General features: G+C 41.3%; 2 protein-coding genes across 2 annotated transcripts; one reads left to right on the top strand and one right to left on the bottom strand.

The window, feature by feature from the left end:
* Nucleotides 1–7,628: 7,628 nt before the first annotated feature.
* On the bottom strand, nucleotides 7,629–50,444 carry SMIM14 (small integral membrane protein 14). Its single transcript, XM_065633954.1, has 5 exons — nucleotides 50,260–50,444; nucleotides 33,816–33,926; nucleotides 19,079–19,127; nucleotides 11,466–11,614; nucleotides 7,629–10,881 (listed from the first exon to the last, which is right to left on the bottom strand). The coding sequence occupies exons 2-5, from the start codon at nucleotides 33,888–33,890 to the stop codon at nucleotides 10,849–10,851; spliced, it is 306 nt and encodes a 101-aa protein (XP_065490026.1). The 5' UTR covers nucleotides 33,891–33,926; nucleotides 50,260–50,444; the 3' UTR covers nucleotides 7,629–10,848.
* A 14,757-nt stretch (nucleotides 50,445–65,201) lies between these two features.
* UBE2K (ubiquitin conjugating enzyme E2 K) lies at nucleotides 65,202–107,172 on the top strand. The gene is made up of 7 exons (XM_065634567.1): nucleotides 65,202–65,531; nucleotides 87,602–87,695; nucleotides 92,953–93,011; nucleotides 95,624–95,706; nucleotides 101,679–101,778; nucleotides 105,333–105,461; nucleotides 105,813–107,172. Exons 1-7 carry the CDS (start codon nucleotides 65,469–65,471, stop codon nucleotides 105,885–105,887), a joined length of 603 nt encoding a protein of 200 aa, XP_065490639.1. The 5' UTR covers nucleotides 65,202–65,468; the 3' UTR covers nucleotides 105,888–107,172.
* Nucleotides 107,173–119,796: the final 12,624 nt, after the last annotated feature.

The raw sequence follows: 119,796 nt of genomic DNA, 5'->3' as shown, positions 1-119,796 counted from the left end.
GCGGGCCCCGCCGCGGCGGCCTCCCCTCAGCCTTGGCGGGGCGAGAGCGGCGCCTCTCGGGGCGCTGGCCAGCCCGGGCGGGACCGCGGCCCCGACGGCCGCTTCCCCCGCCGGTCAGTCCGGGCGTGTTTTACACGTCGTTCCGCTTGCTCCATTTGGGGTTTTTTGGCGTCACGGCGGCTGGTCTCGCTACCTCTGTCCGGGAGGGGGGTCCGGGCCGCAGCGTGGCCCCCTCAGAGGGGCACTGGAGGGGTCCCCAGGCAGTGGGGAGCGGGGGCTCCCCGGGGTCAGCGAGGGGATCAGCAGGGTGCCCCGCCAAACTGCCCCCCTCCAACCTCAACGTGTTTCTATAGGAAAAACAAATTTTGGTGGTCACATGTGTGCATCACTTTCGGTGCTTGAGCCGTGCTTACTGGAGAACAAAACTCGTCATATGTTCTCTCTCCTGTAGTACAGTGCTGTCTCAATAAAGATATGTGGATAGGCAACAGTAAAATACAGTGTTCAAAGTCCAGATTGCAAACGTTGCCAGAGTAAGAAATGCAATGACCTCGCACTTACTCGCCCTTCTGATCCGGGCACTGCCCAAGGGTCTCCTGCGTAGTTGTGTTAAAAATCTTAGGCACTACTTTTTGCCTTTTGTATAATATGTTATTAGTATACTTCATCTGGCTTTGGGAGCAGAAAGACACGGAGAAATCTGCCATCTTCTCCATTGCATCCAAGTTCACTTATGCTGCATCTCCTACAAGCTGTTTGCTTGTTTTTCCCTCATCTGCAACACTGCGATCGTTTATGCTTTTAATAGATTTCAATTTCTACCTTAAACGTTGCCAAATTAGGTGGATACTATATGTATGTCTCTGTTAACAATGCAAAGACAGTATTGCCTTGTTCTTATATGGCATTTTTGTCCTTAAGTGTTGAAGTATATAAAAAGAAATTGGAATCATTGTTTCTGTTGTATGTTCTAGTGTGTTACTATTTTACCCTGGAGGATCTGATCTTTCCCTAGAGCAGGGGTGTCAAACTCGTTTTGACCAGGGGCCACATCAGCCTTGCGGTTGCCTTCAAAGGGCTGAATGTGACTTTAGGACTGTATAATGATGTGGCCCCCGCTGAAAATGGGTTTGACACCCCTGCCCTAGGAGAATCTGTGCCTGCTTAAGTGAGTACCTACTGTAGCTCACTGGTCCTTTAGAAATGGCGCTGTAAAATGCGTGTGTCTTTGCTGAAAGAGCCCACTGAGGTTTGCGATCTCAGGGTGGGATCTTAGCGCAGTCAGTGTGGTTGGGCAAAGAACCTCTTGGCAGAGGTGCAGGGTTCACCCTGTTTATCCTGAAGTAAAAACAAGTAATGCCTTGTCTCATTGCTAATTTGCACAGATGTCTCAATTTTGGGCACATCCTTTTTCCAGGGAAGACTAGGCAAAGCAAATAGAAGCTCCGTGAGCTCTCACTACCGAGTCAGTCTCATCTATACCATCATCGTCAAAACCTCTGTCTCCTTAGGTCTTGGAAGAGCCATAAATGCTACTACTAAGAACTTCGTCTGGTCCCTCTGTACACGCCTGTTGCTCTCTTGCAAAGGCCAAATCCACTTCAGATCCTTTACGTGGTCCCCCAAAGGTTTTTGTATGATAAATGTGCTTAGCGTGTGCCTGACAAACGAGTGGATTTTCTAAGCACAGTGGTGGTCACTGTGTGCGAGGCCATGTTTGTAAGAAGGAGCTGCCTTCGCACACTGCTGTATGTATGGGTAGTTGGCAGTCGTTAGAGTCAGCTCATACCTCCTGGTTACTGCGATTGCTAAAATGAGGGCAGGAGCCTGAGAGCCTTCTTCAGCCGGGGGTTTCAGGCATAACTGTCTCAGGGGAGCGCTGCGTTTGGTGGGTTATAAAGAAACATGGGGATCTAATTCTGCACATGCATCTATACTGATTTGCCAAGGAGCTAGAAAGAGAATATTTTTCAGGTCTGGTAATCACGGCCCTTTCCTAGGAGGAGAAAGGTCTGGGTTGCGATCTATGATTTGAGAGCTGCTTCAAACACCTGAGCAGGCCTCGGAGCAGGCAATGGACCCCAGTCTCTTTTCTCTTAGCAAAGGGCCTTTGTTGATAGACTACACTGTCACACCCCCTGCCTGGGATGTGGATCTCGAATTCGCTCTTGCAGAATGGCACAACTTCCCCGGAAAGGGTGATGAGGGCTGCTTTTGTTTCCCTGTAGCCTGCACTCTGGTGGGGAGGGCACTGCCGGCAGGGGAAAAATGCAGGGCTCAAAGTCACTGGAATGAGAAGGGCACGGAGCTTGGGTCTCCCCTCTCGTTACTGAATAAATTCTGAATTAGTGGGTGGGGTTTTCTTTGTTTTTCTGTTCAGACAGACCCATAGTTTTCTGTCACGCGGAATTGTTTACAATTGCATAGAGGCAATAAAGCTTACGTAAGGCTTCAGGGCATAGCATTAAGCCTCCTGAAGCACACTGCTTGGGGAGCACAGCCCTGGGCTGCTGCAGAGCAGATGAGGCTTGAGAGAGCTACTGATAGGACTGATGAATCACTGTTCCATTCATCCAGGATTTTACATTTTAAAGATTGTCATTTGCATGATAATTTAACTCTAAGTAATCTATACTTCTGAGAGCACTGCTCACTTACACATCCTGTTAGGAGATCATCTTTGCAGATCCTGATATGAACAGCCTGAACTGTAATTCATGGAAGCATCCATGTCCAAGAAAGGTGGTTATCATAATTCATACGTACCTACTTAATAAGAATAGGCTTTTTTAAAGATACTTGTAATTTTTAGGCTACAGACACACATAGGATAGAGTTAATACCCTAGTCAATAACAGAGTCTTGGGGGATGGACTCCAAAAGGTATACAAAATCAAGATGCTCAAGTTTTGACAACACATTTCCTTAGGTACCTGGAGGTACATCGTCTGCCTCAGCCTGATCTGGCCTCAGCAGTTCAGTTGCCTGCCTCATATCTAAACTTGATCTGAACCTGAAAATGAGTGATCCCTTTGCTATATGCTCTCATGGACCTGGTCTTTAATGTGTGCTCCAGCAAAGGCTAGCACCAGCAGGATCAAGTGGCACGCAATCCGAAGAATTAAGACTGTTTCTTTCAAAAAATCTGGCCAAGGAAAGTGGTAATGTCTTTTTAATATAAAAGTTCAATGGCTAGAGGACATACTAGTGTGAGATTGGATCCTACATTCTCTTTGTGAGAAAAATAGAGGAGCAGGGTCAAGGCCTTATCTCCACCTTTCCAGAAACCACGGAGGGCAGGGCCATCTGAATGCCACAGCTGGGTGGAGGGGACACTCTCCAGCCCTCATGTACAAGCTGATCCATTGTGCAAGAGAGAAATAATGATTTATGAAGGATTTGGGGGACTAGGAGAAAGGGAGGGGAGAAAAGAAAGAGCAAGTCAGTGCATGATTGTGTAATCTCCTGGCCAGCACCCCGGTGTTGGAGGCGAGAGGAAAAGCCGGTAAGGAACCTTGGATATGAAAGACGTTTTGTATCATATCTAGGGAGTGTTTAATGTCAGGCTAATTCCCCACAAGATTTAGCTGATCATTAACTAAAGGTAGCTGTGTTTGTGTAATCAGTCCGGGACACTGACATCTGACACAGATTTAACAACCACCATTGCCTATCAAGCCTTTCTTTAACTTCTGACACAGCACAACCAGGAGGCAACCCCACGTGTGACGGGGAAATCTGAGCTACTCGGCAGCAGTCCCAGGCTGAGGCACAAAAGTGCCCAGAAGACTTGTCCGCAGACCGGTTGGATCAGGATTTGAACCTGTGCTTTGTATTTTACAGCAATAAGAGGAAGGAAGGGGACGGAGCTAAGGAGATTACACAGGGACATGTGGGACTGGGCATGCGTATTCCTCTGGAAAGGGCTCCAGCAGCTGCACAAAACAAGCCAGACGCCAGTTTTGGACACAGGCAGCCGAGTGCCAGAGCTCCTACGTGTGCTCAGAGCCAACCATAACAGTTAACTGCACAGAGCCACCGTTTCGAGCTGTTGCAAGAGATATTTTCTGCCTGGCACGTCCCTACTTCGGCCCTCTCCTCACCTCCACCTCTTTGGCTCACCAGAACTTAGACTTTGCTGTTTGGTCTGACGGTTTTCCCAAACAGTTTATTATTAATCTCATACAATATTTTTGTTAGTGACAACCAGCATGCCAAACTGCAATTATTGGTAACATTTGTCCCAAAATGCGCTGAGTTTCTGATCAGGGCCCAGAACATCTGGACAATAATTTCAGCTGGGCTCATGGACAATATTGCAATATAAATTAAAACCAAAAGCCATGCAGGATTAAAACATGTTTAAAAATCAGGGGAAGTCTACCCTGAAAACTCTGATGAGAGTGTCTCTCAAACTTCTTTTAGTTCTTGCATGACGTTTTGTTTTCCAGTATATGACCTTCCTCTAATTCGATTATTTAAATCTCTCAGTATACACAGAAATTATTCACACTTCCTCCCAGGCATGATTACATTTGGTGGCCTTGTCCATTGTTTAGTAAATACCTTTTTTTTTTTTCCCCTGATCTGAAAACCACACAAATTACAGCAGACATCAAAGCCTTTCCTTCAGCAGCAGTGCTGTAGGCAGCAGCATTGCTTTTCTGAACATGGAGCATACTAAATCTCCCAACAGGAGAGCCATTTCAGGCATAACAGCCATTTCAATAAAACAATAAGGAAGCCTTCAATGCTAAAACTAATGCAATGGAAGAACAGCCAGATGAGGCACTGGTTTTTATCACAGCCCCATTGGAGAGAAACAATTTTGTAGCATGACTTCTTTGAAGGGTTTTACTCATCTGAGTTGTCCCATTGCCTTTACACTTGTTCACATAAAATAAGGTGAAGATTTGCTCCACTGTTACAGAACACCTAAAAAAAAAAAATGAGGCTTAATCTCTTTCTCCTTCTTACAGAAGCCCAACAGAAGCATACAGCCAGAGGCAGTGTCAGAGCCAAGATGCACTTGCGATTCAAATTGCAAGCTAGTATTTGAGGAGGTGGGAAAAATGATTATTTGGATTTTCTCTTTCATTTATATGAAACTGAGGATGGAAAACAAAGCTATGTGAAATCACTAGGAGAGCTGATGAAACCAGATTTTTACTCACTATCACCACAACAACGGAGATTTTGATGTGCTACATGCAGCCCTTGGTGTAGAGTCCAGTCCTGTTGAGGGCTTCTGTGGATAATTTTCTTGCTAATAATATTCAGTTTATCATTTATCATTTTATCTACAAGTTCTGCTCTAAACTGAGCTCCTCCACCTTTTCTAAAATAGGCTTTTTATATCGAAGCAATAGCTGTGACCTTCAGAATGTTGTACAATGGTGGGGGTTTTTGTTGGTCTGCTTTAGAAACATATTTTCTTAGCCCTAGTATCTTCTCTTACATTTTAAGGGTATTTTTGCATCAGGAGAAATAAAAAATCTTCAACATTTAAAAAATAGGTATAAGTCTGAAAACTACATAGTCACAGAAATTATTCCTCTGTTTCATTGTTTATAGCTTGGAGGATGTAATAACAAAACCCATAAATGCAAAGAATTTTTTTTTAAAAGCTTGCTGCTTGTTATCTTTGATTAGAAATTACTGCTGTATTTTCAATTAACATTGTATAAAATATTTTATAATATCACTTTCCATGCAAGCAAGAATAGTGAAACCTTTTAAAAGCTGCATATATATGGTGAATTAATATTTATTGTCGTATATTGAAATACGTTTGTATTTCTCAGACACCCTCTTTGACCAATACTTGTATCTGCAGATGTTAAAAAGGTGATGTGGAAGCCAGATTCTTGTAGTTATTGTATTTAATTACAAAGTGCCTGCTGTGGGAGTTGGTGATAATTTTGATACAAGATCAGGTAACATAGGTTCAGTTATTCTTGTACGGAGACAAATCTTCAGCTGACATTGTGGAGCGTAACCCCCTGGAAGCCAAGGGAGTTGCGCTGTTTTACCAGTGAGGGGGTGGTTCACTGCGGCAGAGTCAGCTGCTTCTCCCACCCAAGGTCCACGTCTTTGCAGTGAATTGCACTGGAGGCTGTCGGCTGGTACTGAACAAGTAAGGGTAGAAAGAGAAATGACTATATGAGTTGTCCATTTTCACATGGAACCAACTTCATGTTCATGGCATACTTTGCTACGAGGATTTGATGTATTTCTCCCAAACATCCTAGACAGGATACAATTTATTTTTCAGTCTTTGGGGCAATCTTCTCCACCTGCCTGGTGGTCCTGAACAGCCAGGCCTGATGCAGATACCTTCAACATAGTTGGAGGTGAGGAGACTGAGGGGAGGCCTCATCCTGGTGTGCAGCTTCTTCACAAGCCAGCGAGGAGGAGGGGCAGGCTCTGATCCCTTCTCTCTGGTGACCAGTGACACAACCCGAGGGAATGGCAGGAAGATGTGCCAGGGGAGGTTTAGGTTGGACATTAGGAAAAGGTTCTTCCCCAGAGGGTGGTGGAGCACTGGAACAGGCTCCCCAGGGAGGTGTCACAGCCCCAGGCCTGACAGTGTTCAAGAAGAGACTGGACAATGTCCTCAGACACATGGTGTGAGCTGTGGGGTTGTCACATGCAGGAACAGGAGCTGGACTTGATGGTCCTTGTGGGTCCCTTCCAACTCAGGATATTCTATGATTCTAAAGTTAAATTTGTGGTAATTTCCTTTCTGCATCACTTTTCATGATAAGCATGTGCACCCTTGGCAAACATCTTAACGACTGTACTTAATAAGTTTAGCTTTGGTTTTAGGGGTTATTTATAACCTCGTGTTTGAGTAAAAGGCTAAATCTTGATGAGCAGACATTAATGATCTCTGATTAAGACCATACAGTTTCTAAATTGACTCAGATGCCTAAAGAATTTGTATTACTTTTTATTATTAGTAGTAGTAGTATTAAAAATAAAATTCAGATTTTGTTTCTGATACTCTGGTATTTACTGCCACTATCTCTGGATAGCTATATTATTTTAAACCCTAATGCTCTCCTGGCATTTTCCTTTTTTTTCCTTGGATTAACACAGGAATCCCTGATGTGGGATCAGGCATTTCACAGTCTGCTGGCGGAGGAAGAGGAGCGCTGCACGCCATGGGAGCAGTGAGGGAGCAGCAGGTCTCTGCTTCTACACGCTGCCCCAGATCCACTGGAGCATCTTCCTCAGAGCGGCTCTGTGTCCAACCGAGATGTACAAACTTCGGCGTCTCAATGTGTCACTGCCAAGAACAGGGACTAGAAAATAGACTGCAAATCTCAAAGTAGTAGGATTTGATCTAAAATGAAGTAACATAATTGGCGTATTTGGCCTCTGTCATTACTTGTCTTACTGTAGTACTTCTAACTTACTAGGTTGCGTAACTACTTTGAAGAGCAAAAGGCAGAGATACCTGTGTTGGTCATCGAAGTATATTAAACATTGGAAACCACTTATAATTCATTCTGACTTGCTTGAGATGCATACAGAAGGCATGTGTCCATTAGAAAAGTTGGAATTGACGTTTTAAAAATTACACAGATGACACGCCATTTTTACTGATACTTATTTTCAGATGATTTCAAATTACTTTAGAAATTGATAGGTTTGTGCAGTCCTACATCTTACACGAAGACTAACAGACAAAGATAAAAGGTTACTAATGATTGCTATTTATTTTGTTAAGTCAATAAAAAGTGCATAGTACAAGCCCTTTATCCCAATCCAAGTACTCAGTAAAAGATTACTAGGAAACTGCAAATGGCACAGATGATTTTTTGTTTGGCAAAATTCAGACATTTTAAACCACTGATTTACATTAGGTACACCACACCATCACTCTTCCTTTTTCAATCATGAACATTACAAGGCTAAGTGATCTGCAGACAATACATGAATACATATGATTTCTCATTTCAGAGTACAATAATTGTGTTAAGCAGACGCTAAAAATTCTATTGTTTTAACAAAGTTCTAAGCTAAGGTATAATTGTGAACTTCCCTCCATATTTCCCAAGTTGCTACAACTTGCGTCTCTTCATAACCAAGCTTAAAACCCTCATTACAGATTTAATAATATCCTGCAGCTTCACATACCACTAATCTCTTACAGACTTCTTCTCAAAATTTACCATAAACACCTGTAACCATGACACAATTATTTCATTGCAAACTACATCACTAAAGGCCAGATTTCTGCCACCCTTACTAAAGCTGCTACTAGTACATTATCTCAGAGTAGTCCCACAAACTTCAGTGCAACTACTTGATGAGTAAGGCACTATCTAACATGAATAAGAGTGGCAAAATACAGTCCTACAATTAGTTACTTTTAATTAAGAGTGGTGATCTGAAGGTTATATCTTGGAGAGAGTATCTGAATTCAAAAGGCATACATTTTGACACGGGATAGTGGCCTGGCTCTTTAGTAAAACATTTTACAATAAAGTATTTCCAATGTTTTTTCTTTTACATAGAAAATTTAAAATAGCAATTTACATAAGGAAAGCATACATGTATAAAATCACTGGGACAATTACTTAGAGGAATTTCAAGCAAAGATAGTTCATTTATATGTAAACCACAACATTACTCTGAACAAAAAGTTCATTTGCCAAGACTGTTGGAGCTGGGTACACATGGTGAGTTTTATAAATACATACACAGACATTGAAGTAAAGCGAGACTGATCCTCACACGTGAGGAGCATCTGCTGTAAATCTCACTGACTTCCAACAGGATGAGGAGTGGTGCTCTGTCTGAAATGAAGCCTGTTTCAGGTGGCTTTTTAATCAATTGGTTTTATGTATCTGATAGTGAACGATTCTGGCCAAAAATCCTTGGAGAAAAGGTCAGTGTAGGAGATTATATATATTTTCTTGTCGGTTCAACAAAATGATGCTGTATTACTCATTCTGTTCAAAATAGTATCCCAAACATAAATGCACATGGAAGGCAGAAAGCAAGCACAGTCAGATTGCTTGTCCCAGTGACATCTTTACACAGTGTTTGTGGCCTGGACACCATTAGACATAACAGGACAAATTCTCTCAGCTTCTCTGCTGCAGCTCCATTGCTTTCCATGGCACTGCACTGATGTCACTGAGAGCACCTGGCCCAACCTTTGTATTTTTTTTCTTTTTTCTTTTTAAACATTTTTTACACATGCTCCTATGCTTGGGAGCACACTATTCCACAGAAATTCAAAGGGCAAATACATCGAATTACAGAAGCCTTTCTTCAGGTCTGTGCTGTGCCTTCACAAGGAGGCTTAGCTGGCCCACCATTTACCCTGAGGAGGAAAACCCTGCGTCTGTCAACCACGGGATCTGATGCGAGATTTTTGTTAGAGCCCATTAACACAAACCTTTATGCATCTTAACAAGTAGTTCCTTCAGCTCCGTAACTAAAGTCCTCATGAAATAAAGGTTTGTAGAGTAAGGCTTTGAATTCCCATGTCTGTTCTACTGACCTTTATGGAAAGAAGCTTCATGGTGGTAACATAAAAATGTTTTTTACATTAATCTCATCAATTTTTTGAATTGATCAAGAAAAATATACAGTGTTGCTTTTCTGTACATCTTTAAAATGTTCTTAAATTAATGTATATAAAAAAGTAATTCCCATTTGCTACAATGGGAGATGTGCACAGGTATGTGCACAGCCACACGCACGCATAAACACACCACACATACGCACAAATACTAGAGGGAAAAGACATGCCATATGGAGTCACCTGCAAGTTTGTTATTCTACAATTACAACCAGTAGATAAGGATGAAATGTTAAGAATTGCTGATAACGTACAGGTGAAAAACCCTGAATATCCAGTATATGTTGTATACCAAAAGTTGGTAACTTCAGTGACCCCTTGGTATGATTTCATCCTATCCAACATACATTACATTGTGGCTAAAAACTTGTTAAGATATGGATTATTAAGAGACTATACAAGAACAGAAAATTCTACCAAGTTCTTCTGACTAAATTTCTCTTTTCATAAAGCCTGTAAATAAACAAATCCATTTTTGGAATACATTTTTGACAACATCTTGAATAGGATATATAATTTATTAATGGACAAGATAAAATTAATTTCTTTTTTGGTGGTATAATCTTTTGCGTAAAGTCCCCACTATATATGTCAGAGCTTTGACTGTGGCAATTATCACATTCACTTCTTTGCACACACACACACAGAGTATAATTCTAGTGGACAACTCGTGCTTTTGACTACAACCCTGAAAACTATGTTAGTCGTCCAAAGACCAGACTAAAAGCTGCTCTGAACCCAGGGCAAATATGAAATAATTTCAATTTTTCACCACATAACTAAGCTAATAGTTGCAACCACAATAAAACTCTCAAAAGCATACTGGAGAAAAAAATACGGATTAATCTGAAGAAAGGTCAGTAACCTTCCATTATTATAGAATGTGCAGGGATTTTCTTTTCCTTTCAATGCATATCAGAAATCACTGTAAAGAAATTAAGATAGTTGTAACAGAAAGAGACCGAGTGGAATGTCCACAGTAATGGTAACAACCAAAAAACCCCTGCAATGCCTTATAATTATTCAAATTACAATCTACTAAGAATTGTAATAACATACAAAGCAAAAATTAACTTAAAATTGAAGTAGCTAAAAGCAGTTCATGAAGACAACTGCTGAATGATAACTCTGCTCTATATAAATGAGAAAAGAAAACAGTATTTAATGGGGTTTAGAAGTAATCTGGTCACTTCGTTCATTTGGTCGTGCAAGGTTTCAGCTGCTGGACTTTTCCAATACTGAATGCTCTAGTCCACCGGTGGGGCTGGTGGTTCTTGCCCCTAGCGGGGAGGAAGGAGAAAAAGAAAGAAAAAAACACGTACAGGATTAGAAACAGTGCTTCACATAAAAGGATTTAGAAATAAAAGAACACCGAAGAATTACATTGTGCTTCCTTTTAAGATCACTCAATCTCTCTTTCAATATTCAGAGTAAATGAGCATCAAAGAACAATACTGTTTCCTGCATTGATAGTTTTTTTTTCCATTATCCTATATCTAGGACAAAGACGACCTTCCTATTTTCATACCGTAATTTTGTTTACTGACTTCTCTTAAAGCTGTGATTTCCCTCTTGTACTTAAAAAGGCAGGAGGCGACTCCAACCAGGGACGGCCAGTGTCCAGAGGACAGTGTGACCCACAGCCAGTCACCCGTGCCTGCTCCATCCCATGGCAGGGCTCACAGCTGGCTTCTGTGATTCCGCTTTCACTTTGGTTTTACCCATTTTCATTGCTAATGGAGTTCCAAGAAAATACAGGGGGAGAAAAAAAAGGAAAAAAAGACTGCAAGATAGTCTGTATTAAAACAAAATAGGTTTAAGCTATTGTAGAGTCTCTCTGCAGGACACTTGATGATGCACTTACATTGTGTGGGCTAGTTGGCTTTCCAGCTGAGTTGGATCCTCTCAGATTACGAGGTCTCAGTAAGAACAGGACAAGTGCAATCACCACCCAGGCCATCATTATCATGGCAAAGCTGATACCATTGTCACTGGAGGAATTTGGTCCTGGCACTACAGACAAGGAAAACTCAAGTTACAACACAGCGTGACAGCAGAGTTCTTTCCCGAAACTGAAAATAAAAATGCAACATAAGTCTCAGAAAAAAACCTGAAATATTTTTCAATTGAGTTCTCTGATTAGTCCTTCCTTTTGGCTTTGAGACAAGTAATTCTTGGTTAGCGTTACACTGTTTTTTTAATCACATTTCTTATCCCTTTGAAGAGAGAATCTACTTCATAAGATTTCACTGGAATTCTCAGGATTATCATGAATATTTCTTAGTTCACATTAATTCCTAGTGAACTGGAGTGATAAACACACACTTCGTGTTTAAGAAATCAAACTTGACTTTTAAGAAATCAAACTTGATGCAAAATATATTTATCTGGGAAAAACCTCCATCTGCATGTCGGTGTTTTTTGCCTTAAACAAATAAAAGACTAAAGAGATGAAAGCTTAACTCTGTTGTTAGACCCCATACAGAGAATGCGCTAATTCTAGCAAGAAGGGGCAAAATAATGGTTATAATTTTGTTGGCTACTCTAAGTTATTTATTGAGAGTTTGTTCGGATAAGTGCCAGTGCCAACATGCCAGATCTCCATGACTGATAGCATCAAGGAAAACGTATCTGTCAGGAGGGGGAAAAATGATGAGGAGATACGTGAAAAAGTGAGGCCCAGGAATACAATATAAAAAATTTACACCTAATTTCCATGCAGAATGGCCGAGACATCAAAGCATGGAAATAAAACTGAGAAAATCGCGTCAGATTGGAGATGGCTGGTTAAGTCTTTCCGGATCAAGAAACTCTGGCAAATACCTGCACATTTGAAAACAACAACTTTTCCCCTCCGAAACATCATTTGAAATAATCTAACTGTAACTAATGTCGTCAGCTGAAGCGTAAACCAATGTATAGTTAATTACCTACGGTACTTACATGGCTTACAGGACATTTGAAAAAGATGAACCCAATTTCAAAGAAGTGTATTTCACTATAGCAACATGTTAGACTTGCACAAAATTTACAAACGTGCTGGCAGAGGCGTCTAGCAGTAATCATTTGAAACTCTATACCCCACCCTTTCAAATGGTAGGAGTTTCATCCATGGGTTGTTCATGGTTGCAGAGATATAGTGATTCCAAATTGGATCCATCTTTTTGAAACACCCTGTAGTATGTAAAGACTTCACTAATGATCTAGTATTTTAAGTCTTAGATGAGCTTTATATATGCAATGCATTAAACCAGCACATAATTTGGCACGAAAAGAACAACTGCTTTATTTTTGGGCTTCCAGACAACATTAATAGCTACCCTGAGACCACCTTCAGCAGCACGAAAGACAGCCTTTGGCACCTACTTCGGCACGTGTGTTCCGTAGAACACTGAAAATTCAGATCACCTGTTACGCTGGACTCCCCATGCAATGCAGAGAAACAGGGACTAGTCAGGCTGCCTTCTGGAATATTTGCTGAACCACAGAGCGCTTAAGGCTCATGGTTAAACAAGAGCTGGGGTAAGTAAATGCTGCTAGGTGAGTTCATGCTACAGGTCAAGGAAGGGAGCAGAAGGAACCACACAAGGAAACCACAGGTGTTCGTGCAAGACACAACTTCTTCCAGCCTGCATTGTAATATGGTTTAGATGGAAGTAAATGTACTGAAGCATATTCTGAACTAAGTTAAGCAAGACAACCACTGAACTAACACAGCTTGACCCTGTACTACCACTAAAAGCATGCCAGATACTGAAACAGCCACAAAACTGCTTACACTATTCAAGAACCGTTATACCCATACCTCTCACAAATGACCACGTGTTTTAATAAGGATGTGAGATATTTCAGAATCTGTTACTTTAATCTAACATAAGGAGATCAGGATAAGCAAAATCTCACACAGCTGGGGTGAATCACACTTTTCCAAGCTTTTTATCACAAAACATGAGGAGAGGAAGCTGTTTCAGCTACTGGGAGCAATAATATGTAGAAGAAAACAATATTTTGCTACAAAGACCTCCATCACTGAGATCACCAAATCATCAGATAAGACCAGCTTATGGATAAAGAACAGTTGAGTGAAGCTGAAACCAAGCAGGGTGGAATTTATGCTGATGAGCACAAGAAGAGACCTCATTTTTAAGAGTTCATGACCACAATGCTTTTACCTATAATTGATATTTTTGCAGGTAATTTAGAAGTGGTTTTTTGATTCCTTGAAGAATAAAGGCTACCCTAAAGAGGACCTGTGATTATATTTTCTAATATTTCCAGATGGATAGAAGATCATCCTGTTCTGACCTCACAGATGGATGTCCCTGCCACCACCCATTTTGATGGATGCATCTGGTTATTAATCACCAGTGCTTGGGAGGCAACAACTAGTGTATATAGTGCATAAGAATGTAGCAGTGCAGACTGCTGTGTCCCTGAGTGAAATGAAACTTACAGTTTCTAACCTGCCTTTCCACACAACACCAAATGCAGCCCAAGGTCATCATTTTCATAATATCTGGTCCCCTGGGCTCAGCATACCTATATATCCATGCATTTCTGAATGAAGCCAGTGAGCGGTTCTGCCTCTCTGGTTACCTGGATTTTTTTTTTTTTTTTAAGCCGTGGTTGAATTATCTCCATGTAGGAGAAAGCTTTATGAGAGGCTGGTCTGAGACTGTGGGATGAACTCACGTGGGAGCTAATGACTATGGTGAATCCCATCTGTCACTCCACATATGAGGCACAGATCTTTGGCTTGCTTTCTCCTACAGAAACAGAGACTAGGGCGAATAAATTAGTCTCCTCTTGGAAAGACATGGGAAGGGGAAAAAAAAACCTCTGTGACAGATGTTTGCCACCTCATTTAATGTTCTACTAGAAGGCAGTCAAAGCTATTAAAATGATGCGTTTGGTAAAAATAATTTCTAAAGATTAAAAGTCAACCACCTTCTGGCTGTGCAACTGAAATCTCAAGAATACAACATTAAACTTAATAAATGTCCTTGTTAAATATTCCTTACATGAACATCATTCTTCTCTTAAAGTGCTGTTTTTCATTCAGAGTGAGGTTGTACTCTAAAGAAAAAGAGGAAAGATTGCATTTCTTTTACTGTAAAAGTATATTCCATGTGGTGTTTTTTGCCTGCCCTGTTATGGTAGAAATACCTTCTTGTGGATCTTCAGCTCTTTATTGTTTTAACATCTGCATGTGGGAAGGCAAAATCATGCTCTCTGACCTGTGCTGCCTTCTTTTCACAGTGTTTTTAGCCTTGCCTGTTCTGTGAAAGAAAGGTAGGAAACGGTATGAAGAGAGGTATCTTACAGATGAATCATCAGAGAAGACAAAGACCCTGTGGGACCTTCAGCAGATAATCCCTGCAAGCTGACACTCTCAAAGGCAAGGGATAGGGAAAATGAAGAAAGCCACAAAGGACTTGAGCAGAGGAAAGGAGAAGGGAATTACCAGAAAAGGGAGGGAAGAGTTGGCAGACACTTCATGCCATTGGGTTAGGCTGCTCTGACTCCCCTAGATGAGTACAACTCGAGATGAATCACAGATACGCATTCATTTTAAAATACACAACATTTGGAAGTAGAGTAGACAACATTTGAGACAGTCATCTCTGATCATATTACAAGCTAGGAGACCACTGAGAATAGTGTTGAAAATATGAATGCGGTAAATCCAGGTCACAACATCTGGGAATCATTAGAACACAGAAAAAACTCAGGCAGTGGGCCCTCATTTCCTCTGACTGTGAAGGGCCATGAGCCATCAGAGCAGCTCAGTACCAGCTGGGGATCCTCCCTGGGCTGGATGAACCGCTGATATTGCAACTGGAACACACTTCGGAGAAATCTTCCCTGCTCCACTTACATTAAACATAATTCAGAAAATAATTATCACTCTTATTCCTCATTTCAAGGGAAACTGTAAGATATTCTGATTTGCTGAGCATAAACAATCCCATCATATTTGCATATTCAAAACTTGCAGCCTTTTTTCTCCAAGGTGCCCACTGAAATGGAGAAAAGAATCATCACACTCTGATACATGCTTTAGTGCCATATCAGATATTCTGATGGACAATCAGCCGAACAGCCAAATGCTCTCTGAAGTGGTGCTCATATCCTCCAGTATGCAGGAGTATAAATCTGAAAGCTCTGGTCCCAGCCCTGGTAGAAAACTCTCTGCAGGGTAGTCACTACAATATAGTGGTGCCAACAACCAGAAATAAAAATTTAGAGCTTATAACACAAAAATGCGAATGAGGGAGCCACGGTGCTACTGCTTTGATCTGGCTCCAAAAATCTAAAAAGGATCTGAAATCAAGGTTTGAAAAAACAAAGTGTGCTCAGGAAGAATCAACGCGGGGCGTTTCTGAGAACTTCCAGCTGGTAGCAACAGCGTAACATGATGCTGCTGTGACACTGGCTGAACCACAGCCATGACGTTTCCCAAAACAAAACCACATACAGCTCATCAGTTATTCCACAACCTTGCAACTTCAGAATCTGTGTATGACAACATTCCCAGCTGTGCTTCCAGAAGGAAGACCAAATCCTGGGAATGAGCAAATGGGTGAGAGTGGAACAAGCTTCTTCATATCAAGGTCCTGAAATGAGGAGCCAAAGTCAGCAAGTGACAGGAAATAGATCTGTGGGACGTAGGGAAGAGGAGACCCACCTCAAAAATCAGCTCATCATGGTATAGCTCATCAGAACGGGATGAAGCAATGGGCAGAAGACTGGCCCAGAATTGTTTTAATCTGTCTCTGAAAACATGTCTAGAAACTTCTACAGGCTCCATCTGTTTGTTTTTGTGTTTGACTCCCGGGAATCTTACAGAGCTCGTGTTGGCCCAAGCACAGACTCACAGAAGCATCACGAAATAATCTGACAAATAGGCAGTGTCATTGCATCAGCAGAAAAATACCTTTGCTGAAGCTAAATTTAAGGCAATATAATAACGTAGGAGAGGATTTACTCTATAATTTTTGCTTTGGTTTCTGAAACAAACCACTGGTTTGGAACAATTGCTGCCAAATTGCTTGCATCTGCACAGACAGTTATTGCAAGGATCTCTTTCAGGATGGAAAGCTATTTGCCACAAACCATTCACATCCCCACTGTACTATTGCTTGGTTGCACGAAAGCTATCCCACAAGCATTGTGCCCACACATAACAGAACTTACTCATTTATGCAGTCTTTAGCCTAAGAGCTGCATAAACACTGATGAGCCAAGACTCCCAAGGCTTGAGTGAGAATGACCTACCATCGTTTGGTTTTGACTGTGGACTAAAGATCAGAAAGCTGCACAGCCTGTCTGTGCCTACTTCTAACACAGAAAATATTCTGATTCATGTCACCTGCCTCTTTCCCTCTTCTCCACGCCTGTGATTATAAAAAAACCAAACAAATGACCACACATAGAAGTCTAAGGTGTGGGAGACTAAAAAGTCTGCTCTAGGACAGGTGCATTTGGGAAAGGAAGGGTGCTGGAAGTCACAGTGTGCTGGTTTGACTAAAATGAGTTAATTTTCTCCACGCAGTTAGAAACCTTTCTTTTTCATAGCTAGCACAGTCATTGTTCAGATTTAGTTTGAGAACAAGAGGATAACACTCCAGGACAGAGTTAATGTCTTTAATTGCTCTGGTCTGAGAGGCAAGGCCTCTGAGCTCTGCCCACAGGTGTGAGGCATCAATGAAGGGGTGCACAGATGGGGCAGAGCTTGACTGACATCCAGACTGATTGGTGAGAATATTCCATCCTATTAGCATCATGCTTCATATTTAAGGAGATTTGGGACTTTCCCGCTGGGCTTGGGGTTGAGTTGTAGCATGGACGGAGACCCATTCAGGGGAGTTCTGTTGAGAAGATTTCTTTAGTTCAGTCTTTTGCCATCCTGCCATTTTGCAGAGGCCTCTCGGCCTTTCTGCCTTTTCCTCTTTTCCCCCTCGGGGATCGGGTGTTTGGAGACCAGGTGCTGCTTCCTGCGACTGGCTGCTTGGTGTGGATGGGGTTCATGAGGAATTGCATTGAGTATCTTTTATTTTATATTCTATTTCCATTTTATATATAGTAGTAGTAGTATATTAGCGTTATTTTATTAAACTGTGTTTATCTCAACCCAGCAGTTTCTTCTTCCCTTTTGTTTCTCTCTCTTTGGAGGGGGCAGTGAGTGAGTGGCTATCGTGGTTATATTGCTAGCTTGAGTTAAACCACGACACACGGCATGACTTGGAAAGCCCAAAAAGAAAGAGTAAAGCCAGCAGCACTGTTATGGCACGTGTGCACTCCACTCAGGGGTTACCTGGGAAAGCTCACAGCTTTTCCCCTTCAGCCCAACATGGCAATGAATCTGGGAATGTTTCACACTGGGAGGACATAGTGCAAGTGCAAGTCCAAGCTAGATGTCCATCTCTAAACAGGTTTTACTGGGGAGTGAAGAGGGAGGAACATGAGAGTAAATGAAGGTATGCCCTCTCCCCAAGGGCCCAGAAACCTTGACTGCACTGCTCCTGGACCTGTAGGAGACACAGGCACCAGCAGCTCTTGCTTCTAGGAACACTGCTCAGGTGTTCCCTGCTGCCTCTGAGCATTACAGTAATCCTGATGCAGGGTAATTGAGTGAGTTCATATCCTCAATTGCTAAAGCAATATAGGAAAAACAGATCCACTTCATTTTTAAGCATTTGGCACTGTTCTCTCTAGACCATGGATACTGTAAACAGAGTGCCTCAGGGCAAACTTACATTACTGCATTACCTCTGCACAGCTATGCTTCCCTGCAGATGCTGGTAATGTTTGACTGTCCTAGTAATGCTCACCGTTTGGGAGAGGGTTTTTTTTTTATGTATTTCACAGCAAATTGTAAGGAAACATACACATTGGTACTCTGCTTCATCAACTAACAGCCGTCAAGTCAACAGATATGCAGCCACGATGTGTGTCAACTTCTCAGTCAGAGCTGGTGGGGAATCTCCTCTCCCTCACAGTGGAGTGAAGGGTTCAGAGCACTGCCAGTAAGTTTCTCAGCCCCAGCCAGGAACACATGTACATGTTTGGGTCTGTGCTGAATATCCAGTCTTCACTGGTTACGCTGCTATGACTGTAAGGAGGACAAATAAAGTCCCCTCTTAATTTTCTCCTTGGGGAAAAATTGAAATCATCCTATTTGGAAGCTAATGGTAAGATTCAGTATGGTTGGGGCCTGATCAATGGTCATGCTGGTATGTCGATACCTCCAGCCTGCTCACCATTGCTGCTTCCAATGTACAAATGTTCATATGCATCACAGATCCTCAGATATTACCTCCCTAACATAACAATTTTAGTATTGTAGTATTTGATTTAATGTAATATGTTCCTACAACATTGAGTCAACTGTTGCATTTTAAAGACCAGTCAGAATCTACTTTAATTACTACTGCTTATTTTACTTCCATGCACCTGATCTCGAGAGTTACTCACATTCCTGAAGGCATTCTGTGTCTGTGCAGTAGGACTGGGATTGTCTCAGCTGAAACAAAGAAAAAGAAAGGCACTTAGCAATGAGACTCGGTCAGCTTTCACTGAAATAATGATTTAGCATAACGTCAGACCACAAATTCAAGATAAGGAAGATTATAACTGATCCTTTACTGCATCACTCTTGGCTTATGCTGTGCGAAGAATCCCAGATATAGAGGTAGTTTCTGAACACTACCTGACTAAAGTGTTATTCCTTCCAAACAGGTTGCAGCCACTGAATGCCTTTTAAAATTCAAGTTAAAAATCTATAGTGATTTACAAATTGTTATACACAGATATACATTCTGGGATTTATAATGCACAGGTGTTCCTACTATAAACTAGATCAAGTATCATTAAAATACTCTGTGATTACATAATAACAAATTATCAGACTGTAACAACAGTTAAGCACAGAGAAGCCGAATTAAAATTTCATATTTCAACTTAGTAATTACTATTTTTCCACCTAAGATATTTTGAAGTGGATTTTAATATGTACTTTACTGTTTTTTCTCTTTACTGATGACGAAAAGTTAAAACACTTTCAGCAACTGTAATGACTATTTAAATTTACAGACTAGGTAAGCTTGCTAACTGCAAGAAAAGCCAACATTGGCTAACCTGCAAATCAGTATAACTATTTTACAGATGACAGAGTCAAAAAGGAAAGACAAATATCAGATTCTTTATCAGTCACAGAGAGTTTACATGGATGAGATTTAATCTGCTGTATTATAGAAATAGGTTCTATCCTTTGCTTAGGTAAACCACATGGATTAACAATAAAAGTTTTTAAAAGTATGTAATTGTTACAATGCCTTGGTTAGAACTGAATTTTTTTTTTTGACAGGTTTTATTGTCACAGTAGTGTCACAAATCCCAACACTTCTTGCCACAACAGGCTAATCTGTTTATTATCAGTGTAAATATACAAATGTAAAAGAGAAGATGATGTTCCTTATGAAAGAAATATGTAATTACTACAAACCAAATTTCCCCTTGTATTGGCATAACTGACTTGCTGTATGTAGTCATAGTATTAGGCAAAGCACATCAAGGAAACAGATGAGCAACCAGAGGAAGATTTTTGGAAAAGTTTAAGTTCCTTCCTTTAGCATAATGATCTTCAATGACTGACACATTTGAGAAAGAAAAAGAAATACGTAATTGGAGATCGATCATATTCATTCATTCATTCATTAATATATTGAGATCTGCTAGAAAATTTACTGAGACTACAAGGAAGTTCCTTAGGAAATACTGGGAAGGCTGGATTTAACCTTTCAGCTATTTCCATAGTTAAAAACAACAGCAGGGGACAAACAAATGACTTCTACTTACCTTATTAAAAAAAACCCCAAACAAACTATGCATATTTCATGCCCCTCTTATATAAAAGTTAAAGCTCATTTTATTTTCAAACTTTGGAACTCATTCTCAAAGGGGAGGTTTTACATTAGCAATAGTACCAATTTGGAATATTTGACACTCAGAGATTCGTGAACTGGGAAAACTGGATATCGCTATACCCACATTTTAAAGAGATCAGCAACATAATTATCTTCTCTTTGTACACAGACTTATTCTGGAGGGGGCTTAATTTATAATCCCTACTCTGTAGAACAGAGTTTACAGGTATTCTTCAACACAGAATGATGTCCAGAATTAAAACAGGTAATAGATATATGATCAGAAACTTCATACAGATCAACAAGCATGTAGCATCTAGTTATCCCTCTGTTAATATTCTGTTCCTTCACCTGTCAAACAGATGGGCTTCCGCCATTACCACACACACCAAAAAAATGATGGAGCTCCAGCTTTGACTAACATGAACTTGTTAACCACCAGAGGAGCTTGTTTAACAACAACAGAAAGATCTGCTGGCTAGAGCTGTGCCTTTCTTGAAGAACGGTCTCAGCAGTGACCATGATCACACCATGCTTTGTCATTCACCACCACCTTTCTTCATGAAAAGCCTACACACTGTCTGGAAACACCTGTTATACAGGAGGCCACCTGATTAAGACACAATAAGTATTAAATCTCAGACATTTTATGTGCCCAGAGGGTACACCCAGATACTGAGTTTTATCCTATGGGCATCTTTAGCGACTTCTCAAAAGACAGGGCAGACTCCAAGACCTTAGAATGAAAAGTACTGCTGGAAACACCAATGATACAAATATTACCGTAAGCAAGCGGTCTTAAGAATAATACCATTAGGAACTGCTCTACAGATCTCTGCTGAAAAAAGAGTTCTTAGATTACATTACATCTTGTCAATATGGAAAAAAGTCTGCTTATATATGGAGGAACAACGTACAGAGGAACTTTTACAAAGTAGAGAGCCATCAGTACCTTGTCTGATAATGGGGCTGTGCTTTCCAGAGGGCTTGGACAACAAATATTCCATTTTTTCATGGGGATTTAGAAACTAACTGTACAAGGCAGGTTTAGAAACCTCAAATTATGTTGTGAAACAGTTACAGGAGAAAAGTATGAAAAAACCTGCATTTTTATAGTTTATATGAAATTCCTCCAAAATTAAAACAATACATAATCATGTAATCATGCAGATTTAAAGATCCCACCTAAACAAAGTTATACTGCTATGTTCATATCCATCCATCCAAATATTTCTTAGAAATCTTTTTCAACTATTCCAGGTAATACAAAAATTTCTTATAAAAACTACTTGTGCTGGAGAAGATTTGGTCGCAACAGGACTATCCATAGACTCAAATAGGTTTTAAGAAGACATAGATCCCATGATAAAAAACCCACTCAAATATCTTCCCTCCTGACTACAAACACATGCAAAAGCTCAGTAATCCACCAGCAGAAGCTCTAGGAGGGCTCCGTAAGCCAGCGAGCCAGGTAACAAATCTGTTTTCAGCAGCTCCATGACAGGCCGCGTATTGTTCTCTTGGGATGAAACACGACATGATGGAAAACGAGGAGCAGTAAAAACAGGTTTTTCTCAATTCACTCGGGGGAACTAGTTCTGAACTCCGTAACCAAATACAAATCTGATCCCTCATGGTCACTCCATTAGTCAAAAGACAAGGAACTATTCTGGCACGTGTACGAAACGCTCACGTGAGCTGAGCAGCTGGGAAAGGCAATGCCTTTTGCTGAAACAAGAACGCTCCTTCTCCCAGTTAGCTCTCTCTTGGTAAAGACACCCATAATGGACATAGCAACTGTTGGAAAAAAACTGAATGTGAGACATTTCAGTTGCAGGTAATTGAAAAAAGAGCAATTATCAGGGATTGGAAAGAAACACGACCTTTGTATTCAGATTTTCTCTTTGTATGTGGAGGGGGAGTTTGGATGAAAGTTTGGGAAATAATAATAAAAAGCTGAACGAGACCCTCCCTCTTCTCAACAAAACCCTCAAAAGGAGTTCTCAAATACACTCAATGTTTTTCAGACTGGGAACACTACACAGTTGATGAGAAAAATTTGGAGAGAGAGAGAATTCTTAGAATACATTAACTCCTACATATTTAAAGACAATATTATTAATGGTGGTTTTGGTCTTATTCATATTTCGGAGATCCTTGTGTTGTCAAAAGTATGAATTTAGTGGAAGATTAATAGTTGGCTGCCTGATCTGACACCTGCTAAAGTCCAACAGCCTTTTTATGTTTTTCAGTATATTCTGTAACAGGTCCTTAAAAAGAACACAGAAATCAGATGAATGAAACATCAGGGCTTATTCAACAAAAGAAGAGAGTGAAAAATGTTACAAAACTAAATATTTATAGAAATTATTATTTTCTTCCATTTAAATGAAGAGGATTTTATCAGAGTTCTAACATTCTCTGTGCAGTTTGTCATCCAAATACAATAAATGGCTTAGTGCATGCGAGCCAAAAAATGAACTTATTTATCTTTTGCTGTCCAATACGAAGTAAACACAAATTGTAAACAGCATAAAAGCTAAAAGGGAGCTACAAAGGTTCCAAAATTTTCAGTTTTAATACAGTGCAAACTTGCAGGCAATACAAGTAAAAATACTAATTACAAAGGCACATTATTTAAAATACCACCGTGAACTTTAATTCACTTCAAGTACATTTAAAATCTTGAATAGCTAAGTTAAAATAATTTAAATTAATAAACCCCAAATCACAAGAACTCTTGGTTGATATGAGTATTTGGTTTCTATGAAGCCCCTCATGAGTTCTTGGAATTGGGAGGCACCAGTGGCTGAATTACAGCAAACCGGTGTCCACTTACCGACAGATTTTGAATGTAAACCCAACACAATGCCGAGAGAAAAAGAAACCAAATGGTAAGAGAGAAAAGGGCTTCTCCTCAGCCTTTCCCCATGATGCTCAAATTTTGCATTGCAAATATAAAAACCCCCACATTTCAAATAGCTCCTAGTTCCAATGTGAAATAGCTCTTCCTTTGTTTTTATTTCTTTTTCCAAAAGACACAGCTTTCCGCCCCAGTTCACACAAACGACAGTGTTTAGATTTTGCTCCTTTGACAGTATAGATAAATTACAGTTTTAATATGCCATCTTGTGGATCAACCCATCAAGCATACCTGAAACCTGTGTCCTGCTGCTACTTTTACAACAGATGCCAAGTTCTGGTGGGAGTCTGCACAGTTTTTAGCAATGAGAGCCACCACTTTTCACAACCCCCAGCTGTGAGCAAAACGTGAACAGTCACAGCAAAGGGACACTGCTATCAGCCTCTGGAAACTTTTTGTGAAATCACTGTACTAAGTAATGTCTCTATTATTTAATGTGCAAACCTACTATGGGCACACAAACATGTCACTGTGTGGTAAAAACAGGGTGTGAGCTTGTACTGCATGTTAGCTGCTCCACAAAATCACTGAAGTCCAAGTGAAACAGTGAGCCCAGTGAAACAGCTTCATCGAGCTAAACAGAGACCTTGTTTTTCCAATACAGTGACCTCAGCCACTGGGATCATTTCAGTTTTCCCATGAAAGAAGTTTAAGCTACTTTGCATTTACCACTCATGACAGACAGCTACTGTGGAGAAGGAAATTCAGACTTCTGCCTACCTGCACAGTGACTCGTCCTCGTGTCAATACTTTGCTTCCTCTTCGGAGGAGTTTTCCGAAACTCTTCAGATGAGTTTTCAGAATTTGCCACCCCAGAGTTCAACGGTCTCACAAACCCTGGGACTGGTCTTGCAATCTCTGCTCAAATTTAATTGTTTGGGTTTTTCTTACTAAAGCTAATAGTGTCTTGTGTGGAAAAAGATTAAGGGTTCCCACCCAGTATGAACACTTTCCTTTTAAGAGTTAAATGTCTTATTTAGGAGTTTAAAAAAAACTAAAAGACAGCTCATACAAATATCAGGAAGATACTAATAATCAGACAGGTCACCGGTTTGTCATTTTTCAGAAGAAATAATGGCATAATCCCTGTCCGACTCCAGAAATGGTGTAATAAAGAGGTAACAAAACAAGGAGAACAGGACCACAGTGCAATAATCAATGAAGTCTTGTGTGAACGGCAGATGAGATGAAAGAAAATTATTTATGTAGGGATAATTAAAATAATTGCCTTTTAGAATAACTTTTGAGACAGCTCAAAGCAGAAGTAAGTCCACAGAAAAGACATGAATGAAAAATTAGCAAGTTCATGAACCAAGTCAGGAAAAGACCTCCATACAAAAAACCTGTGATGTGTGAAAGAAACAGATAAATTAGGTACAAAGATAAGAGAGCAGAAATGGATAATGGTGGCAATGAAAAGGATTGATATGTAGGAAAGCAAGGACAAATAACTAACTTGATACAGTCATTTATCCTATGAAAAAAGTAAATTTAAAATGGAATCATAAAGACTGTTGATAGAAAATTTTATAAAATAGTAAGGGCAAAACATTGTCCATTGTGAAAATACTTTTTTGTAATTTAGACCAGTTGTAAGCTCTGCTTTCTCACTCCAACAATGCCAGAAGATGACAAAACCGCACTCCTGATTGTGTTCTCATGCTTCTGGGTAATGAAATCACTCTTTAAGCTTTGTTGGCAGCCACATCTGTTCTGTCCAAAGTATATAAATGATTTAGTAAACAACATGATAAATAAACTGCTGTGGTAGGATAGCCCTGTCCTGAATACAAGCCAGGTTGCAGATTGAATTGTAGAGTTCAGATTTAAAGATGCAAAAAGTGACACCTACACGCATTATTCTGCTACAAGTGGGCCAAGAGAAATAAGAGAAAAATCAGGGGAAAAGAAGGGCATGCTGATGGAATTAAATAGTCTCTTAAACTACATTAGCTTCTCCTAGAGGAACAAACAAGGAAAAAGTAAATACTGCCTTCCCCACTCTTACACCTTCTATGAGCATATGCAGAATTGAAATAAAATAAATGATTGTTCATACAAGGAACATTTTACCTCTGTGATAAAAATATGGAGTTTGGTCCCACAAGGTGACAAGTAATTTTCTCCCATGGCAAATGAGAGAGAAGGATGGTTGATACCTTTCAGAATAATATTCCTAGGTTAAAAACCAGCTCTTAAGACCCAGAACCATCAGCCAGCTATGACAGAGGGAGAACATTAACTTCCGCACTATAAGACTTGATATTTTATGGAGGAAGATGCAGCAGATAAACAAGTCAGAGGGTCCACTATGCAAACAGGAGCCCTGATTCAGGCAAGAACTCATTCTTCCCTTTATTTTCTCATTTCTCCTGGGCCTGCTGTTTCATGTCAGCATGATATAGATCCCCCTGTTCCACACTTCCCTTATTTTCCTACAATTGCATTACTTTTATTGCTACTTCATTTTATAATTTTGCTGGCCTTGAGGATCTGGGATATCACCGGCATCCTACTTTCAGTGAATGTGAAGCAGAATGAATTAGCAGAATAGGGAGAGTCAGGGCAGTGTGATGGTCAGGACCATTACGAGCAGCTCACGGCATGTTTGGCTACACGGAATACTACACAACAAATGGACAAGACAGAATATTACACAGTATTACTACAGAGGCACCTGAAAACATTCATGAACAACATACACAGATCTCCCAAGAAGGCATTAGCAAACTCACATCTAAAATACAAAACCAGAGTACGTGTGGGTTTTCTGACCAAGCAGTTGAGTATCTTCTGCAAAATAATGCATATTAGCAAATGAAAAGGGTACTCCCACATAGACAGCCTTCAGGAAAAGGCTTAGAACTAGGAGTTCCAACAGATAAGTACAGTTTGCTCTAAGTGTCGATTACATCCACACGTGGCCTGAGAAAAAGCACAATTTTCTCCTTTTTCCTCAAATGAAATGGCAACAACACAGCTCTGATCATCAAACACAGTTCAGTTATTATAATACAAGTTATAGCTATTCATTACTTCTGGAATATCAAGCCGACAGAATTTTCAATGCATAATTTTCTACGCTGCTTGCAATGCTGTCACACTATGCGTACTCCGAGATGATCATTAGGCATGACTGAGATTTATTTTTATATATATATATATTTTTTTTTTAATCTATACTGGTGAAGAAGCAGTAGCTCCCAGCATACTACAAAGCTCAGGAAAGGGAAATGCAAAGAACGAGAAGCACCCTCAGCTTTCAGTTAAGTCCTGACACGTAACCCCTTACAGGAAAAAATGGTCTCCGTGGGATACAGACCCGAGTAGACACCATTTTTAATGGCTTTTTTTTTTTTAAAAAACATCCACTTACCTGTCTAGAAAATAGTCTCCATTTATAGTCCTTGATCTAGAACTAGTTTCTGGGTTAAAGATCATTAGCAGTGCATGAGTTCTGTGATACAGTTTTGGGGCCTTAACCTGTGCAACACCAGCACCTTGAGCACCCAGTGAAGGTGGGGAAATGGCAGTCAGTGGAGCAGGAGCGCTCAGGAACAGGCTCACACCCTTTCCCTCCAACCTTTGGTTTTATTCTTTTGGCCCAGCGCCCTAGGAGGTGCATCAAGTCTTTCGCCCTGCATTTCAGAAGGGTGATGGTTTCCTCATCCTAATGAGCAACCTGAGGTTCAACTGTTGGGAAAGGTCCTTTTTGAAACAGCCTGAACTCAAAGAAATTGAGAATTGAAGGCATAGGTCTGGGAAAAAAGGGGTAAGTGAGAGCAAAATGCAATTTCCAGCTCTTGGGGTGTTTGGCTAAGAAGGGCTATAGACTAGAAGCAGTAGCAACTGCTATTAAAAATATACATATATATATATATGTTAGAAGGCAAATGCTGTAAAACATACATAAGGAGTCTTCAGGGCAATCTCCATACTGAGAAGACGACTTTAAATTATCACAAATGTATTTGGTATAGTTCTGCTGTGATTTCAGTAGAAGGCTATGTCAGTAGGATAGCTCACTTTTGCTGGTTGCTTGAGGGACTTTAAGTCAGGCCTAGCTGTGCTGACATCTTGAGAGCTTTTCAACCATTTGCAGCACGGAACGCAGATCTATTTTAGTCATCCATGTTTATTCTGTGCTGTTTGCACAAAGTTTTCCTCAGCCAAGATTCAGGGCTATGCTGGATACTATTTCAGACCATGCCAGTTTATAATAGTAAGACTCTAAAATGACCTAGCCAAGAGAATTACGTGGAAACTTGGTTAACAAAAGTGTGTTTGAACCAATTGTGTTGAAATAGTTAAGAGAATTTGCAATTTTTGCTATAAAAATCTAGTGACACCTCAAAATACAAGATAGATTAAAATAAGGAATGATTTGCTTTGTATCCCCTCGAGTTTTTGAGACAATCAAGACTTCTGATATAGCAACATAACTAATTGGCCATTGCTTTGCAACCAGCTACAGAAGAACAAAACACAAGTTAGAACTGCTGGCTGGTTATCAGAATAGGTCCTTTTGTATTACAGAATTAGAAGTGTTTTGGGTTAAAGAACATATGCCCATTTTCACTGGAACTAGTATGAGAGAATCCTGAAGTCACAATTTCTGTAAAGCAAATACTACTGTATCAGAAGGGGGGGATAAAAAAGGACATTGACATAATACATAGCTATGTGTGTTACTGGCTTGCTTTGACATTTCTGGCCACTCCAAGGAGCCACATGCAGGTCTCAGGCTTCACGAAAGACACTCTATGTATGATTATTGCCCTCACCACATACACAGTGTTTTCAGTCTCATTTTCAGACCTGAGCTGAACCTTGGGCTAAGATACTCCATGGATCAACCATGCCTACTCAGAGAGCATCAAAGTCCAGAGGAGTAATGTAGTGCAATCAGTTTTTTATTTTACAAAAGAAGTGAAGAAAAGGGAAACAAAAGGGTTTAAATATAACATCATTCTGATCTAGAGATTTGCTCTCCTCTGCCACAACCGAGACAGGAACCATTCCCTCTGGACACCACAGAATGTCCTTCACCATGACTCTTTCAAACAAATGGCCCCTTGTCTGACAGAGTCCCTCCTATTAAAGTACTTGATGCTGTTTGTTCTTCAATCTTGAACTTTGGGTCTGCTTGTCAAAATAAATTTTGCAGATGGAGGAGACTGAACAGGAGATAAAGTCATACAAGCTAAAAGATCTGTCATTGTCTTTTGACAACTCTTGTGCATCTGCAGAGGATGGAAAGTCTTGTGATGTTTTTCTTCTGTGCTCGCTTCCCCTTATGGAAGTTCCCAATTATCTGCTATATTCATAGGGTAAAAAGTGAGCCCAACAAACAACGGTCAAATTGTTACACAACATCAAAATCATAACAGATGTTGCCATGGGTATTACATACTAAAGATGATATTTATGAAGTCACAGCCAAAGATTTTAGATTTCTATTGTTTCCTAGGAATATTTGGAAATCATAATATTTGCTCATTATTTACAGTGGCCACACTACAGAAGTTTATCATGTGCAAAATTTTGACACCAAGGAGAACCTTGAAAAATCCACTTCAGTAAAATGATAGAACATTCAGCATAAGAGAATTCAATGCCACTTAAGTACATATATGTAAGTTCTCAGAACTGTGGGTATGAACAATATCTCCCAGTTAACCTAATAAGCTGAAAAAAATTTTAAAAAAATATCATGCACTTTAGAGATACACAGCAAACTGCCTACAAAATCTTCATGGTATTATGAATTAAGAAGAAAACAAAACAAACCCTTGCTTAGTCAAGCAAAACAAAGAACAGAAAAATAATCAAGCCAGCTTAGTAAGATTTAGGCTTTTTAAAAACAAACAGTGCTCTTGTTTGTAATTTTCAGTGGTGTTGCTAATAGCAGAGAAGAAGAGTTTAAATTACAATAGCTTTTCTTTCTTCATTGTATAAGCATTAATTGTAATGACAAGATGAACTGAAGTCTGCATTTCAAGTAGAGATTTAAACTATATGGTATATATAAAAAATGTAATGTATTCATCCACAAATTGTACTTGGAATGCCAAATACATTTTCTAAGATTTCAAAATAAATACACCAATTAAATTAGAAATCAAAAGTAACATGTTGGGAATTAAAACAAGAACTTCAGGTTGTAAAGTCAGACTTTTTGACCTCCTTCTGATCTTAGGCATAGCAGCATCGTTCAAATTTTCTGTACCGTTAACTCTAACAGAAATCCTGTGTATTTGAATACATATTTTTAACTCTACACATAACAGCTGTAACTGAATACCTCAGGCCTTCTTCATTAGCAGAAGCCTTAATTCTTATTAGCGTTGTTCTATACAGGTATAAACGAATTCGTCTGTAAAAATTAGTTTACTTTAACATAAATGCAAGTTATTAAAGTCTACATCAATCACTGGGTTTTTGCACAATGTCATTACTAGACTGAAGAATCCTAAAAGTACACTTCCACACCTGGGCAACCCTTACAATTACATTGCTGTTGCACTAAATTTGATCTTAACTCTGAACTTCTGGATTTACAACGCTCAGTCTGGACATAATTACAACCACCTTGTTACAATATTTGCTCCAAAATCTTGACAAGTAGTCCCAGCTGTAACACTATTCAAATGTGGTCTGGTATGTTTTATACTATCTAAGTCAAAAAGAATCAACAATTACGTAGGTATAGGGAACCATTTGGGGTATACAGCACGCTTGGATATTTTTTCCCCCTCACAGGCTGAGCAACTACAGATTGCCTAGTTTTCCTGTATTGCAATGGTCTTGGAGTAAAGGTTCGGAGGATCCAGCTTTTAGAGGTAGCAGGCACCCAGTCTCCATTGAGACTTGTGGGGGTCAGCAACTTTGAGAATCGATGTCCAAGGGTTCCTTTTAAAATAAATAGTAAAATTCCTGTTGCTTATGTTGTGTAAGATTGAGTGACAAACCAGAAACTTAGAAAGCAAACTCTCACTGAAGCATGAAAGTTACAGACCCAATAATGAAGGCTTAGCAAGTCTACTGCTAAAATAATGCGACAGGTCACTTGAGGATAGTCTGGCTGCTGACTGAGACTTTTCCTTTCTAGATTTTGCTGAATTATCCCAGCTAGTAATTCGCTCTTATAAATATTTAGGAGCATCTGGTTTGCTTTTTAGGATAGATGAAATCTGTCATTTCCCCTTAATCCTCACCATCTCAAGTGCTACTTGGTATGATCTTTTTGGAAGCTGGACACTAAGCAATAAACTCCATTCCTGCAACTACACAGGAACAGTCTTAGACTGGTCTTGGTGACTGCCCAAGAGCGTGCACCTAAGATGTGCTCTGTTTACAACCGCAACACAGGAACTGGTGTCCCTCCAGATGATCCATTTGCACCAACCTTACACTGCATGGTGCAGCCCAGGAAAAAAATCTCACAGACCTTTGTGGAACTTTGGACACAACTCACCTACATCATTCATACCTAGAATCCTCCAGCCACAACATAAAGAGAACTGGCTGACTGGTACTACTGCCTGTCAGTATCTTCTAGCAAAAAAATGAAAGGATAAAAAAAATGCTGAATGGAGGTCAAAAGTCTGAACCATAGTGGTTCAGATTTGCATCTGACAAGCCTCAGAAGAAAGAGCAGCCAACATGCATTCTTCCATTCTCCCTCCCAGCTTCCTGAAGCTTGGTACTGGGGGTTTCTTTGTCATCTTGTCTTCACTTCAACATGTGTCCAGATGCCTCAAGGTCCAGAATCAACATGGCCGTGGGATATGGCACAAATGGCATGTAGAGGACAAGAGAAAAATCGTTTTTGGGAAAAGAACGTATGTATGAATGTCCATACGAGGGTATCAGGGAGAGCCTGAAGTATTTTGAAATTGTGCCTCTAACTGGGAAGCATGAGCTAGGATGGCTGAGCCCTGACATAAAGGTTCCACAGAAGAGACAACTGTTCTCCACAGAAGCCTCAATTTTCTGTGCCCTCGTGCCAATAACATTGACCTTTAAACGGCGCATAAGTAGACTGAAGGATGCGATTACACCCCTGTGCTCAGCACTTTAAACCCGTATCTGGAATGCTGCATCCAGTTTCAAGCTCCCCAACACAAGACATATATATTTACAGACTGAAGTGAATTCAGCAGGGGGTCACCATGGGCTGGAGCACTTGCCCTGTAAGTAGAGGCTGAGGGAGCTGGGCTTGTTCAGCCCAGAGATGGGTTTAAGTGGATCTAAGAGCAACCCCCCCTAGTATTTACAAGGAGGTTATTGAGAGGACAGAGACATGCTATCCATATTGCTGTATGGCAGAGAGCACAATAGATTCAACTAAAACAGTGGATGGAGAAAAATCTCTGCCCGAAGGACTAACAAACATTAGAGCAGGTTGCCCCAACAGGCTGTGGAATTGCTACTCTTGGAGGTTTTCAAGACTCAGCTGGAATAAAAACCCTGAATGACCTGGTCTGAATTCACTGTTGACCCTGCTTTGAGCAGGTCAGCCTGGATGACCTCCTGCAGTCTCTTCCACCCTGAACAATTCTGGTAACACCATCCCTTTTACTTCTTGCACCTCCATCCCCCAAACAAGCTTGTTTGCCTGTTCAGCAATAAGAAAGTGAATCAACCTCTAATGACTTGTGAGTATCAAGAGAGCACTGGCTGCACCACACTTGGGAACTGCCAAGGGGAAATGATATCAGGCCCCTAAAGCACAAGGAACTGGCTATGCAGACATGCTCTATTTGTCTGGTGTCATTTTGGCCCTTGGTGCAGCTTGCCACCACATGGATCTCGGCTGCCTGGCAACTCCAACTTTGATGCTTAGCCCAAGGGTCTGAGAGATGACAAGTGCTTGTCATTTCCTCCTGTTCTTCTGGGGGATCATTTTGGCTTCTGCTGCAGCCACTGATGTAGCCCTGCCACTGAGAGAGCCTGGCCTGGGGTATTTTGGCTCCCAGTGGGGCCTGTGTGTTTTTGAGGAGGCATTCTGCATGCACAGGCCCAAGGGTGCAATGTGAGAACACAATGGCACAGGTTCTGCAGTGCTGCGGTCTGGACATGCGTGGTGAGCTCTGCTTACTCTGAGCAGAGCAACTCTGGAAAATGGGGTCAGCCAAGCTCCCTGGGAGCATGCACAGGTACAGCATCATGGCTTTAGGTTCTTTTGCTGGCACTCCAGATGAGATAGCATAACAATGCACTCCAAGGCAAATAAAGTATGGACACTCAGGATTTTATGTTCAGGGTGAAGCAGGGCTATGAGTGTAACCCACACATTTGCAAGAGCAAGCTTTATATACCTCTTGCAAAGTGCTCTGTAAAACAAGTTTGTTATTTTGTGCATGTATGCATGTGGAAGTGGGTTTATCTTAAGGGCAAGCACACAAATTTATTCCCAGAAATACATTATTTGGGGACTTACACATTAGTCCTACTCTTATCATAGGCTAGTGGATGTCATATTTTCCTGATGATCTTCGCCAAATACTGATAAGAAACCTTGTGGTGAAGGGCCTGATCCTACAGAGGATGCTATTCACACATATTGCCTTGAGCAGCTGATGTACTCAGTAACTTAAAAGGACATTCAGTTAGGCCCTAAGAATGAAACGGGATAAAAACAAATTCATGAACATCAAATCAAGCTGATGTACAACATGATCTTAAAAACAAGTTTAACCAAATCAGACTTGTGATCAAGTTCACCTAATTGCTCACAGTTCAGAATTGTTAGTGTTATTTTTAAAATTAGATATGTTTACTTAGAAAAAAAAATAAATATGTTGTGGCTTTTTCTTCAACGGACAGTGAACTAAGTTCCATACAGAAGCAAAGAACCATTGCTATTGTACAGGTCACAGTTACAGCAATGTAAAATAACTTGCTTGAAGTTGTTCAACCATAGCAACGATGTAGCAAGAAACATAACTCAAAACTCAAAATCACTGGATTATCAACTTCAGAATTTTTTAAAGTTTAGTTGTAAAAATTTAGACATTGTTATCTTGCCATATGAGTACATGGAACTCCACATGTGTCTTACCACCTTGAACTCAAAGAGTTTATGGGGTAGTTTGTTTTTATGTAGACCAAAAAAAGGTTACACTGAAACATTTCAATAGAAACACTGCAAATGCTGTCAAAATGCAGCTCTGGGAAATAAACAGAAAGCTATAATTTGTATTAACTATTCAAAAGCTCATCAGAAAGTCAGATACACAGATTCTAACTGTACACACAACTGAATAAGCAGTATCAAAGCATCAGTAATTGCAAATCTGCAAGAGCTGAAGTAATGTCTGAATAACCACCCTTCCAAATACCCTCATGTTATCCTTACCAGATTTATCAGTCTTCTCATTGCATGTTCATGAGAGCAAATGCATTCACAAGGATCAAATCCACCTTCTGCCATGGTTCTCTGGATAAACCTGAACTTGTCTGTGAACACCTGAGAAGAACAAGAACAAAAGGACAATAAACTCTTTTTCAACTGACCTTATTTTCGAGAGACTCACACATCAAGTTTCAGTTCATTTAATGCCAGGGTGAAAAAGCAAAACAAAGCAGGGTAATCCTATTATGCCTTTGGCAGCATGAATGAAGAAGTCTGGTATGTGCAGTTACATTTTGATGTTGCTGAAAGCAGCGTCTCACACTGGCTTCCTTAGAGAGCCAAATAATTTTTTGCAAGAATTTCTGTCTCCCCCCTGGGTTTTCCTACATACCACAACGAAATACATCCTAACAAACAAGAACCACATAGATTAAATTCTGGTCTCTCATCTGCAATGGGAAACTCTTAAGTATACGAATACAATCTGAAAAGTCAAAGAAACTTGTACTCCTAAACCCTAACAAACTGATGTTGTTCTCACTCTGGATCAATGTACAGGAATATAACTTAAAACCCAGTAAGTTCTTTGCTAAAGGGAGAAATAATCATCCTTATCAGCTCCTCCAAGCTCAGGAATGATGCATCCCAACAAAGAGGAACTCAGGCAAAAATGTCAGGAGACCTGCATGGATGAGTAAGTGGCTGCTGGACAAACTCAGACACAAAATGAAAGCCTATGGAGGCTGGAAGCAAGCACAGGTACCCTGGGAGGAATAGAGAGAAATTGCCTGAGCAGCCAGGGATCAGGTTAGGAAAGGTAAAGCCCTGACAGAATTAAATCTGGCCAGGGACATGAAGGGCAACAAGAAAAGCTTCTGTAGGTATGTCAGTGATAAAAAGAAAACTATGGAAACTGTGGACCGTCTCGAGAAGGAAATGGCAGATCTGGTTACCCAGAATATGGAGAAGGCTGAGGTACTCAACAACTTTTTTGCCTCAGACTTCACTGGCAAGTGCTCTAGCCACACCACACAAGATGCAGAAGGAAAAGGGACTGGGAGAACGAAGAACAGCCCATGGTAGGAGAAGATCAGGTTCAAGACTATCTAAAGAACATGAAGGTGCACAAGTCCATGGGACCTGATGAGATACATCTGAGGGTCCTGAGGGAACTGGCAAATGAAGTTGCAAAGCCACTATTGATCATATTTGAGAAGTTGTGGCAGTCTGGTGAAGTTCCCACTGACTGGAAAAGGGGAAACATAACCCTCGTTTTTAGAAAGGGAAAAAAGGAAAACCTGCGAAACTACAGGCCAGTCAGTCTCGCCTTTGTGCCTGGCAGGATCATGGAGCAGATCCTCCTGGAAATTGTGCTAAGGCACATGGAAAATAAGGAGATGACTGGTGACAGTCAGCATGGCTTCACTAAGGGCAAATTGTGCCTGACAAATTTGGTTGCCTTCTACAATGGGGTTACAGCATGGGTGGATAAGGGAAGAGCAACTGACATCACCTACCTGGATTTGTGCAAAGCGTTTGACACTGTCCTGCACAACATCCTTGTCTCTAAATTGGAGAGACATGGATTGGACAGATGGACCACTCAGCGGATAAGGAATTGGCTGAGTGGTCGCACTCAAAGAGTTGTGGTCAACAGCTCGATGTCCAAGTGGAGACCACTGGTGAGTGATGTTCCTCAGGGGTCGGTATTGGGACCAACACTTTAACATCGTTGTTGGCAACATGGACAGCGGGATTGAGTGCACCCTCAGCAAGTTTGTCAACAACACCAAAGTGTGTGGTGCAGCTGACATGCCTGAGAGAAGAGATGCCATCCAGAAGGACAAGACAGGCTGGAGAGGTGGGCCTGTGCAAACCTCATGAAGTTAAAAAAGGTCAAGTGCAAGGTCCTACACAGGGGCCGGGGCAATCCCAAGCACAAATACAGGCTGGGCAGAGAATGGACTGAAAGCAGCCCTGAGGAGAAGGATTTGGGGGAGTTGGCCGATGAGAAGTTCAACATGAGCTGGTAATGTGCGCTTGTAGCCCAGAAAGCCAACCGTATCCTGGGCTGTATTAAAAGAAGCATTGCCAGTAGCTCAAGGGAGGTGATTCTTCTCTGCTCTGCTCCCGTGAGAGCCCACCTGGAATACTGCGCTCAGCTCTGGGGCCCCCAAAATAAGAGGGACATGGACCTGTTGAAGTGTGTTCAGAGAAGGGCCACTAAGATGATCAGAGGGCTGGAGCATCTTTTCTTTGAAGACAGGCTGAGAGAGTTGAGGTTGTTCAGTCTGGAGAAGAGAAGGCTCTGGAGAGACCTTATAGCAGCCTTCCAGTACCTAAAGGGGGCCTACAAGGAAGCTGGAGAGGGACTTTTTACAAGGGCTTGTAGTGACAGGACAAGGGGTAATGGCTTTAAACTGAAAGAGAGTAGATTTGGATTAGATATAAGGAAGAAATTCTTCATCACAAGGGTGGTGAGGCACTGGAACAGGCTCCCAGAGAAGCTGTGGATGCCCCATCCCTGGAAGTGTTCAAGGCCAGGCTGGATAGGGCTTTGAGCAACCTGGTGTGGTGGAAGGTATCCCTGCTCATGGCAGGGGGGTTGGAACTAGATGATCTCTAAGGTCCCTTCCAACCCAAACCATTCTGTCATTATTGTACAATGAAAGCAAGCAGCAGGGGTGCAAAAGTGAATGTACTTGGAAACACTTTTAAAATGGAGCTACACACACTAATTTTAGACCAAAGAAGTAGGTCACTCACTTAGCAATACAGAAAGTTCAAAGAAGCTGTATTGGACATGGTAGGGAATCAATTCTAGTTTATTCATCGCTAAAACCACTTACAGCAGACATGTCAAGCGTATATAAGCATATCTTTACTATTTACCAATACCTTTCTCAGTGGCTTAATTGATGGTCAAAATGGGTAGTAGATTGCAAGGCATTTCTACCCTTGTGCTCAAATCAGGGATTGATTTTTCTCAAATGGGGACTCCTATGATGTATTAGATCAGTTCTGTACAATGATACCTTCAAAATATCTTCGTTAACTTGGTATCAATAAAGCCAGATTCAGATTGTGTTTGTGTTGCACACATTGATGCCCTAATGTGAGATAACTGGCAAGCTTGATAAATGCAGCAGCCTAGAGCAGATACAACCTCTCAATTTCCTAAAATAAGTAGTTTATGAAGGTGCCACCCATTTGGTAAGGGTGTGCTGAATCAACAGATGTGCTCTGCAGTCACCACCTATAAAAACTTAAAGCCTTAATCAAGCATAAGCATTTTAGTGTTTTAACCTCACTAGGAGAAAGAGGAATAACCCATAAGACTGTAAGATATCTTCATTCAACAGAATGTATCACCACAATAGTTCTTCCCTCTTGGGGGAAAAAAGAGATGGAAAAAAGAAAATGCACTTCAGGAGACCTTTCTCTGTCAACGCCTACCACTCTTCTCTATTACCCAGACAGTAAAAGAAGGTAAGAGATAGCTATATCTTCATTATGGAGTCTAAACATCAGTGCCCTTAATCTGCTAGGGTCTCCACTTTTTAAAAAGAATACTGAAAATGAGCGAAAAAAAAAAAGGAAGGGATGGAGGAAAGGCTTTTTGCCTCAACACTAAGAAAGAATAATCTGGCAATGTAGTGACAAGACTAAAAGATGACTTAATTATGTTGCCTACAAGCACCTTTGCATAGAAAAATAAACCTGAGCATTAAGAAGTTTTTCAGTGAAGAGGTGATCAAGAACCAAGCTGTAACCAACCAAATTCCAAACAGAAGCAAGGCATACATTTTTGCCATTACAGTAACTGACCAGTGTGACAAACTGCCAAAGGAGGGGCGAATTTCCCATCTCTCAATGCATTCAGATGTGCTTCAGTCAAATACAGGTTATAGGTTAAAATACAAAAGCACCCAAGTTTAGATATAATGTTCTCCAACATACAGGAGACCACGGCAGATGATCTAATTATTCTTTTTGAGAATTAATTATAAAGATACCACACTAACTTTCATTAAATTATCTCAGAACCACTAGAACTGCACGACAGCAACAGAAGAAATTTTTAACTACACAAGCTCCCTGGATGATATGCCACGTCAACTGGAACAGCCTTTCTTAGTTCAAGGAACAGGTAAAAGCACTGATTGCTAAACAGTGCAAAGTAGTTTCTCTGGAGATGATCCTGACATCCAAAAGAAGGTATTTGAACCAGTAAAGTTGCAAAATAATATTTAACTGTAACTTGAAAGAATTTAGGAGTCAGAAACACATAGTAATGTCAGAGCAATTAATAGGGGAGTGTTTATATATGACTACAAGATATCAAAACATCATATAAGAGCCATCACCAATGAAACGAGGCTAACATTCTTTGTAGAGCACACAACCGAAAATAATCAGACAATGAATGGGGAAAATTAATCTGTCATATAACATCATAAATTTAAGAGGAGATGCGCTAGAAGGAATTTACCCCAAGGCATCTGAACTGTACATGACAAGTTACCTTAATGAGCTAAAATAAAGCAGAACACGTCACCAAGGAAAATGCCATCCAAGCTTTCAACAAAAGATCCCTTACAAGCTTTCTCACCTTCACGGGATGCTGAAAGGAATCATCCTTTATCTTTCCTTCCTCTAAGCCTGCAACAAGCTCTTTCATCAGCAAAGGACTGAAGACGAACCATCTACTTTGGGAGTACCACTAGGTTTTCCACAATAAAGATACTAAACTTGGTTTATTTTATTACTTAAAAAAACCCCAAACAGCTAACTAATCCCCCCTTGTGCAATTATTTTTTTGCTGGGAACCGGAAGAAACAGTGGATTTTATATGTGGGTGACCAGTAATAAACAAGTGAGAACCACTCTATACTACAGGGTGTTTCAAAAAGATGGACCCAGTTTCAAACCAAAGTGATTTCAAATTGGGTCCATCTTCTGAAAAACCCTGTATATGATGACTTTCACTTGTAAAATGACACTCTCACGTCTGTATTCCTCATTAAAACATTCTTGACTTAATAACTGTATTATTTGTAACAAAGCTTGAATGCATAAAGGACTAAATGTCAACTAAGCTCTGTAATCAGATCCTTAAGCTTATAAATATTTTGTGACCCTGTTTGAGATTGGGTAATAAGAGGCTAGTATTTTTATATAATATATCACGGAGCAGAATTCCTTGTCTCCACTGCGCGCTCTCAGGCAGCCTGTTGGTAAAACCGCTGTTCCAGAAGTGCAGTGTGCTTAGTGTGCTTCCTGCCCGCCTCCCGGTACTTGCAATTGTCTGATCTCATGTCAGCGGCCAACTTGTTCTGCCCAGCCCTGACCTCTTTGCTGTGAGTCACGCCAGCTCACCACCTTTTGCAAACACAGTTCTTCTACATACAATCTGTCACAGAAAACAGGAGGATCTGCTCTGTTCCTTTCCTCATGACCTGGAGAAAGGAAAAAAAAAGCTTGTAGTTTTATTTTATTTTACTTATTTTTCTGTGTGTTTTCCTGTTTACCACTACCTTGTTTTTCCTGGAATTTGTAGAGTAACTGGTAAGGCCACAGCAACTGGTAAGTCTACGATGTCAAATACCTGCAAGTAATTCTACTCTAGTTAAAATTACTGTGTTTTGGTTTGGCCATATTACTGCAAGCACAACATTTAAATTCACAGTGTTTGCAAACAGCTGAAAGATACACTTGGTAAATACACCAAAGCTCCCACTGATAACAGCTGAGAAGGTATATATTATGGCCTCTAGACTAAGCAAACTGATAGTATAATAAAGGAGAGAATTAGTAAAAGCGGACAAATACGATGTACTATCAAAAAGTCAATACGACATTTCCAGTGTAAAGAGGCACGGAGGCAACCATAAAGAGTACAACTGAAATTAAAATACTGTAGTCAGAGCTGGAATTACTATAATTCAGTAGCAAAGTGGAAGATAGTTTCTGGTGATTTAAAATAGAAATAAAAGCCCACCATTACCTTTTGACTTGAGCATCTATTCGAAATTGTAGGCAATGAAGCCATGTTGAAAAATATTTCTAGTCTCTAATGACTTAAAAAAATAGCATTCTCAGTTATAGTAATTATTGCAAATTGTTTCTTCTTTCATTATCTTCCCCAATCCCAGGCCTAGGGCTGTATATTATATTTTATACACCCTACTATCAAAAAAGCAATCTTTATGGCTATAATCTGATTTTTTTTTTGGTACCTGGAGACTCTTCTGTATTTTTGATTATTGCAGTGACTACACATTATTTCCCAATTCAGCAACACCTCTCCTGAGTAAATATCATGCAGCTGGTGAGCTCTGGGAGACAGAAATTATACTCTCTCTCCACTCTAATAATTACAAAACTGAATTCCTTTCTAGCATGAAGGCAAACAAGAAGTTTTGTCAATTTTCCATGTGCTGGATGTCCTCCAACGTGACTCCAATATAATGCGGATTAGAAAGATTGTCCATGTGCACATACTGGTGATCTCTATTCCTTGGTATAAAGGAGCATGTAAAAATATTTATAACTCCACTACTAAATCAGAGTCACTGCAGACTTATCATGAACTAAATCTGTCATCTTCAGCATCAAAACTCTAAGCCCACTAACTCTTATCTTTCCTGGATCCAGGCACTTTTAAAAAAGCAGGCTATCACACACACACAATACATACAATGGCTGAAGATTTCCTCTGCTAAGAATTATTTTTGCTGTGTTGCTATTTTCTTGAAGATTGAAGGTAAGAAATACTTGAAAGCAAAACACCTCACAGTACAGCAGACAAGTAACAAAATCTTTCCACATTACTTTCAAGAGAAACAAAACCCTATTCAGCTCCTCATTACTGTTTTTCAGCCAACTGCAATAACTCAAAGCACAATTGTCAAATATCTCTAACAAGCCATAAAATTAATTTTGTTTCTGAGTTGAGCCTGAGAGAAGTGTGGCAGAACAAATGAAAATATGTATAAAATTTAAAATAAAAATATAGAAAGAAAGCAAATGACTTGTTGTGCCTCTGCAGGCATTCTGAAAAATGATAAAGGGCTAAAATAGCAAAAGCCATACACAAAGCATCAATGATTCACTGATCCAAAGATAAAATGTCCATTTTTATTTTACCGTCAGAGACAGAAACCCTCTCTCCTACACTTTTCCCTGACCTCCTAAAGGAGCCAGGTTTCCATAAAAAGGATCTGTTCTCTTGCCCTTTTACCTGCAACTAAGCCATTTTAGTATCCATGTTTTCTTACTATACCTGACCCCTTCTGCAATTATTTTCTTCACAGCATGCCCCAAGTTTGGTTCTTCTGTATAACCATATCCACCTCCAAATGACCTCCGAGTATCCTCATCTAAAACAACCTGCACATTGGCCTTGTGTGGCGTAACACTCTTGCAATGCCGCACTTGAAGTCCTGTCTCAGAGAAACGATCCAGAAGCCAAGGGCCTGGCATAAGTATCCAGTGGAGGTGGTCTGCATTTTTTATGCAGGCATTTTAAATTGTCAGGGTTATAGAACTGTCAAAAATCAGCTAGAAGATTTCTAAGGAAACTTCCTTTACAAAGCAACTTCCTCTGTTCATACAAGGCTAAAAATAGGTTCTGTAAAAAAAGAAGAATCTTGTATACAAATTGATACTAATTAAAACATTCCAGTGATCTGTTCTCCTCTATTATTGTAATGTAGATAGTTCAAGTAAATATTCCCTCATAGAACTTAAGTCTGAAACACTACAACATTATACTTGGCTTTTTCATAATGGTAATTTTTAATCCCTTTTATTAACAACGCAAGAGAAACTCTCTCCCATCATCTCCTCCATGCTTACAGCTCCCTCCTACTTCTACCTAAATGAATACCAGCATTCCCATTGGCTTCAGTGGAGCAGGATCTAGTAGCTCTGCAAGGTCACAGATCTCTAGAGGACTACTGATGATCTTTTTCTACCAGGTCTCCTCCTGGGCATTGAGTTTTCAGGACAAAAGAAAACCAGCTGGCTGACTAGGCAGCAAAAGCAAACCAGCAGGGTATAAATGCGTGTCCTGCCAGGAGGAGCACAGCCACAGCAAAGTGTGGCTCCAATTACAGCTTCCTCCAACTAATTGTCCCAGTTCAGATCATCCATGTAGCTTTTCTAGGGAAAACAGCTGCAATGATTTTGATGGCTGGCTGATACAATACCCAAAGAGGGTTCCTAGACATAGCAACACTTTCAGAGTATAAAGCAATCCTCTCTACTCTCTTTCCTTATAATTCCAGGGGGCAGGGAGGAAAGCAGCTGATTTTGTACTTGAAAGAGTCAGCACGTCTCCCTGGACTTCCAGCTGTAGCCTAATGAGTTGGCAAGTGTATTTTTGCACTGCAACTTTTCTCAGGATAATTAACAAGATACAAGATGAACTCTTCAATGCAGATTAAGGTAAGCCAGTTCCTTTCCTCATGGAAAAGTCAGTGCCTAACCATGCACACAGATGTATGCAACTGGTTCTGTTCTTGTTGGTTTCAACAGAGACATCAAGACCAATAGGAGCTCCACAAGAGAATGCTCACCCAGCCACATCCCGCTCAAGGCATACTAGTGGGTAACTTTGCTACCGTCTCACAAATCATTTGGTATGTAAGTAAATTATGAATTAATTTTCTAGTGCCATCCATCTGGTACTTCTTACAAACGCTAATTTAATACAAAACAACTCCTGAAAAACAGAAGCAAAACCAAAGAAACTAAGAAATGCTGAGCCAGCCACTGAAGGATACTACAGCGACACGCCGAAATCAGGGGAGGAGCTTTTCAGTGGGGACAGGCTCAAAACTGAGAAGTGCTAAAGATCTTCCCGATGTTTCTTTTCAGATGGTGTCACAAGACTACTGGAGCACTAGTACATCCCTCCACCCCACAGCATGAGCCCACCACTGTGTGACCACCACAATGTTGTGAGCACTGCTGGGCCACTACCCTTTTCAGGCCAATGCAGACATTTGGACCTGCTCTCAGTGGGGCAGGAAATTCTTCTGGTGACTCTGCCAACAGTGCTGGCTCCTAGAGCAGCAAAGCAGGAGCCAGAGCATGAGAACTTAGAAGACGTATAACTATGATCAAAGCCCTTTCACAGCCAAGCATCACAACTCTTCTCTCACTGAGGTGTGTGAAAAAATTCACACCGCTCTAAAGAGTGGCAGGATCTAGTAGGAACCTAGTAGGAAACTTACTCTTTGTGGACAAGGCTAACCAAGGTTACAGGTATGCTTATGTGCATCAGTTCAACACAGAATGGTAAATCAGGGAAATACAGAAGATGACACAGATGCTTCTTTCAGTTTGGTTAAGGCTTGTCAGCATCAAGTACAGCTCCCAGAGGACAAGAACCCACACATTAAAACTCTCCACTGTCCAGTACTGTTCCCTACCTTCCTTTTCACGGCCAGTCCCCAAAGTGCGAGGAGAGAGATTTCAGGCTTTAAGGCTGTAAGGCTGATGTCAGTGATCAAAAGTGAATTCCCCAAGGGAGGTAAATAAGACCTACCACAATTAGAAAAAAGCTATTTACTTATTCCCATGCAGGTGGCTTAACATTTCTTCTGGGTAAAACACTTGAAAAGGAGTTAATTATGCACAGCCAGTCATGGACGAAAAAAGCAGTCCAGCTATTTTAGAATTCATTTACAGATATTTGATACAGAATGTTATTGCCAAACTCCAGCTGTCAGCATTTGGTCATCCTTTTGTTAAAAGAACTACATTTTTCTGAAAGAAATCTCTTGGAATACGAAAGCTAATTAAGAGAAGATGTCAATGACACAGAACATTGTCCAAGAATAATACCCTCTTTCTGCTAAGTAAATGCTTTAGCTTCAGTTTAACATTTATTTCTAGTGTAGGAGACTGCTACAATGGTATAGGACAACAAAATTATGGCTATTTAATCATTTTGTTTGACGTATGTTAATGCAAAAGGGTGGGCTATCCTCTGTAAAATTACTAACACATTCTGTTTCAACCAGTTCAAAGAGGAGACTGGGAGCCCTCTCCTGTGGTCTTCAGTAAAGCGAGAACTCTCATTGACTTTAACGGGATTTTCCACTTGACTAGTAAGTAGAAGAGCCAAGTCCTAAGCAAATTTGCTACTCTCCTCTTTTGCTTAGTATCTCTGGCATTACAGACTGCCCCACTGCTTGTGTTGACATTCCTCTTCCCATTCCCCAGCAACAATTGCCAGTCTCCTAAATCCAGCACCCCTGCAGCTGTACAAGTGATGCACTATTGCAGCATATACCAAATCTGAAATCCCTGCTGAGAGCACTTCTGCACCAGCACTGAGGACACGCATGCCAACCAGGGCTACAGGCTTGTGTTGCAATGTTTTGGCAGGCCTGACTCTGGACAAGTAGCTACACATGAAAGAGGAGCTGGCCTTCCAGGGAGCAGACTTTTGCAGGGAAACAGGAACAAAGGGTACTCCCTGCAGATGGAAAACTGGGGAGCTGAGCATCTCGCACCAGCCTCCCTATGGGAGTAGAACAGGGAAAATGACTTTGCTCTTGGTTACTCTGCCTATGAGATGTTTTGCACTTTTGGGCTTCATAATACAAAACTAATCATTTACTTTAAAACACCAAGCATTGCAAAAGAATATGTTCCTATAACAAACTATGTAACCTATCCATACAACATTAGGGCCACAAAGATGATGAAGGGAGTGGAGCATCTCCCTTATGAGGAAAGGCTGAGGGAGCTGGGTCTCTTTAGCTTGGAGAAGAGGAGACTGAGGGGTGACCTCATCAATGTTTATAAAGATATAAAGGGTGGGTGTCACGAGGATGGAGCCAGGCTCTTCTTGGTGACAACCAACAGTAAGACAAGGGGTAATGGGTTCAAGCTGGAACACAAGAGGTTCCACTTAAATTTGAGAAGAAACTTCTTCTCAGTGAGGGTGACGGAACACTGGAACAGGCTGCCCAGGGAGGTTGTGGATTCTCCTTCTCTGGAGACATTCAAAACCCGCCTGGACGCCTTCCTGTGTAACCTCACCTAGGTGTTCCTGCTCTGGCACGGGGATTGGACTAGATGATCTTTCGAGGTCCCTTCCAATCCCTAACATTCTGTGATTCTGTGAACATTTCTGCTCTTGTTCCAAGATTTATAAATCAAGATTATGATTAATATGTTCAAGTCTACCAAAGTAACTTGAAAGCTTAAAGCAGATCCAACTTTAAAGCTTTGCCAGCAAGGGTCAGGACTCAAATTCATGAGCAAACGACTGTGGTGTAACAAAGCCATAGCTCAGCAGCTGAGCTGTGGCAGGAGTCCCTGCACACGCTCTTAGCCCATGGGAACTGTGAGTGAATGTGACTTTGCTTAGCCTGTGAAAGAAAAAAGGTTAAGCTGAGACATTTCAGAGCTGCCCTGAGCTAACCGTGAGCACTCAGTTCCTGCAGCTCAGGTGGCCTGCAATAACTCATTATTTTGAAGTAATTTTTTGGAGGGTCAGTCATTCAGAAATTTTTAGACATTTCACCTCTTTGCAAAAATAAACATTAAAAAATTATCTTAACCCTTTACAAAATTGTACAGTTTCAAAACAAATAAAAATGAAAGTTTTTTCCACAATATTGAGCCAGCAAGCACAGCCCTAAAACATGAGCTATGAAGCTTTTTGAGACTTGTTTATCAAGAGTACAATGATTTAGATCATAAAATACCTTACTAAATACCTAAAATGGTAAAAATACACTATTCCTTAACATTACTCCAATCGCATACAAACACAAAATTATACCGCAACTCCTTGGAATATTTTCATTTTTTTTTTTCTCTGGGGATGACATATGTTTCTAATAACTTGCCACTGAGCAAACAGATTTAGCAGGGTAGCAGCATGCTGAGAAAGATAGCAGGATTTTCAATTTTCAGATGAAAGCAGCTCTATTCCCTGGCAGCCCTACTCCCAACCCCTTTAGGCCAGATCAAATTTTATCTGAAGCTAGTGGGTGCCTGTCTGTGACTTCAATGGAAATTGAATCAGGTTTTCTACATACCTGCAGTAAACAATTTGAAGCTTATCAATTAGAAGATTTTTAATCAGTACTTATACCAGAAGGAATCTGTAGCAATTAACAGGATTTCCAGGCTTGGTTATTTACATACATTTACCTAAAAGACGACCCAGTTTTTACCAGAGAATAACATCCATCTAATTCAACAGACTCACAGACTAGTTTCAACTATCAAAAGGAAAGTGCTATGTAAATTACGCAAGTCTCCCCTGCACCTACCAGCAACAGATTTTTACATCTATTACATTAATTTGCACAAGGAAAATCCACAGTACTATTTCACGAGATCAGGATTAGTTTGCGACACACATCTCACCTTTGGCTCCACGGTTTTCCTGCAGGAAAGAATGTATCTTTCATCTTTAGACACTTTTGTTCTATGTACTAAATTGAAACTGAAGCTTCTGACAATCTCCATGGCTCAAGAAAAGTCTATGTATAAGAATATTTCTATATTTCATTGAGGTCTCTGATAAAAGCTTTATCTAGCCTTTTCAAACAGGGGTGCTTAATGACAGGTGGTGTCTAATCAGTCTCATCTAGATATTAAAGTGATGAGCCCTTAACACGACCATAACCACTTGCACAAGAATTCTTGTTAAACTTGGGCCACTCACACAAGGAAGCTTTGTTTCACACTTGGTTTAGTCTAACTATTTGAAGAGCTAACACCTACTTTTCTTCACATCTTCATGTAATCTCACTGGGACAGCCATTCTTTAACTTTTTAATGCATGAAAACTCACAAAAACTATTTTATCAAGTTATCTAAAAATATTGCCTTGTTAAAAATAAAGCTTTTATGATTAAATAACGGCAAATATACAAACACATAGATGTGAATATATGAACAAAAAAGACCAAAGCTTTTACAAATAAAGCATTGCAGCTGCTTATATCATGTAAATGGTTGGTGCTGCATTTTTGTACAGCTTTTCTGTTCTTTCTGATAAAAATCTTTTCTTTCCTACGAGAGCTCAGTGCTTTGGATCTGACATTTATATAGAGGTTTTATAAAGTAAGAATGAAACTATATTTAGCTCCAGAAAGCCATGGTTTTTAATGCTCTGCATAAGCTACAGAAGAATCAGAAATAATCTTAATGAGGAAAACTTTTTATCAAGTGTAATTCTATCTGTTCCCACCCAAATGGGACTAATTTGTTCCATTATCTGTAAAAATATGAGCTAGACACTTTGACTAAAGCCTCTGAAGCATAGTTGTTCAATTAATAACCATGCTAATATACAACCACTCAATCATGCCAGAGGCTGCTCCCCGAGCATCTTCAAATCTTTCATGAAAAATCATATCGATCAGCACTAAGAGACCTTTTTCGTGCCCCAGCCATTACCATGGAATAGGTGATGGGATGAAAACAGGAGGATAGGACTACATTTCTCCATTGTTCTGCTACTAAAGTCCAGCAGAAATAGGACTAACACGGCTAACAGAGACTGATACTGTGCCCCTGACTGTATTTCTTCATAATGAGGAGCTAAGGAGTCTTTCTTCAAATGAGGCTCCTTGGGACCTGGGTAAGCTAGCTCTTGGTGAGCCAAGGCATACAAGGTAAAGCAGCTGTTTGATGACATTTTTTTTTTATTTATTTTTTTTTTTTTAACCTGAAGAAGGACTGCAAGATTTGCCTCTGTGGTATAACCTTACCAACTTTTCTCTGCTTCCACTAATAGATCAATTAATACACTGAATCTATATCCTAGGAAGTAAAACAGAAATACGCTTAACATCAAGTGTAATAGCATGTATGTAAGTGCATGTATGCAAAGCATGTATGTAACAGCATGTACACAAAGCAGTCTCACAGGCTCTCTGATGTGCTTCCCAAGCAGAATATGGACAGATTACATCAATTTTTCTAAATATAAATGCATCTGCCAAAATATTTTAGTATTTGTTGTGATGAGTAATCTGATAAGTGTTCAAAACCATACAGAGTAAGAATCTGATACTTGGTATTGTCAGGGCACTGTACACATTCTCTATTCATACGCACTTTTTAGAAGAGAAAGAGAATCTTGCTACTTTCATTGTACTAGCCCTGGGAAGACTTGTGATGCTGTGAGGTCAAATTCTGCTATGATGAACTTCAGCAGAGACAAAATTTGACCTTTAAGAATGTATGTCAAGTATCTAAAATACCTATGAGGGAAAATTCCGAAACAAGAACACAGACTTTGTTTTATTACACATCTGTTATGCAAATAACATTCACACATCACTAATTCTGAAGTCTAAATATATGAAAGTAGAAAACGGGAAATTAATAACAAAACAAGAAGTCAGTTAGAAACTAACTTTCTCTAAAACCAAATACCGACCTTTTGAGAACAGGTACAATAGTTAAAAAGCTATTAAAAGTATAAAGCATTTTCAAATTGTTTTTAAAGAAGTAGTCTACATAAAAACAAGTGTGTTATTCTTATTTCTCCCTTAGAACAAGGGAAGAACATGGACTGCAGAATGTTGCCCATGTAACAGGGCTATGCACTTCAGACTTAGCGGTCTTGACTGCGGTTTGGGTAAGGTGCTGCAAAACCGTTACAATGTGCACAGTAGAAGGAATTTCATTGAACCATGTTCATTATATTTGTTTCTATAGTCAAGAAAATAATATCAAGCTACGTTAAAGTAAAATCCACCCAGAGACATAGAATGGCTGCTACCGTTACCTCAGTTCTAAAGCAGAACCTCCCCCTTATGCTCCTGAGCAGGTCAGGGACATCCCCACCTGCCAGAGAAGCAAACACAACAATACTTTGTGGAATGACCAATAATACATCCAGTACGGCTTTGCGCTTGTTTAGCACCGTATACAACATGATCTTAAACCACGTAAAATATGGAATTCTATACCACTCTGGAGTCAGGCAAAAATTGTAAATCTCGTATTTTATGAAACGAGGCAAAAGAACCAAAGAGGTTGGACTCACCCACCTCAGTGGCAGCGGAAGGAACGGCACTAGGGCTGAACTGACTAATGTACTGCTAACATTACAACTACTTCTATTTTGCCAAATGCTTCTACCATTTCAAGCCACACTGTCAGAGATAGGGTCACTTTTCTAAATCAGTGATCGACATCAATAGCTTGATTTCTTTCATCTCGACAGGTCACAGGAATTAGATGGAATTATCAAGGATAATTCTCTCACTGTATATAACAAGAAATCAAAAGTAAGACATTTCTTTTTTTTCTCATTTTGATTTTTTTGAGCTGATGTCTGCTTTTGGAAAGTAACAGAAATGAGCAAAGGTGGATAGCACTCTAATAGTGAAGCATGCAAAGACTTCTAAGATGTAACTCACTAATGCTCACTGCAGATATGTACCATCCTCAGTACACACATTAATAACATTAACATAGTAAGTTGTTAAGACCAAAAAAGTTAAATGTCCTCACCTCTAAAAACTGCAATTCTGAAGATTGAGTAGACAAACAAGTGTTTGCCAGGAAACTAAAGTTTTTGATGCAGGTCATGCACCACATGCACATAGGAGCAGTGGTCAGCTGAGGCCTCAAAACTGCCATGGAAGGCAGCACCTGAGCAGTAGGGCAGGACTCTGGGGAATCTGGAGTGGTGACAGCTGCAATGAAATGACCACAGACAATACCTCCTGGTCTCCAAGGCCAATATACCCCTTCCCCACTGTAACGCACTACGAGTCACATCTTGGAGCACACATATGAAGAGTTCCTGGCAGGAATCCTATCTTTCATAAATTAATGGCAGCACGACACTGTCCTTTTCCTGAGATTATCTATCAGCAGGCATTGTCCAATTTCACCCACTTCAGTGGCACATGCTTTTCAAAAAGTGGGGAACAGCCTGGGAGCACATACCCTGGTGTCAGCATGCCACTTCCAGCTTTTTTAGAGAAAGAAAACTAAAACTCTTTGGCTCAAAGTATCAGACTGAGATCTCTAAAAAAAAAAAAAAAAAAAAAAAAAAGCGATACATTGGACTAAAAACACCAACAACCAGAAAAACCCGAATCAGACCAGCCGTGAAGCAGACGAGTAGACGTTTCACAGTTCGAAAAAGAGCTGCCTAATAACGAGCGGAACGGCTCCGGCTCTGCTGGTGTTTACCTTCCCAGGCACCGGGCGAAGCGCCCGGCAGCGGGGACGGTTCTGTATTTCAACAGTATTAAAGTTACCCCTGCAGCCCCCACCGGGGCCTCCCCGGGCTCCGCGGCCACCCCCGGGACCGCACCGCGCCGCTCCGCGCCCGGCGGACAGAGGGACGGGCGGGGGTGTCCGCGGAAACCCGCCCGGCGGTGCCCGACCGCGGCCGGCCCGCGCCCTCCCCTGCCGCGCCGCGGCGCCCCCCGCTCACCGTGCTGCGGCCGCCGTCCCGGGGGCGCGGAGCGCTGCTGCGGGCTGCGCGGCTCGGGGGCAGCGGCAGGGCGGCCGGGCTGGCAGAGGCGGCCCCGCGGCTCGGCCCCGCTGCTTCGGGCCGGCTCACACGTCAGCCCGCGCCACGAGACCCGGATCTGCCGGCTACCGGCGGCGGCGGGGCCGGGGCGGTGCCGCGCGGCTCCCGCCCCCCGCGCACGCCCCTCCGCGGCACGGCCCGGCCCGGCCCGGCCCCCGCGGGACGCTGCCAGCCCGCACCGCAGCGCGGCGGCTCACCGGGCAGGGGCAGCCGCGGCCCGGCCTCCGCTGCCCGGCCGAGCCCGGCTCGGGCGCTGGGCGGGCACGGGGGATACGCGGGCGCGGTAGCTCGGCGTGCCGGGCGGTGTCATTTTCAAGCAACGCGTCGGCCTTAAAATAAAGCCCCAGTAAGTCAGCGCTGGGAAAACGCAAGGAAAATAGCTCCTCTGGAGCCTGGAGTGCGGGTGGGTCTGCCACAGCCCCCGCTGTCAGGGCTCTGCGCCCCTGTTAGAAACGTCGTTACTTCGGTTGCTTGGCCCCAAGTCGTCACCCCCAAAGTATGAGGGAATTTACAGTGAAGTTTCTCACCTAGGAACTGAAAGCATGTTAAGGAGCTCATGACTTGCAAGGCTTCTCTGCAATTATAGCATCCCTCAAAATATGCGTTTAGATATTGTGGAATGAATTTAGAAAGGCAAATTTCCAATCACGGCTTCTCACATCAGCCAGTTGGGTTTACCTGTGCCTGGGCAAGGTGCCATGCTCCCATACGGAAAGCTGGACCGCATCCCGTCCCGGGGACGTCATACCATGCCATAATGCAATGGGGATTTCACAGGGAAGAAAATCTTGTCCTCTGGTATTTCCAAGGGTGGCTTACCTCCTCCAAGCCAGAAAACAAGAATGATGCTACAATGACAGTGAGAAAGGAAGGTTGGATGGAAGTTGCGAGTTCTCACAAGTCAGTACATCCTCATGGCAACAGTGCCTCATACAGTCTGATATGGCCCACATGTGGGGACAAGCTTGTCTGTTCTCATCACTCTTTGCTGCTGTCATGAGCCTTTCAAACCTCCTTTCATGGCTACAGTTTTTTGTACAAGTTTTTTTCTAGCCTTGGGTGTCAAGCCTAGGTTACTCTGCCAAGTCTCGGGTGCATTGCCAGTTGGCAGCCTTGCACGTCCAGCCATCGCTGGTGTGCAGAGCCACCTCTCCCTGTAAGACAGGGGTAGGCTAACTCTTGCTCATTAGGGCTGCCCTGGACATAACCATTCTGCTTCCTGAGCAGCAGCAGGCAGGCAGACTACCTCTATCTAGTCATGCCACCATGACTTGCTATGGATATTGCCTCTCCCATGTCTCAGCCTTCTCTTGTGTTAGCACCCAACTAAACAGTGTCAACACTGAAAAGTGAATCAAGGCACTGACACAAAACCAAGCTATCACACAAAAAAGCTAAACTATGCAGAACTCATGTCATCTTGTCTTCCTCAACCAAGAGAACTGAACCTCTGGTAAAGCACTAAGGATGCTAAAATTTATCTTTAATTTGGAAACATAAAACTGCATCCCTACAATGTTTCCTGGGAGAACAGGTTTCTTGACAGCCTGTCGCGGAGTTTCGAGTGCAACGGGAACCACGAATATCAGCAACATCAAGGTACACTTGGCTTGAAGTATACTCTGGCTGTCCTGGCCAAACACAAAACTAACCAAGACAATAGTGTCAGAGGGTGGTCATAAACAGAATGATCAACAGAATGATCCTTCCTCCCACCTCTCCCTCAGCCGTTCTCCTAACCCTTCATCACAGAACGAGCCATCCCAGAAGCAAGCAGAAACAGCTTCCCAACACCCTTAAGCAGCCTTGCCTATCTGTTTCCCACAGCTAGCATCTGGGGCTAGTCATTGTTGTAGAAAATGGATCTGAGATCCTGAAATCCCAAAGCCAGACAGAGCTTACCACGAGTCCTGGCTCAAACAAGAAAGGAGAGCAATGGCAACCACACAATGGTGGAAAGTTCCTCCTGTCAAGCTGAGGCGGGAACACTGAACACTTCTATTTTCTTGCCTACGGGTAAAGCCAAACAGCCGGCTGTTCCTAAAAGGAAGGCAAGCATACTTGAGGCAACTGTTGGAATTGAGAAGAGAGTCTCATAGTGATTGAGTCTTGGAGAACTGAATCTGGATAATCCTATAACTGGAAGGGCAAGATTAAGTGAGCTGGACAGGCAGTCTCAGATGCCTTGTCAGGAATAATATGAACCTGCAAAGAGTCTGTAAAGGAGAGGTAGGAGTTGATGGGGATGACGACTGAGCAATCTTTAACAAAGCAGTACACAATGATGGCACTTAGTAGCTAGAGCTGTGACATCTTCCCCTCTAATTTTGAACCAAACACGGACTCCTCAAAACTCAGCACATCCCATCTTTCTAGCTCATTTGTAACATCACCCCATCCAAGAACTCGCAGCACGTCTGGTAATCTCATAAGGAGGACAGGGACCTGTTGAAGTGAGTCCAGAGGAGGGCCACAAAGATGATCAGATGGCTGGAGCACCTCTCCTGTGAAGACAGGCTGAGAGAGTTGAGGTTGTTCAGCCTGGAGAACAGAAGGTTCTGGAGAGACCTTATAGCAGCCTTCCAGTACCTAAACGGAACCTACAAGGAAGCTAGAGAGGGACTTTTTACAAGGGCTTGTAGTGACAGGACAAGGAGTAATGGCTTTAAACTGAAAGAGGGTAGATTCAGATTAGATATAAGGAAGAAATTCTTCATCACGAGGGTGGTGAGGCACTGGAACAGGCTCCCAGAGAAGCTGTGGATGCCCCATCCCTGGAAGTGTTCAAGGCCAGGCTGGATGGGGCTTTGAGCAACCTGGTCTAGTGGAAGGTGTCCCTACCCGTGGTGGGTGGTTGGAACTAGATGATCTCTAAGGTAACTTCCAACCCAAACCATGATTTGCACTGCCTTTTTGACAGCAAAATAGCAATTATTTTTGTGATTATTTTTCTTTGCTCAACATATATATTTCCATTGGCACTCCTGGAAATATGGCAAGCCAATAGGCCTAAATGAAGGATGGATTCATGAAAGGGTGATCCTCATGGATGAAACTTCAAAATATGAACTGTCAAGGAAGAGGGGCAGGCCATAGGAACTGCAGAAAGTAGAGAGACCAGGAACAAGAGAAACAAGGCATAAGCTTACTGCTTCAAATCAGCAAGCACACATATTTAAACAGAAAGTCGCTAGGTATTTTGCATAAAACATTCTGCCAGAGCATCCCTCAGAATTTGGCCCTCCTGGTTCCCACGGGCAAATGAACAAGCCATAGCAGGCACTGATTCTATCTCAGCTTCCTTCTCCCAGGCTTCAGCCATCTGCTCCCCCTTACACTCACAAATTTAGTGCACAATACAGCAGTAAAACGAGATCCTGATATGGAGGCTGTTTTCAGACTCACTCTATGAAGTCTGTTTTCTGGCAACCAAACTATGATGAAAACAGTGATGACTTAGTCTACTTTATGAACAAAGGCATTAGATGCATTAAATATCAGCTAGTAATAAGGACACAACAGTAAATCCATTGATTTTGGCACACTACAAACAATTGCGCTGTCCACCGCCAAGCTAAAACTAAGAAAACAACTCTGCTTGAAGGGCAGAAGACAGTAATGTTCCTTCCTCCAATAACCCTGTACAATGGAGGAGGGTGGGAGTTGAGCAAAACTTACTATGACGTTCTCTACATCCATCATCTCAAAGTAGTGTGGATTGGGCACTTTGTAAGGCAATAGGCAGCTGTCACATTCCACATCACAGTGCTAGCTTTCAACTTTTCTACCCTGACAGACAATGGAAAAGCAGGAGTCCTGTTGGAGATCTAACCTGCCAAATAACGGACAGGCTTGTTTACAGATACTCCGGAACACTACTTCTCCCATTCTGAAGTTCTCTTTCTGCTGATGTTATTCTCATCTTTGCTGAATAACTCATACCACTAGGCATTGTACCGCTCACATCCAGATACTTTGTGGAGTGGAAATTCTTCATCTGCAAATCATGCAGTTTCATCATGTCTGAAAAAATGACCTAGAAATAAGGCAGATACTCTAATATGTAACTCTTTTTCTGTCTGCTCCCTCTTTATTTGTATGCTGTCCATAATGAGTAGATAATGCTATTCCCAGAAGGAATCTACATGAAACTCTAGTGCAAAATTTTTATACTGAAGAGCCACTTGGAAGACATCTGCAGCATGGTCTGAAAATGGCATCCAGGAAGTGGAAAGGAAAAGATTATGAAGTACCTCTGCAGTAGCAAGGTAGGAGTGGCTTTTTGGCAGCAACACTGGGTTTCTGGAAAGAGGGAGCTAATTTTGGAAAAAGAATCCAAGCCCTTAGAAAAGTTGCCCACAAACACTCCTAGAATTCAGCTGGGCTGACATCTCACAAAGCACTGGAGAATTGCAAAGCACTTTGGGATACTAGGCAGCAAGCCTGTGAATAAGCAGGCACAAAGACTATATTGTGTGCTTGCATTAATTTGATATAAATTCAGTCACGTGACCACCACTGAACCAAATTTATACTGCCAGATTATCTGTCGATGTACAGATACAAGATTAACGAACATCCAACCACAACCTAAGCTGGCAGGACTCTCAGAAAAAAATTGGCTTGGTGGAAAGAAGATACTCCACTGAAGTTGTCACAGGATCTATGGAAGGCTTTTGTGCTCCTGAAGGCTTTTGTGCTCCTGAAGCATCCACACACCAACACAGACTTTGAGACAAGTTAACCACAGTCCAGGGGAAATGATCCCAAAGGATTGCTGTAATGCTGCCAGATCACAGCTGCCAAATGAAGTTTTCCAAACTAGGAAATGGAGGCAGGGAATCTGAAGTTAAGGGGACGACAAGGATTATTTCACACTTACCTAGATTGTCGACTAATAACTTACAGTAACTATGAAATGCAAGCAGGCCAGCTGGGACACTTAGAAGATCAGGCTTGCAAGAAACATTTAAAAATAGAGGATTAAGATCTGAACCACCAAATTGTTAATGATAACACTTGCTGGTAAATATATACCAGGCTGAAATGGATCTGTAGAATTAGAACAGTAAGTTCTCTGTAACCGCACAAGTTAATGAGACAAAGTTCCGCTAAATTTCATTGTGATTGATAATTATGCAATCAGTGTCAGGAACATATTTTGGAAATACTTTGGGAAATCTCCTCTAAAAATGTGGTCTAAGTGAACCAACACTGGTATAACCTTAACAAATTGTCTTTCCTCTGGGGCAGAAACCATAATAGCAGCTGCATGGTTGTGGTGTCTTTCTTGCAAAGAAAAGATGAGAAACAGTGTGAACTGCTTCTTAAGCAACTGTAGTTCACAGCCATAAGCTATCTGCAGCCATAAACTTAGCAGCAGCTAACACTGCTGTATTCATCTGCAAATTGCTGCCACTCAGGAAAAACGCATCTCATGTCATCCTCCCTCCATGTTCAGAGCCATTTCAGCATTCAGTCTGAAACTGCCTCTGAACATGAGTCAGAGCCCTCAACCGCTACAGTTCTCGTAGACTTGAAATAAAAATGAATCCTTGCTCATTTTCCAAGTGAACATCTAAAAGAAGAAGCCATATCTAAAAGATGAACCACGGGCACAAATGCAAGCCAGTAGATTTGATGAATATTAGTTCAGAAGAACATGTGAGAGAAAGAAATGGAAATATGATCCCAAAGGATTTTTTTTTTAACACTTTACTACATCTAACAAAGAAACAGCAAGGAATCAAGCTTTTCTGGTCAGGAGCTGGGAGTTCCTCTGATCTGAAATGGATATATGCAGTTTTGCAGTTGGTATTAAGCACTCAGGATATGCCTGAAATTTAACTGTCCATTAAAAAACCAAAGCATTATTTACCAAGAAAAAAGAGATAACAAAGAGAGAAGGCATTTCACGCGTCACTGAGGAGGTGTATCAAAAGGCATAACTCTGCCAGTCAGTCCTTGGAGATCAGTATTCTACCACATAAAACGGGGCAGCATCTCTGTATGGACTACAGAGAACTAAATCAAACTGTTGGAAAATAATCTGATCGTTCTAAGTGATACTCTGGTTTCTGTAGCACATTCAACCATGCTTTTCATTTTGCATCTTAGAACATGAGTATTGACAAGTGAACTAGAAATGACTGCTGTCTCAGATGGCCAAGATCTGTGTGAACATAATGCAAGGGTTTTAGCTTGTGCACATTTGCTGTTTGAGTATGTGGTATGATACAGCTGGATGGTTGCTGCAGTATGTCAAACCTGTTGAACAGGAGCTGTAAACCCTACAAGTGGTTTGGTATAAGAAAGAAAATTAGGATTTACGGAACTCCTCGCTAACACTGTCAGGTCAGGAAAAAAAAAAGAATTCTGTAGTACTCAGCTCACACTTCATAGTTTAAAAATTTTGCAAAACACTGCACAGATTAAGGGAAAACATTTCAGCATTCAAGAGTGTGAATTTACATTTTCAGTGGTTAAATGGGTTGTTGTGGTTACTTTGTGTTAAGCTACTAAAATCAAAATTAGACATAGATGTTGTCTCTAAAACTGGAGGTAATTACTGAAGTAAAGATGGAAAGATTTGAAGCCAGTGCTGTATTATACCAGAAGTCCAATGCCTGTGTAGAGAAACTATTGAGGGAGACAGACTTTTCTCATTGGTGCCCAGTGACAGGACAAGAGCACTGTGGACAAACTGAAACATGTGACGTTCCAGCTGAACATAAGGAAACATTTCGTTACTCAAATGGTGGTTGAACACTGGCAGAGGTTGCCCAGAAAGGCTATGGTGTCCCCATCCTTAGAGATATTCAAAACCCAAATGGCCATGGTCCTGCTGGGCAACCTGCTCTGGCTGACCCCGCTTTAACAGGGTGGGTGGACTAGATGATCTCAAGAGGTCTTGTCTAACCTCAAGCGTGCTGTGGTTCTGTGATACTGTGCCACTCAAGAGGGAACCCAGGAGTAGGTACATCTACAGAGCACTGTTACCACATTTTCCGTGGGAGTAAAATTATTTGGGATGGTTGACATTAAAATACAGGGATAGGGATAGTAGGACATCTAGAAATATCTGCACGAGAAGACACACTATAATCTATATACACTGTTCAGTGTTAATATCTTTTATATCTGCTGTATGTTTGGGGAAGGGGCCAACAGCATATGTTACAGCATTCCTGTGAGTTAAGATCTACGAAATCCTGAAAGACAATCATACAGCATGACTATCTCCCAGCATGACTAACCTCTAATTGGAGAATGAAAGATACAGTCTAGAATACTGCCTTTTAAAAGGTGACAACTTCCAATTTACCATGTGATCTTTTTGCACTCTGTCAGGAAGATGGGAGAGCTGTAATGGGGAATTTTATGAGATGGGTTATATAATACTTCACTGAGACTGCTATAATTGCTACCCCTCATTTGAGAAAAATGTACAAGACAAGGAGCTCCTTACATCTAAACTAGATCTTCCACCTAACAAAGGCATATGCTACTATTCAAAAGAAAGACACACAGAACAACAGGGATTTTCTAGATACTGCTCTGTGAAACACTGTGTGCCTAACAGAGATTCAAAGACCAGAGAAATTGCTTACTTCTGCTGCGTTCAGGGAAATTGTACATTACTCGATAACAGAACGCTATCTGAACCTTCTTTGTTTAACCTGACTTTATCCTCAATGTTCTCCTTTAATAACTTGCCAGATCCTATGTTCTCGCTAGCCATATGGCCGAACTGGAGACAATCAGGTCAGGAAAACAAAATCAGCTTTTCTTAATTTGTATTCCTGAATTGGTCCTTACTGGTTTCTATGACTTCAAATGCAGTTCAATTAACTTCTTACATGACTGTGGTCTAAATAGTGACTAGTGACTTAGACTTCATGATTTAGCCCTAAATTATTTATTCTACTGTAGTAAGATAAATAGAAAAGTGTTTTGGTTTTTTTTTCCTAATACAAAACTGTTCTAGTTTCCAAAATGCAGATATTTTAGGATGGTATCAACAGCAATACAGCTTGATAAATTACCCATCTGTCATGGTTGAGCTCTTTCTGGATGATCTCTGACAAACTTCACTGTTTTGTAAATTTTAATTGTAGACAGTTCCAAAAGACTTCCATGAGTTGCAGATTTAGTGCCTGTCATGACATTATACTGTAGTTTAGAAAGATGGTCATCATTAGAAATAAGTTCAAATTCTAGTTAGAACTTTCAAAAAGCCTCAGAATCCCAAAGTTTCTAGATCAAGCAGTAATAGCTGAATTCAAGAGCTCCAGACTTCTTTTTTATTAAAAGGAATGTTATTTTCCTGCCTTTCAGGATCTCTAAAAAGCCTTGTGCTTTACAAAACAGAGATCATTGCAGGGATCCATAACAATTGATGATGCCAAGTATACTGGAGTATGTTGTCTCTGTGGTTTGGCTTCCATTAGATTTCTGATTTTACTACATATGTTCTGGTATTATACTGTGGCTATTCATACATCTTTAATCCATATTGTGTTAAAGCTGGAAATCTTTTTTGAGATGGGACCATGTGTACTGTGTGACACTACTGCCTGCAGGAGTTTGATCCTGCACATACCTGTTTGCAGCCTGCATTGATGGCTCTATGTCTCAGGTTACATACACGAAGAGGAAAAGGTGTCCAGTACATCCCTTTCTCCTGAAAAGATACGGCAGTGATGTAGGAGGACAGTTTGCAACATGTACTCCCTGAATAAAGTGTTGCCTGAATAATAAGAAGAATAAAGAAGGCAGGAAGCCAGGTGGAAGCATCCTGGAGACCCAAATTTGATCTACGTGTGATCACTTAGACCACCTTGTACACAATGAGCTATCCAGCAGTTAGCTTATCTACACTTTCAGGAATATTATCATATTTTGACAATTGAAGACCACTACTAATGTCATGCAATTAGACTGTGACTGCATTTACTTTTCCTCTAATGGAAAGTGGGTTTATTTTTTACTTATTCTGGACTACCATATTAATTCAATTAATGCTTCACAGCAATTTGCTGTTTCAGTTCTAATTCTAAAATCAGCTGTCCTAATGAGAGACCCTAACTCCACCCCCAAGAAATAATTCCAAAATATTAATGCTGTTTTGTCTTCTCTCTTACTGCATTTAGATACTTCCCTGCTATCACTGCACTGAACAATAAATAGAAGCTTCCACTTCAAGGTCCTATATACTTCAGTTCTGATGACATTTATGAAATGGAGGTTTTCTGAGCATCAGCCTGAATCTGATTTCAACTCCTGTACCTGAAATAGCAGGGATTGTTGTTCAGTCACAAATCCTAAGGACATGAGGAGAAGATGATGTCCAGCTGGCCAGGAAAAACTGTCCAGCTGCCCTTTTTAGGCAGCTCTAAGTCCCTTTTCTACCTATCTATGAAAGGAAGGCTGCCATATTTAATTAGATTAAGTTACATAGATTTGATAATTTACTATAAGTTATTACATTAATAGATGGTAATATAAAATGCTTAAATTGGTACAAATACTTCACTCAGAGTAGAAAATGTTTCTGAGTGGAAAACAATATACCAGCAATGTAGCATTGTGACTATATCCTTTATATTACTGGCCAAATCCTCTCGTCCCTTATAACTCTACTATTCATTAAACTAATAATAATAGCCATGTTATATTGTGAAATCTATTTCTGTATTCCCATCTTGCTTTCCTTTTGAAAGGACCCTCAAAAAGATTGCCATCTTCTTTTTGAAACAGGAAGAAAGGAGAAGAGCTGTATACCTTTTCCTTTATAGGAAATGCTTTTAGTTCCCTGTAATCAACTGGTCAGTCTGCTTATGCCAAATTTTTCAAGGTAGATGCCCGCTCATTAAGAATGTAAATAAACTTGGTACTTCCTGCAGAATTACAAGAGCTATGTCCCAGCTGAACCTGATTTTTTTTCTTCTCTTTCATGAACACACAAGAAAAAGCCCTTGTCCCCCAAGGTGCATATACCACCAGTCGAAAATCACTCAACAAAGAAGTGGAAGTTTAAAAAACCAATAATTATGCTAACAGACTTAAAAGCATTTGGGCTGTTTGTATCTAGGTTTTCCTACCAAAAACATCAGGTTCAGATGTAACATTAATTTAGAAGATATTGCTAGGCCACCAAATTAATGAAAAGTCCAGGGTGTACTGTCAATTTCTAATAGAAACCCTTAAGAAGTGAAGAGCAATAGCATATTTTTATACTACCAAAAATTACTGCGCATGCATTATTTAATGAAAACTTTGCTAAATCTTGTTTAAGTCATAGATTGATTGATGTAAAAATCAATAGCTGAATTAATTTCTGATCTAAGTCCACTAAGTCAGATGAATTGCATCATATGAATTCAAACTGGATTAATTCAGACGACTCTGAGGTTTCGTTAGTATACTTACTACGCTTTAAAGCATATATATTGAAGTTGCTAATGACATGAAAAACACAACTTGGAAAGTGCAGACATGATGAGTGAATAACTCCTCCCTCTACCAGGAACACGAAATAATTTCGGTTCTGTCGTTTTAGGCATTTCTGCCTGCAGAACTCCTGCAAGTTCTTCCTCGACACCGTTGCAGGAAAGCCCGGGCAAGGCAGCAGCAGAGGCGTGAGCTCCCCAGCTGAGGGATCCGCCCGAGCCGAGCACGGCGGCCGCCCCCGTTCCACCCGGGAGAGGGCACTCTTAGACCTGGCCGCGCAACCGGACGTGGACACGGAGAGGAGGAACAGGAAAGTTAAGATGACACCTGAAAACTCGGTCAACTTGCACCACTAGTTAGTTATTTTTATGATACTGCTAATCTTCGGAATGAGTTGAGTCATGCAGACGCTGCCACAACAAGAGCACAATATGACAGACAATAAACGTGCAGGCTAAGTTTATTTTTGTTGTCTCTGAAATGTTCTAAATGTGATGCAGATAAAAAAGACAACTGGCACGTAGGCCTCTCTGTTAAAAGCTGTGATGACAGAAAGAGAGCTGTAGGTGTACGTTTGGTGGGAAATGAGGATTAAATTTTAACATAACCTAGCTTTATGAATATTATTTCTTGCTGATTTTTTAAATAAAGTGTTACTATAAATGATTGTATGAACATTTAAACACAAAGTGCATACAACCTGATACTAATACAGCCTGTAAAGTTAATCCTCAAATGGATACCTCATGAAATAAACAAAATAAGAATTAAAAATATGTTGGAGGTCCAACCTTTGTTTCTAAAGTGTTTGAAATCAATATACAGATCTTGAGAGAGCTCTGCTCTCCAATGAGAAATCCTCTAGCAACAAGAAAATATCACTCGTGACATTTTTGATTTTTCTAAACTGAAGAGGTCAAGGGGAGGAGGGGGGAAGTCTTGTTACGCAAGACACAAAGCAGCAAAGCAAGAACAGAATGTTGCATGCTGGAAGTTATAGTTTCAAAAATGACATTTTCTTCTAATCACAGGGAATAATCTCAATAATTCCAAATTCTATCTGAATAATTCTACTAGAAAAAGATCCCATTGATATGAACAGAATAAAATTAGTAAAATAGGGAAATGAGAAAAAGATCACCAAGAATCTTAACTTGAACAACAGAAATTTAATCATATTTAGTGCTGTCACAAGCATTTCAGGAGTCCCCAGGCAGTATCCCGGGGCTGCGAGGCATCCACAGTCTCAGACAGACGAACCATGCACCCGGTGACTGTACTATATGTACAGCAAGTGAGTCCAACATGTGCAGTTTGTGCAGGAACAATAGCCATTTTTCTATGAAAATGTGGGGAAGTTTCCTATATATATGTTGTAGGATAGATAATATTTCCCATATTACATGGGAAATGACACAGTATTTAGGGTGTTTGGCTACTCTAGCATCAGCTAATGAACAATGGCAGCCTTTCCATAATGGAGAACTTGGGCTGAGGTCTTACAACCACTGATCTTACTTTATAGGCACTGATCCTATAAACTTTCCTCCTGCAGTCATCTTAAATAGTTTGAAGTTCATTTAATACACCATTTTTCCTGCACCTACTTCCAGAAGTATTTCAAAGCAATAGGCCAAACACACTAAACAATGTCTGGATACCCAGAATTTTATCTCCCACTCTGCCTAGTTATCATCAACACCAATGGGCAAAAGTATAGACCAATTTTTGGTCAGTTTTTGAAAGCTGCTATTGAAAAAACTGTTTGGTATAAGGCTAAATTGATAATGGGATCAATGAAAGAACTATCTCCTGAAATGAGATATCCTATTAATAAAAAATTTCATAATTCAAAAAGTGAGCTGACTATGTTCAAAGGACTCCGCTTTTTCATTTCGTGTATGAATCTTTCTAAAGGTGAAAGACTAATGAGAACTTAATTCAGAAGATACACACAGACCTGTATTATCAACATACTATAAAATATATTATGAAGTCAGACGTGGAAGTCACTGAAATAACACAAAGATGCTACATTCTCATTTTTTCTAAGCATTTTCTTATTTCACAAAAAAGCTCTAAACCAAATCCTAAACCAAACCAAAAGAAAAACCTGAAACACCTATTCAAAGACTGTCAGTCTATGGTCCTGTTCTGGCCTAAAACCCTGTAGAGTCTTCTGCAAAATAGTAAAATATAGTAAAGCGTAAAACAATATAAGAGGTATACAGTGATAACCGCAGCATGCTGATTACATAAGGTACTGATTTTATGCAGTATTTTAATCCTGGCAGAACTCACTGCTACTCTGTTCTACCTTCCAAAAAGCTCTTCTGTATTCTCTTTTACCAAAGAGAAAATTAACACGGTATATGGTGAATACGAAACAGCTGTGAGATAACTGAAAGATGCCTATTTAAGGACAAGTGAAAAGTGGAGTATACTAAGGAAAAGAGATGCAGTAATTCATACTAATTTGATTTGCTTTTTGCAGTAACAGACTCTGACATTTGTAATCCAAATGAGCACATGAAAATAAACCTAGATACAAAGCAGGCAAAATCATTGCCCTTTACTGTGGCTGTTACTGGATGTCTACTACCTATAACACACAAGGACACTCACAGGAACACAAAGGATTCTGACACTTGATAAAGGTCATGTTTTCCACTCCATTCAGAGCAAAATCTGAATATTAGGAGCTCAGCTTCTTTCTGTGAGCTGTCTGAAAAGACATGAGGCATTTAACCTGGAGATTTTATGTGCTGCCTTTATAATTTTTGTCTCTAGTACTCAGTAAGAGCTCAGCACACCATAAACCTAACTTTCATCTATGAGCTCTAAGAAGCAGAAAAGAGTTATTACGCTTATTTTACAGGTGAGAGCCTAAGGCACAGAGAAGGCACAGTCTACCTTCTCAAAATGAACTTAAGACACATCAGCAGGACTCAGATGTCTAAATTATTCTGAAGATGAAGGCCCACGTTCACACTAGAAGTCATTAAAAAGAAATCAGGCCTAATGCAAAATGATCCTTCTCAAAAAGGTGCTAAAAACCTCAGCTGAAAAACTGCATTGTGTACTGCATTAAAAACAATTTTCAGTCTGAAGAAGACCTAACGTGATGAACAGATGCATACGGTACAACATTCTTGCAGGAAAATGGTCTTTTTCCAGTCAAACCACAGGGGAAGAGTAAACATACACAGAAAAAGGACTACGTGAATCTGTATTAGTTGCCAATTTTTTTTATCGGTTGGGCCTATACTTTCTTTACTATGTATATAATAGTCAAAACGCCATGTATACTAATGAAGGTAAACTGCAGATGACAGCCATACCAGAAGTAGACATTTGTTGAAATAAATGTCTATGTTGTACATTGTCCTGCACTGCACCATTAAGAAGAGGCACTATAAAATCTTTCTACAGACCGTAAGGTCTTGAAAGCCTCTAGTTCCTGAAAAAACAACCATTGTAAACACAATCTCACGTTCCCCTCTGAAAATCTGTCTATATACCATACCATATTTTGCGCACCTCAGGCTAGCAGGGATGGTTATTGGTATCCTATTTCAGTTTTCTAGACGGCGCAACATCTGCGGCTTGCCACGTTTGCTTCTGCAATAAAATACAACAGTCCATTAGACAGGAATGACGTTCACCTTTTACTCTATTTTAAAAATATTGTAGCAGAATCTGTAAACGGTTCCTTACGCTGCCTCCTCAGAGCTGCTGGGCCTGTGAGATCGCCCGTCGCGGGCGAGGAGGCAGCAGTGTCTCCAAGGGAAGGGCGAGAGTGTCAAGACTGCAAGGAGCTGGGCCAGCAGCGCAACGTCTGAGGAACTGCAGTTTTCTCCAGAGAGCATAAGGAAAAAAACCCCACAAAACTAATGGGCACTGCAGTATGGGCAGGTCGAGCAGATTCTCAAGGCATGTGAAACCCCCTCTGGTTATCTTTGCTCAGGGACTTCAGCAGAAGACCTGTCAGCTGCTCCTTGGGCCAGCGGTTTCCTCAGGGACACCTCAGACTTTTCTCCTGCTACCTCGGCACTCGCCGGCCCAGCCCGGCTCAGCCTTCCCGAGGGCACCCCCTTCGCCCCGGCCCGGTGCTTCAGGCCTCCCCCTGCCGCGGCCGCTGGCACAACGCCGGGCCGGGGAGGCCGGTAGGGCCGCGCTGCCCGCGGCGGCAGCCATGACAACACAACCGCCCGGACGCTGCCCCGGGTCCCGGCGGCGGCGGCGGAGCTCTGCCTGCGGGTGCTTCTCCGCACGCCTTCGCCAAGCGCCGCCGGGGACCCGCCCGGCCCGTGACATGGCGAGCAGCGGCAGGCGGGCGCTCCCGGGGCGGAACCCCCGCGCCCCCTGAGGAGGCGGCGGCATCCTTCCCCGGGGAGCCGCGGCGAGGAGGAGGCCGGGAGCGCACGCCGCCGCTGGCCAGCGCTCGACCCCCCCCCCACGTCGCGGAGCCCCGGTGGCCGCTCCGCTCCGCGCACACGACAGCCCCTCCTGAGCGGCGGCGGCGGAGCCGGCGGCCCCAGCGCGCATGCTCGGCGCGGGCGCCATTTTGGTGGGGCCGGGAGTTATCCAGCGGGAGCGGCGGCGGAGCTCGCTGGGCCCGGCTCGGAGGCGGCGGCGAGTGGGTGCCCGCTGCGGAGATGGCTAACATCGCGGTGCAGAGGATCAAGCGGGAGTTCAAGGAGGTGCTGAAGAGCGAGGAGGTCAGAGCCTCTCCCCTTCCCCTGCGTGCCGCCGCCACCCTCCCCCGTCTGTGCGTCTGTGAGTGCGGGCAGCGGGGGAAGGTGCGGGCGCCCCGCCGGCCTGCACGGGGACCCCGCTTCCCCCTCGGCCCCACCTCCCCGTGCTGGGGGTGGGCCAGTCCCACGGCCTCGGGGAGGAGAATGGCGATTCCCGGGGAGACGGGACCCGCCAGCCGCCGGGAGGGGGGAGGAGGGGGCCCTGGGGCCCCTCCCCCAGCGGGCAGCGGGAGCCGCCGGCGGCCCGAGGGGGAGCGGGGCCGGCGGGCCGGGCCCAGGAAGTGATGCGGCGGCAGCGGCTGTGGGGGCGCGCCCCGGGGAGAGCGGGCGGGCAGGCCCCCGCGGCGGGCGGCCGATGCCCGGGAGGGAGCGCGCTGCCAGGCCCGAGACTGCGGGGCGGGGCGGGGCCTGCCCGGCGCGGGGCGACCGGGGCCCCCGGCCCGCGCCCCCCCCCCGTGTCCCTCTGCCCGCGCGGGAGTGCCCACGCGCCGCTGCGCCGTGCGGGGGTGAAGCGATCGGTGAGGCCGAGGTGCGGGTACGCGGGCTCGCATCCCCTTAACTCGCCCCTCTGGTCAGCCAGTGCCTGAGGCTGCGGAGAATGGCTTTAGTTTTTGTGAAAAGCTTTGCAGGTAAATCCCTATTTATTTATGTTACTTTAATACAGAACTGCCTTTACCCCACTGCAGGCTTACTCACCTTCAGGTGGATGCTTTTAAAGCCTCACTCATTTCAGTCATGCTCCCTCGTTTCCTGAGCAGTGTGTTTCTGAGGTATGCGGTGGTCAGTGAGACGCCATGGCTTCTTTCAAGGGGACATTGAAGAAGTTTTGGTCAGTGTTGGGGACATACAGCAGCGTTTGCAGGGTTGCATCAATACAGCTCTTGCGGTGTCTGTATCTGAGTTGGTGGACGTCAGCCAGATGGGTTGTAATGGTTGTGTCATCATTGTCGTCCTGCTTGGGATGATGTTGCAGGTTAGATGCTCATGAAATGCTAATGCGAACATGTAACTCTTAAGGCAGGTGTTTATCGAAATCTGGACACATTCACAGAGGAAAAATGGAGAGGATAATTTTTGAAATATACTAGCGACTTAAGGAAAACGTGTTTAGGATAGCAGTAGTTGATGTGCTTTTAAATTGTGTGTTAACAGCATTGTTGCTATGCAGTTTGAACTAGCCCCTAGAAAAATGTGAGGGCCTGGTTTTACAGCTGCCCTGAGAGACCAGGCTGATTTTGCTGAGCTATTGCACAGCAAATACAGAATTGCATGTAAACTAAGGGAGATTTCTAGGTGGATACCTTTATACCGAAGCTAGAAAATCTAGACCTCGCACCACATATAACCAGCTGATTTTGTGAGAACAAAGAAGTCTGTAGTTGCAAGTGTTGTCTAAAAGCTTCAAGACCCTTTCACTTTGCTTTATGTAGAAAAAGCCCCTTAACTTACGTAGGATTTTGGGGGGAGGTCTATACTGAATTTTCTTACTGTAAAGCTTGGATCTAGTGAGCACATTTTTCATCTTTCCTGTTTATTTAGTCTGTGTATTGAAGAGTTCAGTGCAGAATGTTGGAAATAAATAATATGAAATTGCCTTTAAGCTGCCTAAAGTTTCCCAAAAAGAAGACCACAAGTCTTATGAAACTAACGTGATGGAATTTTAAAATTAAAATACAGAAGAGTTTGATATTTCTTCTTTTTCCTGCCATTAGCAAGCTGCATATGAATGTTAGACTGATACAGCAGTATATATGAAATTGCTGTTTACAGAATATACTAACTCCCCTATCTTGAATGCAGAATTTCAGCATTACTCAATAGTTGCCTGAGTTGCAAGCAAAGTTTTTGTGAATGTTTGTAAATTCAAAGGCAGTCAGACTATGGTGTCAGTACCACTGAGCATGAAAACATATGGAGTGAGGTGGTGAGTGGAGCTGTAACTAAATATTACAAATCAAAGAGGAAAAAAGGCCTTTTTTCCCTAAGTTATTTGTGTGCTAAAACGATTATTATACTTTGTTTCTTTAAAAAAGCTTTCATGAATGGTGATGCTAAATTTTTTATTTAGAAGCTTTAAGTCCCCCTCTGAAGGCAAAGTGGCTCACATTATCTGCACTTAAATTATTCTTGATTTGATGCTTTGAGCTACACCTGAACATGAAGAGCAGACCACCTGTTTCTTTGCAGATGCAATATCAGCACAAATGCCTGGGGGCGCGGGGATGGGACAGGCATGCTTGCAAAAAGTACATGGGAAGTTTGTGCTCTGTCTTCTAGTACTCACCTTTGAGCTGAAATGGGGTGGTGGAAGGAAAAATGTTTCTAAAAGGGAGCAGCTGGATGGCAATTAATTCCTTCTGCATTTGAAGTATGTATAGGAATCACCAAATTTCACTTCTAAATATCAATGAAGGAAGAGTTCTGAAAAGTGTGTTTATCTGTGCTATGGGTAAGGATCTGTGAATCCTTGGACAAGGATTCTATGAATCCTTGCTATTCATATGACTAAATATACTTTTCCTATACTTAGCGCTTTCTGTTTACTTAACTGGCATTTTTAGGAAATCACTAAAATGTGAATTTTAGACTTTATATTAATCTCTGGTTTACAGGTAAGAGATGAAAGATTTTTTTGAGTCTGTGGCTTCTTGCCTATTTTGAAAAAGCATTTAAAGTCTTTTCACACTTGAGCAACAGAAGCATTTTTGCTCTGCTTGTTTTATTATTTCTAGTTTTATTACAAGCCTTACACATAAACTTAAGAATGAGATATTGTGTATTTAATAGAGATCCTTATAACTTTGCATCTCTTTAATATTTGAATTAAATACATGAAACCAACAGGTTTTTTGCCAGGAGTGCTCTCCAAAGTGTGATTTAAATAAAACTTTTTACTTTTCTGTGTGGAAAAACCTTTAACATTCTAAGATGGATGAGGTGCTGCATCTTTAACAAAGATGAAGCTGGTAAGTTAGTACAGGTAGTAACTTGACTGGTTAAATATGTTTTAAGGGTACTGTACTGTGCTTGTATTAAAATTCTAGAAGGAGTAAGCAGTACACTAAATCGCATCATACTCCAAATCCTAGTCCAGGCAAGGCATCAGTCGCTCAACTTCATATCTTTTCCTGTTCTGTCATTTCGTTGACCTGTTATCTTGGTTTTATGGACTGAAATTCTAAAGCTGCAAAGCATATTTTGAACAAAAGCATGGGGCTGCAGCATAATGGAGAAACCAATAAACAGGTGGAGGGAGAATAGTATCTCCCTTTTGATAAGTGGGAGAAGGCTTTGGTGAAGGTTAGCTGGTATTATTTCAGAATAGAGCTACTGGAATGCTGCAGTGAGTAGCCAAATCCTTACCTGCTCTCTGTTTGTAAGCAGCAGTCTTATGAGAGGAAGAGTCGTTCTGGCCTTTAACAATGAACAGGAATGTGTTGAAAAATCTTGTGGTCACCTAAAGACTGATGCTGAAAACTATTTGTAATTCATTGAGTATGTTAAACAACGTGTGACTTGTTTTCATATTTTAATAGAACATCGTGTATTACGCTTTGAAGAAAGTGTATTATGGTAGCATTGAAGGATTCAGTGTTTAATTTGCCGTCCAGTTTCTTGGATAATGTAGAAATGGGAGGTGGTTTCTGGCCATCTGTAAGTCAGAGGCTAATAGACGCGGTGAAACGACTGTTCTGGTACTGAAGTTAATGCATTGGGAAACAAGCCTTCCTCCTAGCAAGAAGAGAGTTGCTGGTATCTCTACCACAAAATATTCTTCTCTTACGAATATCAAGAGGCAGGGGCTTATCTGCATGGGAGGTAAGCCCAGATAGAGCTGAGAATAAATTAAACTCAGCTGCAGTTATGTAATATGAATATCTGCATGAGCAGATATCTGAAGTAGCAGTTAAAATTTGTAGCTTGCTTGAATCCAAAATAACATTCAAGTGGAGGTAGTAGGTTAATGGCAAAATTTTGGCAAAATAATGGCAAAAAATGGCCAAAATGGTACTTCATTTCCAAGAAGGAAGTGGGTGTTTATTTTGGAGTCCACTGTGTGTTTTTGTGGTTTACAGGAGAAAGGGAAAAGGGAAAGGTAATGGTAGTCTGCTATACTATGTCTCTTCTTAGTCTTTTAGAGTTCTAGTAGCTCTGGTGTTTGCTTTCATTGTTGCCTGTAGCGGTCTTGTGATTTGTATCAATTCATAGTAAGATGCAAAGTGGCACCTCTTAAAATTTTCTTGCTATTTGGAAAAACCATAAGCATTTAGTCTTCAGGCTCAGAAAAACTTTTTTTTAATTATATTTGAGCAGTCTTGGGTGCTAGAAGTTGAATTCACATAGATGGAAACTTTTAGTAGTAATTGTGCTTTAGTGTTACTGGAAGGGCCTGTTGGAAATTGTTGAGTGCTTGTTGTTCTTCCCATTTATCATGTAGAACCCATGCAGATATCTAAGAATGAGATGTCTCCTATTATGGCTTCTGAATCAGCAACAGATTTTTTTAAACAGTGCCCATTTCCTACTAATACATCTGCTTAACTCTAGGTTCATAAGAAAAGCTTCACTGAAGCCAGTAGAGGCTTGGTGAGTGCAGTGGGACTGTTTGTGTGAATAAAGATAGAGCATGCCTGGTTAAATAAGGATGTAAAGTTGGACAAGGTGTAAAGATGACAGCCTTTAAACTGACATTATATTGGTGCCAATTGGTACTCTGTTCAACCTCTCAGCAGGCTCGCGCATGATAAAAAAATGGTGGCGGGGGTGTCAGTGCGCTGGAGCACAGGGCTGCTAAGCAATGGGGTCTTAGTAGGCTGGAGAAGTGAATGGGCTGTCAGGAACTTTCTGAAGTTCAGCAGAGGTAGGTACCAAGTTGTGCATCTGAGAGGAAAGAGTGCCATGCACCAGTGCATTCAGCCTGAGGACTGACTGCAAACCCAGCAGGCTAGCAGGAGAAGACCTGTGTGACCCAGTGGACAGCTAGTTGAACGTGATTCGGCAGTGCTCTTGTGGCAAAGCAGCCCAACCGTGTACCGGGTAGTATGTAGTCAGTGGGTTGCAAGAAGTGATTCTTCGCCTCTGTGCTTATGAGACCATATTTGGGGTACTGTGTCCAGTTTTGGGCTTTCCAGTGTAGGACATTGATATACTGGAGTAAGCCCAGTAGAACACCATCAGGGTGGTTAAGGGGCTGGAGCACATTATGTATGATTAGACAGTGAGAGAATGGATGTTGTTGAGAGAACTATTCAAAGGGACATCTTCATGTCATCCACAAATACCTAATGAGAGGCTTTGGAGAAGAGCCAGGCTTGTCTCAGAAGTGCGTGGGGGTAGGATGGGAGGCAACAGACACAAGCTGGAACATGGGAAATTCTGACTAGACACCGAGGAAAAAAAAATTACCATGATAGGAGTCAAACATTTAAACAGATTGACTGCTGAGGTTGTGGCATCTCTCTCCTTGGAGATGCTCAAAACTCAACTAGACAAGTTCTTGAGCAACCTGCTCTCATTGAACCTGCTTTGAGCAGGAGATAGAACTAGAGGCCACCCAGGTGTCTCTTCCTCCATGATTCTGTATTTCTAGTATAAATTTTTGTTTTAATTACTGTATTTTTTCTGTTTCTGAAAGAAAACATATAGTCAGCAGCTCTAATTCTGTCACCCTGCCTGGTAAAACTCCCCTGTAAACAAACTGAATAATTTGAAAGTGGGCTTTTTCTTTTTAGTTCTGAAGTTTCCACTGTTGTAAGACAATAGTGACTCCTCTTCAAATCAGAGGCTGGAGTTTTCCTAGTAGATGCAAAGCTGTCAGGGTTTTCAGGCTGAACAAGTTCTGGGTTCAAACCCTGAAGATCGAGTAGATATGAGATCCCTAGTGCTTCTTTAAGCTGCATTTCTCCAAAACGTGGAGATCATCTTAGCTTTAAAATAGTGGTTTGTGACATCCTTTGTACATTGCCAAAAATAATTTTGTCTACTGTGTATTTCAAGCCATGCCTATGATTTTAGGCAAAGCAAGGTTTAGACCTGTTTCCTATAGTTATATAAAAAGGATACTGAAATGCCATTGCAGTGCATCTTTGGTTTTCTTAATTCTGTTTGTGGTGTGTTGTATCTTCCATTTTGTGCTGGAAAATAATTCAGAATTAATCTGTACATCTTCGCCTTCAAAGGAGTTTGTCCCTGAGTCGCTTTTTTAGTACCTAAAGAATTAGTTGGCTCAAAACAAAATGCAGATAAGAAAACTACTTATTATTCTCGCTTCTAAGGTGATCTTTCTGAATTATTTGTTTACTTGTAGTTTTAAGCCTCTTTATCTGAACCATGTAGCTGTTTTTAAAATTCTCTGAATGTAATACCATTGCACTTGTATGATCAGTATTACATAGATCCTAATAAGGACTAGGGTTATGAATATTACTTCAATCTGTGACTCAAAATAATTAAGATATAATGGTAGTGATTGTTTGACCAGGCCTATGAGTTCGCGAAGTATTGGTAGTGGGAATATTTGTACAAGGAAGGCAAGATCTATTGCTCATTCCTGTGTTCAGTTAATGCCATTTTTTCATGTTAATGTGTATTCAGTTGAGTCCAAATTCCTAGCGAATGGTCTACATATCAGTTGGTGGAATCCTAAAGATTTTGGGAGTAAGTGGAAAACAAAAAAACCCCCTTGGTCTCCATTGGAGTCCGGCTCATTTGGTTGTCTTTGGTAATCTCTTAAAAACCTGAGGAAAGAGAGCAGTCACTGGTTACAGGACTGGGTTAGTCAGTTTAGGATTAGGGGTGAGGCTGCAGCTACCAGGTGTTACTGTCTGACCACAAATCTTTGTGGACCTGAAGGTAGTCAGAATTAGGCAATCCTTTAACCTTCCCAGTCTCCCATTCATTCTTCTGTGCTTGTTTTCAGGAGTTGGGCTTTAATAGGAAAGAAGTGTATAGGAAAGAAGAGTCCTAAGGTTAGTTCACTTTACTCAGTATGAAATTTACATGAAGTTAACATTTTATCATAGTAAAATTGTTTAACTCTAAACTGCAAGGAAGTGCTGGTTAACAGTCCAATCCTGAATTGCCAATGGTCTTTCAGTTGCATTAAACTTGTTAAACCAGTGCAAATACTTAGTGTAGTTCTTAAATTATTCACCCGTTAAATGGTTTCTAGCTTGTTTCATAATCCTAGTAAGGATTGTTGTCATTACTATACTTCATCACTTTTACAGTAATAATTTCTGCTTGTATTAAATGGAGAAAATGCCTTTGGTTAAACTTTATCATTAATATGCAGACTATCTTTTTGTCTCTGACAAACTAGGTAAAACTTTGCTGCAATTTAGATAAGGAAAATAAGTAATTTAGTTCTTTTACAGCAAAGAATGACAATTTTGAGAAATAGTATTCTATAAGGCACTCTAGGGATGTAGTCCACTTTTGCACTCCTGACTTATCTCCCATTTTCTCTTCAGATTGTATCAATGTTAATAGTTGTAATATTTGAATTGGGAGCACTTGAATGTGCTTGCCATGAGTATTTAATAAAATGGTATCTGCATAATATATAAAGTACCTCTCTGAGCAGCAGAAATAACCATGTTTGAGGACCAGACCTGTGTCTGTTATTCTGGTATGTTGTAACACAATTGTGCTAAGGCCATGGATTGCTTCTCTCTAGTCTTCAAAGTGTCTGCACAGGACAGTGATGTCGTGAATGTCCCTGGCTACAGAAAAAGCTTTGCTCAGCACTTAAGTTTTATTTGACACCACAAAACTCAGCCATATGGTGTAACTCCAATTGGCTATGCTTATGTCTAAGAGAGCTGAGCTCATACTGTGTATCATTCTCCTGTTGGCGAGTTAGTAGTGGCTGTCCTGTCTACCTTTGTCTGTTATCACAAGACACATGGGAAACTGATTTGTGTTCATTGTTTCATCATTTCTATTCATTATTAGCTAGTAAGATCAGCAGTTCATTGGGAAAAGGAATGACTAATGATTGTATAAGCCTAGTTACTTTAGAAAATCAAGGTTTAAGGTGACGTGCCTTCAGAATCTAAAATACGTTTGTGCAGTGTTTTATGAAGGGGAAAAAAACCACAAAACCCACAAATGCATTAGTCTGTGTTTTACTTAAATAGGTAGTTTAGTTCAAGCCAAATATATATATGTAACTTTTTATTTTTAGCTGAAAGTGAACCGTGAAAAAGTATTTTTAAGTTTTTGCTGTGTTGGATTGTGTTCAAGTACAGAAGGCCATTGTGAAATAATGCAGAATAGATAAATGGAAATCATGATAGCTGCGTTGTATTTGCTGCCTTTCTGGAAACTCTTAGAGCCTTCATGGTGTTTCAGTAAGCCCTTCGAAATAAGGGCGTCCATATGGATGCTGGTGCAGAATAACTGCACTGAGCTCTTTCTACCTGTCTTCAAACTCTGCAAGTGAATTAGCATACTTGATTTAAAATGAGCTGAATCCTGTGATTCCTTCATATGTAGAACTACTAGCAACCTAAGTAGGGTAACTTACAGAATTGAGTGCAGAATCTGCCTCAGATGGGTTTGTGTGTTTATAAATTACTAATTCAAAGTACGGTTCAAACTATTTATTAAAGCATACTTTATCTGCAGGGTTTTTCAGTTGTTCTGTGCCAAAGACAGAGATGTGCATAAAAATTTGAGGAAAATGCATCTTGCGTTACTGCAGAATTGCATGTTCATTTAGGCTTTCCTGGAGTGTGATGACTCACATGGAGGGCCTGCCTCAAACTGTGGCTTTTCAGGTCTCCGGCTGCAGGGAGTGCCAGAGCCTGCTGCTGCCGGGGGAGGGAGGCAGGCATCTCACCTGCGTGAGGTGTGAGCAGGTGCAAGATCTGCTCAGCATGGTCGTGAAGCTTAAGGAGGAGGTCAAGAGACTGAGGACCATCAGGGAATGTGAGAAAGAGATTGACTGGTGGAGTAACTCCCTGGCGTTGTCAGTCAGAAAGGCCCCAGGCGGATACCCCCCAAAAGGTGATGGACCACCCTGCCCTGTCGGGCAGAGTGGGGAGACCTGAGACAGCCCCTGCCCTGTTGCTGTCGGGCAGAGGTAGGGGACCAAAAAGCTGAGGAGGGTTGGAAGCAAGTTCCAGTTTGGCGTCACGGGCAGCACTCCTCCCTACCTGCTTTGCTTCCCCAGGTGCCCCCCTGTAATAGGTTTGAGGCCCTGGATATTGAAGGAGAGGTAGGTGAGGATGTGGTGCAAGGCCCGCCTGCGAGGTCACATAGGAAGAGGCGGTTGACTCCACAACTCAAGACTGCCTCTGAAAAGAAAGAAAGAAGGGTAATTGTAGTAGACGATTCCCTTCTGAGAGGGACAGAGGGCCCAATATGCAGAGTTGACCCTCATCATAGGGAAGTGTGCAGTCTACCTGGAGCCCAGATCAGGGATATCACCAGGGCATTCCCCAACCTGGTGCACTCAGCAAACTACTACCCACTACTGATCTTCCACACAGGTGGGGAGGAAGCTGCATCCTGTAGTCTGAGGGAAATGAAGAAAGATTTCAAGGCCTTGGGGCGGCTACTGAAAGAATCTGGGGCACAAGTTATTTTCTTTTCCCTCCTTCCATTTTCGGGTGACGACGTGGGATGGAATAGAAGAATTCAGTCCATAAATGATTGGCTACAAGACTGGTGCTACAGGCAGGGCTTTGGATTCTTTGATAACGGCTGGTTTTATAAGACACCAGTGCGGACACTGTACGTGGGAAAGGTTTATCTCATAGGGGCAAAAGGATGCTGGGACAGGAATTAGTGGGGCTCATTCGGAGGGCTTTAAACTAGATTCGAAGGAGGATGGAGTTGTAGCTGGGCTGGCACCAGGGGGGCAGCACTCTAGAATTGATGAAGACGGGGAGGCCCCTCATCCCTCTAGGGTGAAATCAGTGTGCTCAGCTCGCTCCCTGAAATGCCTGTACACCAATGTGCGCAGCATGGGGAATAAGCAGCAGGAGTTAGAAACCTGCGTTCGGTCAGGAGATTATGATCTGATGGCAATTACAGACACATGGTGGGACAGCTCACATGACTGGAATGTGGTCATGGATGGCTATGTCCTTTTCAGGAAAGACAGGCCAGCAAGGTGAGGTGGTAGAGTAGTTCTTTACGTGAGAGAGCAACTAAAATGTATAGAGTACTGTCCAGGGGCGGATGAGGAGCGAGTTGAGAGTCTGTGGGTGAGAATTAAGGGGTAGGCTGGCAGGGGTGATACTGTTGTGGGTGTCTATTACAGGCCACCAGATCAGGGTGAGGAAGTTGATGCGGCCTTCTGCGGGCAGCTGAGAGCAGCCTCGTCATTACAGGCCCTGGTTGTTATGGGGGATTTTAACTACCCTGATGTTTGCTGGAAGGACTACTCAGCCAGCCATCCACAGTCCAGGAGGTTCCTCCAGTGCATTGATGATAACTTCCTGATGCAAATGGTAGAGTGCTGCTGGATTTCATCCTCACTAACAAGGAGGGTCTGGTTGAAGCGGTAAAAGTTGAGGGCTGCCTTGGCTGCAGCGACCATGAAATGGTGGAGTTAAGGATCTCGTGTGGCAGGAACAGAATAGCAAGCGGAATTGCAACCCTGGACTTCAGCAGGGCCAACTTTGGCCTTTTCAAGCAATTGCTAGGGGAAATCCCATGGAGAAGGCTGCTTGAAGGTAAAGGGGCCCAAGATAGCTGGTTAGCATTCAGGGACTGCTTCTACCAAGCTCAAGATCAGTGCATCCTGACATGTAGGAAGTCAAGGAGGGGAGCCAGGAGACCTGTGTGGTTAAACAGGGAACTGCTGTGTTGAAGAGGAGAGTTTACATATCATGGCAGGAGGGGCTGGCCACTTGGGAAGAATATAAGGCTGTTGTCGGAAGATGTAGGGAGGCAACCAGGAAAGCTAAGACCTCCTTAGAAATAAACCTGGCGAGAGGGGTCAAGGACAACAGAAAGAGCTTCTTCAAATACGTGGCAGATAAAACTAACACCAGAGGCAGAGGCAATGTAGGCCCACTGATGGATGGGGTGGGTGCCCTGGTGACAGAAGATACAGAGAAGGCAGTTACTGAATGCCGCCTTTGTCTCTGTCTACTCTGCCGGAGGCTGTCCTGAGGAGCCCCGTACCCCTGAGGCCCCAGAGGAAGGCAGGGCAATGGAGGAGTTTGCCTTGGTTGATGAGGGCTGGGTTAGGGACCAGTTAAGCAATCTGGACATCCATAAATCCATGGGTCCGGATGGGATGCACCCACGGGTGCTGAGGGAGCTGGCTGAAGTCATTGCTAGACCACTCTCCATCATCTTTGCAAGTCGTTGGAAATGGGAGAGGTGCCTGAGGACTGGAGGAACGCAAATGTCACTCTAGTCTTCAAAAAGGGCAAGAAGGAGGACCCAGGTAACTACAGACCGGTCAGCCTCACCTCCATGCCTGGAAAGGTGATAGAACAACTTATCCTTGGCACCATCTCAATGCGTATCAAGGCTAAGAGGGTCATTAGGGGCAGTCAACATAACTTCACCAAGGGGAAGTCGTGCTTGACCAACCTCATAGCCTTTTATGAGGACGTAACCAGGTGGACAGATGATGGCAGAGCAGTGGATGTGGTCTACCTTGACTTCAGTAAAGCATTTGACACCGTCTCCCACAGCATCCTCACTGCTGAACTCGGGAAGTGTGGACTGGATGATGGGGTAGTGAGGTGGACTGCAAACTGGCTGAAGGAAAGAAGCCAGAGAGTTGTGGTCAATGGGGCAGAGTCTATTTGGAGGCCTGTATATAGTGGAGTGCCTCAAGGGTCAGTACTGGGACCAGTACTGTTCAATATATTCATCAATGACTTGGATGAGGGACTAGAGTGCACTGTCAGCAAGTTTGCTGATGACACCAAGCTGGGAGGAGTGGCTGACACACCAGAAGGCTGTGCTGCCATCCAGAGAGACCTGGACAGACTGGAGAGTTGGGCAGGGAAAAATTTGATGAAATATGATAAGGGAAAATGTAGAGTCTTGCATCTGGGTAGGAACAACCCCAGGTTCCAGTATAAGTTGGGGAACAACCTATTAGAGAGCAGTGTAGGGGAAAGGGACCTGGGGGTCCTGGTGGACAGCAGCATGACCATGAGCCAGCACTGTGCCCTTGTGGCCAGGAAGGCCAATGGCATCCTGGGGTGTATTAGAAGGGGGGTGGTTAGTAGGTTGAGAGAGGTTCTCCTTCCCCTCTACTCTGCCCTGGTGAGACCTCATCTGGAATATTGTTTCCTGTTCTGGGCCCCTCAGTTCCAGAAGGACAGGGAACTGCTGGAGAGAGTCCATCGCAGGGCCACGAAGATGATTAAGGGAGTGGAGCATCTCCCTTATGAGGAAAGGCTGAGGGAGCTGGATCTCTTGAGCTTGGAGAAGACTGAGGGACGACCTCATTAATGTTTATAAATATGTAAAGGGTGAGTGTCGTGAGGATGGAGCCAGGCTCTTCTCAGTGACAACCGATGATAGGACAAGGGGCAATGGGTAGAAACTGGAACACAGGAGGTTCCACTTAAATATGAGAAGAAACTTCTCAGTGAAGGTGACGGAGCACTGGAACAGGCTGCCCAGGGAGGTTGTGGAGTCTCCTTCTCTGGAGACATTCAAAACCCACCTGGACGCCTTCCTGTGTAACCTCATCTAGGTGTTCCTGCCCTGGCAGGGGGATTGAACTAGATGATCTTTCAAGGTCCCTTCCAATCCCTAACATTCTGTGATTCTGTGGACTGGATTGTCCAGAACAGGAGTCCCTTGCACTGTGCCCATTCTGATATTGAGTATCTCAGTGGCACTCAGATTAGGTTCCGGCAACTCCTGCCCACGATTAATGCTCCTTGGTACTGCAAATGTCTTGCATACTTAAAGATGGACATAGCCCATGTCTGTGTTGGGGCCCTTACACCAGCACGGCACTGTAAGTATGCTGGTGTGTACACAGCTTTTGTGGCATAGCTTTACCAGTTTAACCACACTATCCTGTAGCGAGACAAGCAATGATTGTATAAGTACACTTTGGGCTTATACCAGCATAGCTGTGTCAGTTACACCTCTGTGTGCCTGTCACTGACACAATGATTTTGTCAGAAATGTTTCAGACAGACACTAGAGTTAAAGTTTCAAAATTCTTTCAAGTTGTCCTCAGGCAGTGCCAAGAAGCAGTGTCACATTCCTCCTGCACCCTGGTCTCCTCTTCCCAGTTTTGTGCTCTTCTTACTTGCAATGTTTGTGATGAATCAGATCAGGGAGTTGGGTTAAAATGAAAAAACTTTCTTAGTAAGAGATTTTAAAGTCAGATGTTTGCTCTGCAGTTGTGTGAACACTTGCACAAAATCCTACCCCTTCCTTTACATTAGTTGTATCAGGACCAGGAGGAAAGTAGGACCTTGGCAGCTGTTAGACTGGCTTAAGTTGCCGTGAAAGTACAGGCTCTTACATTTTTTGGTAGGGTGGTGTTTTAACAGCTAAACATTACCAAGAATAGGTATTTAGATTCCTTGGTGATGCTCCAGTCTAAGTCTTGCAAAATGAAGACATTTTAAAAACTGGAGATATTTTGTGTTCTGTCAGGAAAAAACAAGCCAACCTCTCAGTATTGTTTTTGTATGTAAACATGTGTAATAATACAGAATTTTAAGGTTGACACAGGTTTAGTCTCTAAGACATTTTTTATCAAGATGCATTTTAAAAGTAAAACTCTGAAAAATATGAAAATTCTAGTCTGAGTGTATTACCAGTACTACAGAATTCACAGTATTCGTATCTGTAACTCCTTAGGTATATTAAAATACGAGTTATGTATTAGTAACATAGTATGTTGATCGGTAAATGAAAAAAATGGTACACAAAAATAGTCTTGCACTTTTTAACTGAAACGGGCGTAACTCTAGAACATACATATGAATGCAGTGAGGTAAAATAGAACGTGAAATGTGGAAGAACTTCAAGACTGAAATTGAGAGTAGGGTCAAAGAACATGAGAGCATTTTAAGAAAATGCATTTCTTGGTAGAGACCTTTTCTTATCTAGGAAAACTGCTCTTGAATGTTCTTTAATTTCCTCTCTTCTCGTTGCCCTGCCCCAAACATTTGTTTCACAGAGGACCACTGCTCTGTGCTTTGAAGGTCAGCAAGAGCTCTATCTGAGAATGCAAATGTGATCTGCTCATCTCGACTCATAGTGCAGTGTGGATGCTTCATAGCCGTGACTGCGGTGATGGTGTGACATTTCTGCTTCTCAGTAATAACAAGCTTCAGTTTTTTAGGGCTCTGGAGATGTGCTTGATTCTTTTCTTTCAAGCTGGAGCGAGTCTGAAGGAAAACTTGTGAAGTATCAAACTATTCCCTCTTGCTTTGGTAGCTCTTTGTGACTGGAAAGAAAATAATCAATGTTTTTACAAACCTCAATATTTTTGAAGTTGAATTTGCTGATTTGCTGCAGGACAGTGTCCTGTGCTTTGCTTCCTAGTAGGGTGATAAATCCTGCCTTTTTGCTGTTTTCCCGTTTCTTGCAGAAGGCTGAGCTAAGCAGATACAACATACTTATCCTGAGCTGCTCTGTGGTAGCAAAGGGTTGAGAAAGTAGAGCGTTAGTTTGAACAGAAATAAGGCCGTGGAGATAAGAGAACAGGATGGTAGTTGACTTCTTAGACTGGAGCCTAGGAGGTGAGCTTTGTTAGGATCCTCCCTTTCTGGCATGCCAGTGATATGGAGGGAGCTGAATCATTTGGACTAAGTTGAGAGAGTTAAGGGTATCATAGCAAAAGAGTATAAGAAAATAATGTGACGATTATGGCAAAACAAATTTACTTTGAATATTTATCCACAAATTTGCAAGGGGTTGGTAAGTGGGATAGGAATGAATTTAGTTTTGTTTTTTAAGTCATTAATTTAAATACTCGTTTAATGGCGTAAGTCCTACTACTGAAAGGGTGAAGTTTTCTGCTTAACACTTACGTTGACTCAGAGTACTCATGACCTTTTGCAAAAATAGCATTATATGGATTTCATTATGATAGTCAATCAGACGATCTTTTTCTATGACTTTCTTAAGATATGTTCATGCCAGATTTTGGTGTAGAGTAGGACTGTTATGGTAGAATATAAAATGGGGGGGAGGGTAAGAGGAGTTTTATGAGATACTAATAACTTTATAGTACCATAGATCAATTTTGCGAGCATGGCTTCAGACTAGGGTGAAGTTACTTCTTACTTAATTTGGCTTATTAAATATTATATTGGTTCTTAAAGCATCAGTATAAAATATTTGGATGTTCAAAAGTAGCTACTTTACATTTGTAAATTGTAGCTATATTAAAGAAGTAACTAAATTTTGGTTAGATTTTAGGTAGGTTAAAACGTGTTTATTGCTAATTTACCTCATAGAGGAATTAAGCAATAATTTTAAAATTCTGTCTGAAAGAAAGATAAAAAGGCACTTTTTTGTTGGTGCAATTGGGAAATAATTAGCGATAGAAAACCTTTTTGTTTTATATGCACACCTTCTCTTGCAAGCTAGTGGATGTTGTCATTGGTTGAGAAACTTCTGGATATTTGTCAAATTTACTCCTTAATCTTTGCTGAAATCTTGGCATGTATGTTCTTTAACATTTTTGTCACTTAAAACTTCTCCTTAATATGTAAGTTGCTAGTCTTAAAGCACTGAATGGTTACAGATTTTTAATACTTGGCTGCTTTTATTACAGGTAGGCTTGTTTATCTATACACATCACTTACCATTTCCATGTGTCTCTTTTCAGGTTAGGGTTTTTCTCTTGTGTGTGTGGTTTTTTTATGTATACATATATATTTCTATAGTTTTCTATGAGTTACTTTATGTAAAAACAAAGTAAAGAAACAGAAGATAGTAGTACTTTGGCTAATGTAAAGTATGTTCCCCTAAAGATGGAGGAAAATCATGTTACAGGACCTATAAAAATCACAAATGCAGATAGTGAATTGCTGTATGGAATAGCAGGGTTTTGTTTTTTATGCCTGGAATTATTCAGAAGTATCCATTGGGTTTTAAATACCAAACCTAATCCTGTTTAAAGTAGGGGGTTTTTTTGTTTGTTTGCTTGGGAAGGGGGGGAGTGTGTGGTGGTCTTTTGGTTTTATGAATCCTTCCTTACCATCTCAGCATTAATACCCAGATACATTTGGTACGAACTTTGCACGTGGTATCTGAATATGTAAGGTGAGACAGATACACTTAGAACATACAAGTAATAATTCATTTTTACATTATTGTATTCTTTTTAAGAAAGAAGAAATTTCTTCACAGTGAGCGTGCCAGAGCACTGGAACAGGCTGCCCAGGGAGGCTGTGGAGTCTCCTTCTCTGGAGACATTCAAAACCTGTCTGGACACCTTCCTGTGTAACCTCATCTAGGTGTTCCTGCCCTGGCAGGGGGATTGAACTAGATGATCTTTCAAGGTCCCTTCCAATCCCTAACATTCTGTGATTCTGTGAATTGAAGCTATTAATATTGATAATAAGCATTATTTATTTTCCTTTGTTCTGGCCACAACAGTTGAAAACATAGTATGTATGCTAATGGATGCCTAGTGGAGAATTTCATAGAACGATAGAATAGTTTGGGTTGGAAGGGACCTTCAAGGGTCATCTAGTCCAAATCCCCCTGCAATGAGCAGGGACATCTCCAACTAGATTGTGTTGCTCAGTGCCCTGTCCAGCCTGGCCTTGAATCAGGGATATGGCGTTTTATGTTTCTTTAGACCAGTTTTCTTATGCAGGCATCAAAGGTCTAATGTTAAGATAATATCTTGGAGGGAGTAAGTGGAGCTGGTTGGTTCTAGAATAACTTCACTCGAAATTTCTTTGTGTACTGTCATCATCCAGTATTAAGTTAAACCTGCCAGTATCTATCCATACATTGCCAGCTCTGATAATAGGCATTTTTATACTGACTACTTGAGGTTAACTTTTTTCCGATAGCCTACTTATCAAAATAACTGTAGAATTTAGAGGCTTTTTGTAAAGCCTAAAAGCTTCAAATGCATTTGTAATTCCTACTCAAAAAAAAAGTCATTTAATATCTCTTCAATCTTCAGGAAGCAGACTTACCTCAAGATTGAACTTGGAACTTGGAATATATAATTTAAGGTTTTACTAAATGTAGTATATGGGAAACAAATGCTTAGAAGAACAGTGCAATTCTTACCTTAACATTCTCCTATGATGTTGATATGTTGTAGTTTTGTCTTGGCTCTATTTTTGCTTTTTATCTTCTCTGAAGGAAAGCTTTAATTTTTAGAAGCGGAGGGTACTGGACTAGCGAAGAGGGTAACAAGCCATGAATAACATAAATGAAAGAGCTGTTAAAAGGCAGATTGGAGAGGAGGAGATGCCATGGAAGGCTCAGGAGAAAGGGTGGATTAACTGCAGGAGGAAGGCAGGGCACTCTGAGGGACTCCTCATTAGGGCCTAGAGACCATGGTGAATGCAAAGAACAGAAGAGTTTTTTGTCTGCTCAGAGTAATATTGCAAGGTCCAGGGCTGCTCTTTAGAAGGATTTTAGTAGAAGTGGAGAAAACGTGTGTAATAAAGTCTTCACAGTGGCAGAACTTACTCTTCAAAGTTTCTGCTGGAGTGTGTATTTCTATACAAGGAAGATACTCAGATATAAAACTATACAGTGTAATTCTGGATTTTTTTTAAAGAGGAGGCAGGCAAAGACAAGTCAAAATACTATCGAGCAACAGCTAGAGTCATAAATGTGGTTGAGTGTTTGGTCTTCAGAAGATGTTCACAAAATGACTCTTCATGAAGGATTGATTCCTTTGGGTTTCTTTTTAGAGATAAGGCTTTTGTAATGGATGAAAGTGCCTTGTATGAGTCTTGCCCAACTTTTCTGCCTCATGTATGCTTGGGTTTAATCTCTATGAGGCAGAATAAAATTCGGTAAGCATGACTATAGCAATGCATGAGGAGTCTTGGCAGTTAGGGTGGTCTAAAAGATGACAAATTTGTTGACTAGGGCCCCAGTGTGAAACAGGGAATGCATTTAAAAAGAAGAAAAGGCTATGCATAATCTGACTAGAACATGAAGAAATCAAGATGAGGGAATGACATTATGCGTTGCATAATATCAGGAGTGTTAATGCAACCACTCCCTTTCTCTTATGTTTTTGTCAGTATTGATTAAAATAATTTTCAGGTGTGATGATGGAAGTTCTGCTGGTGTAGTGTTGGGCTTGTAGATTCCTAGAAAGGAATTTTGGTGTCAATGGAGTGTCTCACATTGGTGAGAAATGCTGGTGGGAATTGTATTGTTACAGAATTTACCTTCGTTGAGACTATGGAAATAAATGCTGCTAGTGATGGCACCACTCAGATATTTCAGGAATTGCTAGTCCAGTGATTCAGTCACCAAACTGTTACTGAGTCAACAGGAGATGATGCTACTTCAGACACGATATGGAAGCATAATGAGGTCTTTGTAGAATAATTGCTTCTGGAAAATCAACTTGTGTTGTTAGATCAGAAGTCGATTCATAAACTCTGTGCTAAGATCATTAGTGTCAGAGCTACATTTTTGGAGAACTCTGCTGTTGGTGACATTTTAGAGACAGATTATTATGGTGGAGGCCAGGGATTTATTCTGCTAGAGCTGCTAAAATTAAGTAATTTTATTCTGTGTGATCCTCATTAAGGGGAAATATTATAGGAAAACACTCCAGATTTAATTGGATGAATAATCACTTCAGTACAGTTAAATAGTCATTATTACTCTAGGGATGAAGCAAAAAGCTAGAACTGGCAAGGTGAAGCTGACATGCACCTTGAAAGGTCTATCAGAATAGCACGAAAAAGGTTCTTCAGCTATGTAAATAAAAAATGCATTTCTTATATGGAGAGCACGTAGTATTTAAGCCTGAACTCAGAATTAGATTAATCCTTATACTGAACCAGTATAAAATAGCCTGCCATTTTTCCTCAAGGTTCTGTCCAAAGGAGTTGGGGATGTGGAGACAGCTCCAGGTGTACTCATGAAAGCAGTCACTTCAAGTGGGGGACCAGGATCCACTGACTCTTGGAAGAAACCGGGCTTAGCAATAGGGTGCTTGTTTGTTTTTTAACAAATTTATGAAGTTGGGAAGGGTTTGTTGTGGAAAAGCGGCTAACATGGTACTAATTGCAGTGGAGTGTGAAGGCGAATATGGAGGCTGCACACACAACAGTGTGCAGGGCACTGAAGAAAAGTGAAATGCTGAGCAGAAAATCGGGTTGCAACATGGGTTAGCCATAGATTGTTTCATTGAAATTCATCCTTCTTGCGGTGCTTCAGTCCTCAAGGTGGAAAGTTACAGGTTTACCTGTGAAGAACAACAACTCCTGTTGTCAACTGGGAGCTTACCAGGTGAAGTTGAGAGGAGCTTACTAGTTGACAGAGGGAGAGCAGGAGAACCTGAATAGACCTGAGAATGGCGACCTGAGCAGGTAGTTTTAGTGACTCCTTAACTGTAGTGGTTATTTAAACCGATGTGCTGCTTTGTGAGCTCAGAGGCGATGCGCAGGGGCAGAACCTCTGAGCAAAAACGGTGCAGCCACTGAAGGGGGAAAAAAACTGCCCTGGGAAGCCTTGCTGGGACTCCATCACTTGATCTGAGCCTTGTGTCACGCTGCTGCGGAAGAAGGCAAGTTTAATCTTGGGTTATGCTGGTTGTGGCGTATTTTCAGTGAGTGCAACGGTGTTCATGGCACTGATTCTGTGACTCTGTCTAAATTCATTCATGCAGGGCTAGTTAGGTGGTCATGGGGCATACAGCTGAGACGTTTTTTAAAAATCAGTATGGGGAGATGAAAATTTTAGCTTGTTTAGAGCAAAATTAAAGCTGAAAAGGGAAATTGGTATAAATACAATATATTTTTGAGGGGAATAAATACTAGAGATACAAAGAAGTTGTTGAAGCTGGGAAACCATGCTGTCACAGGTGGGCATAAATAGATTATAAATTTACCTAAATTGTAGTTTAGAGAGCTTTTAACAATTGTGATGTTGTGGAACAAGCTACCAGTTGGAATAGTGAGAGCAAAAAACTTAAAAGGGGGGTTGGAAAGTTTATAAGAGGAAAGTGTTGCCTATGATTGATTTGGGTTCAGAGAGGGAGTTTCTTATGGTGCCTGGCTATTGGAGGGCTGTCATGCTGGGACATTCTGTCCTTCTGCTGCTCAGTATTATGGAAACAAAGCTTTGAAAGAAAGCTGTTTTGGTTGCTCTCTAGTCAGGCAAATTATATGAACAGTAGTAGGAAAGAAAATAAATTTAAAATACATTTGAAAACATACTTTCATCAGTTCTATTAATAACTTCCTTTCTCTGATGCCTTAGCTAGGGTCATGAAAGACAACACAAGATCTGATGCTGGACTTAAAACAAAAGGTACTTTATAGCTACAAATTCGTAAAACAGAACCATTACTGAATACTGGCTTTTGATTTTTGGAGGTGCACGGTGCGTTCTTAATTTGTAGTGTGGTTGAATCTTTGTTTTTCAGTGTGGCACTTGGCTTCGTGTATGCAGTTGCAGGTGCTGCCTCATTTGTGTGGGGTGAAGGGGTTTTACCCAAACTTTAAAGGCATATATGTGTAACTATGGATGTAAAAAGCTCCCGAGTCACCATAGGATTAAATTACTGAAACTTTTAATTAGGGTATTTCACATGGCGAAACTTTTACTTAAACTTTTTTTTTTTCTGTCTGTGAGCATCTCTGGTCAGAAGAGCACCCTCTTTGGTAGTGGGGACTGAATCTATAGAACATTTACAGGAAGGAAATAGAGAGAATCTCACAGCTGTTCTTCAGTGAATTCTGCATCCTTAAGTGTTCACATCATTGGTAGATCCAAGAACCAGTTGATGGAAACGATCAGCTTTATCTGACTTAAATCTTCTCTCATAGCTGTCAGCAACCAGGTTTACTCTGAGAGAGAAGCACAGCTACATGGGGCTTTTTGGTGTAGAACTAGTTGGAACAATTTAAAAATACTTGGGAAGATGATACGAGTCTTTGAAAAACAAACAAAAAAACCCCCATAACAAAAAAAACCCCCACAACTGAAACGTAGGATTCAAGAAATCTGTGGTGCAGTCAGTGAGCATGGTATACAGAAGTAGTGGAATGGACAAATGTGTAATTACCTCCAAAAACTTCATGGTATGTCTTTCTAAAAGGAGATTCTGCTTTGTTTCCCCAAAAAAAGTTACTGGCTGGAGGATTTGGATGAATTTCACTAATGTTGCTCTCGGGACTTGGAAGGCAAATTCAATGGAACAAGTAGCTCTGGCTAAACACTCCTGAGAATCTGTTTCTGGAAAACATATGGGTTTTTGAGTATCAAAATACTGTGTTTTGTAGGCAAGTTGATATGGGGTGTGAAAATGTTGAGGAGGTGACAATTAAATTCAAGTTATAAATAAATTGTACCTTACGCCTGAATATTTAAGATAAACATGATCTTAAACAAGACTACAGTATTCTGTTTAGATCATAGTGTTGTTAAAAATAGTGAGTGATCCATTTGGGGAAGTCTTTCTGTATTCCAGTGAAAGTGACAGTCATGTCTACTATTGATTAAACTTCTAAACAAGAAAAAAAACAATGTGTAACTCAGTCAATTTAGTTTTATAGTTTGATATGTAGAACTAATACCTGATTTCAAAGATCATGGTCTTTTAAAAATGTAATCAACTTTAAAATATAGCTTCAGATATTATATTGCTGGGTTGCTTTGCTTATTTTAGTGATAGTATAATATTATTTAAATTTCTAATGCTTCACAAAAAGTCTATTTTTAATGAAGTAAAATTCCAGCTGGAAGATAGCTATTTGCATGAGGTTACTATATTTTAACATTTTTATTTATGTATTTTTTTTAAAAAAACCTACTATTCTAAAAATTTAAAATACCGTATTTTGGGGGAAATTTGTATGTCAAATGCTTACTCATGACTCTTTGTTTCTCTGTTTATTTTTAAGACGAGCAAAAATCAAATTAAAGTAGATCTTGTAGATGAGAATTTTACAGAATTAAGAGGAGAAATAGCAGGACCTCCGGACACACCATATGAAGGCAAGTAATGTTTTTGTGTATGCAGTCATTGTACACTTTGAATTGTGTCTTGAGATGCTTTGTTTGTAAAATTATAGCATAAAAATGTAGAGCTATGTGTCTTAAAATAGTCTTTTTTTAAAAAAAAATCAAGTTTTAAGCTTGAAAAAAATATTTCGGTTCAATTTCTGTGTTGCCTGAAGACAGATGTGTTCTACAGTAGGTCAGACTATGCCATATCAAAGGTTGGTTTACAGGTATAAGCTGTGCAGTGTAATTGGTATGCTGCTGCCTTTTGGTTGTTTACCATCTTGACAGTTTAAGCTCCTTAGCCACGAAGCATCAAGAAACTGAGCTCCAGAATCTAATGTAACAGTACATGTATTTCTGTGATGTAATATGGTGGTCATTCAAAAACCTGTTGCATTTTTCCATCTCAAGGAGAAATGCCATTGCAGTTTAAATTTGGGATGAATCTCAGTCATCCATGGGTCTCAATATTTAATTTATACTGGAGTGGAGGATTCTATAGTAGAACTTATTTGTAGCTCTTCAAAAATTACACCCTATTGACTTTGTTTATGAAAGCTGGTATCAGCAGTTGTGCATCTCTTCAGTCTGGAAAAAGCAAGATAACTTATTACATAGAGAAGCTTTACCAGAAGCTAATATAGCATACTTCACCAGAGATACCAAGTTACTCAATAGTGCAGGTACTTGTAAATTTTCTGTTTGCATATAATGTATATATGGAGCTGGCAGACACACCTTCTATTAAAGTTACTTGATCATAAATGAGGATTATTTATTTATTTAATATTTGGTTACTTTTAAATAGTGTTTTATTCAAGTTTTCCATGCCAGGTATCTACTTTGATTTGAATTTGAACTTCCAGTAAATAAAAATGTCTCAAGGAAAGTTACAGGCAAATAAATTGTTTTGTTGAAAATGAAAATAATTTTCCCAGTTTTCCCTTGCTCTAGTTGCTCCAGGCCTTGGAACTAAGACTGGGACTTGAGTATTGTCCAGAGACCAGACACATGCTGTTTGTCATTATTTTGAAAATTATGTTCTCATCAAGTGGGGAAATCATCTGAAAATAGTTTTGTAGGTTATAGGCGTACGTGCACTTGAACGTGTTAGTGGCTACTGATGAAAATCTGGTGGCTGTGCCTTCACTGTGGAGGACATCCCTTGTGATTTCCGCTCCAGACTGGGAGCTGCTGGTGCAGCTGGAGAGCAGGGAGTCTCCCCAGCACCCAGCACCCCCCTGGGCCCCAGGACAGATAAGGGTGAGGAAACAGCCTGCCAGGGGTTGACGTTTGAGAATATTGGGCAGGGGTAGAAGGTGTCAGAAGCTGAGGAAAAAGGAAATGAGGCTGGAAGGGAGAGAGTAGCACAGTAGGACCATCTGTGATGGTAGAGATGCTCCCCTCCAGAACTTGAGTCCCAGAGTTCCTCTGCTATCTAACAAATAATGGTGGCTTTCCCCTTCCTCCCTTCGCCCGTGTCTCTCTATCCTCATCTCATCAGCCACTAGTGTCTACTTGTCAGCAGGTAATGTCTGGAAAGAAGGTAATTTCTTTTGGTTGTAACATGGGTCTTCAGTTTAAAAGGAGAACTATGCTATGACCTAAAATAGATAGTTGTTCTGGTGACCTCTTTGGAAGTGGATTACTGTTTAGTGTAATAGTTCTTCTACAAATATAGCTGGTCTTGTAAAGTATACAGATGTTAAGATGCTGCAAAATTAACTAATTGGATACTAGGAAACATCAGAATGGTGGGGGGAGGGTGTTGTTTTGGAAGATTTTAGTGTTTGTTTGTTTTTCCATTCAAGCAGAATTCATCCTCCTCTGGTGAGTTGGTTTGTCACAGCTTGCCTTTTTTTTTTTTCTTTCTTTCTTTTTTTTTTTTTTTTTTTTTTTTCTCCAGGCCAGCATTACCATGGCTTATAAAATGGATCTTTTTTTGGAGAATGTACTCAGAGTTATTTGAAATGAAAGATGTATTCATGTGTCACAAAAGTTAAAAACTGTATAGCAATTCATGAAGAGGGTAAAAAAAGATTTGAATGCCTGTCTGCAGAACTGGGTTCTGTGTGATGCTGGATGATTCAGCTAGACCAAAATTCCAGAAGCTGAACGCTGTGTATTCACAGATTCAGCATATCCAGCTAATGAAATTCAGCAATATGTGTTTAGTGCAGAATTTGTTGATGTGAAATGTAGCCATGCATACTTACATATGAGTACATTTAGTGATGAAGATATAGTAAATACCCCATTTTGGGGCCTAAAACTATTATGTGTTTTGATTATGGCGGGGATTTCATGGAAAACTAATGTGATAGTAAGCTTACTTTAATCTAGAAGGCACATGCACCAAGGAACAAAATGAAAGTTACTGGGAGCCCAATTTCTGGTGTTTCCTGACACTTGAGTAATTTACTTTGGAATGTTATTATTTCTGTAACATAGTTTTATGCATTTATTCCCTTATGTAATTATGAAGGGCTTGCCAGTGAGTGTAGTTTAGATTTTATGACTAATGCAGTAATGCATGCTGCATAATTACAGACTGATCTGTCATCTGTAGTCTGAACAGTGACACAGCAAGAAGTGCTTTATGAAGAAGAGTTAATTAGTGCAGTAGTTCAGGTCAGGCAGTTCCCTGCTACAGGAGGGAATTCTAGGACCATTGTAAAGTGAAAGAACAGCAATATTTACTGTTGACTGCAGTTTTGAGGCATCTGAAAACAAACTGCTGCTGCAGAATTCTTTTATAGGTGGTGTTAGGACATTGGTTTAAGTGTGACTGAGAGGAAAAATGCCATCTATTGTGGACAAATTTTACAGCTTTTTCTGTCAGTCGTGTCAACGCATTTTGATCAAATTAAAAGAATATTGCAAAACACAGCTTCAACTGAAACACATTTGCATCCCAAAGGAGAACGTGTATGTTTGGAGAGAGGACCTTAGTCTAGGTTAATGGCTGCTGGATTTTACTTGCTTCAAGAGCTTTTCAATAGATTATGGATTTGTTTTGGTTTGTTTGTTTTTTAAACCCTGTGTAACCGTAGTATTAATTTCAAGCCAAATTCACAAGTGAGCCACAGTAACCGCAAAATTTATAATAGGGTTTTTCTTCAAGGAACAGAGCTAAAACTTGTGAGACATATGCTCCAATAGGAGTATAGAAGGAATATTCTCCCATTACTGTTTAATTCAATCTCAAATATTAAATAGCTATTGAAAAGCCATACATATGCATACTCCTTTTAAAAAAAGTCCACAGAAATACTGGTATGTAGAAGTTGGTACATTAGTCATTTGCATTTTAAATGTCATATTAAGGAAATTAATATACAGATTTGTCCAGTTTAAGTCTTCAAACCTGCATTTTTAACTGCAAAGTTCAGTGCACAACAACAATACCCTATAAATAATTTGTTATTTATACTCGTTAGTCCCTGCAGTTTTAAAATCTTTTGGACTTGTATGTTCCAGGTAGAAAAAAACGATGGCTGAATAGCTGCAATAGTCTGTCTTCTAAAGGCAAGTTTTAGTGGTAAGCAGAAGAAATGGTAAACCCAAGGACAGGTTTTGTATTACCTTACAAAATGGTGTGACAGTAAAATCATACAGGGACAGATGAATTTCTGCAGTCCAGGAGCAGTGTAATTGTTCTGTTTCTCAGGAAAAAATGCTGCTGAATTATGCTTCAATTCAGACAAAAGGAAAAGCAAAGTTAGTTAAGGTCTGTTGTTGATGTACCTGTCTTCAAAAATATTGCAGCTGTGCTGTCCTGTAAGCAGAGAGGTGATCAGCTTAGATATCAGCTATTGTAATTCTGGATTTATTTGCCTTTCTTCTACTGTATTTTCTGTTAAATCTTCTCAAGTTACTGCAGTGAGAAAAAACAGCTGTAGAAAGTAGTGGAAAATACTAAACTGATATTAACCAGTTTCAGGTGAAATGTATTAGACTGATTTATATTTTGAAAATGAGAGGTGTTAGTAGCTGCTAAGGTGTGTTTTGGCACAGATAAAGAGCTGCCAGAGATTAAAATGTTCAGAGTATTCCTTAGAGGTTCTTTTCCTGCATGTGAATCTTTTTGCCTGTATTGAGACTACTTGAGAGCTGGCTTTGTATGGAGTAATGTGCAGCAGAGTCAATCGCTCCTGAAATCCCAAAGGAGAAACAGATTGCAGACACTTCAGCTTTAATTCAAGGAAATTTATAAACTGTAACAAAGTATATTGAGGGAGGGGAACGGTTCCTTCTGAAAGAACAGGAGTAGCAAGTGAGGAGAAATACTCTCTGTTTCTATAAAACAAAATGTCTAAATTGGTGTGTATGTCTTGTTAGACTTTGTTCTTGTCATTAAACTGCTGCCTGCCAGATGATCGTCAGCGAGCAGGCAGAGACAGTTTGAGATTGCTCCAGAAGACAGGAGTATTGATAGCAAACCTGAAAATTAACAGAACTATAATTGAAATAGATGTAGGTAATGATACTGTAATGGAGAGACAAATGAGGAATGTTTAGAAAAGGGCAGTAGAAGGTAATTCTGTCTGCCAAGCTCATACTGTCCTTTATTTGTGTGCTGTAATCCTGCAAACTATATTAATAGTACTAGTGTGTCAAAGTGTTTGCAGAATTGGAGTAGAAGTAACTACTTCAGACAGTAAAGTAGAACATAGTGGAAGTATCACTGGAGCCTCCTATTTTTTTAAATTTCAAAGTGTGGGAGCTTTTCTTAAGTGACTTAGTCAAGCATTCTTCAGTTCCAGAAAGTTTAAAATGAAATGCAGTTAATTTCAGTTGTGTAATTTGAAAAAAATTATTGGCATGAGGTATCAGAAAAAAGTCAAAATAATGTAATATGCCATGTTCAGCCTCAATCTTCCTGTGGCCTGTGTTTCATCTGTTGGGAGGGGATATTTACTTCACATTTTGGTATATTTTACTAAAGTAGAGCATGGAAATTACAATGTTGGAGATGAGAAACTATAGGAGAATGTACACATTAAACTTACCTAAGAAATACGGATTCTGATTTGTATAAGCAAATATGACACTGTTAGATTGACTCTACATGCATTTATTTATAAAGTATACGAAATTTAGAGTTATCTTCTAGCTAATACTTCTGAGTAAATTTGAATTGCTTGAAAACCTGTCTATTTAGAAACATAAGCTTTATTGTTGTGAAAGACTAAGCTGGAGTAATGTTCTTTTCTTTTAACTCGTAACTCTTTCTTGTCTGTTGCAGGTGGAAGATATCAACTAGAGATAAAAATTCCAGAAACATATCCATTTAATCCTCCCAAGGTACTGTAGACACTTTTTTTGCTAAAAAAAAAAAATGGCTAACAAGTTGGTTTTGACTATTCTTATTTATTTGCTTGTGTATGTAGTCTCTTTGTAGTACCCATCTTTCATGGGGTTTTGTTTTGTTTTGGTTTTTTGGTTTTGCCTGTGTTTTTTTTATTCTCCTCTAAAAAGGCATTGACGCTGTCATTTTTAGGTAGAAATAATGTAGGATGCATAGCTGTATCCAATCAGAAGTACACTCTAATTATTCCTTAAAGTACAAACTGGCAGATTCTGGGGAGAAGCTTGTGCCTTATTATTGACCCTCATGTAATTTATTATTGGCAAGATAAATACAATTTTCAGGCAGTTTTACTTGATGTAGAGAGTACGGCTGCCTTCCTTCCCCCTCAAGAAGAAATGTTGTAATAGATAATTATTGATTATTTTAATTTCTTGGGCTCCATAAATTATATTTAGTAGACTCTTGTGTCTAACGTACCCAGTTTCTAGTAGTAACTAAACAGTGAGGTGTACAGTTGTGTGACTTGGAAGAACCAATAGAGAAATACAATGGTCATACTGCAACTCTGAAGGAATGTATGAAACCTGCACACAGATGAGAGATAAAAGAAATGGCTGTGGTGAAGTCACTCCTACATTTTTTGCATCTTATTGCCCTTTTAACTTCACTGTATCTTTCTAGCACTTTAAATTTGTGAGTCTACTTCTCTTCTAAATGGATCAATATGAGTGTTGTTCTCCCCAGCCACGTGCAGCTGCAACTGTATATTCCTGTGCCCTAATTTAGTCCCTTCTTCAGTGGCTTCTGATGAATCAGCAGACTCCTGAGATGTCTGACTCAGCTGCTTGATTAGTTTTCTGTTTGTCAGAAGGATGTCTTTGAATTAAGAACGTGTCCTAGATCCTGTTTATTTTCACTCTGGTAGGTAACACTAGGAAGGAACTGGGGAAGAGGAAGGAAGAGGTGCCAGTGGCTCTTAACTCCTTGGCTCTTGTCCTTTGAATGTCTTCCTTGACACTGGAGAGAAACACACTGAAAGTCTTAAAGAAACATCTGTTGGTTTCAGTTCTTTAATCTGCATGCGTGCTGGCTGGAGCTAAAACAAGGAGGGCTGAAACAGGGTGTAGACTCTGAAAGATGGGTCTGTGGATCATGGTTTAATTGCTGCTTTAGGGCTTGGTGGTTTCCATTTCCAAAGCTTCCAGACAGCTGTTAGAAGCTCAGTGCACTGTAGCGTAGCACTGCTTGTTCTGGAGCCTACTGTCTTGAATTGGAGGCCTTTTTGCTTGTGTCTAGCCCGGCCTTTTGTCTGAAAGATTTCTTTAGCTTGTTCAGTATGTGCTTTGACAGCCATTGTTAGCTGTCATTCGCTGTGAGAAATTACCTAGTATTTACAGGGCTTTTTAGATTTTCAAAGTGATTTGGAGAGTTGAGCTAGTTAATAAGTGGCTCAGCTGACATGATCTCTTATTTTCTGTCCTGGAAAGCAGAACTGTTATGGCCTTGCCTATTTATACACCATGATTGCACTGATTTTATTATAGCCCTGTATGTACAGTCTTTTGCTGTAGTGCCTGACAAGTAACGTGTTCTCTGCATTGATTTGCTTGCAGATCAGGGGCAAATGTTGAAAGACCTGCACTATACGTAAAATGTTTCTCAGGAGCTTGGGGTGAGGAGTTAGAGATGAGAAACAGACAGGTCAAAGTCACTAGATGGCAGTTAAAATGCAACCTGAAATGGGAGGTTTGAAGAAAATGAAGGAGAAATTTCTAAAGGCATGTATATATTCCTTTCAAAGGACAGGTTTGGGTTTTAAAAGAAAATGCTGCTTTTAACTTTCTCAGTGTCTTTTAAAAAACAAACAAACAAAAAAAGCCAAACAAAACCAAAAACACCTGACTTTTTTTCATGCTTTGTGAGCATGAATACACTTTATTTTAGTGTTTACAAAAAAAAAAAATGGACATGATCAATGAATGAATGCTAGGACTAGATCCTTTTGACAGCAAAGTAACCGTAATCTGGTTAGGTTTTGGTTTGTTGAAGAGCTTTGTGCCTATGGGTAATGAGACTGCATGTTTGTAGAAGTAGTAGCATCCACCAAGGAAATCTTTATAATACTTGTGTAGCTACCAACAATTTAGCTGAACAGTGAGATTCAATACCTATGGTAAGAGTTCAGGGACTTGTTTCACTTCATTAAAAGTGAACTTTCTAGCATTTAAAGTTTTGGACGTTTTAAGTCTGTTTGGCCACGTAGTTACATTGAAACAGTGGTACTGCTGGAGGATATTTCTGAGGGGCTTTGTGTGATGCAGGGATGTGCACGCAGGACAGTGCATGGGAAAGCAGTTCAGGATGAGTTTGTCCTCAGACAGGCAGTAGTCAGGTTTTGAGTAAAGCAAGTCTTTGTCTAACAAAGGGCCTTGCAAACTTGAAGCCTCCTGAAATAAGTGGTGTCATGTGTCTTAGTTCTGTTTTTTAGCTTGATATTTCCTGAATTATTATTTCTTTATAATATTATTAGAAATGGTGCACTTAAAATGCGTACTTACTATACTGCATTTAATAATCATTTTTGTTTTCAAAAATTGTCTTCTAGGTGCGGTTTATCACCAAAATATGGCATCCTAATATTAGCTCAGTCACTGGGGCCATTTGTTTGGATATTCTGAAAGATCAATGGTAAGATTCCATACAGATTTAAATGTGCAAAATCAAATATACCAGTGTCCTTACAAACCGTTAATCTCTTCCTTTGAAACAGTGTCTTCATTTGGAAGCACTAAGGAAAGAATTTCACAGAACTTGGTGGTGTTGGGGGGAGGCTTCCTATATGCTATAATCCCTTTTCAAATTTTTCTTTATGTATTGATCCCTTCATTTTCTAGTGGTGCTCTGTGTAAGTTTTGGTTTTTAATCATGGTACAAGAAAGTTGCTTGAGCATTGTTGAAGTGCTTGTCAAAGCCTCTGGTCCTTTGGAGAAGAGGAAACTGTTGTGGCTCTTTCCATCCTTTCTTGTTTGAAGGATTTCAGTATTGCGATAGATAAGACTGTTTTTTCTGAGTAGCTTCCTCAAACTTCCTAAGCCCTATGAATGGTTAATATTATTGAAATAAGTTGTTTATCATTCTTCAGTATATGCTGTTGTAGCTGTTTAAACTGAGAAATAGCTACAGCACCGTGTTTAAGTTTTCTGCATGTGAAGGTTGAACAATGGTTTGAATAAAATGATAGCTTCGTTAGAAAGCAAATAAACAAAACAACAAAAAACCCAAGCAATACCCCCCCCAACCTTGATAATTTAATATTTAATAGATTTCACCAGGTATTCAAAGGTAAATGGGACAACTGCAATGCTGAAATATTCTAATGGCAGTGTTCTAGAAAATATATTTAGTTCCACAGTCTCTCTCTTCTAAAATCTTTTAGTAACAAGCTTTGTTTCTGAAGTGCCACTTCATTGACTTGTCATGCTCTTCACTGAATAGTGCTGCTCTTGTTGGTGTGCTTAAATGTAAGTCTCAAATTCCAGTGTATGTCTGTGTTTTTCAGGGAGGTTAGTGGGAGCTGAAGGACAGAATTTGGGCCTGTGGGACTTCATAGGTTTCTTAAAGAGTTAATAAACTGATAAAATACTCACATATGGTGAATATAAACACAAAGATTTTAATGTGTTTGTATAGTTTAAAAGAAGTCTTTACTCACCCATCCAATGACTTTTCTATTCCAATGAGCATAGTTGAGATATTGTTCTACATATTGCAGGAGGTTTTATCAGTTTGCAAAGTCATGTCTTTAAATGGTCTTTTTAATGAATTTAATGAAATTCTTTCTCCACAGTATATGCTTTATGCTGAAATTCTTTGCTGCTGTGGATTTTCATTATGTTTAGATTTGCAAATACCTGTTATGCCAATTGTTTTCAAACCAGTTACTGTTCGCTGGTAGAATTAAAATAACTGTATGATTTTGTAGAAGTAATACTGCTTATGCTGATCTGATATGACTTGTTATGTGGTTTCACTTACTGTAGCCTATATTTATCTTCCAGGCTAGTATTCTGTCTCAAAATTTTATTCTTAAATATAAAATGTATCTATACTATTCATTGAAACCTGAGAACTAAATTACTTGAAAGCTGTTCTGCATAAATCCCTTGAGCAGTGATTATCGAGCAAACGTGTTGCGGCTGTGTGTATGGCAACAAAATACTCCGGCCTCTTGTGGTTTTGACAGTCGAAATAAAAGTGAATAATAAGAAATTTTTTCATAGTGGCTGTACTGGAGGTTTCACACTTCAGTTTCAGTTGAGATGCAGAAATCCTTATAAGAGAGAACACAATTTTGATATGTGAGCAACAGCCATCTTGTAGTCATCTTGGGCATCTAAAACTGCTGGGTTTTGTTCACGATGTTTGAGGAGCACTGAGCCTCTTTAAAGCTTTGAGAAAAATGCAGAGAATATTAACATTGTTTGAGAGAACTCTTCAGCAAGCAGGCTGTCTCGCCCTCCCTGCACTGTGTCAAAGCTATTATTCTTTTTTTTTTTTTTTTTTCCCCCTTTCCCTAATGGGTGCCCAGTCTTGTATTTCTCCTGTAAATAGTGACTATACAACGAGCTCCTACTCAAAGGCCTTATTCATTTCCTCCCTCCTTCCAGATTCCAAAAGCCCTTGATACAAGTTAATCCAAGAGAAAAGCTCCGGGAACAAGTTTAGTTATTTCACAAATGGAATAAATACTGCAGATTATTTTAGATTTAGATATATATCTATATCTATATATAGATATATAGATATATAGATATATAGATATATAGAGAGATATATATATAGAGAGAGAGATATATATATATATAAAAAAATAGATATTATTCCCAGTAGCCATGTTTGGTTCACAGAGTGGAGCAGCAGTCTGCTGGCTGCAGCTGTTGCTGTTGTTCTGGTGGGTTACCTCTCGGTAACTAAAGAGATTGTTTCCAGAGAGGAATGTACAGAACATCAGTAAAAACTTCCTAAATGGAAAATTACTTAGCCGTTAAAAATGAAGAAGAAAAAGAAAAACTGGCAGTGTTTCATAATCCTCTTAGGACTCTTTCGGCTCGTCAAAGGTAAGAGATTTCTTACCTCAGGCATGCTGGGCACAGCTGACTTATTGTGCTTTTTAATATTATCACTATATTCACACAAACTAGGAGTGCTCTTTTTTTAATGGAAATGCCCCAAGATAATTAAAAAAAATCCCCCAAACAAAAAGAACAACAACAACAAAACACAACAACCAACCAACCAAAACAACAAAACAAAAAAACCCAATAAAACGTGAGTAAAATAGGTATGAACTTGCTTTGTTCTGATTCACTCCAGGTTTCCCATGCGGTTTAACAGATGCGATGCCAACCGAAAGCCTGGGTTTGGTTAGGATGTCCAGAGCGGAGGCTTTAGGTTTGAAGTCTCAGAGGGAAGGTGCTTCCCTGCTGTGAGCTCCCTGCAGCTCACTGGTAGGTGTTACTGGCCTTTCCTCCCCTCTTGTAGGTGTCAGACTTGCCAGCCTGCACAGTGACTACACAGCATTTTGGGATGGGGATGGGAGTCAAAGGTTATTGTAAACTTGAGGAGAAAACAGGAGCCGATAGTGTCAGGGGACAAAGGCAACAACAGAATGTCATGTGCAATGTGAATAGGATGCTGGGATGGAGGAAGTTTTACCTGCAAAACTCATTATACAAGCTGCCTGTTTTTTATTTATGATTGGTCAAGCTTCCGTTGAAGCAGTGTACCCACTTGGAGCGTTGTATTCCAAGAAAGATGGTAACCATAGGAAAAATTGAGTCAAGTGACAAGAATGACAGTCTAAGCAAGTATGACCTATGGTGAAAGATTGGAAAGCCAGTTCAGTGTGCAGAATATCAAGCATGGTGGAGCGTTGGAATAGATTTCCCAAGAAACTTGTGAGGCTCCAGTTAAGAACAGAGCAAACAGAATTCTGTCAGGAGTGACAGAAAACCTTGCCTTTGCAAAGGAGGAGAGGAAAAAAAAGCTAAAACCCAAGCGTGAAGCCGGCTTGAGTTACCAAAGGAAATTGCTTGAACTCCATGAGATGTTGTGCATAAATCCACATCTAGAAATAAACTTCAAATATAAGAAGAGTTGGAATTTTTTTTTTCAGGATTCTATTCTGGAAAAATAAACCCTTGAGGAGCACTGGAAAATGCAGAAGACGTATCTTTCCACTGGAATTCTGTTTTAAGGAAAATACAACTTTTTTGCAGCACATTCTTCTCTAGCTTTTGGGATGTCATGTGGAGGGGTCGTGTATTGTGGTTTTTTTTAGTTTTGTGCCACAATCGGCATAGGTTTTCTTCCAGAACTGATGATGAGAATTGTTTTTGCTCTTACTAGTCTATGTAAATGCAGTTCTGGGCAGTCATCTCCATTCACTTTATTCTCCCAAAAGAAAGTAATGGGAAGGAAGAAGAGCTGCTTAAGGTACTTGGGAAATGAGAATCTATTTTTAGCTGTCCCTTCAATTTCTTCTGGGAATCTTAATTTGTGTCTGAAAAATTAAGACTGAGCTACGTAAAAAATAACAAGACTTTTTAAATTCCTTTGATCGGGACAGCTAATTGGTGTCCTAAAGGCAGAAAATGTTACATGAATATATAATAGTTACACAAAATATGTCAGATTTTCTTTACCATTAATCACAAACTTCAATTTCCTTTTTTCAATACAAACAGCAGCTGAAGCGGTAACAGATTTTCTTTTATGATTTAAGGATACGTCTTTAAATGTTTGTGTCCAGTGAAGACTTTGCTTTATTGTGCATGTGATGTGAAAGCCATTTTCAGGCATGAGACTTGAAAATAAGTTGTAAACTACATTGTTAAACCTTTTTACATATGTAGCTAAACTAGCCCTGTCTGTAAACTAATTATGTTAGAGTTTGAGTATGCTGAGCATATAGCTGTCTGTATATCCAAATGGATGAGGCATTTATTTTTATTATTCATTTTGAAGTTGGAATATCAGAACAGAAGTTCAAGTCCAAGTATGCTTTATATAAAAACCTACAAATGTAACAGATGAACAGGGACTGGCAGGGCCTGGCAGTCTGGAAAGGCAGAGGCGGCCGAAGACAGCACAGAACTTGTGTTCCAGGCATCTTTGGCACCTTTGGTCCTTACTAATGCCCCCTACTCCCCATGGTGTATTTCCCACTCTGAGAAAGTACAGTGTAAATGCAAGTAAATTGCATGTAAAAGTGACACCAGTGACACGACCCCTTTCATGTCATCTTCTCTGTTTTAAATAACGGCGGTATTTTCAGATGTAGGATGATTTCTGTAAAGGAAAGTGCAGAATAGCTTTTATTTGGTGAAAGTAACTACTGTATCAGTTACAATTGGTAGATTATTTCATGTTAAGTCTGGCTTTAAAGTTACACTAAATAGCATAATGAAATAACTGGGAAAAAAATACTTTAGGGTTTATAACATGTGGTAGGATGTGGTAATTCCTGAAATTCATTGCATAAAAATTATTAAATCCATTCAAGCATACTAAGGCCTGAAAGACTTAGCATTCTGTGATGACTGAATGCTGGAATAGTAAATATTTTGCGTTATATTCATCTAATACTAGCAGATATCACTGTGAATTGTGTCATCCATGTGTACATTAATTAATTTCAATACAGTATAAACCATTGGAGACACAAATAACAGGGAATTATAAGAGTAAAATATAAATATTTTTGCTTTACATATTTCTGTGCTATGTTCTTTCACTCAGGTTTTTGTATGTGTGATCTAGGTGTGGAAAAACAAGATCCTTAGTACACCTGAGTTGACTATGTCAGCTGGGCTCTCATCACCCAGCTGAGGATATGTTTCAGTAACTAGGTGGTTTTTATCTGATTAAATGTAATCTTATTAGTTAATCCCCAGCTTTGTTTGTAATGTAAGGAACCATTCTTTGGCTTGGTAAAAGCATTCAGCCTGCAACCCGAAATATGTAACTGGAAGAGAATCTGAAATTCTGAAAAAAAAATGCACATTCTGTAATAACCAAACTATTTAATTATTGCAGTCGTAATTCACTATGTAAGTTGCTAGGCTTTATTGAAAAATGTCATCTTCTGCATTGCATCAGTTTTAATATACGTATTCTATACAATTGCTTGTCTGCTGTAAGTATTTAAAATGTAGGTCACTATTTCTGCACGTGCTATTTAGCTATGATGAGTGCCAGCAGAGGGAGCACACATGGGTTGCCCGTTCTGTACCCGCACCTTACGCAAGGTGCTGTTACTGGTAGTAAAGGAGGATGACACAAACTTCAAATTGGCTTTAATTTTTTTTCAGATGAAATGAGTTATGTTAATTGGGCATGGTCAGGTGTGTTGGTCAAGGACAGTGTTTTCCAAAAGCTTAAGAAAGCGTCGTTAATAAGAAAGTCCATGTTTAAAACCCTATTTAAATAAATACATTGAATGGCATTCTAACACCTATAAGCGGCGGCATTTTAAAATTATGATTCTTAGACTTACGATTGGTACATGTACTCTTATATGTTCCACGATACTAGTATAGCAGCAAAGGTGAGTACAGGCATGGGATTTGGTAAAGTCATTTTCAAATGTTTAATTTTAGGGCAGCAGCAATGACTTTAAGAACAGTGTTGTTATCGCTGCAAGCATTGTTGGCAGCTGCAGAACCAGATGATCCACAGGACGCAGTAGTGGCAAACCAGGTAAGATACTCAGTTGACAGTGAATTTGTAACACTTATGTGACCTTTGCTAATTCAGATTAGGTTCCAGACATTGGGGGAGATAAAGATTTTAAATAATTTATTGGAAAATTGCCTTGCAGTAAGTGTGAATTACTATGGTGGTTTGTGCTCTTTACTCTTTGGATTCCAGACTAAGTAGGAGTTACTTTCCAGTGTCAGGAAGTCTATTTTGTTAGTTTTGTTCCTTTTTTAGCTTGTCAGAAATGTCAGGAGGTAACTGCATAGTAAAATGAATCCCAGTATAACCTGCCACTTAAAATGCAAGGCTTCTAGTAGAAGAAAAGCAATGGTGTATTGGTTTAAAATCAGTTTTAACTTGATGGTGTTCATTTGATTTGGCTTGGGCTATAGCTCTTCTTCCAGATTAATATTAATATTGTTGAGCATTGTATCTGGTTAATGTCAAAATTTTATGAGTAGTGACTTTACATGAATTACTGTTGCATTTAATCCTGGGGAGCAATTTATCTGAATGAAGCATCCTGTGTATTTTACCTTTGCAAGTACTCGGGATAACTATTTTAGTCACTGGTTAGATTGGTATCGGTAGAATTCTGCAATCAACAGGGTTTGTTGCTTTACAGACAGTAGCAGTAACTCCTAAAAAGTAGTAACAATAAAATGTCAGTTGGACCTTATGCCATACCAGGGCTGACATGGTTCTATTTAAAGTGTTGATGAAGGATAGGAATAGTTATTCTATAACTGAAAAGTCTGACAATTTTCAACAAAATCCCAAATATGTGGGTGGTGTTTTCCTTTTCACTCTGGGAGGGGGAGGCAGTGTGGGCTCCCCATTGACCAGCAGTCAGTTCAGTGACAAAGGAACAGAGCAAGCAGAGGGTTCTTCCAGCATCAATCTCATCTGTAAGGACTCTCCAGGACAGGGCGTGCACTCCTTCCCCCTAACAGCCTCTGTAGGAGGACAGATGAGCCGTTCATCAAACCTGCCAGGATTTGGAGGGAGTGTGGGGCTGAGAGGTGGCCCCTGCAGCCCTGGGCAGGGAGCGCTGGTTGCTGCGCTCAGCAGCCAGTGCAGAATGTGCCCATGGGCTCTGCAGTGCTGGGAGGCTGATCTGAACAAATGTCCCTGAACAGCCCTGTCAGCCTGAATTGCTTAGTGCAGGGAGAATTGTTGCAAAGGCCAACAAGGCCACCAGGCATGTCCCCGCACTGTTTTTTCTTGCCGGATGCATGCCCTTGCTGTCACACTCTGTTAAACAAAATCACTTTTCCCTTTTTTTACAAAGAGCAGGAGTAGTGTTTCCCATTCCAGCTCCAGTAGAGTTTTGTGTGAGAATCATAACGGTCTTGTAGAAGCACTTGAGCTGGAAAGAGTTTTTTCTCAGGCAGAAAACTTCATGAAACCTCCTAGGTTCTGCAGAGCAAAGTTCCAGGCTGCTGCCTGTGGGGACACGTCCCACAGTGCTGTGGCACGGCTGATGCGGGAGGTTTCAGTTCCTCCTGTTCGCTGCAAATACCTGCCTGAAAACTGCACTGGGGCTTGGCCTTGAGTTACAAACGTGTGTAAGTAGAAAGTGATTATAACATCTTTGAGAGATGTGGCGGTAATCATCTAATTCCTTCATGTGATTTATTTGGTGGTGGGGTCTTTTTTTAGTTTGTTTTTGGTTTTTTGGTGGTTTTTTTTTCCAAAGCAAAAATTCCCAAGGAGTTAGTTATCTTCCACCCTCATTTTTCATTATGCTAATTTACTAAACTATGTGTTAGACTACTAAGCTGTCCAGGTAAATGGCAGTGTCCTACAAACTCTTGAGCTGAATCCTGGGGAGAACTCCTGTTTGAATAATGACAGGGTTTTCAGACACCTACCACCTTTCAGACACCAGCTGTCTGGTGTCGAAACTGCTTCAACTAGGTGCTGGGTTTTTTTGGAGTACAGCAACATCAACTGCCTCAGATTCCTGATATAGAGACATCAGTAAAAGGTGCCTTTAGGCTTTTCTCGATTCAGTGAGAAGCTACATTATTTATGGGTACCTAAGTAAAGGAATTTTATTTATAGAACACTGAAAGCTAGTTCTGAATAAAATGCAGTTATGACTAATCCTTTGCACTTCAGCTAGTTGCTTTCTAGGCTTGGCAGTGTTCTCAAAAATATTAAATTAAAAAAAAATGGGGGAAGGTCTCAAGAGCAGAAGAATATAGTATTTCAGGATGCCTCTGGTGTTTAACTTAATCCTTACTTTATTCTAGTCATTACAATCAAAGACATTTATTACAGAGTACTGTATTTATAATGTTATAATAATAATAATATGTTATTTCCAGCAATAATTGTCTCCCATGTTTGTGTTAATGCCACTAATAATCAGATAGTAAATATACAAATGACTTCATGTGGATCAGAATTAGTGGGAGGTGCACAAAGCACATAGTGCAGTGTGGTTCGTGTGTGTTGCTGTGGGACTGGTAAAATGAAAGGCGCAGCAGTAAAAAATATTGTGTTCACTTTGACAGTGCTTTATAGGTTCAGTGATTATTTTCTTGTATGAATAAAATGCTTAGAATGATATTCAGCCACGTTTCTGTCCTTAAAATGCATCTTAATATTTGAATATTATATTTCCCGATATCTTATTATTTAGTGCTAAAATTTTTTATATATCTAAAGACGGAAATGCCTACTTTTTTAAAGTATAATGATTAAGGGAGTCTTTTAAAAAAAACCAAATATTTTAAACTTATATTGCATACAAAAGTTGCTAAAATAGGAAACTCATCTTGCGTGTCTAATTTGTGATAGATGACCCACTTCCTTGGCTTTTGAGTTCTTGGCACAGGCTGAAAACTCTGTGATAAGGTCCATTCTGTTGTTTATTAGAAAACTTGTTAGTGATTGGTGCAGAATAATATTTACATAATCTGCATGATTTATTTTTTCTGGTAAATAATAGCTTGCATGAAAAGAATTGCAGCTTCCTAGCTTTTTGCACTTGCTCACCCATTTTTCAGCCCTTCTTTTGTCACATGTGCTATCAATATCTTTATTCTCGGAGGGAAGCCTGGTAGTAAATTGTCAGCCCTGACTGAAAAACTGCAGGCATACTTGCAGTATATAAAACCAGGCATATTTTTAAGTGATTAGAGAAATAGATTAGTCTGCGATATGTACTTCCAGGAGATGTTAACATATGGATAATTTGTGCTCTGCCACACTGAATATAAATTTTCAGTAGCTGTGCTAAATATAGCTACTTTAGTTTTGATCACTGCAATTGGGAGCAGTACCTGATTGTACACATAGAATACCCATAGTCTATAATTAACCTAAAGGCAAAAGTGCATTAAGTCGAATGCTTGCATAGGTTTGCTCTGTGTAATCCTTGCCTCCAAGTTTCGTTTCGAAAATAGCGGTACGATTCACGTGAAATACAATTGAAGATTTTGTAGAAAGAATGATGGATGGGAATCTGCCTATCATTTTGCTTTTTGGTTGGATTGCTGACTATTTTTAACTTTCCCCTTCTCTCCCGTCTCTCTTTTGTGTAGTACAAACAAAATCCAGAAATGTTTAAACAGACGGCTCGGCTTTGGGCACATGTGTATGCTGGAGCACCAGTTTCTAGTCCAGAATACACCAAAAAAATAGAAAACCTTTGTGCTATGGGCTTTGATAGGGTAAGTATGTATAACTTAAGTATTTTTTCAGTAGGGGCAGGTCAAGTATATGTGTATAAATAGAGGGAGTCACTAGTATACTAAAGTAGACTCGCTACTTCCATGACCTTTTGTAGGTCTAATCATTCTGGTTTCCTTATTATTTTTAAGAATTGGAGTGTGAAAATACTACGTTACTAGTAAGTCTTGTGAGCTACCCCTGTCTTTTGTAACAATTTTTCTATAAATTAGATAGGATTTAACAAATGGTAAACTAATGTGTTCTGATTAACCTGAGAACTCTTCATTCCGCTTCTCAGAGCTGCAGGCTCACACACTGAAAATATGATTGCTTTTGTTTTCTCATTGCAGAATGCAGTAATAGTGGCCTTGTCATCAAAATCATGGGATGTAGAGACTGCAACAGAATTACTCCTGAGTAACTGAGCCATGTAGAGAGAGCTGCTTCAGTAGTCCAGCTTGCCCCTTCTGGAGGAGCATCACCATCTGTTATTTTTAGGATTCTATATAGATTCTCTTTTAAAACTGGCACTCTTGCCTGATGATGCTATCTAGGCACTATTGGAGACTGAAAAACCGCTCTGTAAATAAAGCTAATTAAACGTCTGTGTAAATTTAAAAAGGGGAAATACTTTAATTTTTTTTCTTACTAAATATTGTAAAAATTCTTGGAGCTCAGCTAAAATAATGGGGGAAAAACATGCCTACTTTAGTGTTTAGCAGTGTGACGAAGACTAGCAGGAACTTGCTTCAGGATTTTGATTTAGTAATTCAGAAAGCAACATTTTTGAGTGTTAGTCATCAAAATTGTTGGTGCCACTCATCACAGCTATCTTACTGTTTTTAACATGGATCCTATGTGCCTGTGGATTGACCTATATTTGCATGCTTGTACTTAATAGACATATTAGGTAGGGTCGCTGAAGAGAGCACCATTGAAATACTCGAGTGTTCTTGTAACTTTTTTTCCTGAAAGACTTTCAAGACTTACCCAAAGTTCCAAATGGTGACCTATTCAGAACCGGTTCCTTTTTAGCTTATTAATTGGGAATCCTGATTCTCGTCTCCCTGACATCATACAGCTAAAAATTCTCCCTAGATTATGTTTCTTCATCTGTGGGTATTATGTGTGCCATTTTCAGTAGTCTAGGCCCCCCTTTAGAGAATATGTTTTGAATTATCAGTAATGATTTTCATCCATCATGTTTTCTCCACAATCTCATAAGGAGTATGCCTCGATATAGCACAAAAAGATGGAGCTGGTTTTCTTTCCTTTTTTGTCTTAAATAGATGTAAAATGTTCTTTAGTATATTCTGGATAATATGATTTCACTGGATTTGAAGGAGGAAAAGCTGATTCTCTAGCATACTGAGAATTAAAAAAAAGTTTCTTTGAGTACTTGATATGATGCAATCAGCTTTTTTTTTTCTTCCCCCAGCGGTTTTCTAGCTTTATTTTGGGCTTCAATTTAAGGATTGCTTACCAGGTACCTTAATATTCATCCTTGCTTACGTTTTTCTCTAGTTGACACATGGAGGCTGTGTTGGTGTTTTTACTGTACATACTTCAAATGCACATAGAAGTAGAAGTGTGTTCTCAATTTAGCTTTCTTTTGGATTGATGTTTCTGATAAACGAGAACTGAAATCTTACCTTGGCTTGTACATACAGTCAGTCTTTTTATTCGTATTAAAATGACATTTCATCCTGAGTGCAAAAGCTTGAAAATTATTAGTTTTGCAACTTCAAACACTAGTACATCTATTTAAAGAGAGCTGTAATGTCTTTGTGAATATGATGCTAACTTTTGAGAGTATATCTGACAAGGAAGTTCAGAGAAATCCTGAGATTGGAGAGTGGGGATTGTGGATAATGGAGTACTGTAAAGTCATCTTTTCCATGACAGTTTTTTTTTCTCTTAAACAGTGGATTAATGGGGTGAAGAAATATATGTCTGTTTGGGATTTTTCTGGAGCTATGAAGTACAAGGTGAAATATTTTCACACTTCATAGACAGTCTGTTTATAAATCATACTAGAAGAAACTGGAAACATTATTGTATCTGTTAAATATTTGGAGCATAGTGGTAGGGGAACAGAACCAGCGGATAGAGCTGTAGAGACCTGGTGAGCCCTGGGCTGTTCCCTGTACTGCTCTGGCTGATGTGTCCAAACTTAAAATATTTCAGGGCACAGACAGTAAATACTTTGAACTCATATCAGTGCAATACAGTGCTTAGTTTTTATACTTCTTTTTAAGGTGTAGTCAGTGATCAGTGTTCTTGGGTTTTCTTGAGTTAGTGTAAATCATTTGCAATGATGCCAAAGGAAATGAGTTGTTTTGTCTTTCCTTATATTTATTTATTTTTTTTGACAAGAAGCTGCTACTGTTCAGCTGGTTTGCTAGGTGAAAACCAGGGACGGTAGGAAACTCTGGCAAAACGCCACTTGTGTTAATCTCAAGTTGCTGTCTTTTCTGTTATACAGGCTGAGAACTTCTTTGTTACATCAACACCTTGGTTTCTTTACCCTGGTGGTAATTATAAATTGCTGACTACTTTCCCTTGTTCTTCGCTGCTATTTATCAAAAGAAAGAACTTGGAAATCATTGTCGGGGACATGAAACTCCTCAGTTGTGGGCTTCTGAACATGTCTTTTGATAAGATGAGTCTCCTAAAAAGAGCGGGTTTTTCCAACAGTACGTAGAAAGATAAAGGAAGCCAGGGAAAGGGGAGGGGGAGGAAAGAGGAAAAGGTTCTCAGGTGAGCATGGTCACCTCTGAAACAGTGTCCTGTTAACTTTTATTTCTCTCATGAAGTTACCTCATTTTCTTCTCTACTGCAAAACACTCGTCTTCCCCTTTCCCCTGATGTATAGATGTTGGATACTGGGGTTTGCCCTCCGTCCCTGTGCTTGGTAGCAGAGATACCTTGATGCCAGCTGGGATGCTGGCAGGAGGGAAGCTTCTCAAGAGCTGAGAGGGGAAGGAAACTTCACCCAGCATTAAGGAGACACCTGTGGTCTGAAGTCCCTCTGAATTTTGACATGTGAGTCCTTTATAAGGAATGTTTTTGTATTCTTGGTAATTATCGGAGTTGAATATAGGGATAATGTTGTATGAAGTTAGTTTAACTGCAGCTGGGGCTGAGCCCTAGGAGTTTTGCTGTTAGTGTTCAGTTTATCGTTGTGAGTTTGTACATACAAATGGTAGTTCTGTTTGCTGTAGGACTGAACGTTGCGATATTCAGGGCGCTGTGCATTCCCAGAACCGGAGCTGCCGTGCAGTCCTCTCCGGCTGCACATTTGCCACTTACTTACAACAAGAACATAAAACATCAGTACAGTTGCTTTCTATGTACAAATAAATGCTGCATTGTCTTCCTCTATCGTGTAAGAAGACAGCTTGAAGCAGTACTTTTGAAGTCTAAATGGCCCCGTTTTTCTAAGCAAGGTATTGATAATGAAGTTTACTGATTCCCAGAGCATCAGTCAGATTTCACTGCTGAACATTTTAACATGCATTGAGCAAAGTAGTTCACCCCTTGTTGTTTTTGTTGGTGGGGAACAAGAAACTCCTTTCTTGTCCGGTTCCTCAAGAAAAGTAAACTACAGCTTTGCCGTTTTCCCACGAGTGCCAAAAGCCCTGACTGTATCGCACCCCCACTCGCCAAATTCACAGCTTCCTCCCATTGCTGCTGCAAACAAGCTGTGTTCTCAGTGTGACACACTGGTACATCTTGGAGACAAAAACTTAGGAACATACCCTTCTGGGAAGATGCGGCACTTTGTGCTATTCATCTTGCATATTCAAAACTTTTTTTTTAAAAAAAAGCTTGCTGCCGAGTGCTTAGGACCTTGGCTATAATTGGTTCTGTAGCATTTATCTGAGCAGTTAGGTACTAATGGTGTAGGAATGTGTCTTGGTTTTTTAAAATTATCATTGTATTTAACTGTTTTCCAAGTAAATTAGTGTTGCAACACTGACATAAGGAATATAGGATCTTGTTGTTGTCTGAAAGGAGGAATTAAATAGCCAGAAAGAAGCTTACCTTATAGCACCAAATCTGCGTTATGTGGTGCGGATAACAGGAACATTTAAACTATGCAAATTTAAGCTTAACAGCTGTGAATCAGACTAGGCATTTCAGAGCACATGGATTGCTTATTGAATTGGAGAAGGGCTGGGGGAGAATCAAACCAGTTTCAAGTGAGAGTTGTTGTTTACTGCCCTGGGCATGTGCTGTGAAGGTGAAGGGTTCAGTTTCCAGTGCAGGGGAAACCGAACTGTGGGTGCGTGTCCCGTGTTTCCTTCCTAAAGCCAGCTGAGACTTGGAGGCTTGCCCAAAGCGGGAGAGGTTAAAACATGCAGTAGTGAAAGTTAGTTCTAGTTAATGTCTGCTGATGAGCAGATGCAACAAGAGGATGAGGTGTTTTCTCCTGGTATGTTTTGTTGATAGAGTTGATGAGAAGCATCTCAAGTGTGGCCGCTGATTTGTTGGTGATCAGCTGGTTGGTTTTGTGCAGTTTTGATGAGCAATTAACTCAACAATAGATAGTGAAAGCGCATTTCATCATGCCGTCTGTGTCACAGAACTAAAGCGTGAAAGTCAAGATGCTCGTTGGGTGCCTAAAGCTTTTTCTGGGAAGACCACGTAGATGTCTTCACTGTTCTCGTCCTCGTTTTCCAGGCGCAGCGTTCTCCTACAGCTAGGCACAGGGCAATTGCTTCTTGATAGTTTTCAGATTTCTTCCAAACCCATCAGTAAATGGTGTATCTTGCTCTTCCCTTTTGTGGCGTTCGTGTCATCAGCTGATTGATCATTAGACTCACAGGACCAGCTGTCCTTAACACATATTTTGCTTCTTGCTCAGTTATCCAGCTGCAGTGCTCTGTAGGTTTCAAGTTCAGATTTGTTCTCCCTGGACAAACTCTCCTGCAAATCATTTGCACTGTGCTGTGATGTTCCTTCTCTGCTGTTACCTGCTTTGTAGGCATCAAAATAGCCGATCGCTTATGGTGCTGAGCCGTTCATCAATAATGTAAGTCAAGATCCATGACTCAACAGACGAGGAAATGTACTGTGAAAATGCTGTACTTGTCCATTTTACGGTTTGCGGCAACTGCTGGTGCTCTGTTGCGGTGTCTGAAGGAAGCTGCCATCATACGAATGCTGATGTCAACTGTTGAAGAACCCTGCTTTTCACTTACCTTTTCCATCCCAGATTCTGACTTTTCTAGTTAAAATATTTACCAATAAAAAAAATATTGCAAGAGGTTGGTTCCTGAGCATCAGACTTCGTGTACAGGAGGAGCGGGTGGGCTGGAATGCAGCATCAGTGTTTTTTGTCTTGAAAATAAAAACTACACAAACACTTTTGTACACAAATGATTTTTTTAATAAACACACATTTTAAAAGATGTTGATTTTCACTGGGAATGCTTAACAATAAATGCATGTTTCCCTGAAAGCAGTTTTCATTTTATTTCCCGTAGTTGAAGTTGCTCTGAGATCACAGCGTACGCTGCCTCCCTGGCAGTAAGGAGAGAGAGAAAGGGATGACCAATTTCATGATGTGCATGAAGGATTTTTGAAGAAGAAAATTGTGTGAATGCAAGCTGCGTAGTGAAAGTGTGTGTTATTTCAGGTAACAGCAAGGACCTAAGAAATACAACACCTTGTGTCTCCTTTCAAAGACTATGTGTGAAGAAACAAATTCAGTAACTCACAGAGGAAGTTGGTTTTGGATTTTTCATTTTTCATCTCGTCTTTTGTGCATTTTAAACTATGAGGTTTGTATAAACTACAGTTGGTTCTTACATGAGAGGTGACAGCCATTGGGTAATAACACTGCCCTGGTTTCTCAGGTAGGAAGAACCCAGCAGAGAGGGTGGCTATGGGTTGGTTTGCCATCAGTACATGCTTTTCACTTTTTTGTCACCATTTGTTAGATGGGGTAAACCACTTTGCAGGTGTCTGCCCAGTGAAGCTGGTGATGTTCTGTTTCACATCTATGGCCCATCTTCAGGTGTGTCTGTCCCCGGGTGGGTTTTGCTGGTTTCCCGGCAGGCTCTGCTGGGGGTGATGGTGCTGCACGGTTTTACAGAATTAAACCAGTGGTGTAAGGAGTTGGGCTTTTTGTTTAAATTTCTGACCATTGCAGGCTGTGTTGCGTTGTGGTTCCCAGTTCATTTGAGAGGGAGGGCTCCCCAGCCCCTCTGCTGTGGGGGGTGGCTGCCCATTAGTTTAGAAAAAAATTTTTGAAAACGCGTATTCCCTTGCTCTTGTTGTTAGAAGCTTCTATAACACGAGTAAGGGAGAGCAGCTTTATACTGAAATACTTGCAAAGTTGTCCTACAGCCTTGTTATTTCTTCCAGCACCTCAAAACTGCCAGTGAGTTCTCAGGTGAAACAGACTGACAGTGCTCAGCAGCTTGACCCCTCTGCTCAGCATTCTGTTCTGAGAGCTGTAATAGTGACACACTGGGCTCTGGTACTGCTAATACAGCAAGTCCAGGGTTTTAAGTTGTTTTAAGGTCAAGTCTGGGTCTGGAGCTGGAGCATCCATGTCTGGTATAATGTCAAATAAATTACATTGCTTCACTTAGTGGCTGCCTAGTGTTGGAATACATGAAGTCTTTAGGTGGGTTTGTGACAGTCTGGTGTAAAATAAAGGGTGGTCAGCTGGGAAGGTGAAGAAAAAATGAGTCCAGTGTTGCTGGGGGGAGGTAGGAGAGAAGCTGTTTTGTGCTGCTGGTACCTGAGCTATCCAACCCTTTATCAACCCGAGTCCTCCGTGTCCAGCTCCCCTTGCTGGCAGGTGTGGGGCAGGGTCTGTCCCCCTTTTAAACATCCGCCCCTTGCCTGGGTGGAGAGTTGGGTGTGAGGTTGGCTTCCTTAAAGCAGGAACACCTCACTGATCACAGCCCAAACACCAAGAGCTGCGTGTGCTCCAAGGTGGATTTTGGTTCAAAAAGCAGATCTGGAACTGGCTGGTCCTGTTTTTACACTGCATTAGGAACAGCCTGGCAGATAAGCCTGTTTGTTAACAGAGTAATAGCACTGACAATCACTGTTGGCACACTTTTATGTTTCCCTTAAGTGCGAGGGTGAAGAACAAACCCAGACCCAGAGCAGGGCCCAGCTGTTCCTGGAAGCGGTGGCCAACATGTCCTCACATCACTGCAAGAAGCTGTGTTGGACTTGAGGTGGTTTATCTGTATAGAAAGTGGTTTAGAGGATCTGAAGCTGTCAGTTCAAATGGCCTGAAAACCCCTCAGGTTTCTGGCTTTTTCTGGTAACAGGGCAAGCTGAGAAGTGAAGCCTGTGTATGAACTTCCCAGAGGCGAATGTGCTGCTGGGCTGGGGGCGTGGGCGAGGGATGTTCTCCTTTTGCTTGGCACGCACAGTCCCCCTTATAACATCTTCCACATTCAAGTCCTTAAATGGTCTGCACCACATCAAAAATGCCAGGAGTAAACTGTCTCCAGGCCATACTTGTCAGAGAGCTAGTTAGAAGTAGACATGTACGAACAAAGTAGTTAGCGAAGTTCACTGAGTCAGACAATACAGAGGCCAAAACAAGAGGTTCTTAAAAAAACGAAGGAGGAAAGAGTTCTTTATATTGCTCATTTGCCCTTCTCACCTGTGAGTAGTTCAGCAAGGCGAAGCGCAGAGTCCTGCACCTGGGGAGGAACCGCCCCAGGCACCGGGCCATGCTGGGGAGCAGCTCGGCGGAGAACGACCTGGGGGGTCCTGGTGGACACCAAGTTGAGCCTGAGCCAGCGATGTGCCCTTGTGGCAAAGGCAGCAAACGGTCTCCTGGGCTGCATTAGACAAAGCGTTGCCAGCAGGTCCCGGGGGGTGACCCTGCCCCTCTGCTCGGCCCTGGGGAGGCCGCACACAGCGGGGGCTGGGGCCAGAGCCCCTGGGCTGGGGGCAGCTGCTGTCCGGCCAGGAGATCGTGGAAACAGGGTCTGTGTCTGTCACGGTTGCTGCAAAAGAAGCAAATAAACGGACACAAAAGGGCCACGTCCTGTATATGTGAAAAGACAAAGCCCTCTTGCTAGGAGAAAGGTAAGGAAACAAACATCCCAGACATTTTGGCTTGAAGGTATGATGTTTTGGAAAGAAGGTAGCTCAATGCAGAGTCAAATGAAATTCTGATATCATCTTGGCCAACTGCTTTGGGCAGCTTCCAAAAACATCCTCAGGGAAAGCGTTGTTTTTAAGAATAGGAGCCTCCCTCATTCCCCCGGCGGAGGTGATGAGTGTCCTCGGAATGTGGAGCAGCTCCCTGGGCAGAGGGCGGGTGGGAAGGGGCTTGGGCACAACAGGGTCCCTGAGGTTTTGGAGGAGCAGCGCGTTACCGGGGCTGTTGGGGGATTTCATGGCTGAAGAGCAACCAAGTAACAACAGATGTGAGCTGTCGAGATCTGAACAAGACGGCAAATCTGCATAGTAAATTTAATAGGAAGGCACCTACCCCTGTGACTATAGGTGGGAGTGCCTTTGGTCCCAGTGCCAGGCAGAGGTTTGGGGCTTGAGTCTCAACCAGGCACCCGACAATTCAGGCATCCATGATGCTTAACATGTGCTAAGAGGATCTGTGGCTTAGAGAATAAGCACCTGCCTGTTTAGGCCCTTAAAACATGCAGAGGTGGGTGGTGGAGCGGGGTGTTTCTCTGCCCCAGGTCGCTGGTGGAGGTGGCACAGAACTCTTCCTCTGTGCCAGGTCACCAGGTGGGCCACTGGCCCCATCCAGCACCAGCAGCCCACGCCGGGCGCCGTGCCCGGCCATGCTGGGCCGCGAGCACAGCCGAGCCCTGTGGCCGCTGAGCCCGGACAGGGGGCGAACGCCCGCCCAGATGTGGCTGCGCGTGGGCTGAGCCCGGCACCTGCACCGATACATCCCCGCAGCTGCACCGATACATCCCCGCAGCACAGTCCCGCCAGCCCCGCTCTGCTGCTCCGCCGGCTTCCTCTGCAAGCACAGCCACTCGGGCATTAAGGAAGTTGCTGCCAGCCTGACCCGTAATAAAATAAATATATTGTTTTAATTATTTTTTTTAAGTAGGTCAAAACTCCCTCCATTATCCTACTTAGAAGGATTTCGGTAACATCTGCTGCGTCGGCAGGGTCAGCATCTCAAGGTTGCAGATGATACAAAAAAGCCCTTGAGTTACTCCCACCTGCTGTCCTTACTGCATCCGAGCACCACAGACAAGTTGAACTTGGTGTTACGAACCACTGCTGTGGCAAAAAACCCCAGGATCAGCAGGAAGAGAAAATGAGAGAGAAGAACCCCTACTGTGAGGTGAAGCTACTGGCACAACTTTTGTATATGGAAGACCAAGGTCAAATGAAGCTCGATGGAACCCATCATTATAATAGTTTTAGAGGACTCGGAGCCAAATACTCGACTAAGTAAATCAAACATCTCTAGAGATGTACCTCCAAGCACAACTTAATGTGTGTCCATTGAGAAGAGCCTGGCTCATTTGTTTACGCTCTGCCGTTTAGGTATTTATACACATTGATACCCTGTGATGGGTGATCTTACCAGGAAGATGTCTCTGAAACTTGGAAAGCCAGAGAGATGACCATGGTCAACACAACAGGACTGTAAATGCCACCATGATCTGGTAGGTACAGTCTGTGAGGTGTTTCATACACCTGTGGAAACCAGAAAGGATTAAAAAGACACACTGCTGCTGGGGGGCAAGGCTGGATCTCCCATCATAGCTTGTAATAGTCCGGAGGAGCAGAAAATTTCCCTAAAGCATTTGGAGATTTGGCAATTCAGTGCATGTTGACCGACTCCCTGGCAGCTCCTGAGGTGACCCCACAGCCCGGGTGACACTACAGTAATGAACAGGTCCCCAGAATCTGTGTGGTGGGTGTGCTCTGAGAAACAACTCCCCACTTGATGAAGAGAGCAAGTAACAGCAGCAACCTGTGCCGAATTTGGGAGGACACCTACGCTGAACATGGAAAAGCAGAGTTTAAAATCTTATTACTAAAGCAGAGCCTGATAAACTGAATTCATCCCCTCAGAAATGAATCACAGCACGGAGTCCCTCTTTCTCCCCAAACCCTTTTACGCTTGAAGCTAAGCTCATGTAGAAGAAAGTGAGACGAAATGCAGGAGACGTGATGTGCACAGGCACGGATGGGCACAGCAAAGAGGGCCTGGAGGAATAGCTGGGAAGCAACATACTGTGGCCAGAAGGCTGAGAAAAGGGGATGTGGAAGGGTGCTATGGACAGGTACAGAGCTATTGTTGCCACATCCACTCCCAGGGCCTGCAGAGGGGCTTCCTTGTCCATGTCCCAGCCCAAATCCTGTCCTGGTGTAACAGCATGAGGAAAGATGAGCAGTGATTGCTGCTGCTACCACCACCCAGAATAATTCGTCCACACTGCATATTGCGCTCTCCTTTCCTGGGAACACCCAGGGGTGGAAGCAGCCAAGAGGTGATGGCATGAAGTACTTGGGCAGTGGCGACCTCTCCTAATTTCGCAGGAAGAAAGAAGTTTGTGGGCAGCAGGGAGCAGTTCAGTGTCCACGCAGGGCACCCCGCACAGCTCTGGAGACGGCACGTAAACCTCCTGGGAGAAGAAGGCTCAGGCCTCTGCCACCAGCGTAAGCCCGCCCCGTTTCTGGTTTGGGGGCAGGACTGAGATGGATGATGCAGAGACACCTGAATATATAGCAAAACAAACGGTATTTTGAGTTTTCACTCGTACCGCCAGGCAAAATATTCTGAGTGTCCCAGCTTTCCTTGGGGTAGGGTACCAGACCACGTGCCTGCTGCCCAGCCAGACGCTGGCTGTTGCAACTTTTTCATGCCAAGGTAAGAAATCAGATTATTGCCTGGAGCATGCAGTGATAACCCACCTGCTTCACAGCAATCACCAAAGCAACTCAGCCATCATCACCCACCATCTCTTGCTTCAGAAGCTGTGGTGCAGAAGCGTCAACATACATCGACCTCTGCTTCCAGGGCAATGAGAGGAGAATGAAACTCCTGAACTTAAGCAGCAAGACGTGTATTTCTCGTTCTGGAGCACGCCTGCCTTGCAGCGTTATGAACACACATCCGAGCTCTTGTGGCTGTTCAAAAAAGAGTCTTGTCATGGGAGGAGGATGCTCAGTGTACACCAAGTTTATCGTTCATGTGCTTCTTGCCTCTGCTGACACGCTGCGGAGAGGGCTCTGCTGCCTGTATGACTTCAGCAAAGTAACAAACGAGCTCCGATGAACTTCTGTGCTCCCACTGAAGAGCAGATGTGCCTCCTGATGGCTGTTGCTCCTCATCAGGTAACACAGGGCTCAGCTGTGCCACCCATCTCTGTTGCCCGCAGATGCCTCAGCTCTGCTGACTGCGGATCTAGCAGCGCAGCTGGTGACGAACCCACCAGGTTCAAAGCTGAACGGCTGCTTAGGGTCATGGAATCATTTCTTGCCAAAGCTAAAGTGGTCACCATGAGCCCTGACTCTTCCTGCTGTAGGGTCCCAACACCAGCCGTTGCACAGTCAGACAGTTCCTGATAGAAGTTTGTCATGACTTTCCCTAGGCAGAAACACAGAGCAGATGCTCTGTTGCAGGTCAGAAAGGTCTTTCCCTCAGGTCAGCAGGAGGGCTTCTTCCAGGGCGATGGTACGATGACCGCACGCTGCCTGTGACTTCATGCGCCGTGTGTGTCAGGCACCTGTGAGTGACACCGAGGCTCTGAGGAACACGCTCACGTGGTCTTTAGGCACGTGTGATGCCGACCAAGTTCAGTTCAGTTCCTGGAGTAAGCGTGGCTGCTGCTTCGGCTCTTCTAGCCCGAGTGAGGGGAGGTTATCCGAACTGGAACAAGTCTGAACTGACCTTTTGCTGTGGTCCCACTCGTTTCTTTACAAGCAGATGCAAATGCCAAAAACTTGCTCATTTCCTTTCAGACTGTAGAAAATAAGGCCAGGAACTTGTCTTGCATGAGAGATGTTGCTACTCTGCAAAATATTCTAGTGAGTCAGGTTTGCGAATGGGATCATCCTGTGGGTCACCACAGTGACTCGGTGCTAAGGAATCTCTGACGGGAGCTGTGGGACTGGCCACCTTCAGTCAGAGGATCACAGAGTGTGAGATCAAAGGGAGAAACTGGGTTGCTCACCCTCTTTGGTCTCTCATGTGGTAGAACCAGAGGAATAAGGAATTTTGGATCTGCTCTCCTGAGCCAGGCCACGCAGGAGGGAAGGCAGAAGCTGTCAGCCACCACCTCTGCTTCTGTACCAGGACTTCCAAGTTCTGTCCCTGAGGAAGCCCGCTCTGGTTTGCTGCCTTCCAGGAACCAAGGCCGATGGACCCAGGGAATGCTGGGCTTAAAAAGTCTCTAAGGAATGGAAGCTGCTGTTGGTCTTTGAAGTTCAGGAGTATTTTATCTCACTATTGGAGTTTCCCTCTGAACATTTGAGTACCTGGGGTACTCATTGCGGGATGAATCCCTCCTTGACAGAAATTTAAGTAGGGGAAGGCTTCAAGAGACATATCAAGTGCTGCTGTACAGAAAGACTTTGCTAACGGGTGTTTCACACGTTGCTGTTCCCTGTGCAAACCTGTTCCTGCGCAGAGATCCGATTCCCTGGGCCGAGCCGCGCTGCCCTGTGACTGATGGCTGGTTATCAGCTCCGCACACCTGCAGCCTGGCTGGCAAGCACGCTTCACAGGCCAGCTGCTTTGGCTCAGGCAACTTCCTTCAGCACCGGCTTGGGACTTGATTTCCGTGCACTAACCCACCTATTGCTGCTGATAAATAAAATAGTGGAGCACACATGCAAGCAAACTAGGACCCACATGGATGATTTCTTAAAGAAGCAAATTTCCTGTGTATTGCAGATGTTTGGTGATCCCAAATCTTTTTGGATCTCTGGAGACAGTTGGGCTGTGATAGCCTCCTCAGTTCACTTCAAACTCAAGAGCCAGTCCAATGTTGAACCTGGTCCAACAATGTATCTAAGGGCTGGAAGTACATTCTAGATAAGGATTTGTTACTTATCAGTTCTAAAACTTAAAGGCTTGTCAGCATGTACAGAAAAGATTTGCAATGCATGTTATATTTCCTGTTTAAGATTCCTCTAGAAAACATTACTGTTTTGTCTAAAACAACTATTCAGATTTAATTTTGTTGAGTGGTAGAGGTTTAGTAGGTTAGGAAGTATGTTCTCAGAACAGCCTTACTGTCTCACTGCTGGGAAAGCCAGGCAGTCCAGGCATCAGGGGACACCAAGAAACAGAAATAAATGTTATGTCTGCTAAGAAACAACGCCACGCTTTCATGAAGATGGGAACTTAAAGATGACAAGAACTTACCTCTAATTATGTAGCTGAAGGTGAAACCTCAGCACCTTCAAATCCTACATTGGGCAAGGGCCACAAAGACTGGGTTTTATCAGGCTTCTTTTTATTCTCTATCACAGATTAACAAGTAAACGCTGAGCATGAGTTTTCTTGTTGCAATTCTTATGTAAAATATTTTAAAACCCCACTATGGCCAAGTACAAAACCCCCACCTTTCTTTGGAATAATTTGCCTTCAATTCCACAATTTCATACTGATTACTCTTAAGCATCAGTAGCAATGCATAAATTATGTATGTATAACAATTACGCGTGTACTTCCCTGTGTTTGTTATAAAGGCTGACGGTTCCAAGGGCTGGCTGGCAGCTGCTGTAGGAGCCCTGGCCTCAGGGGACACGGTTCTTACAGAAAGAGGCAACTCCAGACTGGACCCTGGCAGCTTTTGGGACTTTGGAGGAGGAGAGAAATTCTGTGTGTAGCCTTGTCTGGGGCAAGTTCTGCTACGAAACCAGTGGGTCAACCAGCGGACCTTTCCTATAGTTCGTATGCTGTGTTTTTGCTCAGTCAGTTATGCCCAGCATCATTTGCTGCATGAATGGACAGATTTGCTTTGGCTGTACTGGTAATCAACATAGAAAGTAAATGTCCCCTTAGAAAAAGCAAAAGAAAGAAACTCCACATACCTGTTTTTAGAAAGACAATTGAACCCCTGCTCTAAGAGTGGCACTGAACCTCCAGAAACCCCTTCTAACCTAAATTATTCTGTGATGATACCTTGAATAACTTGGCATTTGAACTGACTAATAACTGACCAAAAAAAGAAAAAAAAAAAAAGCCCAACCCACACAAAAAAAACCCAACCCAAACCAAAAGGGAAAAAAAAAAGAAAAAAACCCACACAGGCAAACCAAAAAAAGCCCATAATTATCCACTTCACAAAAAAATCAAAGCTTTTGGAAAACCATTCTGAATATTTGTCAAGATCTGCAGAT

The sequence above is a fragment of the Caloenas nicobarica genome, chromosome 4 (assembly GCF_036013445.1).
Source record: "Caloenas nicobarica isolate bCalNic1 chromosome 4, bCalNic1.hap1, whole genome shotgun sequence".
Lineage (NCBI taxonomy): Eukaryota > Metazoa > Chordata > Aves > Columbiformes > Columbidae > Caloenas > Caloenas nicobarica.
Note: the sequence above shows the minus strand (reverse complement) of the source record. Positions and strands in the feature narration are given on the sequence as shown.

Excerpts from the sequence above, each read along its gene's own strand:
- SMIM14 (XM_065633954.1), bottom strand. The coding sequence starts at position 33,890 with ATGGCAGAAGGTGGATTTGATCCTTGTGAATGCATTTGCTCTCATGAA. Across the intron at positions 11,615-19,078 it reads CACAGAATGCCTTCAGGAAT|TGCCAGGACCAAATTCCTCC; the intron begins GTGAGTAACTCT and ends CCTTGTCTGTAG. Across the intron at positions 10,882-11,465 it reads AGCCAACTAGCCCACACAAT|GGGCAAGAACCACCAGCCCC; the intron begins GTAAGTGCATCA and ends CCTCCCCGCTAG.
- UBE2K (XM_065634567.1), top strand. The coding sequence starts at position 65,469 with ATGGCTAACATCGCGGTGCAGAGGATCAAGCGGGAGTTCAAGGAGGTG. Across the intron at positions 87,696-92,952 it reads TCCGGACACACCATATGAAG|GTGGAAGATATCAACTAGAG; the intron begins GCAAGTAATGTT and ends TGTCTGTTGCAG. Across the intron at positions 105,462-105,812 it reads GTGCTATGGGCTTTGATAGG|AATGCAGTAATAGTGGCCTT; the intron begins GTAAGTATGTAT and ends TTCTCATTGCAG.